The sequence below is a fragment of the Pyrus communis genome, chromosome 10, assembly GCF_041283825.1.
Source record: "Pyrus communis isolate YQ-2024b chromosome 10, ASM4128382v1, whole genome shotgun sequence".
Lineage (NCBI taxonomy): Eukaryota > Viridiplantae > Streptophyta > Magnoliopsida > Rosales > Rosaceae > Pyrus > Pyrus communis.
Window position 1 is genome coordinate 26,644,469 of NC_142574.1, and position 142,294 is coordinate 26,786,762.

Here is a 142,294-nt window from a genome sequence, read left to right on the forward strand (position 1 = left end):
AGATCATGCTGGCAGCTTCAAGCTCTCAAACCAACAAACCAGACAAGGGAAGAAAGATGAACCAAGAAGCTGCATAAAGGTTTGGCCTTCGTTGGAAAATAAGCACTTTTTAAGGAAACAGCTGAAGCAGAATTTCACTCTCAGCTTAGCCTAGATATAGAGAGATTTGCTGAAAGAGGCACACACGAGGTATGCATGTTCTAGGTAAGAGAAAGAGGGGGAAGCCTCGTGACAATCCTCCTAGCTCTCTCTCTCTCTAGATTTATTCTAGCTAGCTAGCTTCGCTCATCTCTATATACATGACAGCTTTATGCACCTCTAGCCATCAGCCTTTCTCTACATCTTTCATCCTTTATAGCAACATACATGGCATGCCAAGTACGTTGATCATGTCCTCATTGTAACATTTGGTGCTAATAAAACCATATAGAAAGAATTTTACACATAACATTTTATTATTGACACAAGACATTATGATAACAATGTACATGTACATTATGAGTCTCGCTTCCAATGTATATTTGCTGTAGCATTACGATGTAGAGTATTTAATTCTTAGGTTTTTTGGAACTCCTTACAACTATTGACCTGACCCCTTTCTCTCTCTCTCTCTCTCTCTCTCTCTCTCTCGACACTTGTTTACATAACATGTCTATACAAATCCCTATAATGAATAGATTTAAAGACGAAAAAGAGGACGGATTTGGATCCTCTCCTGAGTCAAAGTGAGGATCCTCCTGATCAAGGAATATGGGCTGTTGGATGAAAATTCAACGGCTACAAACTGGAAAATCCCTTTAAAGTTATAATCATTATAGTCGTTAGATTTTCATTTAACGGCCCACACTCCTTCACCAAGAAGATCATACCTTGAGCTTAGGAGAGGATCCAAATCCAAAGGGGACCACCACGTTCTGTTCACAAGAGTAATATTAAAACCCTATCTTCTTATACTTTTCTTGTTTTCCCAGATGATTTTTTAAAATTGATTCATTGTGTAGTCAAAACTTGTGACCTATGGGACAATATTAATTTTTCTGGTTAAGGGATCAAATTTGTCCAATCAGTTGACTTGAATTACCAAATTCTAAAGGAAAGAAGTATTTCTGTAGTGACCTAATTATTCAGGATGACTCTACAGTCTCTGGCTCGATTGAGAAATGTTTTTTAATGTCTGAAAATGCTTTTTAGAAAAAATATTTGTGAAATCAATCTTCAATAAAAATGCATGTTAATCTTAATTGAAAAGAATTTTAAGTGTTTTTTTTGCAAGAAAGCACTTTAAGTGTTTTCTAAAAAAACATTTCAAGTGTTTTTGAAACACTTTCAATTATTTAAAACTACTTCATAAACGAACCATATATCGTGTGTGTGTGTGTGTAATACGGCTGCAGGGAGCCAGCCATAGATGTTATAATCTCATATGGGTAACATTAGGAAGACTGAATATGTAGACTAAATTTTGTAAACTAAATAACATAGAAGTTAATAATTAGATTATTACTTAAATATTAATTAACGTATTTATTTCTTATTAATAACATATTATTTAATTTATAAATTTAGTTCACAAATTTAATCGATTTAACATTACTCCTCTCAGTCTATTTGAGCAAAAAGAGAAGTTTGAAAAGTTGATCAGCGTGCTTTTCTATATTGGTCTGAAAAGTTAACGAGCAAGCATGCTTGATTTGTTACATTATAGGCGTGTCTTTTACTCAAAGCATGGTGTAGGGTTTCTCCATCCATAACTACTAGGATGGTGACAATTAATAGACCTTACTCTTCTCAATAGATTTATAATCACTACCAAATTTGTAGCATGTCTGAGAAACCCTTTCTAGGCCATTTGAACGTGGGATAACAAATTTAAGGATTTAGATAAATATATTATAAGGCTAAATTGTTTGTTTAGACTATTACAATTCCTAAATCGCAAATTTGAGTGAGAAGAAAAGGCAGACAAGAAATGAAATTCAAAGAATGCTAGCAAATTAATATTTTCATTTGAATTTTCTCAGTCTCCATCATAATTTGTAATGTCACATAATGATCTGAACCGTCTATTTTTTTGGATCGACTTAAAGATCAACTTTCCTAGAAATCAACCAAATATGAAATCGTTTAGTCATCTAATAAGTAATCCAATAAATATATAAAATAACCATGTTATTTAGTTAAAATTGAATTTTTTTACAACTTTGATCGAACATTTCAACGATTTTTTATATGATTGACTTTTGCAGAGTTAATCTTTAAGGGATGAATCACAAAAAAGATGACATTGATCATTGTGCAACGTTGCAAGATGAAAAGAAGAACAAAATAGATAGAACAAGAAGGTTTAACTAAGAATGTCCTCTTATTTCAACTAACGCATTGCATGCATATAGTTATTTCAATTCATGTGACGTCTAAATGCTTTATTTTATTTTTTCTGAGTAGCAAATTTAGCATTGTTCTGAAATCCCGGTCCTTTCTTTCAACTCCTCCAATTGGCCATCACAATAATTAAGACTTAAATAACTAATGGGATTAATTACTCCATCAGTTTTAGCAGCTAGCTAGTAAGAGGAAATGTGTGACCATGCATGTGACTATAGCGGCCGCTTGGTCCCTACAACAATACAACTTGAATATCTTGTGTTCAATATATAAAGTTAGATGATGGGCAGGAATTGGTCTGGATGGTGGAATCGGTTGATCGATAGAGTGCCCTCCTTTTGTCTTTAGCTTTGGGTGGTTCCTCTGTCCTTGGTCGACAACTACAATGACATGCAGACAGACAAGTCCTAATGGGGAGATAGGACCACATCTTTTTAATTAGGGTTTATAAATTTAGGCTCCAAGTTGGTATTTATGCTTCATTTCATTAAGGTTCAGACCCCAAAAAAATCATTAAGGTAGGTCTAGCGGTAGTTGTAAAATATAAAAGGAAAATTAATGAAAATCATTTAAAATCTTTGAGTTTTAACGATAATGACAAAATAAAAAGTAAAGTGAATAGTATCTGGATTGACTTTTTAGTATAAAAATGTGGTTTTTGGTTAAAGTGAACAGTACCGGGAGTTTTTCGTTAAAGTTTCCAAAGCAATATATTCCAATATTAGGGTTTTATTTGCAAATTCTGTTGCCATTTTCATGCAGAGAATGATTCTCTCCCCATCAAATTTTCCTTCTTTTCAGTTTCTTCATATTTGAACAGTTACAATTAAACCACGTTAATATCTTATATTGACTTCTTTATAAAAAGAAAAAAGTGAGAGAAAATCCTACTCATTTCATGACGGAGTAGTTGTTGCATGCAAATGCAGATGGGTTTTGTTTGTTCCCTCTTCTATATTATTATAAGTTTCTCTCTCATATTTGTTAATTAAGAGTGGTGGAGAATCATTTTGTAGATTACATTATCTCTAGCTAATCAAACTTTTGTGATAACTGATCTTATATGATACCTGAAGGTGAGAATGCTTCACAAATTGGTATATGAGAAGACCCATTTCTTTGGTTGTCATATACTTAAGATATTGCATGTTTTCCCATTAAATCTTGCCTTCCATCCTCAAGCCTTTTATCTAATCTGTCCTCTTTTAAGTTTTCCATAGAAAACTAGATAAACCTTTGAAGTATGTCAAAGACTTCATTTAATGCAACTACATTACTAAATTTAAGCATAATTCATAGTCACGCACAGAGTAATTAAAATTCTAAATTAACCTATAACTCTAAACCTTGACTGCCTTGTACTGTTATAGAATTTATCGCATCTCCATGAAGAACCTCTAGAACAATTAACCGATTTATGGACCGGAACTTGGTCTCCAACAATCTAACTACACATAAAAACGAACAAAATTCCTTAACTACCTCACAGTATAGTCCTTCAAATCACTTATAGATTTTATAGTTCGGAGAAAACAAAAGATCATGAAATTGAAGGTGAAATGGCATAAACGAGGAGTTATACTTCATCTTATAATTAAATTTCATTTTTTCCTAATTGAAATTTGGAATGTAGATCATAAACTTTCCGTGCCAAGGACATCAAGTGGCACCATATGTTGAACAAATATTGGGGATGACACGCCTCACATATGACAGGTTGTGCAACCAATATTATGCTTCTTTCGTTTATCTTCCCATTGACATTTCTGTCCCACTTAATAGTCATTGAAAAAATGGATCTATAGGTTGTCTTATCCGCTGAGCATCATTCATGGAAAGCTTTCTCCCTTAATTTCTTGTATTAAAAAGTAACAACAACTAAAAGAGGGTTAGCGTGACTTGTTAACTGCATTACAATGACCTCTATGACTTGATCAGTCATTGCTATTTTATGATAAATTATAAGAAGACTCTCTCAAAAGTGAGACTCTCCAAACTTTCTGTCGTGTCATGTTTTGGACACAATGTTTTATAATGTTGGTATGAGAACTAACGTTAAACTATAAAATGAAAGATATTTCATGAAGAGTTCCACTTTAAAAGAATCTCCTTACCATTTCTCATTACTTATATAACCAAGATTGATTAGTGAGAGGGAGAGCTTAACTACCCCATATATGTAGGAATTAGAACTTAATTAAAATCTCAAAGCTCTTGAGATTGATAGTGTTGTTCTGTTGGACTTCATGGTCCAAGAGAAATGGTGATCACTCACCACTGAATCTTAATTCAACGGTAGGTAATCATTTAACTTTTGTTGTTAGACTTTTTCTTTTATTATTAAATTAAAACCAAACGTAAGTGACCACCATTTTTTTGAACTATAAAGTCTAGGAAAACAGGACTTTGAGATTTAAGTACCTCATTTTTTTTTTTGCTTAATCCCCTTGGAACTTGGTAATTATTTTTTCAACCTTACTTTTTTTTTTTTTTTCTTCTTAATATGAGCTGGTGCAACTACTAAATTAATAATCTTCAGTCTAACATACTACTAATTGTCGTAAAAATAATGTGCAGAGGACCATTTTAAGTCACTTTCCCAACATAAAACCATCACAGCGAAGAAAATCGAATCATCTTGTATCATGTACTGAACATCTATTTTTCTTTGTTTACAAAATTATTAAGTTTAGTAAAAACGACTTTCTGCCACCTTATATTTTTGGCAGAATATTTTATAATGTTTGTAAGAAAATTACCGTTAAATATGAGGTGATAGAAAGTCTATGGAGAGTCCCACTTTGATAGAGTATCCTTAGCATTTTTCTTCTACAAATTCTAGTTTTCTCGCTTAACAGTTCATGACTGCTTATACCGTTATGATTGTATCAGAAAGTGATAATTAAGAGTCAAATAGCGATGTGTGATGATCTTTTCTAACATTAAAAAGAAAAGTCTCACTAAACTGAGAGCTATTATTTTAGATAGCCGGAATTATCTAGTAATTTGCCTTCTTGCATAAGAGTCTTTTGATCACACTCAAAGTTTTATTAATTTAATTTTGTTTGGTTAAATTAATCAGACATGGCCATTAGTTGGTGACATTCCACGTGGTGGGGGGCATGTATATTGTGATCATGTTTCCATGTTTGCTATGCTAAACATATCATTAATTTTTTTTTAAGAGATCAGGCTAGTGAACTCGTCACAATAGTTCATTATTTTCGAAGTTAAGAAGACTTACAAAGGCATTAAGTCTTCTTCTGGTCACCATTGTGTAGTTCACAGTCGAACTCGTGATGTGCTGTGAAGTATACGAGCTGGAATCCGTCTTCAATTACTAATTCACTTCGTAATGATATTAGATAATGATGGTTTTGTGAGTATAACCACCATGGCAGACACGTTTAGTTCATACCAATGCATGAGGTAATTATTATTAAGTGCATTAATCAAAGTGACATGATATGAATTATTTAGTTGTACCGTCATCTAGGACTCGTGTCAAAACCATATGCATGTTGCTGCTGCAAACTTTAACTTAGTTGGGCACATTCCATATTCTCATTCATTCATTCCACTAGCTACATAGCCAACATTTTCAATTAGCTTCCTTCTTTTTCACATTTATTTATTTATAATATTACTTTTGAGGTTTTCCCTCTTATTGAATTAGCATTTCTCAACCTTGACAAGTCCCAGTTATTTTCATGTTAGTAGCTCTTATGAGTACAATATATATGGCACGAGTACGCTATTATCACGATATATTATTGTTAATAATATAATATTATGTAAAGAGAAATTTACACATATTATTGTATTATTGACAAGATAAGTTGTAGTTGCATTGAAGTCCTCATCTCTTACAGGAGAAAACTTAACACGTTCCTTATCCTCTTGTCTACTCTTCAGGTGATATGTGAGATAATAATGAGTCGAGATTGATAAATTGGAAAATGATAACCACATTCTCTCCCTACACATCTTTATTTAATTTTACTTGGAAAATGATAACCACATTCTCTCTCTACACATCTTTATTTAATTTTATTTGTTGTTTCTATTTGATTTATTTAATCCATATCTAAAAACAAAACAAAAAAAATGTGTAAGAAAATAACAATGATGCGTGGTTATTGTTTTCCTGATAAATATTTTGTCTTCTAGGGTTGGGACTTTTTCCATCTTGCATAAAATTGGGGCACAAAAGTTGAATTGGGGTTGGATTATCCTCCCACAACTCAAACCAACCACTTCATGTGCATATGACTGGAAAGACAAAACCCAACCCAGTCATTTGCCCTCTCTTTGCCTGTCCTCTCCCTCAGGAACAAAATCATAAGCCCACACCAACAGAAATTCTTGCTAATCTTCTTAGCCCAACCCATATAACAATCCGCGATTGACTTAAATATCCAACATGACATCTCAAGTCAAGGCATGAGCAGGCTTAGATGCCGCTAGCGCAGTACTCCAGGTGTAAGGAAGTCGTTTTCCATGAGCTAGTGCCCAAATTAAATCATCTTCTACTTCAATGGAAGATGTTGGAAGCAGAAGCTGCTCTTGCAACGTTTTCCATGGTCTAATTTGGAACCAGAGGTTCCAACAGATGATCTTCTTTATGCATTCACTACATACATGTTCTAAGTATGTAGTGATCGAGTGAGATCGTAAAATCAATGTCTCTCCTCACTCCTCAGACTTCACACGTGTCATTACAGGACTGAATCAAAACAGTGCTCGATCGACATATCAGTAGAATTTCCATTAAGATCATGAAACATTGAAGTATAAGGTTTACAAATTACAATCTTGAGAAATATGAATATATGAAACCAAGCTCATGAACGTGCAGGAAATTACAGAAAAGGCCTAAGGGCAGAAACGGAACATTATCTTCCTTGCATGTAATCCAGCATTACGTCGATCAGTGTTCATTTTTGAGAAGTGAACATGGCGTAGAAGGATTGCAGGCTGAAACCAAGAGTGTAAGAACACTAGCTACACTGAATCATAAACCAACATAGATTCATGCCCAGAATTAACGTGCCGATTGACTATATGCAAATAAACAAAGAAGCATTTTACCGAAAACTTGAGTCAGCAATTACAATGTTCGGCCAGTTTTGATCAGCCTGTAACTTCACAAACTCAGCCAAAATCTTTATCTCTTCATCCTGCAAACAGGCTTCAAACGTGCACTGGCCCCTCGGTGCGCATTTCTCAACAAAATCCTAAAAATTCCCACAACATACACTATCTTCAATTAGATGCAAACATGATGGTTTGAAGGAAAAGTGTTCAATTTAGAATTGGAAAAACTTACCGGCATTCTTCCCTTGTCAAAGTAAGTAACACGGTATATCTCCTCTTCTGTGTCAATTCCGTTTCTACAGAAAAAAAATGTTCTAGTTCTTTTTATCATTTAGTTAATTTGAGGCAACTAAAATCATGGCATACTATTACACTCATTCAGTATCAAGTAGTTCAAAAAGCTGAAACCGGTCCAAATTATGAAAACATGGCCTTGTTTCTTCTTCCTTAATCGTGATGGAAGGACTAAATTACATTGCACATACATGGCTGAAAGCAACATCGTACTAAAAAATTCTCCAATATCGATCATTCAATTCCATTACCGAAGGGTTTTCAAATTGTTATCTGTTTGCCTTGTTAAGATGCATGTTTCTAACTAAACAATTGATGGAAGTTGCGCCCCATTACCTTTGTAGATCTTTAGCAAAGAGTGTTGCGCCCTAGAAAGGAGAGGAAACAACGGGATAAGAACAAACAAATATTTTGAGCAATAAGCATGTGAGATCTATTAACAGAGGCTTACTGGTTGTATTATGTTACCACCTGCAGCATGGCATCCAATGCAAGTTTTACGAAATAATGCAGCGCCTTTTTGAACTTCTACGGCTCGTGCATGTGAGACTGCACAACAGCAACAACAACAACAACCAAATTTGATAACATATTTGTGTCGATCTATATCCTTTTACCTGCAACGGGGTATTGTGTTCGAATCCCCCCTCGACCACATAGAGACTATCTAGATTCGAAACTAAACCGACTACAACTACTATCAGTAACCACAGAACTACATGGTTTTAACTGATTAACCTATTACCTGAAGAGCAGCAGAGCCAAAACATCATAAACAAAGTTTGCAAACATGCCCAACGCCAAAGCATCACTGCATAAAAAACAATGGCAGTGTTGGAAATTCGAGGGAAATGCAGGAGGAATGATTAAACTATGCACGGGAGGATAAACCCTGAGGAATTTGTGACAAGTGTGTGGTTGGTTACTTAACAATAGTAATTACCAGGAGTGATGGAGAGTGGAGATAAGGTCAGAACTGCTGCCATTAGAGGGGGAGCCAAGCTCTTGAGAAACTATCATTCTTCTTGCTTTTGGGGAATTGGGTCGTGTCCTCCTCCTTGCTTCACTGCACCCTTTGAGAACACACACTCAACTTTCTCAAACTTCAGAAACTTTCATCTGCCAATTAAAAGAGAGGGAGAGAGATATTACCTTAGGGAAGCAACAAGTACCATTACCGCTAGTAGATATCAGAGATGTAAGCTGCATCTCTCTCTCCCTCTCTCTCTCTCTCTCTCTCTCGGACGACACAGTGAAAATGTGCTTGAAACTTGCAGGCCCAAATGCAAAATAACACATATGCTCACTACTTTTTTGAGTAGGATTTTCTCCCCTCTTTTTTCCCTCATCTTTATTCCTATTTTATTTGAACAGTTACGGTTAAACATCAATATTTTATATTAATTTATATAGAAAAAAAAAAGACAAAATAAAGAATGTGAGAGAATAGGAGGAAAGGAGATAGAAAAGGAGGGAAGAGAATCCTAGTCTTTATTGTTTGGTTTTTGGTTTTCTCCTTTCCTATTAACAACTCTTTTTTTTTTTTTTTTTAATTTGATTAAATTTCCATCTTTTTATTTGTTGTTGGACTTCATAGAGGAAAAAGGGTTTACACCACCAAAATGATAAATTTCTTCAAAATAAAAACTAATGTGTCAATATTATTTGTAAATTTTAACAAGAAAATACCAAAATTATGAATGTGGTGTTACTAGCAAATACGTGAATTATATATGTATTAAACTTCAAAAGTACGTAATATGTGAATAATAGTAATTTTGATTAAAAAACTGCATACTTTGTTGTATCATTTTTCATGGGCGAAATATTTTTTTTTTTGTATCATTGAAAATTGAAAAGTTATGAACTTAACATTCTCCTACTCATCACTTCTCATTCTCAAGACTACATTTACTGCCATGACTTCATAACATATACGTTTTAGATAACTTCTTTTCGCCAAGGATGATTGGTAATTTTAATCTAAAATTATAAATTTAAGCACACCCCTTCTTGTACATAATATCGTTTGTTAAAAAAAAAAAAAAAAATTGTCAAGACCCAAATTAATGTTATTCATACTATATTTTTGTATCACATTTTCATACCATCTTAGATGACATTTGATGTGGACGGTCACGTTATTTGAATTAATCAACTATTTTAAATTTAGTTCATTATTTAATAAACTAATAATTAAGAAAAATTAGTTAATTAAATGATGATTGCGGTATACGAAGAATCTTTTTCCTTTATTTTTGTGAATTTTGTAAATTTTTCAAATAATGTTACTGTCCACATCAAATACGGTATAAAAATATAATATGAATAAACATTGGTCGAAAAACTTACCTAACCTTAGACGCCGTGTGACCGTATATAGAAACCGTCCAATAATTCCGCCGATTTGTCGTTTTGCGAGTTGCATCTCTCTATATCTCGTCATCGTCTCCCATACTTAACGTGGAATTGCATACCTTCCTTCACGGCTCAGGAGCCCTAATTTCCCCAACCTCCATCAAATTCCTTCAAATTTCAGGCTCCATTTGCAACATTCGACATCTGTTCAAGTCGAAATTCGTAATTTAGGGTTTTGATTGGGGGCGAAATGGCGATGCTGTTGGAGGATATTTTGAAGTCGGTGGAGCTCTGGTTGAAGCTGATCAAGAAGCCCCAGCCCTACGTGGACCCTCATCTCGACCCGGTTCTGCTGGTTCCGGGTATCGCCGGTTCGGTCTTGAACGCCGTCGATGAAGAGAGTGGTGCGGAGGAGCGCGTCTGGGTTCGGATCCTTGGTGCGGACTACACGTTTCGGACCAAGCTTTGGTCTCGTTTCGATCCTTCAACAGGTAAATTCGTTGATAAGTTTGAAATTCCTGGGAAGAAAATTTGGCTGCTTTGTGTTTGGTTGCTGAGAAAATTGTAGAATTTAGAGAGAGAAAATTCTGCTGGTTCTAATTGCACGATGAAGTTTCTTGTGTATACGAGTTGCCATAGTTCAATTTTGTTTCTGAAGCTGAAATTGTGTAACATACAACTTTTTCATATGAAGGGAATGCTTTATGATACAAATGTGATAACAAAGTATCGTCTTTTTTCGATTTACATATACATAATTTGAAAGCCAGCTCCAACAATTTGCTGGTTAACTTTTAAGAGTTTGTTACTTCAATTCATGTGTGTGGCACATGTGCCCTACCTGCAATGGTGTATGGCAGAGCACGAAAACATATCAGCTCTAGCTTGAATTGTTTGGAAAGCTTTCTAATGCATTGGTCAATATCCTTCACTCCCTCACATGCATATAGGAAAAACGGTTTCCCGATTTGAACTATATGAATGCATTTGGTATAAATATGTCGGTGCTTCTATGGAGCAATAGAAATAATGATCTATTTGTTAAACAGGTAAAACTGAGTCTATGGATCCAAAAGCAAGGATAGTGGTCCCTGAAGGTAGATATGGACTTCAGGCAATTGACGCCTTGGACCCTGACATGGTATGTTACTATGTTGTGTGTTCTAAATTTACATTGCACATGTATAACATAATTACTTTGGAAGATAAATTTAATTTTTTATGGTTCTTTTCATGCATGCCAAACTGAAATTGTATATTGGCACCTATTGCTTCTTTCCTTGCTAATTCCTACACCAATTGAAACTTCTTTTGTTCTCAACTACAATCTAGAACTCTCAAATAACCCTTTTATTTGCTTTCTATAAATTGTGCAAGCGGTTGTTTTGGGCTATTTATTTGTTATAAACTTATAACTTACAAGTGGATGATTCATTACATGCCAAACTGATATAGCAATGTTATTTTGGTGAAAACTTATAATAATAATTTAACTTGTTATAGGAAATCTTATCTCATGATTTCTTGAGTGGTTTTCTGGAAGTAATGAAGTTGAACCAATGATAAAATTCTATTGACGGTTTGGTCCCATGCAGGTCTTTGGACAGGAATGTGTATATTATTTCCATGACATGATTGTTGAATTGACCAAGTGGGGTTTCCAAGAGGGGAAAACACTTTTTGGGTTTGGATATGATTTCCGCCAAAGCAACAGGTATCTGCTTTATTTCAATGCCACTTAAAAGTTCAAAAGATTTATTTGAAAGTTTATAAATGGTTTTCGCCCTTTCTCCAACTCAACATAGAATTGTGAAGGATTTGCTTTGTTTAGGTATTCACCATGGTCATGGTTTTCAATAGGGTTATGCATTGTTTTTCGTTTAGGCTGCAGGAGACATTGGATCGCTTAGCTGCAAAATTAGAGGCAGTGTATGAGGCTTCTGGAGGGAAAAAGATAACCATCATAACTCATTCTATGGGGGGCCTTCTTGTGAAATGTTTCATGTGCTTGCATAGTGATGTAAGGCGTTCACTCTACCTCTTGAGTAATAATATTCTTGTTCTTTTTCTTCTTTTGCTAAGGCCAACCACCCCCCCACCCCCCCCCCCCCCCCACCCCCCCCCGCCCCAACAAAACAAAAAAAACCTCCTTTTCCTTCATTGAATCAAATGCAGCTTGATAATATGGTCTAATTTGTGTCTTACAAATTATATCCTATAATTTGATGCCATGTGTTTCACAGGTTTTTGAGAAATATGTGAACAAGTGGATTGCAGTTGCTGCACCATTCCAGGGTAAGTGTTCATGTACAATTATTATTTGTATAACAAAATGTAAACTGAAGTTTAGTTTGAAGTCAACCTCTAATAGCTTGTATAATCTCAGTTTTTGTGCTGCTCCTAGATTCATTTCTAAAGCTTTAACTATTCAGGTGAAAGATCAAACAAAAGCTAATTTGTGGCTTTTCATTGTTGTGCAGGTGCACCTGGATATATTACATCTACCTTTTTAAATGGAATGTCATTTGTTGATGGGTGGGAACGGAATTTTTTTATATCAAAATGGAGCATGCACCAACTGGTATGAGTCCATTATTACGGGCAGTTAACATTCTAGACCTTAAGCAGTTACACCCCATTTGTGGAATTTGAAACAAAATCGTCATCTTTTTATGGGGTGAAGAAACTTATTGGCTAGAAGAGAATATTTTTAAACTAAAACAAAAGAGAACATAAGATGGTAGACGTATTTGATAGTATAGCATTTGACAAAAAATTTCTTCATGAATTAGTTGGATTGTTAAAGGAAGATCCTTATTGGTGCATAGACACACGCATGTATTATATTCTAAATCTGTGCATTTCACAAACAGTTATTTCTTCTTTGCATCCATTTTTTTTTTCTTACTGAGGATTGTTGCAATGTTCCAGCTTATTGAGTGCCCATCAATATATGAGTTGATGGCTTGTCTTGATTTTCAATGGGAACATCCTCCGCTTCTGGAAATGTGGAGAGGTAGGCCTGATGGTGATGGGAAATCTCAAATTATGCTAGAGTCTTACCCCCTGGTAGAGAGCGTACAGATTTTTAAGGAAGCTCTTGCAAATAATACGGTATTTGCAACCATATATTATTTGGTGTTCCTTTGAAATGTAATTTAAAGTTAAAGAGTTTACTTGCATGGTCCCTTCTCTCCTATGAGATGAGGTTGCTTGGTCTCTTCTCTCCTCTAGATATTTTTTTGTTCTTCTCTTTAAAGTTATAATAATATGTTTATAAATTGGTTTTCCTTTTATTATACACTTGTATGGCTTATTTAAACTTACACTACATGTTTTCATAATTTCAGGTCAATTATAACGGTCAAGATATTCCCCTACCATTTAATATGGAAATCTTGAAATGGGCTAATGAAACACGCAAGATTATATCTCAGGCGAAACTTCCTCCTCAAGTTAAATTCTACAATATATATGGGATGAATCTCGACACACCTCATAGTGTTTGGTAGTACCTCCATGAAATGTTTTAAAATCTTTCTGCTGCTTGCCTGCTATTTTAGATAATTCTAGTATAAAAGTTTCAAGTCATAATAAAACGCTTCCAGATATGAATTTCTTTTATCATCGCTTAATTTAATATCTAAGTCACTACTCTGCAGCTATGGAAATGAACAAACACCTGTCACAGATCTACAACAGCTACGATATTTCCAGGTTATTATCTTTTCATGGTGATGTTATGATGTGTTTGTATGATTTTTCAAGGAGGTTACAATTATAAAACCTAACCCAATTTTGGATTTGATCAGCCTAATTATGTATGCGTTGATGGTGATGGGACAGTCCCAGTGGAATCAGCTAAGGTTCGTCAACTCATCTGTCCATACTTTTAACTGGATTTTCACTCATTCAAATCTGTTTTGGTCATATGAATTGCCAATATTAATAAGCTTCCATCTTTTGTGAATTCCAGGCAGATGGGCTTAATGCTGTCGCAAGGGTTGGAGTCCCTGGTGAGCACCGAGGAATTCTCTGTGAGCACCATGTGTTCCGGATACTGAAGCACTGGTTGAAGGCAGACCATGACCCGTACTACAACCCTGTAAACGATTATGTGATTCTACCCACTGCGTTTGAAATGGAGAAGCACAAAGAGAAAGGTCTGGAAGTAACTTCTCTAAAAGAGGAGTGGGAAATCATCTCAGAATGCCAAGACGCTGATCACAAGAATTCTCATTCAGCCGCCGCTGATGAAAAGCCTGTGGTGAGTTCCATATCCGTTTCTGAAGTGGGAGCTGAGGCCTGCGCAACTCTTACTGTTCACCCTCATAGCGAGGGAAAGCAGCATGTGGAGCTGAATGCTCTAAGTGTGTCAGTCGATGCCTGAATATAAGTAACGCATCCTCGGTTGTATTTCATGAAACAATGCTCTTCTGTATATATCCATTCATGTGCTCGGATTCGCTTGTGTGATTATAACGTGTAAATAGGAGCTGCTCGTGAAAACAGAGCTGCATTCTTTCGTGAATGTTGGATATGCAGGTGCCTTTTTATATATAACAAGATCTTCAACTCATTGGCAGATTATACAATGAGTTGTTCGAACTGATATCAAATAACACTTTTGTGCCTTATTTCTTCTCCCTCCGTTTATTGTTCACGTGTGATAGGGTCTTGTATGCGGGTTTAAGTAGTTACTATATAACGATCAATGTTTTAAAAGGCTCGCCTCAGGGCGTGCCTAGGCACCCTGTGAGGCTGGGTTTGAGGGTAGACGCCTTTGTTTTGAGGGAGTGGGCGGAAGGTGTCGCCGGAGCTGTCTAGGCACGCTTCAGGAGATTATTTTTTTTTATTTTTAATAATCCCAAACCCAAATTTTCGGTAGGGTTGTAACTACCTCATACATTTTCCTTGCACTATCATCTCTCTGCCTTGTTTTCTGGTTTTTATTTTTTATATAAAGGATGTGTGTGCCGTCTATGTGCATTGTTATATGTGTGCTCATTATGCTTTTCATCATCTATTTTATATATATATATATATAATATGTGTATATGTATTTATAATATATGTCTGTGCTCAAGGTGATTATTGATTAATATATATATATATATATTTTTTAATATATGTGTATGCTCAGTGTATATACTAAAAAATTTAGGTCTCGTGAGGCTTCACTTCACGCCTCACGCCTAGGCTGGGCTATTCCTTGAACGCCTCGCCCACGCCTCACTCTTTTAATACATTGATAACGATGAAATGATTTGTCCTAAAATTTCGATGTTATCTTATTTAGACGAGAATGGTGAAGCACTTGGATCATCTTCTTTCAAGGTCATGCAATTCGACGAACAATAAATAAATTGCGCATTCTAATTGAACTATTGTGAATCGAATGGGGAACTTGCTTAATGGATTTCTCTATGCATAGAATGAATCAATTCAAACTGAATAAAGTTAAGCGTGCCAGAAATCTATAAAAATTGCGGTTGAAATCGTTGAATTATATTACGAAGTACACAAAATGTGTGTCAAAAATTGTGTGCCATTATATATTACAAAACTTTACACGTAAGAGAATGAATCTTCACTGTATGGAAACCAGCTCGCATAGACAGAATTAAGGAAAGATTATTGAGATTTGAGAGACCGGCCGGTCGGTGCACGCACGAACCAGATACAAGTCAAATTTATAGTTACAAACAACAGATGATCTTCCAAAAGATTAAAAGACTGAGCAGGGCAAGCAGCATAAATCACAGAGGCAGCAGCAAAACATGGCAGAACAACTGCAATATATATACATAAGAAATAGTTAGTTGATTTTGATTACATATTTTACAGAAATTAATTAATTAAGTAGGAGGATATATTAAGAGAGAATGTTTAATTACCATCCGGCCCAAAATCCACCACCTCTGTGATGGCGATGAGAGTTTGGTGGCTGCTGCTGCTGATAGGGAGGTGGCTGTTGCTGCTGCTGATAGGGAGCTGGCTGTTGCTGCTGCTGATAGGGAGCTGGCTGTTGGGGGTATCCAGCTCCAGGACCATCACTTTTCATAGGGTAAGCAACTGGTGGTGCAACAACATATGGACCGCCTTGAGTACTAGTATTGTATCCTTGATGAACTTGTGGTGGTGGTGGATACGACGGAGGCGGATACCCTTGGTATGCGCCGGCAGGCGGCGGAGGGTATGAGGTGGGGGGTGGTGGATATACCGCTGCAATTCGGTACGTCAAATCAAATTATTATTTTGTTGAAGATAATCACAAGTACTAATTAATATTACTACAACCACTTATAAACAATTTCGTAATTATGTATGGAAGATTTTTACCTGGAGCCTGATGATGATGGTTGTAGTGACTCATGCTACAGATTTTTACGAAAAAAATGAATTTAATTAGGAGAATGCGGATTTAGGGTTTTGAGAGAGAGTATTTGTATCTCTGCTCAATGAAAAATCTTTTCAGGATTAATTAGCTTACAGCATATGGTTTTATGTATATATAATTGTATAGTCCTTCAATATAATTTTTCAGACTTGGCGGCCCCAAACGCGTGAATATATGAAGTTTCGTTGCGTTTGTAGCAGAAATCTGAAATTCTGAAATAATCTTTCGCCTCCATTTCTCCCTCTCTCTCTCTCTCACATAAAACTCATGCAGACCTATCAGTGTTTGACACGTGGCATACTGACCTGCTCCTCCTTCCTGTCTGCTTGTTTGTTTGTTGGGTAGTTGATGATGCTTTCAAAGTCAAAGGAGAAGCTTCTCTGCTTTATTTCTATGTTCAAACCGTGAAGTCTTGAAGACGATGGAGAGAATAAACACAATAGGGGTTCGTTTGTTGCACCGCGTTATGTGGGAGTAGAATGGCTAGGATTAAATCCTTACATATATCTTACTCCTAAAACGAGTATTGGTATAAATTTACTTCTTAGATGAGGATTGATATAAATGAGTTTTTAGTATGTACATTCAACCGTCTGTTACTTCGATGTCTGTCGTAATGCTAGAGCACATAATAGAACTTCCGTGATATATAACATCAATCAAATCTACCAACTAAACGCTTCATATCTAAATACAAAATTGGATGTAGTTACATGCCAAAATAACTAAATCATTAGCAAACATGTTAGCTTCTTTGGAAATGTATATATTTAACGGTGAAAACTGAAGTCTGCTAAATTGAATGTTACAAATCGATGGTAGCAAAGAAAGAAAAGAAGAAGAAGCAGCCATATTTACAGTGAGTAAACATTATAGAGGTTAAAGTTTTTTTTTTTTTCCTTTCTTTTTGGAGGTAAAATATGAAGGTAAAAGGTGAAAAATGAGAGGAACAAGTGTCCAAAGTGTGTGGAACACAAAAAGATGCTTCCATCTTCATCACCTGATACCCATGAGCAAATTTCGTGGCAGAAACACACTGCAAGTTAATACTGAGGAAAATTAGCAACACCTTAATCTTCATTCGGTTCAAATGGGCAGGTCCCTGGTTTTCTCCCCAAACGTTCCTCTGAGAATATCTCAAATACCCAGATCAATTTTACCGCCCAATCGACCTAACCACTCACTTTTACTGAACTCAAAGCAAAAATTGCAACATGGGTTTCAAAGATTTGGACTTTCAGTTGCCAAACCGGCGAGAAGTCTCTGCACAAAGGCTGTGTTGTCTGAAATTCCAAACCAGGAGCTGTATGTGAAAGTTGGCGCCAATTCAACTGGACCAATTCCAATTGGTCAGCTCGTTGGAGTGGTAGAGAAGGCTGCTAAGACTGGCGCTGAGGTTTTCTCTTTAGCACTCTGCTTTTGTGATTCTTTGAATGTGCCGGCATTTTGTAAATTCTGTAATTTGAAGAAGAACCAAGATGGAATTTGCATTTGTTTCTTCTGGGGAATGCTTGAATTTTATTGTTTTTAATCCTGTTGGGTATGTTAATTTGATTTTGGAAGCATTGTTGCCTTTTGATAATGCCTTTGTTTGCTCTGAGAGTGTGTTAATTTACTCCGATAACGCCTTTTGCCCGTTAAATATATGTTTAGGGAATGAAAGTTGTTAAATTTCATCCTGATAGGAGTTAGCAACTGCACATAGTTAAATTATTTCCACTAAAAAGTGGTATTAAAGAAGAAACATTGCCGTTGTGATATATGATATTATTGTTTTGTTGCTAGAAAGTATGTTGATTCACGCGTTATCTGTAGTACTTGCCGTTTTGTCCATTGTTGAATCATCATGAACTTCTTATAGCTTATGGTATTTGCGTCTTTTTTTTCAGGTTGTGATGGAGGCTGTGAATAAGCCTCGAAATATTACCTATAAAGGACTAACAGACTTAGTCACTGAGTAAGAACTAAATCGACATGCTTTCACTAGCGGCGTATGCTTTCATCCTTAATTGACTTGTAATGATAACACTTTATAATATAGAGTAGAAGTTTAAGGTTAAACCTTTTACTTACAAGTAAGATTCACTAATCATGAAGGGAAATTCACTTATCAGGAATTTTCGTGTGATATGACAACAATTTGCAGGACAGATAAAAAGAGTGAAGCAGCAATTTTAGAAGTTGTGAGAAAGAACTTCGAAGATCACCTTATTCTTGGAGAGGAGGGTGGAATAACTGGAGATACATCATCTGATTATATGTGGTGCATTGATCCTTTAGGTTAGTATCTTCTAAGGTGCGGTATAGCTATGCTTGTGCATATTGGGGTTTTCAAGACTCTATCAAGTATGATATGGTTTCTGATATTGGTGTTTCGGAACATGATTTACTATAAATCAGTTACCAGGTTGTTGCAGCCTTCATAATTCTTGCTTCAATACTTTTGACCGTTACTTTTTCCGTAACTAATAGTAGCTGTAAACCTTATGTTTATATAGATAGCCAAAAGTTCATATGAGTGAAAGTGTAGAGTTGGACTTTCTAATGACAAAAATAAAATTGGAAAGAGATTTTAGGGTGGTAGCTGGTTATGTCCAGATACCCGTTATTTAACTAATAGTAGCAGTAACTTGAAAATTCTTTAGTTTTGTCTTATCTAACATCTGATATCTTTGTAGACGGAACAACAAATTTTGCACATGGTTATCCGAGTTTTGCAGTTTCTGTGGGAGTTCTATTTCGAGGAAAACCTGCCGCTGCTGCCGTGGTACTGATCGCATATAGTAGATTTTATTTGACATGTTGCTTGCATGATTGCATAATGTGTTAAGATGTCTATTTTATTTTCTAGTACTCCCCCTTCACATATCGGCCTCACTATTAGAGTCAAAAGTGTTATTTTGCAAGGTTGCAATGCGATGATTTGAACTCAGGATCTCTTACTCTGTTACCATGACAAATGTTATTGATTTATCATTATTCTCAAAAGCTGAAACTGTTATGTGGACCAAGAATTATGTTATACTATAATGTCTATGATTGACATAGTGGGGAAATAACATGTTGGTTTTCTGTTATATTTTCAGGTAGAGTTCGTTGGGGGGCCTATGTGTTGGAATACTCGCATTTTTTCTGCTAGTGCTGGTATGAAAGTTCTGTCTAAATAGTTGTCTCTGCTTTATTTGATTTTCTAAGTATACTGTGGAGATTCAATTGATGACCTGTGTTATGAACTTATGATAGGTGGGGGAGCATTTTGTAATGGCCAAAAAATTCACGTGAGCCAAACAGATGAGGTCAGTTATTGATTTTATTAGAAGGAAAAAAGTGTTGAAATTTGTAAGAGAGAATGATGAGCTATCTCATGTGTCAAGGCGTACTCTGTAAAGGTGAAACCATTTCATATTTCAATGAGGCTCATACTTTTCCATACTTCAGGTGGGACGATCACTTCTTGTTACTGGATTTGGTTATGAACATGATGATGCATGGATCACCAACATAGAGTTATTTAAAGAGTTTACTGACATCAGTAGGGTATATATTCACCTTTTTTTCAGTATCAAGCTCTTTTTATTTGAGCTTTAGGATTAATTAACTTCCTAGTTCTCTCTCTCTCTCCCTCTCTCTCTCTCTCTCTCTCTATGAGTTTAACTCATTGTTCGCCTTGCTTTTATCCCAATATTGTAATCTTCAGGGTGTTAGAAGGCTCGGTGCAGCTGCAGTAGACATGTGCCATGTAGCTCTTGGGATTGTAGAAGCATACTGGGAATATCGACTAAAGCCATGGGATATGGCAGCTGGTGTTTTGGTATTGTGTTTTCTCACACATGCATCTGTCAGGGTTTACAGCATAATAATTTTAATTCACAAGCGGTCAAATGAATGCTTATGTGGAAGTATTCATTGTTATAGCACACTCAACAGAACACCTTCATGTTTTCATTTTGTTAAAACATAATAGTTGCCGTAGCATTTTCTTTTTTATCTCTTAATTTTAGTTTTATTGTTTTTCTAGCAATTTGGGCCGATTTAACTAGCATAATTCTACAGCAATTTGGTCCTATTTAACTTGCATAATATTTTAACTAGCATAATATGTTCTCTATTTAATTGTCTGGTTGTACTTAATACTTGGAAAAAGTTGTGAATACTCAAAGTATTCATCAGGAATCAAACACGTAACGAAATAATATGTCAATGAATAGTTTATTCATGATGAATATACAAATAGTAGACTTTCTGTCATTTACATATCCTTTACATTTTTATGGCAAGTATTTGGAAGTGTCGTGTAGGAGTAGGACAATCTAAATTTCATGTGACAAGATGCTTAAACTGATGCATGAAGATTTAGTCCCCCTTTCCCTCAGCAGATATTTTGGTGACCAGATGTGTGATTTCAATTATTCATAGAATATGTAATGCAATTTTGAGCAGATAGTTGAAGAGGCCGGAGGAAAGGTTACGTGCATGGATGGTGGAAAATTTTCTGTATTTGATAGATCTGTCTTGGTATCCAATGGTGTGCTGCATGGCAAGGTTAGTCTTATCTTCTTCTTTATCCATATTCTGTTTACAAAACCTTATGTGTTGAGATCTAACCACGTTTATATAATGCATGATCTTAATTTTCATTGCCTTTCCATTACTACCACTTATCTCATGAAGAGATAAGTTTTCCTTTCCCTTTTCCTTTTTTGTCCTCCAATTTTTGGGTTAGGGTAGGTCGGGGGGAGTGAGTAGAGCAGATGGTTACTGTAACTCTGTAACAGAGGTCTGAGTAGTGCTTTACTTTCCTTTGAAAGACGTCGTAGATTGTAATCGTATTAAATGTACTAGTGGTTTTAAAGAAATAATTCTAGAATTTACTTATTGTACAATGCAGCTTTTGGAGAGGATTGCACCTGCAACTGAGAAATTGAAGAGCAAAGGAATCGATTTCTCATTGTGGTACAAGCCGGAAGATTACACAACAGACGTTTGATGCACCTGTCAATTCTTTTTTCTTTGTTTTTGCCAGTCGTGCTGAGAACTTATCTTCAACAGGAAGGTGGTCTCTCATTGTTTCATTAGCGACGTTCTCTGTAAATTACATGTCAAGCGCAAATGATATATAGACAAGTGGCCGGAATGGGTTTTAATTGTTCTAATTCAGAAATAATCGTCGTTAATGATCATGGACCATCTTTGTCGTCGATCCTATGTGAAATCATTTTACTCACTTTACTGAAGAAGTAAGAAAGAAAAATGTGAAGTTTGGGGAGTTGTTAAAAGTGTATCATTGTTTTATTATTCTGTTCCGATCATTTCTTACATATGCACTTCTCTCATTTCTGCTTTAATAAAAGGGCCCAGAACGTTATTTCTGTGCTCATCAGCGAAGTTGTTGAGTACTCTGCAAGGACGAATGACGACGTCCTTGACGATCACAAGCCCTTTCTTCCATTTCCCACCTCACTGCTCGATAAATTGCTTAAGTTTTGATCATTTGGAGCTAACTTGGTAAGGATCTTTCACTATGGCTTCATAGTTATGTGGGAGCTGCTGCTGCTGCTGTCGTTTTCTCTACTTCCTTAACTTCTTTCGCTGCCGCGGCTTCCTGGTTGTTATCCACCGAGAGTTTGGCCTGCTGATCAGCAGCTGTTCTCTCTACTGCTGTGGGTTTAGAGACAGTCGCTTTGCTTCTGCTCCCTTCTCCGCTTCTACCTTATTGTTAGGCGGTTGCTCACTAGGCTGAGACTCTCAGTGTGAGGCCTTATCTTGTGACCAACTGGACCCCATCTCTTCATGCAGTTCCTCAATCCAGTGATGTTTTTACTTTATATAGATAGCAAGACGGGGCTAAACTAGTCGTTTCTACGAGTGAGGACTAGAGTTGTTGCTTGAAACCCAAGAAGATCCCTTGCGAACCTTTTATTCTTTGGTTTTGGTCTCTCAGAATGTTGATATCAAGCATGATTAGTAAGCAATGGCTTGAAACTCTGAAATTTTGACCATGTGGGAAAGCACTAGATTGGGAAGTACTTGCAGAAAAGCCTTTATTCCGTACGTGGTAAAACTTTTGTTTGTTTTATAATATATATTCCATTATGGAAGAAAAAGCTTCATTCTCAACTATGGTATCTAGCGTCACATTCGATATATTATTCTCGTTTATAATGTAATCATTGTTTTTGCAAGTGATCATGAGTGTGGGAACATAAAATATCACGATGAACCGGAACACGCCACATTTACAACTTATCAAATATGACTTCTTTATCCTTGAAGGAATACACAAACCATTAGTAAAATCTTAAAAAACGACTAACAGGTTACATTCTTTACGAAGGTCCTAGAAGCCCACAATCAACATGCGCCTCAGAGCCCAATTCATCGCAAACTGTCAAAGTTGATCACCGACCTGCGAAGATTCTCCAAAGCATATTCCAAGAATCTCAAAGGAATATTCTTTCATTGGTATGCAGTCTAACACTCTGGTAACGGGTTTAACGAATAACTCGTCAATTCTCTATAAATAGTCACGGTTAACCACTTTATTAATGATCAAGAACTTTCAACACTCTTATTACTTCCTACAATTTTTCTGACTTAGGCATCCCAAATCTTTTGACTAACACCATTTATAACGATGGTAATCTTAACTCTGTTTGTCACTTTTCTTTGTGTATAGGTTTTTGCTAATTCAATCCAAGGCGGAAATTTGCTTCTACATGGAGCATCTTAAATTCTTGATTTACCTTGGGAAATCGATTGAGAAGTTTCCTTTACTGTTGTAGATTAATTATTTTTTAAGGCCTTCTCCTTTTCTTTATATAAGTTGGAGATCTACCCGCTAGAATTTACATTGAAGACTCCCGAACAACCTTCAAGCTGACCGGTTTCTACTGCCAATATCTCTTTTTGGAGGTGAGTTTTTGCTCCTGCAGTTGGAAGCTTTGTTGTGTTAGTAGGATTTGATGATTTTATGAACTAGTTTTCTGAAAAAAATGAAGAACATGAAATGAACAATGGCAGTTGCTCTATGAAGGAGAGTGCATTGCTCTCTATTTCCTTCCTTGTATTTTCTTAGATCCGATTACAAAGGGAAGCCATCACGCATAAAGTGTGATGCTAGCAAGGGACAAAGTAATACCGTTAGGATTTCACATGGTTCACTCGTATAAGAGTGATCACGTGCACCGCATGGGTAAACTTAAAAACACCATTCACTAATACATGTGACTAACTCCACATTGTTTAGATGTTCTAATCTAGGCCGTTCATTTCATTTGAATATAGGGACCTTTAACGAAAAACTCTTGGTATTGTTCACTTTAACGAAAAACCACATTTTTACACTAAAAAGTCAATCTTAATACTATTCACTTTACCCTTTATTTTGTCCTTATCGTTAAAACTCAAAGTTTTCAAACCCTTTTCGTTAGTTTTCCTTTAACCTTCGTACATTCAAACAAAGAACATTTGCTTCAATTTCGAGCTGCGCTGTGATGCACTCCAACCCTTTGATCTTCATCAGCAAATCCTTATGCTGCAACAAGCTTGTCACTAAATTCTTGTTTAGTTAGTGACTCACAGTGGAACCAAAGGGTTGGGTAACTTGGGTTAATCACGCTAGCTAACTCATGAACCCGAGTTCCAAATGTTCAAAATTGAGTTTGTTTAGTTCTACAAACTAAATAATAATGATTTATCGTACATAAACAGTCACTTTCGTTCAGTACCAGATGATGATAAACGTCCTTTATTAATCCTGATTAAAGAATAATGTTACGCAGAAACTGGGAATTAATTGCAGCATCAGCACATCTAGCTATATGCGAGTGTAGTTCCCGTAAACTATATATGAGTGCGCTGTATGTTTAACTTCCGTGAGCAGTGATTGGTTGTCTTGATGGAATTTCAGCCTTCTGAGTTCTGAGTGTTTTAGTTCCCCTTCCTCCAATTCTTGCTGAGTTGCTGGTGTGGTGCAACCATTGAAAATTTGAAGCGAAAACCGGGCATATATATTCTTGGTGTACGTATACTGTAAAAAGTGCAAAGAATATTTTGCAGAAAATTAATTTCTTCAATTGATACTAAGAGACTTTATACAAAGAGAGTACTTGCCGAAGAAGTAACCTATCCTACATTCTAGGGTTTGCAGATAATCACAAATAAATTACAAACAATTTACAAGATAGTTTCCTAAAACTAAGCCAAGATATCAGGAATGATATCATTGAATTCTCAACACTCCCCCTCAAGTTGGAGAGTGGATATTGAGAACTCCCAACTTGTGAATGATCTTTGAGAAAGTTTCCTTCCCTAATGGCTTCGTGAGTACATCTGCAAGTTGATTGGAAGAAGGAACAAATCTCGTAACAACTGAACCGTCTTGTATCTTGTCCCGGATGAAGTGACAGTCCATTTCTATGTGCCTAGTTCTCTCATGAAAAACTGGGTTAGCAGCAATGTGAAGAGCTGCTTTATTGTCACAATGGAGCAGAGCCGGTCTTTGATGCAGTATACCTAGATCTTTCAATAAATATCGTAGCCATGATAATTCACAACAAGTTCCAGCCATGGCTCGATACTCGGCCTCCGCTGATGATAAAGACACAGTCTTTTGTCTTTTTGACTTCCAAGAAATCAATGAAGAGACCAAAAAAATACAATACCCCGTAGTTGATCTTCGTGTTGTTGGACAACCTGCCCAGTCCGAGTCACAATATGCATTTAAAGCCAAATCATTTTCAGAAGAGAAGAACAAACCTTGTCCAGGTGTATTTTTGATATATTTCAAAATCCGAAGGGCTGCTTCCATGTGTGGTGTGCGAGGCTTATGCATAAACCTACTCAACACATGCACGGAATAGGTTATATCCGGCCTAGTGATTGTTAGGTATATCAGACGCCCCACCAATCTTCTATATTGTGCCGGGTCTTTGAGAATTGCACCATTGTCTGATAACTTAAGATTTTGTTCCATGGGAAATTCAACGGGGCGAGCTCCCAAAAGACCTCCATCTTTTAATATTTCTAAAGCATACTTTCGTTAGGAAATAAAGACTCCTTTCTTAGAACGTGATACTTCGATCCCAAGAAAGTACTTTAGATTGCCAAGATCCTTGATTTTAAAACGACCATTAAGGAACTGTTTTAGGGCATCGATAGCATTCGAATCCTTCCCCGTAATCAAAATATCATCAACATAAATTAGGAGGGCTGTAAAAGACTTGCCTTGTTTCCTAGTAAATAATGAGTAGTCAGCCTTGGATTGTTCAAAACCAGCGGATTGAATAGAGTCAGAAAACTTTGCAAACCATTGACGGGAAGCTTGTTTCAACCCATATAAAGACTTGCTGAGGCGACAAACCAAGTTCTCCCCCTGTCGCCGAAGACCTGGAGAAGGAGTCATATAAATTTCTTCATGAAGGTCACCATGAAGAAAAGCGTTGTTAACGTCTAACTGATGAAGAGACCACTGCCGTGAAGCAGCAAGAGCCAATAAACACCGAACAGTGACCATTTTGGCAGTAGGAGAAAACGTGTCATGGAAGTCAACACCTTCAAGCTGGGTATAGCCCTTGGTAACCAAACGTGCCTTATAGCGCTCAATTGAGCCATCAGAACGGTGCTTAATCTTGTAAACCCAACGGCAGCCAATAGGAGTTTTGCCACGGGGAAGGGAAGTAAGAGACCAAGTTTGGTTAGCTTCCAATGACTCTAATTCAGAAGCCATGGCAGCTTGCCAATGAGGAAAACGAGCAGCTTCCTCGTAACTACGGGGTTCAACCTGTTGAGTAATATGGGCAAGGAAAGATTGATGTGCAGGTGAGAAACGATGGTAAGTAAGGTAATCAACGAGTGGATACCGTGTACCTGGAGTGTGACCAGACGACGAAGACGATGGAGGATGTGGTTGGGTAAGCTTGAGAGTAGGACAATCATAATCACGTAACTTGGGTGGCGGAGAAGAATGACGGCTAGAGCGACGGAGCACCGGGGCAGGAGCAGATGCTGACGTTGGGGGGTCAGGAACGGCAGATGCAGGAAGCGGTGCAGGAGGCGTGGGAGGGCCGGCATCAGCAGAAGGGGACGACTCAAGTGGAATTATAGGGTCGGGGGGTGACACGGGATCAGGTAAGTGAGGTGAAATAAGTGGGACAGGTGAAGACACAGGTTGAGGGGAAGAAGAAGGCGAGTTTTGATAAGGATAGATGGTTTCATGGAAGACAACATCACGACTAGTAAAGATTTGGTGAGTGGTGAGGTTATATAACTTGTAGGCTTTCTGACCAATAGGATATCCTATAAAAATGCATTTGTGGGCACGAGGAGAAAATTTGTGATTCACATTAAGAAAATTTGTGATTCACATTAACATCAGTGGCAAAAGCAAGGCAACCAAAGACTCTAAGGTGTGAAAAAGTAGGAGGTGTAGAATATAAACGTTTAAAAGGCGTTTTCTTGGAAAGAATGGGTGTGGGAAGACGGTTAATGAGATGAACGGCTGTGAGCACACATTCACTCCAAAAATGGAGGGGAAGATTAGCTTGAAAACGCAAGGCACGAGCGGTTTCAAGTATATGGCGATGCTTGCGTTCTACGACCCCATTTTGTTGAGGCGTATAAACGCAAGAATGTTGGTAAATCACTCCATGATCTTTAAAGAAGTCACGAAGAGAAAAAAATTCCCCACCATTGTCAACACGGATTTGACGAATAGAAGTGTTAAATTGAGTTTTGACAAATGAAAAAAAATTCTTGAGAATAGATTGTGTTTCATTTTTGTGTTGCATAAGGAAAATCCATGTGAAGCGAGAATAATCGTCTACAATGGTTAAAAAATACTTTGCTCGAGAAGTAGATGCAACTTTGAAGGGTCCCCAGATATCACAATAAATCAAAACAAAAGGTTTATTAGAAGAAATAGAACTAACATGAAAAGGTAATCGATGTTGCTTGGCTAAAGGGCAAACATCACAAGCATTATTAGATGCAAAAGGGAAATGTAACAATTGTTTGGACATGAAATCTAAACGAGGGGCTGACAAGTGACCCAAACGCCGATGCCATAGCTCCGTAGGTGAAAGCACAAGATTGCAGAATCGCCGAGGATGCTGAGATTGCGTAGGAGCCAAGGCCACCAAGTAGTACAGCCCGCCTCTTCGCTTACCCAAACCAATCACCGTCCTCGTCGTTAGGTCCTGCATAACACACCAAGAAGGAAAGAAAGTTACTGAACAATGCAATCCACTCGTAATACGACTTACTGACATCAAATCTACTTTAAAGGTAGGCACACATAACACATCTTGCAATCTAAAAGTAGAACTCAAGGACAGTGCCATCAACAAAACAAAGTTTGTTTTTGGCACTCAAGGAGATCTTCATAGCACGAGACCAAGTTGAATAATTATCCCCATTCAAGGGCTTTGAAACCAGCATCATGGCTGGATGATCAGAATGATGAATAAAAAAAGGGTTGGAAACATTAGCCTTTGCATCGGAATTGCTTCCAGAAACAGCGTCGGTAGCCATGGCAAACGACGGAAAAGAACAGAGAAACAAAAGGCAGCGGAAGGAACTAGGTTTTCAGCCTAGCTCTCGATACCATGTAAAAAGTGCAAAGAATATTTTGCAGAAAATTAATTTCTTCAATTGATACTAAGAGACTTTATACAAAGAGAGTACTTGCCGAAGAAGTAACCTATCCTACATTCTAGGGTTTACAGATAATCACAAATAAATTACAAACAATTTACAAGATAGTTTCCTAAAACTAAGCCAAGATATCAGGAATGATATCATTGAATTCTCAACATATACAGATACATGTATTTCATTAACTGGCTCTGAATATATAAGAAATAATTTATTCATGTGACTCTGAGATACAAATAGATGCTACAGTAGCAAATACTTCATCCTAGCTAGTATATGATCTCAAATAACCGTATATGAGGTAAGTTCTCATTATTAAATAGTCACATGTATAAAACCCAACGTAGAAAATATTTCAATACGTACGTGTATTGTATGTACAGAAAATACCATGTGAACTGCGGACTAATTTAAGCTAAGGTCGAAGTTACTTCTGTCACATTTGCTTGATGAATTTTCAAGCCCCCCTTCCATTTTTCACTCCAGACTTCATACAGACCAAAGTGAAGCATGTTATCGACACTAGCGGGCAGAACTTCAATTCTCAATGGCGGGCTGGTTTTGTCAGGAATTGTGAATCTGCCTACGTTTGGATCCTGCACTACTTTGACTTTGGTCCATTTGTACTTGCCCCTTTTCCCTACCTTGGCCATCAAGAAAGCTTGTATGTCTCTCCAACCAAATGCACAAGGTGTCAGTTCTACGTCAAAGCTGATTTCGTACGTCTTCGTAGGTATTAAACTAACTGAGCCGGTTACTTCTAGCCAAGAAACCTGTTTCAGCTCCGCAGGCGCAGGGTCATTAGAGTCACCTTTGGATAGCCTGAAAAATGTATAGTATGTAGCCAATTATTCACATAGGCGAAGCCGAAACAAAAGGGCTTGGTGATATTAGAAGTGGAAACTCCCATATATAAATTGCATATTATTTTTTGTCACATGCCTGATGTGGAATCCTATTCTTCAACAATATTTAAACGTTAACGAGTGCAGAATAATAAACTGGAACTGTGTCTAAACATTACATTTACCAAACACAGATCTCAGAAGGCGGGAGAAGCACACATAAGTGGAGTAGATGCGTAGTTCCCATACTTGTGAGAAATGATATTAGCATTTTCCTATTATCAGATGTATATAACCAATTACATTTAAGATTTTATCGTAGTTCCAGATAATTTATTCCTTACTTCTTTGGTAATTTCCAGTAGTGTTCAACATTGCCCCATACAATGCTAAGTCCCCGCGGTTTGAGGATGTAACTATCTCCCTGTAAACACGAAAATACAATTAATCTCTTTTTAACAGAAACGGATTAGATATATGCGAAAGATTGTTTTCCGATGTTAACAAGATTTAGCAATGAATTAAGAAATTTGTGAGGCCTTACCTGTTTTGTTATTTCATCTTCCTCTGCTTGGAAATGAGGTTTAGTACTCAGAGACATTTCGAAACCTAACTCGGTTTTCTTCTTCTTCTGCTTTCTTCTGCTGCTGCAGTTATGTTTTCTTCTTTTTTTCTGGCTCTATTTTTATTTTTGCCGATGTTTTGATGTTTAGAACCTCTAGTCTACCCCCTTTATATAAACCCTTGATCCATTGGGAAGAAGAGAATCTGATGCTTCCAGAAAACAAAACGAAAATGTGAAACCAAAACAAATTAATAATGAAATTGAATTATGTACATAGAATCAAGTGATTGCTTTCGACTGTTATAAGGTTCTTTTTCGTCGAAAGAATTCCTTAGCTTTTTAAAAGAAGAATAAATATATGAGAGTTTTAACGAAAAGCTCGTGGTACTGTTCATTTTAACAAAAAATACCATATTTTTACACTAAAAAGTCAATCCTGTTACTATTCATTTTACCATTTATTTTGTTCTTATCATTAAAACTCAAAGTTTTCAAGCTATTTTCATTAGTTTTTCTTATATATATATATATATATATATATATATGTATATTAGTTGGATTGCTAGTAAACGGTATTGAATAAATGTTCCAACGCGTGATATGTTCTTAAAACTTTGTCAACCTACTTTCTTCGATTGCTATGTAAAATATGAATTTGTATTAGAACTAAGCCAAACTTTATAAATAAATAAAACAAATTTAACAATATCAATTGCTGGGCGAGAACAGAAGTTCAACTAGCTAGACCACGAGCAAGTTTGTTTTGTAATACAAATGTTAAATGTGCCAAATTCTATATCCCAAGTTCTTTCTTGAATTGAAGAGTTAAAACGAAAACTTTTTCACCCTATAAATCCAAAGCACAAATAATTGAGCTAATAATTTCTAGGTTAAGTAGATTGATAGATTATGATCTAAGATTTCTACTACTAATATTTTTCAACGGACGAAACTAGCCACTTATAAAAGGTTTGGCTTTGCATGCATGCATGCATACTACGTACCATGCAAGCTGGCTTTGCCAACCAAATCCATGCACACTGACAAATGACATTTATAGAGCTTTTCTGGATCAACTTCATCTCAGTTTTCAATGGTGGCCGCCACTTCATCAAGAAGCTGGCATCCATTACAGGTACGAGAATCAATATTAAGAATATATATATTGTTTCTTAATTTTCATTGCCTTTTCGCTTTTCGGGAGGCTAATCATATATAAGTTTACCACCAAACACGTAATCGTGACAGAAGAGAAACTGTTAGATGCATGAATCCCCTACGGCTGCAGTTGCCCATTGGTTTCTTTTCCAAGGGTATATTATATATTTTGCAACTCATACTTTTGTGACGCAAAGCATTTCGATATATGGATCCCCTCGAATATCACTATCCAGGTGCCAAACGCATCCTGAGTTAATGGGATAGGACTATCACTAGATCCCAATTGTAAACTGGTAAACCAAAACACGTTGACAAAATACACCTTTTCAATTTCGCATATCAACTAAGGTAACGGGAAAGTTCATGCATGCGTTAGTGACATTCCATAAAGGTCCATTTGGTCAAATTGGAATCCAATATGCAATTTGGGTTTCACTCTCTGTGGATGTATCTACACGCCCACCTAGAAGGGGATCATATTCCCTTGTGATTTTTCTAAATTCGCAGAGTAAGATGTTAAATATTGACGTTTACAGAACCACAGCAGGTATGAAGGAAGAAAACGAGCAGTTTGTTTTTTAATTTTAATTTTTTAGAGTTCTTTTTTAACACTTAACCTTACTAAAAATTCAAGTCTGCAAAACTGAGATATAAGTAAATTCATTTCTTACAACCTCAATGAATATTACAAAGGTTCCAATTAAAAAGCATTTAATGTACACAAGTGTTGTCAAGGCAGCTACTAAAACATCTAATGTCTTCCAAAATCATCAAAAGTTCCTCAAATACATCCAAAACATGTAAACTTCTCAGCCAAGCTGATCTGAAATGGAAGGGTAAAAGAGTGAGCTATAAAGCCTAGTAAGTAATGATATCTGAAGCGCAATGATTCGAATGCACAATCAAAGGATTTGGATGCAAGAGCGGCAACACAACGAACACAAGAATTCAATGAATCAATAACAAGACAAATAGCTTATGTAATTCCTCACTAGTAAATCCAGTGAGAACTTATTCCCAGGTGGTCACATGTGTCTTTATACCAACTGATCGTCACAGAGAATGCACAAACACTATGATTCGGATGAACTGGATCAACATGTTCAGATGCTATTTGATGTTCGATTACAAACACTTTGAGCAATGAAACAAGGCAATGGTATCTGAATCAATCATCAAAACGAGGTTCAAATATCAGAGGCAACTGAACTGAATCCAAGGTCAAAATCAAAGTAGCTCAGAGATTTAGAAACATAGAAACAAAGCAAACAAAACCAACAACACTCAGATTCTTCCAGCTTCACTAAGCTTGAAACCATGATATCAAGCAGCTGAATTCCTAAGCTTAAATAAATCTCTCACAAACTCTAACCTCTTAGTTTTGGTTCTAAAATAAGCAAAATGGGCTAAGAGAAGCAAAAGCTGTCACTAAAAAGGAGATAGCTTTCTTTAGGCAGGTGGTAGAACTAGAAGGTTACTTTAGTTATGGTTTGCTTGTCAAGAGGTGGCAGCTTACTTCAAGTGAAGATTTGCTTTAAGTAAGGTGACAACTTCACTTTATAGATGGTGCCTAGTTGTTGTGCTAAAATCTATCCTTTGTCACCCAAATGTTTGACAAAATAGAGCCTCAAAAGAGCTGGGCTGTTACAAAAATAGCAAAGTTCTGATCTTTTTAGACCTTGCATCCCAAACTGCAGAAGAACAAAGCTGTTCATGAAGCCTTGGTACTCAACTCAAATGAGGCTTGTTCAGACCCAAAAAAGGAACTCCCAAGTGTTCCCAAATTGGTATTTTTTCTAAATTAGATTCTATTGCCAGTATAATACAAGTCTATATGTTAATGTTACAACCTTACAAGCATTCAAAATACAAAAATGCTAATTTCTACCAAAGAGTTATTAAGTACTTTGACATTCCTGACTTTTTTAGTACAATGAAAACGCGGGGGAAGAGATACAATGCTTCCTGTTTCTTTAATCAGTTCATCTTTTCCAATGCAGCTGATGCAGAAACCAAATCTCCGGGTGTTGCTGGTTTGTGCATCTGCAGCCATAAACAAATATCTGGTGTAAAGTGGCAGGAAGATTTCAGTTTCCTAAAAAACAAGGACTTCATGGAACGTAAATATTGGAAGCTAATCATAACTGTTCCAGATTAAATATGTACTGACAGATGATAGAGAAACAATAATACACGAAACCGAAACCAACAGACAACACACATGGCCATAGAGTAATGTAACAAAGATTCATGAACCACCATATTGTGGAGAACAGACTTACAGATTTTGCTACGGAAAGCCAGTGAAAACAACGCAAGAATGCATCATCCTGTGAAGGAAGGCTGTCGTGATTCCAATATGAGATGCTTTTGTATTTCGCATTCATCTCCCAACAGTTTGAGCTCCCATCTGAATTATCGGAAGCTTTTCTCTTGCCAAGACTCTTCTTCCCTAGAACAAATCCTGCAAAGAAAATATTACCAAAGAGGGCAAGTTTACAATTTAAAACAAGTTAGCTTATTTGACTAACTCAGACCCAAAGTTAGAGTCTTTACTTGCCACCATAAAAGTCCCAACTCAAACATCAATACAGAAGCACCGACGTCTAAATAAGCCGAAAAATGATGGAAGAAATCGAGGTCACAGCAACCACAACTCATACACGACAATAAAAAGGTACTGCATTTACTGACTGAACTACATTGACATACCAGAATACCCATCTGGAATCGGAATCGAGGCTCCTTGCAACTTCCTTCCTCTGAAATAAGCTTCCTGCGTCCTTAAACCCTCCGATTCGATTCCTTCAGCCCCAAGAAAAAACCCATTACTCAATTATGCCGTGTAAATTGTATGTAAGTAAAAGAGGGAAGATTCTTTACCAGTTGATTTGGGTTTGAAGTATTGGGAGACGGAGGAAGGGCCATTGAATTTGATGGAGCAGGGGAGGAGGTGCACCTGACCACTCAAGTCCACCACTCTTTCTTCTTCCCCCTGTGACTCTCCGTTTCCATTTCTTCTCAGAACTATGCTGCCTTGGGTGCCCTGCTCCATTCGATTTACCCCCAATTTGTTCAGATAAAAACCCTAATTTCTGTATCAGTGTTTCAGTCTCTCTCTAGTTTTGCTTTCTTCATAATTTGGCCACATATGGGCCACCTTTCCCGCGCTTTTTCAATCTTGGGTTACCATTTGGTCCAAAGTGATTATATTTAGGCCCAGCGCAACCCCATATCTTAGGCTTTTATACAGAGAGGTTTAATAAAACATTTTCGGTACTGTTCATTTTTAACGAAAAATCATATTTATATCTTTCTTTGGTACTATTCACTATACTTTTAAAAAGTGCTTTTCATTAAAAGGTAATTTTTTTTGGATTTTTTGTTAGTTTTCCTTTTTATATATGTAGGTCTTTTTTTTTTTTTTTTAACAAACAATATTATTTATACTAAGAAAATGGAGGAGTAGATTAAGTCTTACAATGGGCTAGCAAATAATTTGGTTTAAATTCGTCTTTGGCGAGAATCGAACCTAAGATCTCTCACTTACTAGTGAAGAGGAATACTACTAAACCGTAGTACTAAACAACATATAATGTAGGGCTATTAAGTCATTTTTTTTTAAAAGTAGAAATTCTTCTTTTTTGTATTTTATTTTGTTATGTAAGCAATAACGGAACGGAGGGAGAATTTAACATAAGACTTTAAATACGGAGATAAATGCTCGAGTCTTGACTTGAGCTAAACCCTAGTAATTTTGATTACACCAAAAGTTTTCTAGACACCCTTTCTCTAGGCGTCTATGCTAATGCTAGTTTTCGGACACCCAAAATTAAATAAAAAACTGCCAAAAATACCTCTCACAGTCTCACGTGAAGTTATTTAATTATTTATTTTTATTCAAGTGATATTCTAATTTAATCCTAGCTCCATCTTAACTCTGCAAAGCCAAGATTAATGCTATAAACATTGGATTATAATTATGCGTGATGCTATAAACTCAACTTAGTGGGTTCAATAAAACAGGTTTATCAAAGAAACTTTAACCCATTGAGAGAGGCGTCCTTGACTTTGTTCACTATCAATATATTCATTAAATTATCACATGATCAACCACGCGTCCATCTTTTTAAGGGTAATTATTGTCAAACCAACTCCTTCAATTAACAAAGATGTTCATAAATTTTTCGTCAAATGACCAAAATAATTTACGATGAACAAACTAGGAAACCACTTCTGTCAATTTGCATTGTCAAGCACCAAAGTGAAGAGTTGTGCCAGACTATTTTGGCTAAAAGGCCTTTATATTAGCACATCAAAAGAAAATGTTCCCATTTGTATCACAATGAACTGCGAGCATAGATATTGGTGATCGAAAAGAAAGAAAAAAAAACTCGTTTACAACATCAAAATCTGAGTACATGGTCAAAAATTTCCAAAACTTCTTAGTGCAAATCCATTAGATTATATTCCTCCTCCACGGCGTGGATCCCTAAAATGCCTCCCGGAGTCCCTACTGCTATTTGCCATCCAAAGAAACATTCACCAATACTTTAGAAATACGTACTCCTCGTATTGTGACAATCATGAGATCCTTCTCGATAGGTTTCTTAACCCAGAGCCAACGCATTTAAGTATAACAGTCCCTGTGGATGGGTCGGGCTTAATGACAAATTTAACACCGAGAAAGTCCTTGATGTTTCTGAGTGTTTCTATGCCGTAAGGAGAGAGCTTTCCAACACGAACCTTTGAAACATCCTGTGGACATAGTGCACAGAGAAGAAACAAGAAGCCCTACAAGCCAAAATGACAGCAAACTATCAGGCATCGACAGAATTCAAAAGGGAGCATAAAGGGAACCTGCAATCGAATACCGTATGCATTTCTTATAAGGGCCATAAGGCGCACCCTATTTGTTATAAGAATGCCTTTTAGTACTTTTACCACTGTCATGGAACAAGCTGGAAATAAAACAAAGCAGGAAAGAAGAGTACGACTATCGGAAAAAGCCATCATACTTGCATCATTTGATTTTAGGACTACCTTTAAATCAACATTAAATTGTATTTTGGGGATACTATATGAATCAACATCACAAAATCCATCTATAAACAAGATTTTCCTTTTCCTGCTTTACGGAAAAGAATTCCATGTCAAATTGTGAACAAAAGCAACTTGATTAAAGATCAGAGACAGAGAGGATGAACATCATGATAATCGGTACGGACCCATACACATGTATTGACAGAAAATGTCTTCAATATAAATTTGATTAAATTTGTACGATATGGCTGAATATTAATGAGCATGCACTAACAATCTAAGATCAATAAAAATGTGAAAGCAAACTCAGCCGGTATGGAAGAAGTACAATACATCAAATCACAAACCTGATGTGTTGAATCTACCACTCCACCCTGCTCAATCTCCCCAAGCAGGACATTAGCCATTTGCACACCAACATCCTCTGGAGGCATAAGATCTTTCTTCTCCTCATCTTCAAGTTCAACTGTTTCTTCCCCTCGAGAGTAAGAAATTGCTGTATCAGCAGAGATACAGCAACCAGAAGTTGTTTCCGCAACCAGTGAAATTCCATAACCAGGTGAACTGCCATAAGATCATTATTGTCTACATGAGCCTAAGTGTTGCTAACACTTAAATATAACCAAACCTCAAAACAAAATAAAGAAATACTTCAAACTTCTAAAATGTATCTTCTATAAAAAAAAATATATATATATATAATGATATTTTGTAAAAAATGAGAACATACAGTCCAGCTTGTGCGCCACTTCTATGGTCAGTAAATACGTGAACATCTGGGAGTAAGAGATTAAAGATTCCACGCGCGGCATACACCATGGTATTTTCAAACTGCGTGGACACTCTTGTTGAGAACGTAACCCCTCTAATCCTCTTAACCATCCCCTCATCAGTCCAGTTTACTGCCTGTAGAGCAAAACACATAAACAATAACAAATCCAAAACCCGAAAAACTGGTGAAAAACATATATAGTATCTCATAAGTCTCAGAAACTCACAGTTAGACTTTGAACAATCGGGATTGACAAAAACACTTCACCGCCACCTTGAGGAGCAGATCCACGACTCTGTATTTTAAGGTCTAGCCCTTCTGAGGGAACTCCAAAGTGTTTTAACATGGGTAAGGTAGTGGACCGGAACGTATCAACTGATGGGTCCTTGGGATCATTTGTAATTCCTAAAAAAAAATTATGAGACTCACAAAAAATGGCAGAACCTTCTTAAAGCTCAAATCGACACCCACAAAAGATTTATTGTGCTCTATCTACTAGTATGGTCAGGGGAACCCTTTTTCGGTTACTGATTGGGGTCAGGTCATTTGTTCATAAGTAGAAAGGTAAATAGTCAATATACAAAACAGAATAGAAAGAATTTAAAATTATCAGAACTGAGCTTTTCTGTTCCCATATTGGTCTGTGACTCAATATTAAAACAGTACCAAAAACCTCAAGGAATTGTCTTGAAAAATTAGATAACTGGCAGTATCAGGAGATCATTCATAAAAAAAAAACAAGACGTTAGAGCATGAAAATGTTCTAAAATTCATGTTCCTTACTTGGACCAAAACCAGAACCTTGATTGGGGCATTAATTCAACAACACCAATAAAAAAGCTGCACACAAAAGTAAACAAAAATGCGGAGAAGATTCGCAACAACGAAAGCGGTTACCTTTAAGCGTAATGGTAAGCGGTTTTTTGGCAAAGAGACCAAGCACAATCAATGGCTCCAAGAAATACCCAATCGCCCGACTGAGCCCGCAGTCGTGCACCAAATTCCTCCCACCCATCACTATCCCCGGCTTGAACTTCAATTTCGTACCTGCCCACAAACCCAAACACAAATTCTCAAAAACCCCAAAACCCTAAACCCCGAAACAAAATTGGAACTTCAACTTTTCGCTAAATTCGAAAAAAACAAGGGCTTTGTGATTGGAATCAGCTAGTAAGAGTACCAGTCTCGTTGATTTCGACGACGCAGTCATCGGAGACCTTCTCGAGGAGGCGGAGGAAGGAGACCTCGTGGGGGCGGAGGCCGGGCCACGTCTCCTCTGCGCGAATGTCCTCGATAAGAACCGGTGTGGACGCAAGCGCCGCCAGTACGAGCCGCTGTCTTAGGTTTTGGCTTCCGGTTAGCTTCTTGTAGCTTGTCTTCCCCATTTTCGCTTCTCTCTCTGGTCTCTGTTTCTCTGCTCTCTGCTTTTGGTGGAGGGGGCGGGGCTTTGCTATCAATTTCTCGTCTTTCTGATTTTTCTCGTTTATACTTATATAGAGGGGTAATATAGGAATATTATGCTGTTCAGACTGAACAGCAAACGTTAGATTTTCAAATTATAAGTCAAAAAAATATTATTAAATCGTAATTTTCATGACTTTAATTATTTTATTTTAGTTTTTGGTTATGTCACACAATGATCTACCATAATATAATATTATCGTTCACATAAATGCTCTCCTAATGTACTAAATCCTTTTTCCTAGATTAATCAACTTATTTAATTTATGCTACAATAAAACATAATAATTCTACAAAATAATTAAATTAATAAAAAATTCTTGCACAAAACATTCCATCTCCTTCCCTCTACCGTCTCTCCTCTAGATCCCCTTCCTCTCTTCATCTCTCCCTCGATCGTTCACTCCCCTTCTCAAATACTACAGCTATCCTCGGAGGAACCCAAACAACGGTATTTAGAGACATGAAAAGCAGAAACAAATCTATAAATACAACACTCAGAGAGAGTGACAGATACTTGTGAGTCTCTGTCCTGCTTTTCATATAACAATACTACAACTTACATAAAAATTTCATAACGCTACGAGAATATTGTCAACATACTTCCTACAAACAAAAACTTTTTTTGTTCTTGTTTCCTTTTGATGGGAGGGCAAAATTTTTCAACCCTCCGAATCGTCGAAATGGTTCGGGCTGTCAAGTTCACCCATACTTGCGGAAGCAAAAGACTCGGAAGAATCTACACTTGAAAGGGAAGAGACAGAATCATCTGAATCCAACACGATGTGATCGTGAAGAGCAATGTTATCTTCATCAATTTCGGACTCTGCTCCTATAAGTAGTTTGCTTATTGCTGACTTTGCAGTTTCTACAAACCACTCGTCCTCAGGTAGTGCACTAATAAAACAGAAGAACTTTAGTTTCGGGTTGTGTTAGGAGGATAAAAAGGGGAAAATATATACGCCCACATGCACACAACTGACCTTTGTACTTCTATGCCTCTAGCAGCAAAAGCCCGGATAGCACGAGCAATTATGGCTGACGCGATCTGGTGCACATGCCTAGATGGGTAACCCGCAAAACGTGCAATTTCAACAGTGAAGTGCATATCGAGAATTAACTGCAATAACAAAGTTGATTATCAGCTAACTGTGAAGCTAAATTGCGAATATACAATAACTTCAAGATAGAAAGATAAATAATCGAAGTTCAACCCACAATTTTAGATTAGTAGCGGGGTGTAACCAGAAAACTCTAAAATGGACAGTACGGAAGGATACAAGTACCTGCTGCAACCCAAGTGGCTGAAGCGGACCTGTATCATCCTCGAACACACCCCAAAACTCTTGTTCATCGGACAACCACATTACAACCGTCTCTGTTAACCTAGCAAGCAAAATTTTCTGTATTTTCTCTTTTCCAAGTAACACATCTCCAGCCACCGTTGCTAACTGCTGTAGCTTTGCGAATAATGCCTGCAACAATAGGACAATCTCATTACTTGTACCAAAAATGGCACGATAAAGAAATATTTGGATATATAAAAACAATCATATTAAAATAAAAGTAATTAATATGATTACATAGAAACCGTGTATATGGAAAGCATAATCGAGGAAGAAACGAGACCTGAAATGGAAGCGATGGCAAAGGGGCTGAGTCCAAGTACAAATCATCACCATTCTCATTTAAATATATTTGGGCATCCAATCGTGTCTGTCCTTCTCTTGAATAAATGAAGCTCAAGACATATTGCCGACAAAAATGGTCTCTTAGCTTGTCAAATGAATGCTGAAGATGGCGCCTCCAATCCTTTAACTCTGTAGAAGTGCTTGGAATAGGTGTGACATTTTCAGCAAGTCCACTTTTTGGTTCCCCACTTTCACTCTGCAGCTTCCAGAGGGTCATTACGGCATTTGGCAGTAGTTCATCCAAGATGGTAAATGCAACTCCCAAAACGGCAAGCTGTTCTGAATCTGTTTCAGCTCTAAAAGATACAAACTCCTTCAGCTCTGTGAGATTGTCATCATCAGATGGTCCTGGTAGGGCTTTGATTAAAGCATCCATGTATTTATCAAAAAGTTGTCCAATCCTACTCAGTATGTTTCCACCAAAATGAAAAACGGTCAAAGGGGTCAACTGTTCCAATATATCCTGCGAAATTTTTTACCAATATTATGAACTGATAGTTGAGTCATTAATTGCAAATTAGTAATGCATCGATGAACTTGGTATTACTAGTGAACAATACCAATTCAAATGCATATGCACAGACAGACAAAGGAAAGTATACTGCAGAAACAAATTGCATCCTTATAAAAATTCTTTTTACACGCACAAATCAGAAGTGCCCACATGCAAGTACGAACAAAAAAGTAGAAGGTACCTGCATACTTAATTACATAGGAAGTGAGTGTACGATTGTAAAATTTTATTTACTTCAATACTTTATCGCACGTCCAAATTCATGAAAGTCCGGCTGAGGGCAAGCAAACCTTTCCCGAAAATAAAAATAATTTGAAGAATTCCAAAATTTTCATCCTCAGAGTAGTTCAGATGAAGGCTTTGTTAAATCACCTAAATATAAAATTAAGCATTCTATAGCATTTCCCTAAATCATAAGAATCTTTTTTTTTCCATGCGTCATTAGGTCTGAAATTTTGCCACCATCTTAATTCCTCCTGTTCAATCCTCAACATAAAACCTAACAAGACCAGCATAAGTTAATATAATGCTTGTATCAGTACAAAGACATGGAAATAAAAATTATATGAAGAAAGATAAGTATGGGACTAACTTACTTCAACAATGCACATAAATCTTATCCCACTATCAGCAAGCAAGCTATGTGATGACGTTGTGAATGCAGACAGCAGAGGTGCAAAGCGAGGTGACAATGACATGCACTCATCAGTTTCTATCAAGTCAAGGACACCTTTTCTTGCTCGTCTAAAGTTCAACTCTAAAACTTCTTCAATAAAAGGCCGCAACAGCACCAAAATCAATTTTGACAGTTTCAGCCCTTGTCGTTCCAGCATCAAGGAGTAGTTGAGACTAGCCTGAACACAAATGCTAGCTCCACGTAAAGCAGACACTGTATCAGAAGATGCATTCTCTTTCACCAACCGTACAAAGTATTCGATTTCCCACTCTGCCCATTGGACTACTCTGTTTGTATAAACAGGATTATCACCAAATATTAAACCGGACTTCATCGTTGCCAGTGAGATTGTAGAAAAAACAAGCTTAGACAACGTTGCTGGATATGTCCTTGGACAGACAGAAGAAGAAGGAAAGAGAGCTTCAATGCTCTTCTCAAGACGGGACCCATAAAACTTCAGCAGTAACTGGTGTGCCAAAGGCCCTTTTCCAAGCTTGATTAGCCCACTTAAGGCCTTCTTCAACTCAACAAAATTAATAAAAGGTTGTCCGGTAATCTCAACTAGCTGATCTTCAAGCAGTGCTTTTCTTTTCAAGAAAACGGATCTGTATGAGGATCCTTCAGTCGTTGAAGTATCTCCCGAGCTTTTCAGCTCTGGAGAGTTTCTCTCTTCAGCATCTAAAGCCTCTAATGCTTCTTCTACTTTATGTTCAGCTAAGAGAACATCAACTTTCTCCAAAAAAATCTTGTGATGGTCCGTTTCAATTGGCAATGGATCTTGAAGTTCTTGATTATCAGGGTTTGGCTGGACTTCACTACTAGACCGATTCCATTCTTCCAAATGATGGCATACACCAGTCATCAAATCCTGCACAAGAATCCCTTGAGTTGAAATATGCTTTCGGAGCTCAACCAACTCATGCTTCATTTCTACAGCCTCCTCAGATATCCTGCAATTAGCAGTAAGATTAGATCATGCATGCATGGATAAGCAGGATTAATGAACTTATTGAAATTAACTGAAAATCAAAACAGTTTACACCTACTAAGAAAGCAAAACAGCTTTGGGCCATTTTGGGACCATGTTTCAGGGTTCTGGATGGCAAGCCCCAATAGACCTCAAAAGATGTTGTTTTTGATATAGAGATACAGAGAATTTAGAGATAATCAACGAGCCATAGGAGAGATATCAAAGAAGCATAGTTTTGAGAAATGAAAATATAGAGGTTAATAACTTAATATGAATCGTCCATGCCCTTCTGGGGTTCCAAAACAGTGTGTCTCCAAGAAAATTGAGGTGGGAGACTTGATCAGTCCTGTAAAACCCCCCTTCAGGGCTATGTTGGAGAAGCTCTCACACACGACGTGTGATTATCGGAAGGGAAAAAGGTTGAGATGCATGTTAACTTTTTTTTCAGTTAATAAGCCACACACATGCAAACGCAGACATTGAGACAAACTTCCAGTTAAATTAAACTAGGCTAGCATCCCCCTGCTGAAGAATCAAGCCAAAATGGAATAATGGTCAAAAATTGCTCAAAACACAATCTTACCATTATAAGCGAACTTTTTCAATGCCATATGTGTAATAGTTTTCTAGGTTTCAAGTTATAAATCTAACAGTTGAGCTTTCACATCCCCTTCATGACAACCATTACTTCAAGTTGCCAATCTTGTTGGACTAGTTACATAATAATAGAATCATATCAAACTAAGTAGTTTTGCTTCACATAAAAAGTTTTTCTTATATGTAGTTAATATATTTCGATTACTGCTTTAGTGTTTATGAAATCCTCATCATGTCACCTATAAAAAATTTAATACTGGTAAATCTCTCCACATAAGATAAGAGGCCCTTGATGTGATTTGAACCATATATGATCCCGAAATTTTGGAACTTTTTATTTTGTTATAAGATATCCTAAAAATCTGTAACTAGAGTACACTCTTGTATATAGGATCACTAAGCAATGTTCTTGTCGAGTATAATACAAATAAATATTTATGTGGCAGACTATGTTCCGTAAAGCTTTTTCCTATATTCTCTTCCACTGTGCCCCCAAGCTCAAAATAGTAGATCATAAGCATGAACTATTTCAAACTTGTGAACTTCTTGCATGGACAACTTTGTACAGATCTTCCTTTTCCAGTAAAATACTAATCGTAAATATATACTTATATTGCTTTATTGTTTCAACAAAATACAACTGATTCAGTGTTATTGATTTACCTCAAAAAAGCCAAATACTTTGTTCGCATATTCCCACATAAGTTCTCCACTGCATCTTTTAGATCTAACAGCTCACAGCATAGCTTTCTAAATCCCTGCATAAACAACATATACGTATAGGTGATAGGAATGTCATTGTTGTCCTTAAAACACACACACACACACACACACACACACAATTATGACAACAAACTGCTCACTGAAAGAATACAACAGAAGCATCATCAACAAAGCTTATATGAATCTCTACAGTAATGCAATACTTGCAGCTGCTAACCTGAGACAGCAACTCACTGTCCTGATGGTGGCAAAGTCCATAGATCTTTACCGCAAACAAGCTTACAGAAAACAGAATGCATTACTGCGTGTTCCGAAGAAGAGCATAAATTCATCATTTATATCTACATACGATTCGCTTGTAATGAGCATTGTGACTCTCACATCATATATACCACGCGGACGGACAATGCCACTATACTATTACACTTTTTCATAACAGTATATATTCTAAACAAATTGCAGTGAGCCATTCCTATTGCAAGATATTAATACTACCGTAACCAAACTCTAATTGTTAACCACCTTAAACTAAAAACCCTTAAGGGCATGTAAACTTAAGGCCTACGAGAATGCATTCGGAAAGCAAACACTAAGTACAAATGCACCAACCGATAACAGAAAATCAATTGGAGTAATCTTTTCAGTAAACTTAGTCATTTTTCTATGCAATTGATAACAATTAGAAGAAAGATGAGCCCTTTCGGTGCTGGATGGTAAAGGAGCAATCCTGAAGTTTCGCTCTTTTACAGCATTAAATAGACAACCCAGATGGAAAATCCAACTGTTCCCTCAAATTGTACTTAAGAAAGTGAAAACCCAGATAAAAAAGTAACAGATTCAGCTAATAATGTGTGAAAAATCATAATTACACTCAAAATTATTGATTAATTTGAAACGGGCAACTCTCAAACAACTCAGAGAGATAGAAAATGGGGTCCAAATAAATTGATTGACAAAAAAACAAAAAAACAAAAAAAAACCAAAAGAAAGGGTGCGAAATCAAATGTTGAAACTTGCATAGAAACAGAGGTGGGAGGGCAAAAAGAGCATTTATTTGTTCATATCGAACAATTTGACATCAGTTGAAGTGGGAAGAAGAAGAAGAACCTTTTCAGTATGGGATTGGTAAAGAGAGTCGACTTTGGACTGGGAAGTGATGCTCTCGATCGATGGGAAGTCGTCTTCTTCTTCGCTGCTCTCCATTTTCTACTGATCTCTGCTTTTGCCTTTTGCCTTCGCTCTCTACGGAGACGGAGTGGCTTCAGCCTCCGTAATACTGCGACTGTGTTCCTGGAAATAGTAAAACCTTGCCACCCCAACCGTTTCAACATTTTTCTTCTTCTTGCTTGCTTACTTCAATGAAAAGGTTACGTGTGTCTTCAAACAAAAAAAAATTGAAGGGGTTACGTGTGTGAAAACCCCAATAAAGCTTCGGTTTAGCATTCCACGTAGGAGTGTGATATTCATACACTTCATTTTACTTTCCATACATCTTTCGAATTTTCGGGCGTTGAATCGAATGAATTGAATAAAATCAATGAATAAAAATTATCAAGAGATGTATAAGAAGTAAAATATGGTGTGGATAGCACATCCCTTCCACATATTTGGTGGCATATTAGCTTAAAAATGATGCTTGAAATTGGGATTTGAAATCAATAAAAGTAGTGGTTGAGTTTGCCCACCATCAAATATTTTGGTATCTTGTAAAAAAATATTCATTAAATAAGCAATAGCGTAGCCATAAATTATTTAGTGGATGGGTTAAGCTAAAATTATTATTACGAAATCAAGTTTTTAATCTTTCTTTGCTTATATAAAGCTATATAAGGAACTATTAGTGGGAAGAGTCTTGCTCTCATAAGGTCCTCATTTTGAGGACTTGTGAGGACAAATGCATTATTAGTCATAAAATTATATTAGTTTGTATCCAAGGGCTAAAAATATTTGGCAACATAATAAAACAAAACAAGAAAATAAGTTTTCTAATGATTTGAGGATTTTAAGTTGGTTTTGCTTGATTAAGTTGTCAAATATTTTAATTCATTGGATCTAAAATGATATAATTTTGTGGTTAATATGCATTTGGTCCTCACATATCCTCAAAATGAGGACTTTAAGAGAGCAAGATTGTAGTGGGAAAGGGATTCTCTTCGGATCCCTTCTACCAAGTCCACCAAGGCTACAAATCTGGACCTTTGAAATTTGATCAAACGGCTACAAACAGGGGCCCACTTTAAAAGTTATAATAACTTTAGCCGTTAGATCAAATTTCAAATATCCGGATTTGTGGCCTTGGTGGACTTGGTGAAAGGGATCCGGAGAGGATCCCTTTCCCTATTAGTGGTTATTTAGGGAATTTTAACGAAAAGTTCCTAGTACTGTTCACTTTAACGAAAAACCATATTTTTACACTAAAAAATAAATCATGGTACTATTTACTTTACCCTTTATTTTATCCTTATTGTTAAAACTCAAAATTTTCAAACCATTTCATTAGTTTTCCTTTTAATTTATTACTATTAAATTATAATGTTGGTTGAAGTGATGAGTTTATTTAATACTTATTAACTCTTATTTTCCTTAAATGTAGCCTTAAGAATAAAAATTTCATTTGCTAAGTAGAATGACAAGTAAAAATCATAAAATAGCCCGAAAGATTAATATTTTTAGGCTTTTTTAATTTCAGTCATTTGATTTTCTTCAATTCATTAAATCCGATGGCTGAAAATTAAAAGGGTGTGTGAGAAGTAAAAAGGGATGTGTAGATATCACACCCCTATTTTTAAACTTAAAATTCAAAACTCTCCGCTATAGCCTAGAGGAGTCTTATACTTGACTCCGCTAGTGTAAATAATGACTAAAATAACAAAAATACCTTCAATTTAATAAACCATAGACCAAAATGATTTGATAAAAATTGAGACATTTTTTTGTCATTTTCTCCTTATTTAAAGGAAATTTTTCATACAAGAACCAAAATGGTTGACAGCAGTTTTCTAGTGCTTAATTAGAAACTAGTATATGCCCACATTGTGTGAAATTTTTTACTTTTGTTTTTAAAATTGAAGGAGTGAGAAAGAACATGGGAGTGGGAGAGAGAATGAGAGAGGTTCTTTTTTTTTTTTTTTTTTTTTTTTTTAATTAGAAATTATAAACTCACCCGTAGGCGAGGCTTAAACAAAAAATAACAAAATTTTATTTGTGAAGTTATGTTACTATCCTTAACTTTTTTGTTGTGATAAATGACAAAAATGCTTTTTCACCCTCTTTTGATTGACAACTAGGATTTCATTAATATGTAGTTTAGATATTGATCTTTTTGCCGCCCTAACAACTTAGACTTCCAACCACTTAGTACTACGATCTGATGGTATTCATCTTCACTTATAAGTGAAATGTCTTAAGTTCGATACCAAATTAGGTTGCCCTTTATGTGACTTAGCCGAACTTTCCTTGGCCTTAATATAAAAATACCGTTGTACTAAAAATAAAATAAATAACAAAAAAAACAAAAATGCTGAGACTTCCAAAATAGTAAAATTGTACTCGCTGAGATTCACATTTTGCTAAAATTCGGAACATTCGGGTTCTAAACACATATGGTTTGAGTTTGCTTCTAAAAGTCTTTCCACTGCCGACCAAAACATTGGCCCCTTGTAAAGTTCGATCATTTAGTACCATAGAAATGGACGTTTATATTCCATGCAAATTTCACATAGCAGCATGAGCTCATACATAGTAAAGTTACACAAGCTCGAATTAGTACATAGCATTCCTTTCCCGTCGGAAAAAATGGGAAGAGAAAAGGGTAATAGAATTACACCGCCGACTTCTCTGTTACTGCACTACCTTTCAAATCGTAAGCAGCATCAGCGGAAGAGGTGTCGATGTCATTCAGACCCAATTCTTCGTTTTGCTCCCATGACCTCTCGTAATCCTCAACTGGAGTCAGCCGGCACCAAAGAAAATAATGTCAAGCATAAGAAAACAACGACTGGTGTCTTAATCGGGTTAAAGGAAATGAACAAGCAGTACAATATAAGGAACTCGGAAAGAAAAATTAAAATCAAACGCAAATGAAAAAACTGGTTAGCATATGACGTCTGCTTGCCACACAAGCGTTTTGCGGAGATATATGACTTGACATCAGTTTTTAATAATGTTCTCCAAACAAGTTCTACCGTGACTTAATCATTATCGCACTTGAAGATTGTCTGCAAGAAAACTGTAGATCCGCCAGAAATTCATTGGTGGTGAACAAGGTAGCTAAAACTGCTTAAGGTGCCTACCAGGTTAGGTTTGTGAGACACCACACAACTTGAGATGCATACAGCGACACACAACTGATGTAGTTCTAAGAATCTTTTTGCAAGTAAATGTAGTGACAATGTAGAAAAACAACTCGATTACATAGACGCTGCAGAATCTAAATGAACAGACAAAAAACCCTCTCTTGACCCAGCCAAGGAAAAAAAGTTATCTCTCTTGCATGTCACATGTATGATTGTCAGCAACTCAGCAATCACCCTCTACTATTGTTAAGTGTTAACTATGACATTTTTTTAAGGAGGAACCATGAATTTTTAAAGTACACTTGAGATGGAAGAAAGAAGTCTTACACATCAACTGATGGTCATCTTTTATATCGTCAGTCGCCGGTGCAATAAAAGAATTAGCCAATGCGTCATCAAGAATTAAAGTCCAAGGCTCTTCTAAACACAGAAGCTGCAGCAGAGGGAGAGAAGTTAAGGGAAAAACTGATATTGTCTGTGGAAAAAGTAAAGCCACCATAATTATACATAAAAAGACAACTACAATAAAAGAAAGAATAAAGCAAACCAATTTTCTGCAGCCATTACGAAAAAGAACGTATCCATATTTAGAAATTTATGCCATCTTTACAATGTTCGAATAAATTTCTGGCACGAAAATTTGAGTCCATCTACTATGTTCCATGCATTGATGAAAAAGACTATTACAGAAATTAAAAGCTGAGACTGCATATTTCTTTTCTATATATGTTCCAGTGAAAGGCCATCTAGTACCTTTTTCAGGCTTGTGTGAAAATTTAGCCACTTGCTTTTCTTATTCTCATCAATACTGTCTCCAAAACTAAATCCATGCACTCTTTCAAGACCTGCAAAACAAATTATAAAGTCACCCTCTCAAAACCATAACGCAGGTGAGCCATATCAGTTCCGGGTAATTAGAACAGATACCAAAGTTAAATTCCACTCTTTTAAGGTACTCATAAGGAATTAAAAGAATCATAAACTAGAAAGCACAGCATGTCACGGACAGCATAGACAGAAATATCAGCACTTACTTTCACTAATTTTCATTATCAAGCCTTCAATAGTTGTAACAACCCCTCCCAGAGTGCCACTAGCCAGCTCCAACTCAATTTCTGGAATTATTACGCTCGCAGTATCTGACTGAGCCAGCATGATAGTTTGTCAGAAAACGGTTTGCAACTTTATACTAAAAATAAAGGTATTAACATCTCATGGACTCGAAACCAATACACGTGTCACATCTTAAGTTGATATTGTTATTCTCCACATTCAGAATGCTTGTATGTATGTCTATAACTATATAAACAAACTAATCTGAACAAACGAAAAAAATCTTGTAATACACTTTTTGTCACATTCTTATGGTATATATCTGTACATCACTTAGTAGTTAGCACCACAAGCAATGGCAAAACAAAACCTTTATTTTTACAGCATTGATAAACCAATAAAACAGTCCATACTCTCCCATCCTTTCCACAATTTTCTGTCTGATGGAAATCTAAAGTTCCTTATTCTTATGCAGAAATTGCAGCAAAATTCTCTAAAGATTCAGCCAACAACCACTCTAATCGGACCCATTAGAACTCAACCATGGGAAAGCAATGTCAAGTGCTACACGTTACTGGTATACGGGCAAATGGAAGTGCTATATGCACAGATCATAAGATAAAGACAAGATATGATAAGAACATGGTAATAGACATCATAAGATACAGATGAGATATGATAAGCACATGGTAATAGACCTTTATTACATCACGACTAAGATCCTTAACATTCTTCACACGAAGAATAATTTTCTTTCCTTTCTCAGGAACTCGTCCACCAGGCTTCAACTGCACAAGAGAGCTTAATTTAACAACAAAGCATGGAAGAGATTAAAAGAAAATAAGCAGATCGGTACAAACCTCAGAATTGCGGTAACCGCAATTGTCACAAGTGGATGCCATGACAATTACCTCTTGAAAATATGGAATGTCTGTAAATGGTTAAGAAGAAAAAAAATATTGCAAAAAGAAGTTCTAGAGGTATCCTAAATTTCTTTAGCAACCAACTGGATTGTTTTAATCTCTCTTTGGATGTGTTCTTTTCCAGTTATTGTGGGATCTACAGATAGGCCATTGGTTTAAAGCAGAAAATCCATTTTCACAAGACTAAAAACAGTTCCATTTGATCAGCAATAAAAGAGAAGCAACTTATTGACTCAAATATCTGAAGACTGGTAAAAGATGCAAAGGGATACGGGTGACAAACATTCGAGTTTCACACCGAGCAGTACAACCTCCGCATGTTGATGGGAAAGTCATCACCTGTCAAACAGTGGAAATATTCACTAAATATTTCAAAATCTAATCTATAAATGCTGAAAAGATACAGAATTGTACTGCATAGAACACTTAATAAATGTGTACCTCCTCTGGAGCTGTGTATCGAAACAAAGATTCAGCAATTTCAGCACTATTACTCTGAGCAATGGCCCGATGACCAGCTGCTGCTCCAATTGAGCCATGTGGGACTCTTTGTACTTGGTCAGAAGTGCTAACTGCTTCTGTTGATGCTGCATCAACAACATACCCTAATGTTTTTTGTTGTTCTGGAGTTCGCTCATAAAACCTTATACTCAATGATGGATCAGTGGATGGAGCAAACCTGCACAAATAACATTTTATACCCTCAGTCAATGAAAGGTTCGAACAGAAAGCAACATTTAAGTGTCAAATTATAGCGACAATGAAGAAAAATTCTGAGTCCACCACAAATGCAAGGCACTTATGAGACATTAGCTGCATTCCTTTTAAAAGTGACTCCAACTTAAACTGTATATTGAATTATTGATAGAACGGACCCCAAGGACCAAAGTTAAAACAAAATGGTTCTCTTTTCAAAATTGATAATCTCTTACAGGTTCTCAACAAAGCTGTTTCCAGCTGGATCATCAAGGATGAAGGTGAAGGACAAGTCTGCTGTAGCACAGGCTCTCAACTTTAACAAAAACTGGTCTAATGCTTCAGCAGTCTGAGGATCCACTTTCTGAAAACTCAAAAGACAGCAAGTAAATATTGAGAAAAACTATATTATCTTATAAAACAATAACTGTCAGACGTATATGAACCTTGCGCTCTTCTTGAAGTGCTTGTAATTCATCTGCCGCTCGTAACAATATCCCCTCAACCTAAATTATCAGACAAATATAAGATATTTGAAAAGGGAGAGGTTGGGGTGGGAGTGGAATGAAGGTACTTCGGGAAAAAAAAAGATGAGAAAAAAACTGAACTGAAGATACAAATATACGAGAAATTATACACCAAAGACAAAACTACATAATTAAAAAGGTGATACAGGGAGAACCAACCACTTAAGCTTACCCATCCTAAAAGATAATAAATAAAAGGTATTTAATTTTCCTAGTTATCACCCTTGCACGTATGCCTAAAATATGTGCCAAAGGCTAGAGCCAGTTACAAATAGATTTACTTTCAGTCAGCACCTTTTGCATATAAAAAACTTTAAATCAAACCTTTACTCTTTCAACTATTACAGAAACGGTCCGCAAGTCCCAAAAGGGGATAAAAGAAAATGATTGCCTTGACTGAAGGAAAACAGAAAAGTTAAAGAAATCTGTTAAACTCAAAATGCTACAATGTACAATCTGTTGAATACAGACCACAAGTCATACAAGTAAAAAATAAGATATTGCTACCGACCACAAAATTACCAAAAAAGAGAAAGGAATCCAGGTGAATGGAGCTAATCCACTAAGCAGCAATTTGTACAACTCTACTAAAGAAGAGGGGGGAGTAAAACAATACCGTTGACAGAGATCCACGCTGAGACTCCGGAGGAATCTCAAAATCCAATTCGGGAATCTGTGGACACAAATGAAAGAGAATGCACAACTCAATACATTTTTGTTACCTTATAGAAATAGATATTATAGACAATCCCACAAGCAATAAGAACAGATAAAATTAATCTTAGTTTGACTAATTTTGTAGCTTTTTATTATCGCTCTTCTTGATCATCTAGTAAGAGGAATTATAAAATAATAAATACGAAAATCATTATCATTTCTATTAGTGTCAATTAGCACCACAAAGGGATATATTATAGCAGACTGGAAACTCTAGGTCAAATTTTTTTATCTGCAGCTCTTTTTTAAAAACAACAGAAAAAATCTACAATTTATATTTTTTTTATACCACCTGATAACCTAATTAGCTAAGATCTGGAAGTACTTATGTACAGTATATATTCAACTCGATTCATTTATCTCACAAAGGAAAAATCGATGGGCCACTACTGGGATACAACCCCAGTCTCCCCAGCCAGAATGTGAAAACCTTACCACTAAACTGGCTAACTAACCTACATTAAATCAAAGTTACCACTAGAAACTGTAAGTCAGCATTCAACCAATTCAAGATTTAGAACTTTTTTAACAATAATGAATAATGATTATGTTACTCTGAACTAACAAATCCAATAAGCTCTCCAGCTAAACTCGGATAATATGAAGACAACAAAAACAAGTTCTTTTATTAAAGTCAACATAATTGAAGATGTTAAAGAAACTGTACATTACAGAAATGTAAAATGGAAAAGAATTAATGCATTGAACTTCAAGCAGGATATACTCAAGTACCTTAATAGTAGCAGACTCAGACTTCACCACTTGTCGATTAAGCATCTGCACAGATAAAGTTCATCAATTCTGCAATTCTGAAGGAGGGGGAATGTTCAATACACTTCAGCGAAAATATCATGTATCACATTGTGTAGTATAATTTCAATCTCCATTTCCATTGCCGATCACTTACTTCAATCAAACCAGACTTCTAGAGCACATACTATTAGTTGTGACTTGAGATTATCATAAAAATGCACACACAGACCCAAACACGAAAAGCAAAATAAACATAAAGATAAGGGTTTTGTGATTATAACTTATTAGTGCCTTCAATACAATAAGTACTTCTCGTGAACTTAGCTAAATACCACAAATTTGAGACACAAATGAGAGATAAAATGATCCATATAATGTCAATTAACAAAATTTTGATTAGTCTAACCTTGGGGTCGCCAGAAGGCACCTCCAACTGGTAGCAGCAACCTTTGGGTTGGAGCTCACCAGCAAACTGAACCTCATTATTCCTGCAGCAAAACAAAACATACAAGATCGAAAATTTCAATCAGAAATCAAAAATTGAACAAATTATCATCACATAGTTTGAACTTTTACCTCTCATTGCAATGAGGGCACTCGAAAGCCGAAAGCAAAATCTGCACACCAACAAACACTTCCATTTACACACAGCAACAACAGAAAGAACACGAAATTGGCGAAATTGATCAGAAATTAGATGCATACCTTTCTGAAGTGTGGAATCAGAGTCAGCAGAAAACTGGTAGTACCCTGAAATTAACAATAAACTTAACAAATCGGATGATAAAAATCAAAACAGAGAAGCCCTAAGAAGCAATTAAGAGGGAGAGAGAGTACGTTTTCGCCGCAGCGCATGCAGAGGCTTTCGACTCGGTAAAGGGGGGCGTCGGAGTCGTCGGCGGAGACGGCTTCGACCACCGAGCGGACATCCACGATTTGGTTCTGGTCTTTGGCGTTGCTATTGCTATTGCTATTGCCTTCCATGATTATCTTTCCCTGCGATTGAATGTGCGGGAGTTTTGAGGTTTTGGGTTGGAGGCAGAGGCAGAGGCGCTGTGGTTGTAAAAAGAAGCAACTCTCAGTGTTGTATGTTTGGAAGTGACCTACGCAACGCGCGCAAACAACCGTTGAGAAAGTGCTTGGAACCCTAACACCTCAAATTCACCTCCCATTGTCTTCTCCTAATACATTGGAATTGAAGTTATAATGCATTTTTTTAATACAAACTATATTCTACATAAAAGAAAAGAGGGAAGAGTTTAAACGTAAAACGCACCGAGCTGACAATAAAGATTCTAATCACCAGAACAATCTATCATTTCCAGAAAAAGAAAATAAAAACATTATACAACTGAGGTAAAGTCTACGATCTAAAATCTACCTAATCCAAACCCACTCAAGCTCAAAGACTATTAGTTTTGTGTGTTATGAATAGGCAAAAGTGAGAGAGAATCTTTGTTAGAGATTGAAGTGGAACATGAGTTATCACAATGTTTATTTTCGTAACTGTACTAGACAATGGATGCAGGTAAAGAGAATGGAGGGATATTGATATGATCACTTTCTACTTTTGATCTTGTGTGTTGTTTTGAAGATACAAGCATACCTCTGTATATAGAGATTTTGATCCAACATCTTTTGAAATGTGCGAAGAAAACTTTACATATCAAAATAGTAAAATCCAAACGTATACTAAGTTTACAATCTTCCTCGATAATATTAACTTTCATTCTTTCATTTTTAGTCAAATTATGTGAGTAGCCACATAGTTTTACAGCATTGTGAACATTTTTCAAGTTGTGACATTTTTACAATAGGTTTTTCAAACCGTGCTAATTTTGGATGTTTTTTTTTGAAACTTTTGGTTGTGTTTGGGGTTTTGGGTTTTGGGTTTATTGCTCTCTTTCTCTCAGTCCCTGAAAATCGAAGAAAACGAATAAAAAAAATCCGAAGACTGGTTTCCGCCATGAATTCGATAAGCAGAGCAATACAGTTATGTGTGTTTATATGCATCTAAAAACTAAGGTCTAACCTTGTTAGGTTTTGGTGCATACCCTCAACTTTGTTGAAGAATCTTCACAACTAAATAAAAGTTCTAAAGCTGACGGAAGAAGAAAGGACTACCGATCACACCGGTAAGTTTGTTCAAGTGATCATCAGCTCCTACTTTGTCACCTTAGTTGGCGTTGTACATTTATTTTCATTTCTGGGGAGGTTTAACCAAAAGAAAACATAGCAAATGAGTTGTATGCATACCTTTTGGTAAACTTAGAAATTCAAGAAACATGAGACAACATTTGTCCCCCAGAAAATATGCTAGGAAAGTACAAACATGCAATTGAGATATACGACACTCAATTAGTGATTACTTTGATTCAAAATATATGGTTTATATCTGTTCAAAACGTTTATGCTGTTCCTTTCATGCTTGGCAGGCTCGCAACTTTGTATGATGTTTGCGTGCATTTTTCTTGTACCTTCCTCCATATATTGTTTATGTTTATCGATTTAGAACCATTTGTCGTAGCAGTTGTCGAGGATGATATGGATCAGTCATGGAAGAAAGACACCTCGCATGGAAAGATTTGAAAGAGGTAGCAAATTTTATATGGGTTATTTCATTTGATTTTTCTTTGTTACACACTCGTGTTTTATATAAATGGGGATGTGGATTCTTTATTTAATTTTTTTGTAAATAGTTAATCGTACCTGTTATAATTTGTGCCCAGGATCCAAAAGATGCAGCATTTGAACGGAAGAACAATGCACTATGGAAGGCGGTCATGCACTATGGCTTAACAAGGCACCACACTCGGTTTTGTCAGAACTTGAAAGCGTGGACAATAGTAAACGAGAGTAAAGGTAAGCCTGCACAAATTTATCCCTTAGGTACCGTTTGGTACGTGGGACGGGACGGAATAGAGTGAGACAAGGCGTTCCGTCCCACGTTTAGTGCGCCTAAAACGGGTGGAATGAGCTATTCCACGGGACGAGTTTTGAGTGAATTTTCGTTCCGCCTCACTCCCCTGGAACGACTCGTTCCACATCCGTGGAACACAAAATTATAACCTCTCCGTCTCCTTCTTCTTCCTCCTTGTTTCCATCCGAGGACATCTTTGCTCCCGTTTCGTTCTGTTCCGTTCCGTCCTGTCCCGTCCCGTTCCGTTCCGTCCTGTCTGCATACCAAACGATACCTTATGTATTCTGTCATCATTTTATGCAACCTTTGAAGGGTTATGGATTTTTCTTAACTTTTTCTGGGTTATGGATTTTTCTTAGTTTAGTTTTGACAGTCAAGAGCATAGAGCACTCAAACCAACTGCACAATTCACCGAAAACTGATTCCACCTATGATCAGTCATTGAAGTCGAAATATGATTCTAGGTGACCTCTGGCGTCTGAGTAAACTATCGAAATATCGAAGATTAATGAATGTGAACCGTGCTTAAGTTGTATGTTAAGATTCTTTATTTATGGTTAATTAGCTAAAAGAATCCTTGATTGCTTGTAGGAGCAATGTTCTTATGAAAATTATATAAGCTCCTAATCGGAAAGGCATTGGATGAAATCCGTCTTTTCCTTTATGCTTTTTTCACTTTTAACAACACTTCTACTTGTATTTTGAAATTTGTTTTTCTTTTTGTGATTTGAGTTCATTTTACATACTCTCGTACTGAAATTTGTATAACAGTATGTAAAATTTTTTGTTTATAAAAAAAATTTTCAGTACGACAGTATGTAAATTTTTTTCTATTTTCCTTCTTTTAAGCATATGTACTCTATTTTTTGAGATAAATATATTTAAAAAAAATCAAAAAACGAAAATAATTATTATATTTCTCTATATCCCTCTCATTTCTTTCTTGTGGGTGTGAGACTGAGACGGTGATTGTGATGGTGAGGTGACGTGTGAGGCAGGCAAATTGATGCTTTACCTCTCTTCATCTTTTTTATTTGTTTACGCTTCTTTTTTTGGATTAAAAACCTGAAATATTTGTTATTCCATGCAACGCAGGTTGGAGAGCGGTTCTCACATGGCCACCTGGACTCTGCCACGTGTACGAGGCCGAATGAAACTTCCTACTCAAATAGGGAATGAAATGCATTTCCGATTTTATGTTCGGAGCCTAAGGATCCATCACTCAATTTTAATTATATGGCTTCTATTAGTCTATTTTACTAGTTCATCCCATGGAATTTAAAAAATTTGAACAGGTTAGATCTCTTTCTCTCTTTCTTGAACTGCATAAATTTTGGAGTCTTTAGACTTCGAGTGAACCTCAATTCCTCAAATAAGATCAACTTGATTACAGTTCACATAATATACATTAAATGATAAAAATGTGCAATAAATTCATCTAAATTGAGATAAAGAACATATTGTTGAAGCTAATTTGGTTAAACATATATTTGCATATTTAATTTAATATTTGATACGAACAATTGTCATGTTGCGAATCAAAATTGGAAATTTTTAGATAATTTAACTTAATCAACGGCCTTAATTTATACATTAATGATGAAACATATCAACAAATACGCATTAATCATTACAGATCCATTCCTATAATCTCACTTTCATTATGATAATCACCTTGATTAAGAAAAGAAATAAAGAAAGACCTCATGAACCTCTCATGATCCCTACCTCACAGCAACCTTTCCCCAGAAAATCCCTCTCACTCTAGTTTTCCTTTAAAATTAGTACTCCACATTTTAAAAATTTAAACCCCCACATTTCTTCTTCCACACTTCTATCTCTACTTTTTAAAACCTCATTAATTTAAAACCCCCTAACCATCCCTTCCCTTCCCTCTCGATCTCTTTCTCTCTCTAAAACAAAAACCAGTGTGGGAGGACAGATCATAGAGAGAGAAACAAACGGTGCGCTTCACGCATCAAAAACCCAAAAAATCCAACCCCTAAATTCGGAAAAAAAAAAAAAAAATTATAAAATCGCTGTGCGTCTCTCTGAAACCGAAACGCACAGCAGTAAGCAGAGAGAGCGGAAGGTTCCAGAGAAAAAATGGGGCAGAAGGCGCTGATCTACGCGTTCGTGGCGCGAGGGACTGTGGTTCTCGCGGAGTACACGGAATTCAGCGGCAATTTCAACTCCATTGCCTTCCAGTGCCTCCAGAAGCTTCCTGCTACCAACAACAAGTTCACCTACAACTGCGATGGCCACACCTTCAATTACCTCGTCGACAATGGCTTCAGTAATCTCCTTTCCCTCTCCTTTTATTTTCCGTTTGTTTCCCGAGAAAATGCTAGAAATTCTACTTTATGCTGTGTTGATTGTTTGATTTGTTCGTTTCGCTTGCTTGTGCTGCGTTTGATGTGTCTAATTGTTGCTAGATCTGCGCTTGATCTCGATTCTTTGGTTTTGCTTTGTAAATTTTGACTTTTCGGCGCTGAATTTCGGTTTCTGTGCATTGGAGTTCAAGATCTTGGATCTTAGGCTAATATTTTGAAGTGTGAATTAGTGAATGCAAATCTGCTTCCAATTTTATCCAATTATCAAATGTGATTCCGCTGTAGTTATTGTAGTTGCATCTTATTGCATTTCGAAAATATTTCCAATGCCTTGATTTCGTGGATGCTGAAATTGTTAGGATATTTGAAATCCTATGTATTTAAAATCTTAGAGATGAGTGTTTTTAACTTCTTTTTAGTGTCGATTCGAAAGTTACAGTTACGTTATTTAATTGTTTATACCAACAGAAGTTTCCTCTTGTTGCAGCATACTGTGTGGTTGCGGATGAATCAAGTGGAAGACAAGTACCTATTGCATTTCTGGAGCGTGTCAAGGATGACTTTGTTGCAAAATATGGCAGTGGAAAGGCTGCTACGGCTGCTGCGAACAGCCTGAACAAGGAATTTGGGTATTATACCCGACCAGATCATGTAAAATGCAGGCTGATGGAATTTTATCTAGTTAAAATTGCTAATTTTGTTCTCCCGTTAATTGCAGGTCAAAATTGAAGGAGCATATGCAATACTGTGTTGATCATCCTGAAGAAATAAGTAAGCTCGCAAAGGTGAAGGCCCAGGTTTCAGAAGTTAAAGGTGTTATGATGGAGAATATCGAAAAGGTAGACAGCATTGGTTTATCTCTATCGCTCACTTGGCTTGTATACGATTGTTTGATATGGATGGGATACAGTATTATTGATTCTAATTAGTAACTGCCTGAGCTTCGCACATCCATTTATTTCTTAATTGTTTACTTATTTCGAATATGGGAAATAGATAGAATTGAGGGTTTTCGCCCTGACTTTAGGAAGAAATGCTCTTCAGTAATTGTTGAGCATTTAGTTGTACACAGATCCGGACACATGTCCATAATTGAGCACGTGCAATCTTGTGTGTGTTGTTAGAACCTAAGCTACTAACAGATCAGGCAATGTGGAACAAGTAATGATAGTTGGGACTTGGGAAGGGGATGTGGCATGAGTCTTGAGGATAGTGGTTCATTCGAACTTTGTTTCAATGTTAAGCTTCTCTTTTTCCCGGTCACAACTTTTCTGTATTCTTCGTGTATATGAATAAATTCATAATAATAATGTTGGTGGTATCCAATAGCAATGTTTCTGTTGAGGTGTTGTATTTTACATGGGCTATGTTCGATCATTGATTCGTTGTTGATTTTGGGTGTATAATATATACATCCATTCTTATAGAGACGTAGAACAAAGGTCATTTGATGGACTTGCGACTTGTTTGCTCGCGGTGTCTTTTTCATACCTTGGATCTCTACACACTGTAGGATAATCTTTCTTCTCATATGTTTGTTTTGCATTTTGATGCAGGTTTTGGATAGGGGGGAAAAGATAGAGCTTTTAGTCGATAAGACTGAGAACCTTCATCAACAGGTCATATCTCGTTCTCTCTCACAATTGCATGCCCTTGTTTAATAAACTGAATAGTTATTTGTAAAAGTGTTTCCCTGTTGGATAGCATGCCACCCGCATAAGTACAATGTGTGGTGTCTCATTCGAAATTGATTCATCTTTTCAAAAATTTGTTTACGTTGAAAGAATCGTTATTCTGTGTTCCCTGCTTACAGGCACAGGACTTTCGGACTGTGGGGACTAAAATGCGGAGGAAGATGTGGCTGCAGAACATGAAGGTGAAGCTGATTGTTTTGGGAATCCTGATCGCCTTAATCCTTATCATAATCATGTCTGTTTGCCACGGTTTCAACTGCGGTAAATGAGTCCGTTGCCGTTCTTAAGAAAATATTTTCGCCATGTCACCGAACTTTTGCAATTTTATTGTAGCATTATAAGAGAAAGATCATATATCTGTTGCAACTCTGCACTTAGTTAAAAGTAGTGATTTTCCGATGTGGCACGAGTCGGAAGACGTATTTTTTGTGCGAATGGACCTCATATATTGTGTTACTATGTTATAAGAAATGAGTGCGTTGCTTAATGAAGTGATTTTTTCTTTGCGGTGGATGAATAGATAGTCTTTGGTTTCCTGATCCTAGTTCTAATTGCTCACTCATTGCTTGGAACTTGTAACCTACGACCTTTGGACCCCGACGGTTATGAGAGAACAATTCCTATGGCACAAGTTGACCGCCACGGTGGCGTTCTATGTCCATAACACAAGGACATGTGGAAAAAAAAGCTAACAAATGTTCTTGCATTATTGGCACGGGATGTCATGTGGCGGTGAATTCATGCCTTGCACCTTTGGGGCATAAGCACCCTCTTGCTACCCATATGCTAGGCGCCGTAGTCCTATGAGCGGCTATGAATTGCGCTAATTTTGATGGGGATATGTTAGGGAGGCGTGTGAGATAACCTTTATCGAGTACAAATAGCAGATCCTTTTTGACATTGCATGAACTCATATCTATAGACTTGTCAATAGATCGGATTTTAACCCGAATTTAATCCGAATCTGATTGAATTAATAGGATATAGATTGCGACTTTCAATTCGATTATTCAAACAAGATCTGAATTCGATAATTTGATTGTAAATGGATCCAGATCGATCCGATAATAATCTGACCCAACTTAATATATTATTTGATTTTTATATTATTTATACTTTTGTGTGATGGTGGTTTTTTATACAATAAAGTTAAACTTATATCCTATTTGCTTATTGTTCAACATGAAGCTTTTAATTAGAAATAGAAAAATATAATCCAAGAATGAGGTTACTAATGATATTTTAATATTTTCTAAGTCTTCAATTAAATCCGATAAAGGTCCGATTCGATTATCAGAATTCGATGCTAATAGTATTTGAACCAACAAATCATATCCGATGATCTGAATGAGTATCAAATCTGTTAATTTAATTATAAATGAGTTCGAATACAATTCAAATCCGTCCCATTTAGGGGTCTAAATATGTATCACCATTTGGACTGACATGATTGAAAGCAGCATTGGGCCACCAACACTTTTTGAAAGCGGCTAGAGTAACGTATTTGATCTAGTTATCAAGGTTCAATTCCAAATCATTATTCGAGAAAAGGGATTTGAATTTGAATTTCTTCTGTAATCCTAAAAAATAATTCCGTTAAAATCACGAGATTTGAACTCAAGATTTCTTCTATAAACTCGAAGAGAGTCCCACCAAGACCAATAGCCAGTTCATTTACCTTTGTGTACACATCTCACTCCTCAAATCCACATCCGTTCCCTCCTCCTATCCTAAACCTCACTCTCCCCCTCTTACTCTTTACCCCCGATTCCCAGCATATCGCTTTACCATTCCCGCTCCCACTTTCACCGCCATCGCCAACGTTTCCGGCCGCCACGTTCTCCCACAGCTCCTCCCCATTCCTCCTCTTCCCAACCGCCTTCTTCACCTCAGGCAACGCCGGCAGCCATCTCGGCACGTGCAAACCCCTCCGGAAATCCAATTCCCGCGGAATGGGAATCACAGTCCCACCTTCCTCCGCACCCAATTCTTCTCCCCGCGGAATCGGTCTGGCGAACGGGGTTTCCTGATTCCGCCTCACGAAGCCGGCGAGATCGCTCAAAACACTCGAACCCAGTACGCAGAATCCACTTTCGTGGAGGGCGGAGGCACCCATGAATCCCTGCACCGACTGCAAGTCGTGGAGGGCATTGGCGAAGTCGAAGACATTCGTTTTGGTGCGGTTGGTCATGGCGGCGTAGGAGGCCGAGGCGGAGGCTACGGCGCCGATGTACTTGACGGCGATGTGGGTTAGGGTTTCGAGGGCGGAGGGCTTCGTGGATTTGAATCCCACTGATTGGGTGATCTGAGAAACCGCGATCCTGGCGATGGCGAACTGGAACTCTGGTGGGGTCGGGTTTTGGAATGGGGGTGTTGGGGTTTGTTCTTGTTTTGGGGTTTTGCGTCGTGATTTGGATTTGGATTTTTGGGACATGGTGGCGGTGGTGGCGGTGGTTGATTGGGGAGGTGGATTCTGTGCTTGCAGGCGGTTTAAAGTCCGAATCTTGGTGTTGGTTTTCTTCTGAACCCTAAACTATTGGAAGAAAGTTTGGCTTTTTATTAGTGGGTTTTTATTTTTGTTTCTTTGAGTGGGAAATAATTTGTTTTTCTTTAAGGTGATAAGTAATTTTCACACGAGTTTTTATTTTATTTTCAAACAGTTCAGGCTTTTAAAATCGAGTTGTGTAAATGCAAAAATTTGATGCGCCATTTTTATGTTTTTGAATTTTTTCGAAAATAAATAATGGTTTGGGTTTTCATTTATAATTCACAGAATATGGTTTGAATTAGGAGGAACAGTGGTGCTCTGCTAAGGGCATTCCATGAATGCTTCTATAATACATCTCATAATGACTAGAAGTGTTTTTAAATTTAGAAGTTTCTGTGAGTTGTAAAAGTACTTTCTAAAGAAGCACACCTTCATAAAGTCCTTTCGAGTGCTTTCAAATTTTTAACAAAAATATTTACATGTAGGCTCGGCCCTGGCCTGGTGTTGACAGTGCAATTGTCCAGGGCTCGGAATTTGCTATACTAACAAATATGGGGATATATAAGAAAATAAAAAAATAAATAAAAATTTGCAAACCCAGAAGTCGCGTCTTCTGAGTCTGACTCTTATCTTCATATTCCTTTTTCGCAACTCGGAAGTCGCGTCATGACACGTCACAGATCATAGAGTTTTATTAGGTATTATTCTATATTATTATTTTATTTGGACGAGAGGTATTATTCGATATTATATATTAGGTTTTCCGGCTCTTTTCTTAGTAATTTACTAGCATTTACCTACACACTTTGTGTGTATAAACACATTTGTTTAGGAAATGAGAAGGAGAGAGGGAGAGAGAGAACCTTGGGGGAGTAGGAGATTTTTGTTTTTGGTTTTTTTTTTTTTGGGAATTGTTATTGACACTCAAAAAATCTCATTCTACACTCCTCGCAAGTGTATTTTTTTTTTTCTAATATAGAAAGTTTGGAGTATAGAATGAGATTTTTGGAATGCTAATAATAATTCCTTTTTTTTTTTTAATTTTTAATATTGGAGGTATTTTAACATCACATGTAGGTGAGGTTTCAATAAAAAAATTATAAAATTTAGACATGTGAAATTACATTATTGCCCATCATTTTTTTTATGTGATAGAAGACTAATTTGTCTTTTCACTATTATTTGGTTGATCAGGAAGATTTTATTAATTAGTAAAGACTAATTTTTACAATGTATGTTTGTTGCAATGATTGCGGTCTGGCCTTTCCTCCGATTTGGCCTCTTTCTTTTTAATGGATTTATTTTTTATTGCAGTTTGATAATGGATTTCGGGCTCGATTTGCATCCAAATGTGAGACTGCATTTTGAGACGTCTGCAAAACCCGATTGGCGACTGCAAATTGCAAAACTCCTCTTCTACGAATTTCAGATTGGCATGGTTTGCTAGCTTGGGTCGATAATATTAGGTACTTTTCATAATATATATTAGTAATTTTCTATCATATAGTTGGAATGATATGTGCAATGATAATTGATATGTTAATGATTTTTTTAATAAATATTGGAATGATAGGTTATTATTTGAAATCTTACTTGCGATCATTATGATTCAAGGTAGGCTAAATAAAGTAGCAATTTTATGCATTTGGAGACTTGAATTATGATAATATAATTGATGATTTTACTTCAATAAATGAAGAAGAAGATTTCTTAAAGGTTGAAATTTCAAGAGAGTTTTGTTTTGGAGTGGTTGAATATGATTTTGCTTTTGATTGTCTTTTCACCCCTTTTGGTTGTATTCAAAGTAATATAATATAAGCGTGAGGGTCTAATCTTCAAACTTCGATTAGATTCCAACCCTCTTTAAATATTTATTTTAATATATGTTCTTGTATTAAAAAAAAGGCATATTTTGAGCGTTTGCCCCGGACACCAAAAAACTCAGGACCGGCTCTATTTACATGCTTATAGTAAAAGCGCTTCTACATAAAACACTTATGATATGAAGTGTTTCCAACAAAACCCAGTTCCGAACCGACCTTCTTTCTTTCTCTAGGCTGTTGAAATTTTGGACAATTCAAAATTATTGTTTTATGGTTGGACAATTGAAACTTCAGCGCGTTGGAGTTGGGCTAAGCTCATTATTGTGGAGCAAAGGCGTTAAAGTGATGTGTTTATTTGGACCCGCCCAACCCAAGATCATCTTGTTTGCTCTATGGGGATCACCATCACTCAAAAGGAGTTGTATGCAATGCAATGACATTGGGAAAATGTGATATTGTCCTTGGACTTCAATGACTGCTTACTCGAAATTCATACCTCTCGGATCGTATTGCTTGATTAGTTTTGGTTAGCTCGATTAAATTATGAAGCAAAGGGGTTTGTAACTTAAGTTGCGAAGAGCAATTCATGCACACCATATCTTGTGTTCGATTTCTAGTTTCCTCCCTATCTTTGTTGGCTTGTTTAAGAATTGTAATCAGAATTGGATTGAGGATAGTCCAAATTCAAATTTCCATTGAAGCTATTACTCAAATATTTTGGTATTGGAGTAAGAATGATACCAATGTTATATAAGTTGTTTACTAAATCACTTGAATGGACATCAATATGATTACTAAAACGTCATTGTTCTAAATTATAATACATTATTTTATTAGTAAACTGGAAGATAGACCCACCCCATTGTCCTATTTTCCCATCCATATTATAATTTCACCCACTATAAAAATTTTAAAAACTAAAATCCCATTTCCCCACCCAATATTATTGCTAAAATAACCTTATATCACATCACCACCTCTTCAGTGTACTCTTTGCACCCCAATCCTTCCCTCGACTTCCTTTAGCAGCAAAATCCGTTAATTGGTAGCCATGGTTGCGAGTCAAGAGAACAAAGTAGGGAAGAAAGAGTAGCCCGTGAAGGACAACTAACCCTCTTCCCCCTTATCATCTCACCCCTCTCCCCCTTTCGCCTCTTCAACCTCGCCAACCTAAAATCCCTATTGAAATGATACAAGGGCAAAATCCCAGACCCACCCCATATTCGAGATTTAATTGTATCTAAGTATTAGAACATGAAATGAATTTCAGGGAAAAAATGACACAAGGGCAAAGGAAGCCTACAGTGAGGCTACAATGAAAGTACTAGACCAATAACAACTTCAGTCATGGCGGTTGAAGCCGAGGAGAGAGATGAAAGGAAAGAGAGAAAACTGGAGACGAAGAGAGAGAGAGACGGTGAGGGAGAGAAAATGGGTAGGGTTTAAAAGTCTTTCTCTAGAAGGATAAACATGTCTCTAATATTTTCATTAAAATGTGGGTGAAGAAATAAGACAATGGGATGGGTTTATCAACACTCTAAAAATAATGTGAGGGAAAGGGATATTCAAACTTGGAATTTTACTGCTATAGCCCTTGGATACTGATGGAATCATTTTTGCAATTTATTAAACCCCATATTTATGACTTGTGAAGCAAGGCATCATAGTTTGGCGTTACGTTGTCATTTCGACTCACTGCCAAAATGATTCTGGACATTCTACTACTAACACTCTTGCGGTATTGTTCATCTTATAACGTGTTGACGAATTATTACTTTGTTTTACATTGTTTGACTCAGTTCTTAAAACGTTCATCAGCCTAATAAATATGCAGGTTGTAACTTGTATGACCTTAAATTGGCGCAGGGAGCATGATCTTGGTGGGTTGTTAACTAATTTTGGAACTTCAGTCAGTTACTACTTCATTACCTTCCTTTTTATTAGGGTTTCTTACTGAATGATTTGCTTGCTTGGGTCCAAGAGTACATCGGGTTGTTCTACGAGCACAGTAACTGCGTACCATAATTTTAGACCTACATTCCTACAAATGACCAAATTATAGACATTTTGACAAAAAAGGAATTCATATATAGAATGTAGTTTGATTTTTTATTTAAGGTTATAAAAACGCTAGGTTCTAGTCGGGCAGAGAGTAAGGACCTAGTGCCTAGGTGGATTTATGTAAATTTATGATATATCTTGTAAATAAGTGCCTATTTACACATAAAAAAAAAACTATACTTGTATGGAGAATAAAAGTTCAATATATAAAAAGTTCAATATTTAAAAAACAGTAAGCATATAATTATAATGAGGAGGATTCTTGGATGATAGACTAAATTCTTCTTATTCATGATCCTTACATTGGATTGGACATAGACTAAATTATTTAACCTTGTTGTATCTAGTTTATTTCTTTTCTTTGTATGTATCCCTCAAAAATGTTCCAATTCATTTCACTATTGGATGAACTTGTAGTAAATCCATCATTTGCAAATTAGGTACACCATTTCCATAAGTATACAACTATGAAACCAAAAAAGAAAAAAGCACACAATTAATAAAAAATAAAAAAAACCGCCTAGGTGCCGCTTAGCTCCAGACTGATTTTTCGAAACAATTTACCCTAAATCGCAATGGGTCTTCACCGCCTAGCGCCGATTTTTAGAACACTTTCATCACTTGAGATTGAGGGGGGAGTATAGACAATTTGTTTCTAAACTCTTTTTGCACAAAAAAAAGCAACAAATTAGTCTTCAAAACAACGCATTTGAATCGTGCCCTGACTCAACGTTCTCATTTTTCTGTTATTGCCTTCATATCATACCTTTCCTTCATTTCTTTTATCTCTATCTCTCGCTCGTTCTTCTTCAAGCATTCTTCACTTTGATTGTTGGATTGACATGTTAACACTTAGATTGTACAACAAGATCAGTTTGGTTAAGCTTCATCGTTAACCTGATGAAGCAAATGATACTTGAAAATCAAGTGGCCAAGAACAATTACCCGTGCTCCTGAGATCCTGTGTTCGATATCATGCTCTCCCACTACCGTTTTGCATGAAAATAAAAAACAATAACTAGATGAAAAGAATTGGGTATACAATCAAAATTTGCTGCTTGTAGGCCTTTCCAGTGTGTTCAACTTGGGCTATACTTGAAGTTGATATTGCTTTAGGCTTAAGCTAGAGTTGAATGTTCCAACTCCAAATGTGAGTTTGGCCCAAATGCTCTTTTGCTAATTTTGTTCTCAACGCTCCCATATCACGCAATCTTCGACCAATATTTTGAAATATCTATATAGGTAAAAATATTGATATGCAAATTTATAGAAAATTGATGGATATATCAATATCGATATCAGTTGCATTTGATGGAAATTATGTAAATCTACAATGGGGTGGTATATCAACTCACTAAGATTTAGTCAAAACTAGAGAAAAATTTCTAAAAAAAGTTCAAAATTCCCAATGGATTCCAGCAAATGTCATCGATATTCATTGATTTTTCTATATCTCGCCAATATTGGGTGAACTTTGCATTTCACACCCCCCCCTCCATATCAGTCCTCAATTTTTCGTATATTTCGACGGAAATATCGACAATTTCGTAGATATTTTAACTCAACCAAATTTCGTTTTTCTTCTCACATTTTCTTCATGATTTATACTTGTGGCTGTAATGGCTTCTTCTATTTGGGGTTTGTCCACTCTAGTTGTTACACATCATATTATCACTATCTATTAAATCACCTATAGGACAACCTCACCATCCTTGACCAGGCCATGCTTTTCCTTAATAAATTTTGGAGCAGATCTGGTTAGACCGACTTTATTATTTGATGATACATTACAGCAGTAAGGTCTACCTGCCTCAGCATGCTGAAAAGTTGAGATCCCATTTAGAAAATTGCACCATATCCACCCTACGAATTTATTCACATGCTAAGAAAATAGAGAAAAGAGATAAGTCCTGTTGCACATAATTTAACCTAATTTTGGAAGATTTTTGTATGTCTTGACAAAGATTCAAGGTTTTGGATTCCTTTATAGCTACACATGCAATGTTGGGGGTGGCCAACAAAGCGTGATGGTCGACATTACTCTTTCAACTCCTTTTTTTTAAACGTTCATGGTAGTTGTGCTTAAAGTCTTACTATATTTTTTCTGGCTCAAAATTTAATCGAGTATGTAATATAGGTACTAATTCTACTAGTAGTTTAGAAAATTGTTATTAGCATTCCAAAAATCTCATTCTACATTCCAAATTTTCTATATTAGGAAAGAAAAATACACTTGTGAGGAGTGTAGAATGAGATTTTTGAAGTGCCAATAACACTTCCCTTAGTTTAGGTTTAGGTCACTTTCTGTGCCATTACCCTTTCTCTTCAACGCTAAACATGCTTCTTTCAAAGAGAGGAAAAGTTGGAAGAACATCTGTTTTCCTCCTCTTCTTCTTTTTTCTCCTTGTTATTTTTTTTAATCTTTCATCTTTGTTGATTATGACTTTGAAATTACTCTCTTAACCACAAACTTTTGTTGCAAACAAACATCTTGAAATTATTCTCTCTCTCTCTAATTGTATACATAGGTGTGTGTTTTTTAAAAATAGCCGTTCCATATGGACAACCTTTAACAAGTTCCCATATGTTGTCACCATTATTCGTAATATATTTACAAAACAGTGTTAAGATGATTTTTTAAATTCAACTTCAAAAGGAGTAGGTAGTTGAACCCTAATTTAAAAGAAAAAAAAATAAAGTCACTGATGTTTAATTTAAATTGTTAAGTATCACATGAATTATAAATTAATTGTTAATTTGAAAAGAAAAACAAGTTTTATTTATTCACCAATATCTATCAATCTGATTGAGTATAAATTTTACTTGTACAAAGATATAAAATTACAACAACCTAACACCTATCCCTCCACATAGAAAAGCCATATTTTACTTTGTAATCAAGACTTTTAAGTTTAGGGTTTTAAACATAAATCAAATATATATATATATATATATATATATATATTTTTTGGGTGTTATAAAACAAGTAAATAATAGAGAAAATTGAAGATGATGGGGTCTGCACTAATTAGATTTGATGTTGCAATCTTAAATAAACCAATGGATGGGATTACGGGATGAAGAGGTTATAGAATTGTAGGCTTTAGCTTATGGGATTTTTGTCGGTGGGATAAGATTATGTGCTTACAACAAGGGCATATATTTTCTAATTCAAGACAAAAAAGGGCAATTAAGGGTTCGTGTTATGCATGTGTGTTGAACAGAATTACGTTCCTGATACTTCAAACTTTACGGGTTCTTGATTCCACCATGGAAAATTAATAAACGCCCATAGATATTATGCCCAACCTTTGCTTCTACTCCACGATCTCTCTTATCCTACCAAATCCATATTCCTAAAGCAAACCAACGGTAGTCCTCAAAATTCCCACATAAAGGATATGCTCCTCTCTCTCTCTCTCGTTCGTCAATTGTCATATGAGTGGGGACAATGTTATAAAGGGAAAATGTGTTGTGAGAGAGGAGAGGGAGCAACATCAAATTTTAAGGTGATGATTAAAGCTGATAGCTGGATTGTGCCTCTCACCCAACATTTAACTACACATCATATGTATGGGACCCTAATATTTTTCTTTTCTTTTAATGTCTGGAGATCCATATTTTATGCCATGGCTTTGTCCACTCCATCACTATCAAAATTCCCCACCACCTTTGAGCATGGATTGGAATATGGATATATCTGCAAAGTAGACTTGCCATCTTTATGACACCTTTCAATTTCTTTACCTCTTTTCCCTACTGGGTCCAATGCCCTAATCGAGCATTCAAAGACTAAACAGCAGGGTAGATAGACATCGAAATTGCATACTAGGATCCTCCAAATTTGGGTCAGCTAAAATTGTGCCCCCACTCCTCACAAAACTATAAAACTAAATGAGTGGGGCTCTGTGTGTGTCCTTTTCTTACTTGTTTGACAATACAGAAGATAAAGGAGGGCCAGTTGAGCATACCATGTGGTATGAACTAAGAAGTTGTCCTCTTTGCCCTCTAGTATTGTTGTCTTTACAATATGGACACATATATATGCTGTCAACACATCAATTCATAGTTTATTTTTCAATTTTTAGAAGGCAGGAAACACATCATCTTATTGTTTGGTGTGGTGGGTTTGTGAAAATTAACTTCAAGTCTCCACCACCTTGAAATGCGACTGATCATCATTGTACATTTTCCAAAGAAATTATTACATAGGCCAAACGTACTCTAGATCTTGCAGGTTATATTTTCGAGAGTTATATTATACAAATAAAGTTTTGAGTTAAAATTTATTTTCTTTATGACTCAACACACAAATGATAACAAGCAAATCAAAGTCTTAACTCTTAATACAAGCAATTAAGAAGAAGATTAAGATTCTTTGATATAATTATCTTCTCTCATGACGGATATATATATTGTGTTTGTTGGACTAGATCTCCAATTACACGGTTAATCACATTTATAGATTTACAATATGACAGTTGATGAGTTTGCTAATCTAAGCACATACTTATAGTCAATCTTGTATTTAGTTTTTTTTATTTTTCTCCTAAAATAGTTCCTAGGCTCCTATTTGATTTGTATGGTAATATGATCCGTATACGATCCAGTTTGTAATGTTTATATTTAACAAAAAAATTACAACCAAACATCATAAATGTTATAAAAGAGAAAAAAAAACAGAATTAGATATAATGCATGCATGATTAGGATTCCTCTTTGACCAACCCAGAAAAGAAAATCAGCTTCATCTTTGTCAATGCTTATTTATTTTCAACTAAATGCAGAGTTTATCTGTGCCATACGTACTACATCGTGCAGTGTTGCACGTTACCTACATTTTATAAATTATTCGTGCAGAGTTAGCAGAACTCAGTTTTAGAGAAAGGTCTAGGAGCCCCTTATACCTGGCAATGTGAAAAGATATGATTCTGTTACACAAAACAAAACCTTTGATTTGATATTATTTTTAGGTCAAGAACGGCATGGAAATTGGAAAGCAACAAAGTTGGGTTTACTACTTTGTTCGCACTTCATCGATCTCACCCTTATTTTATGAATCGAAGGTGACAAATAAGGTGGTTAGTTTCTCTTAATCACTACATCACACCTGGGAAAGATAACCCTATCAAGTTATCATATTTAATCAAAACCATTAATTTAAGAACACCTCACAAGTCACATACGTCAATAATCTTCACAATTACATTGCATATGACGGTGACAAAGAAGAAGAAAACATATAAAACGAAAGTGAAATATTCCCACTTATGTACGTACACATATAATATCTTTATATTTGTTCAACCAAAAGATTTAATAAATATTGAGTTTTGATGTAAGGTGGTGGCCATTTTTTTATCTTGGATGCGTGCCGATATTAGATATCACGCATATATAATATTCCTATAATTATATATTTGGGATGACACTGACGAGATGGGATGATGGGTCTTCTATGCCACTACTTTTTTATGTCATCTAGTACATAAACACATGGTCACGGCCAAAAATCCCACGCAACAAATAAAGGCCAAAGATTCATTGCAATTTTGAGTGGTCCGGACCTTGAATGATTATGAGGAATAATAGATGACCAACACATAAACTGAGTGATGCCCTCAAGGAGTTCAAAAAATTTAGTCAATTTTGAAAGAATTAACGGTTAATTTGGCCAACAAGTGGAGCTCTAGAGTTCCAAATCCAGTTATATGGGGACACTTTCTAACTTCCAAATGTCTGAAAGTTAGTTGGTTGTTAATGTAGAGGTATTAAGAAATCTACCAAAATAGATGTGGGCTTTGTGAGTTCGAGGTTAGGGTTAGGGTTTTACAGATAAATTAGGGTTTTAAAGTTTAGGATTTATTTGTATATTCAAATAGTTAGAACTATTATTTAGGGTTCGTTTGTAAGTACTTTTAAAATGGCTGAAAGTACTTTTAGTGAAAATGTTTTTGGAACTTATCCTTAGTAAAAATGCAGGTGATACCTGGAAAAGCACTTGAAGTGCTTTCTACAAGAAGCACAACTGGAACCACTTCAGGTGATTTTGTAACCCAAAAACTGTTGACCTGTTTTAGGATTCCTATAAGTTGTGGATTCCTACCATATTTGGTTTCCTAGTTTAGGATGTAATGATTTTTTCCTTTATTATGATAGGATTGTATATGATTGTATATATACCTTTGATAGAGATGAAATACATTATCATTGAAAAGCATTATTTCTTCTTGGCACCAAAGCCGGGTTAGAAAAAAAAAGACAAGGAAAACACTGAACCCTAACTGTTTTTGTATATGCCGTGTCCCTGATCAATTGCAGCGAGCAACTTAAAGTTGTTGCTGCTCGTGTTCCTGATCCATTGTAACGAGCAACTGAGAAGTTGTTGCTACCCCATTCTATCAGTTCGTCCATATTGTTCCAGATTCCACAACGCTGCCCAATTTTTTTGTCAGTTAATTACCGTGTTCCAAGTTCCCATCAACGCTGTAGGTTTTAGGCTATACTGACAGCAAGAAAGATGGCTAAAGAAAATGGGGTCGGTTCTCAGATTGTTCCAACGGCTGCTCCAATTGGGGTAGTCAAAGAATTCAAGCTTTAATATTGGTATGGTTTTGGATGAAAAAACGTATGATTTATGGGCTCCTCTCATTCAAATCCATATTGCTGGAAGGAAGAAGAAGGGATAGCTTCGTGGGTCTATCAAGGAACCTAACGAAGACGATCCTAAATATGATGATTGGTTCTCTGAAGATCAAAAAAATTAAGAGTTGGCTTTTGTCTTCAATGAAGCCTGAGATTATGAAATGGTACATTCGGTTGTCTACATCAAAGGAAATTTGGGACTCTCTTAAGGCAGCCTACTATGATGAGAATGACGAGGCTCAAATTTATTCGTTGAATAAGAAGGCATTACGTCTTCGTCAGAATGGCCGACCTTTGGCTACCTATTTTGGGGAGCTAACTGAGATTTTCTAATAATTGGATCGCTTTAATAAAGTATCCATGAAGTGTGAAAATGATGTCAAAGTGTTTCAAAAATCCATTGAGAGACAACGAATCTATGTGTTTCTTGGTGGTCTCGATGATGGGTTTGATCAGGTGCGTGGAGAAGTGATGTGGAATGATCCCCCGCTTGGCCTTTAGGCTTCTTATTCATATGTTTGTCAAGAAGTCGATTGAAAGGGAAGTAATAAAGATGGAGGTTGATAAAAGTGAACTCGCTGCCATGGCAGCAAAGGCCAAAAGATCATCTTCTTGGTCGAATCGAGACGGATTACAAAACTGGCCAGGACAAACTCGTCTTAGCCAGACAAGCCGGGATCATCCCCAAGGTAAGTGCCCACACTATGGCATGACATGACACTCCAAGAGTCGCTGTTTTGAGCTAATTGGATATCTCGAGAATTAAGATAAGACATGTAATACTCGGTGCAACAAATCTCGAGCCTCCGTTGCAAAAACCAAAAATGATTCGGACCAGATAACAGACAAGGCATCTGCCATGATTGCTGCAATAGGTAGTGATGGTAAGACACTAAGTACTTCTACTTCTGTTATGAATAATACATGGATAATTGATTATGGGGCTACTGAACATATGACTTGTGATTCTAGACAGATTCCATCACTAAAAACATCCACACAAACTGTGGTCAATGTTGCTAATGGTAATGTCGTCCCTGTTACTAGGGAAGACACTGTTTCTCTGTCTGATACCATGAAACTTGACATTGTTCTTGTGGTTCTCTCTCTAAATTATAATTTGTTATCTGTTGCCCAAATAACCCTTGCCTTACATTGTTTGGTTATTTTTTAGCCCTATTTTTGTGTATTAGAAGATGGAAACTTTATTACTTGGAGTTGACCACCAGTAGTTCTAGCTTGCTGACTCAACCTCTTTCCGTTGATGATTCTCAAGGGGATACTAATAAAGTGTCAGATATCTGGATGTGGCACCGGCACCTTGGGCATGCTACCTTTGGTTATCTGCATAAGTTATTTCCTAGTTTGTTGATCAGGAATGATGTTTCTTAGTTTAAGTGTGATGTTTGTGAAATGGCTAAGAGCCATCAAACTTCTTTTCCTCCCAGTTTAAATAAAAGTACCGTTCCTTTTATGATTGTGCATTCTAATGTATGGGGACAGTTGAAAATAGCTACTCTTGGTGGTGCTCACTGGTTTGTTGCTTTTATTGATGATTGTACCATAATGATTTAGGTTATTTTGTTAAAGTCGAAAAGCGAAGTCAGTTCGGCCTTTCAAAAGTTCCATAAAATGGTTGTTGTGCAATACAACAGGAATATCCAGGTTCTTAGAAGTGACAATGGTGGCGAATATGTTAATATGGAACTTTGTTCCTTCCTTGAATTGCATGGTATTGTTCATCAGACCACGTGCCTGTTTACTACTCAACAGAATGGGGTTGCTGAACGCAAAAATAGACACTTATTAGAAATGGTTCATGCTTCACTCATTGCAGCATATCTGCCCCTATATTATTGGGGAGAGGCACTTACGTGTGTGGCCTATCTTATTAATTGTCTTCCTTCTCGTACTATCAACTTCCATACGCCATTTCAGGCTCTCACATCTCATACTAGTAGTCCACCGACTTCAAATCTTTCCCCATGGGTCTTAGGGTATGTTGTTTTTGTTCACCTCTATCCCCCTCAACGAAATAATAAACTTGAGCCTCTAGCCATTCGTTGTGTTTTTTTGGGTTATGCCACTACCCATAAAGGGTATCGTTGCTGTATGAAGATCAGTTATTGCAGTTATCACACCTGGAGTCCATGGTATCTAGAGAAGGGTAGCAGTTCACGTGTTTTGGTGATCAACCCACAACATTTGGAGATGGGCAGCAACACACATGTTTTGGTTATCAGCTGAGGAGTAGCAAAAAAATCAGGAGGGAGAGCAACCCACTGGTCCGTGAAAATGAGTTGCAGCCCACTATTTGTAATGGAACCGAGCAACAATTGCAGCAACTGTCACGAGATTTTTCTCCCGATGTTATATCAGGTCCAAGTATGAACTCGTCTTCTGTGAATTCTCATAACCAATCGTCTCTTACACCGGATGCACCTCCATTCTGTCACCTTCCTAAGTGTAAACACAAGTATTCCGTGAGTGAGCCAAATTCAGATTCAAGAATGAGATATCCATTAAACAATTATGTGTCTACCTGTCACCTGTCGTAATCAAATAAGTTATTTGTATATCAATTATCTACTGTATCTATTTCTAACAGTGTGCATGAGGCCTTAGCAGATTCCCGCTGGAAAGATGCAATGAACGAGGAATTGAGATCGTTGAAGATGAATGCTACCTGGAAAATAACTGACTTGCCAACTAGAAAGAAATCTGTGGGATGCAAATGGATTTATATAGTGAAATACAAAGCAGATGGAACGGTAGATCGTTTTAAAACAAGATTGGTGGCACATGGGTATACATATAAATATGGTATCGACTACACTGATACGTTTACACCAGTGGCAAAGATCAATATAGTTCGTGTTCTACTGTCCTTAGCAGCAAATTTAGATTGGCATTTGCAAATGTTCGATGTAAAAAATGCATTCCTCCATGGAGATCTAACTGAGGAGATTTACATGGACTTTCCACCAAGGTGTAATGATCTGAACATACGGAAACAAAAGGTATGTAGGCTCAAGAATCATTGTATGGGTTAAAGCATTCTCCAAGAGCCTGGTTTGGTAGATTTTCCAAGTCTATGAGAGCATTTGGGTATAGGCAAAGTAATTGGGATCACATGTTATTCCTAAAACGCCGGAACGGAAATGTTACAGCTTTCATCGTATATGTGGATGATATGGTGGTTACTGGTAATGATCATGTTGTGCAAGCAGCCTTGAAAAAATATTTGTCCACAGAATTCAAAATGAAAGATCTTGGTTCTTTAAAATATTTCCTTGGGATTGAAGTGTCCAAATGCAAGTTTGGGATATTTCTATCACAAAGGAAGTATGTTCTTGACCTGTTGGAAGAAATAGGTATGATGGCGTGTAAGCCAGTGTCACTCTGTTGGTCGAATGAATGAAATTGGGTATCGATCGGAACCAAGTACTGGTTGATAAAGGGAGGTACCAAAGGTTAGTAGGAAGATTAATGTACTTGGCTCACACTAGGCCGGATCTTGCTCATGCCTTAAGTGTAATTAGTCAATATATGCACAATCCAGGAGAACAACATATGAGTGCAGTTATGAGAATATTAAGTTACTTGAAAGGAAGCCCTGGTAAAGGAATTTTATTTTGGAAAAATGAGCATTTCATAATTGAGTGTTATACGGATGCTGATTGGGCAGGATCAACGGATGATAGAAGCTCGACATCTGGGTATTTGACCTTTGTTGGGGGAAATCTAGTAACGTGGAGAAGCAAGAAGCAGAATGTTGTATCAAGGTCAAGCGCAAAAGCTGAATTTAGAGGCATGGCACTTGGTATTTATGAAATCTTGTGGCTTAAGTTTCTGTTACAAGATTTGGGGGTCAAACATGATCAGCCGATGAAGTTATTTTGTGACAATAAAGTTGCTCGTGATATTATTTATAATCCAGTGTAACATGATAGGACCAAGCATGTAGAGGTTGACATGTTCTTTATTAAAAAGAAGCTAGATAGCAAAGTAATTGAGGTTCCTCCCATAGGAACAGAAGACCAAGAGCAGATATTCTCACTAAGGTTGTTTCTAGTGACAAGTTCTCGAGGTTTCTAGACTGGGCATGTGCAACATCTGTGCACCAACTTGAGGGGGAGTGTTGACTTGTATTAGGATTCCTACAATTGTGGGATTCCTACCATATTTGGTTTCCTAGTTTAGGATGTAATGATTCTTTCCTTTATTCTGATAGGATTGTATAAGATTGTATAAGATTGTATATATACCTTTGATTGAGATGAAATACATTATCATTGAAAAACATTCTTTCTTCAAAAGCACTTTTAATCATTATAAAAGTGCTTCCAAACGAGCGATTATTCTAGGCAATTTTGTGGTTACTTATCAATAATTAATAATATCTTCCTAAGCCTGGACATGTAAGCTCGATCGTGCCCTGAAGACAAAGCTTGAGTTTTCAATGGGTACTCTATTTTTAATCTAAGGATAAAAGTCAATTAGGCTAAACCGATCGATCCAGGCTCTAATTTTATACTTTAAAAGGTTAGATAAGTCGGTTTTTATATTCATAATCTATTGTATGATGGAGATACAAAATATATAAGAAAAATACTATTGTTGCACGTTTGAGATTAAATAAAATGAAAAGGATGAGTAGCAATATTGAAACGCCAGCCAACATAATCAAATGCTTGTGAATGCAAAGTGAGCTTGTATTCTTTTTCTTTCTTTTGTTTTGGTAAAGTCGATACTCGGATTTCTATTCTTTCCAACAGAACTAAAAAATAAAACGTTATATGCGACGGTTAAAATTCGTCATATAAAACGAAAAAAGAATCGCAATTGGGCTTTGGTAACGGTAATGCCGCTCGTGATAGAGTCACAACAGAACTGTGTCGAAAAAGTTCTCCAAACTTATTACAACGGATTGTCAACGTCGCAAAGTGATTTTGGACGGCTTTGGGACATGAGACTTCGGCCTGATTTGGTACTGAGGTGATTCTGAAAAAAGCAGGTATAAAAAAAAGTTGGGAGCTGTTTTTGTGTTTGGTAAACATTCAGCTTCAGCTTTTTTTTTCACAGTTTTGGGTAAAAAAAAAAGCCAAAAACAAGAAGCTGAAAAATCGAGCTTTGAAAAACCGGCTTTTTTTCACATCTGTTTTACATAAAAGTTTACTAAACACTATAATATTGCTTTTTTTTTTTTTTCAAAAGCACTTTTACAAAAAAGTTTACCAAACATTGTGCTGCTTTATTTCATAACTGCTTATTCTTACAACACGGTAGAAGCAACTTTTTTTTCAAAGCACAGCAATACCAAACCAGTCCTTCGCGTCGCAATTGGAATTAAGCAAACCATTTAGGACATGTTCAGCGCATTGTAAATGTATTAATTCTGACGGTTCAGTTTTGTCGTAATAAAAATACGTTAGAATTGAAATTCTTCATGAAACAGTTTGATTCAATTTTATTTGCGACATTTTAAAGTTAGGCTTCAACTTTTAATCTTAGACACAATAATGCTAATAAAAAGAATAAAATAATATATGAAATAAAGAACTGCACTTTTGTAATTGCCATCATTAAAAAAAAACAACATTCATGTACTATAAGTGTGCCATATAACAGATCAACTAAACATAATACATAATCTGGCTAAAAAATCTAATGTCATATACAGAAAAAAAAAAACTTGTCTCAAAAGTGCTAGAATATATATTTGGTTTCAAATGCCCTACTTGATCATTTCCATAGATATAATGCTAAAAACATTATGATCGAGACTCCATAATCCTTCCGTCCAAGCCTGAAAATAATGATTACACGCACGTCCATGTCCATCAGGTCCCCTAACTTGATGGAATTGATAAGCCTCATCTTGTTCATACTGTTCTCTTTCTGCCAAGTATTGATTGAATTGATTCTACGTAAACATTATCCAATCAGTTCACATGACCAAAAAGATAAAAATGATGCACAACCTCACTAATAAAACGATGTGTATAGTTGAACTACATCATATAATTTGTTTGAGTAAAAAAACAAAGTACTTCATACTTACAATAATGCCGCTACTTTCCTCATCAAAAATATCCTCATCATCATTCTTTGTTTTCTTTGTCCATGTTTTAATAAGCATGCTCAACCGATATGTTTTCTCTCCTTTCTCTATCATCTTAGGAGCACAAGAAATTCAATCATGTTAGCAATGAAGGTTCAAATTAAGATATACTCGCATGGTAAGTTTTGTAAGTGATTTTTACCGTGATGTCTTTCCAAATGTCATCTAATATATGATGAGGCATTGCCTTTTATTACAGGTGTTTACCAACACCAATTACCTTAATTAATCCTTATATCCCCCTTATTGCTGTAAATTTCAAACTTCAAAATATTTTCAAGCCCATTCTTATTTACCACAAATAATTCATGTTAAATAAAGTAGTTTTGAATATTGCTTTGTAAAAAAAAAATGAGTACATTTCCTTTTTCCCTTTACAACTTGTATCTTTGAATTGAAATTCACTACAAGAAAATTTTCAAATCTTTCAAATCACAATTAGCCAAAGTGGCCCTTTATCATAGTGGTGGAAATGTGTTGAGCTCTTGCATGACGACTTGGGTTCGAACTCTGTCTGTAACTAATTTAACATCTAATCTAACAAAATTTATCGTTTGACCCAAAATAACAAAAAATCAGAATTAGCCATTTCTTTTGCGCTTTCTTTTCTTCAACAGAAAAAATCAAAACCTAGAACCTCCCAAACATGCCCAACAATTGATTAAGTTATCATTTGAATTGAAATTAACTAGAAGACAATTTGTAGAACTTTCAAATGTAAATGGCCCTTTCGGTTGTAGGCAAGATTACAAACTAGCTAGACACCATAATTATCATAATTTTGTTTTGAAAACAAAGTTTGAATTGCACTTCATCACTTATAAGTCTTTTTTTTTTTTTTTTTTGGTTTCATTCGTTTATTTTCATATAGTTTTTTCATGTCGTGGCATACTGTAACAATGTCAGAATGAATAATTTGACTATTTTTATGAACCAAAATATATATATATATATATATATATATATATATATATATATATATATATGTGTGTGTGTGTGTGTGTGTGTGTGTGTGTGTGTGTGTGTGTATTGTTCAATCATATCGGTAATAATTTCATAACGTTAAGCCGGTGTTTGAAACCAAATTCAAATATGGAATGGTGATTGTTTGGGGTAAGTCTTCATAGTCTAGACTACCTAGTAGTTCGGTTTGATATTTATTAGATTGACAAGTAATACAAAAATAGTATTGTGTCAATTCAATCATAACTGTTAATTTTTTTTATTGGTCAATTATCTGGATTATTGAAGAAAAATTGGGGTGTCAGGTTAGGAATATTTCGAAATTAATGTTTTTTCTGAGGAGGGCAGCTCCGTGGGGGAAATGAAGGGGAAATGTTTAAGTGGTAGTCCATCTGTCAGCATAGCGTTAAGATCATGCGAACGCGAAGTGTAGCTTATAGGATTGCTTGTTTTGTTTTGTTTTGAAATTGGAGTTATTTGGATGGAGAAAGATCCAATTTGAGGAGAATGACATTGCACGTTTAAAGTCACTAGCATCTTCATCAATTAGTCTCAGTTGCATGTTCCAACTTCCAACTTGAACATTGATGCTATCAAAGCGAAAATTTCATTCGCATGTCATGTCTCAATACATGACGTATTAGAAAACAGAGACCTCATCTATTGCCAATTGTGTTTTACTTTTCTTCACAGATAACCAATTAAGGTTAGGCTGGACACTCCAACTAATTTAATACAAATTTCATCATATCTCCACAAAATCTAGAGTGATTTTCGAGGTGTGTTAATGAAAGTGGATTTCATCTTAAACAAACAAAAAGCTATAATAACTTGACATGAAAACAAGTTAATTAGTTTCTATCACGACAATCAAAGTGCTTGTGACATGATTTTGCATTGGATTATACGAACATGATTAAAAGAATGGTCCCAATAAGTGATAACGAATCCTATCGTGTGACCCATGCAATTTAATTTACATATAGAATTTATGATTAAATTCCGAGTTTTTGTTTTATTTAATGAACCGATAGTAAAGAGGGTGAATTGAATCTAGAATTTTGAATACTGATAAATATTCTTCACTACTTGAGCTACAAGTTTCTTAGAATGATTAGTACCATTATATAGCTATGAAATTAAAAACTCATTTTAGGTTAGTTTGAACATTTAGTGTAGCGTTATATCTAATTAATTGATTCTCCTTGAAATTCCAATATGAGCAATATGACCAAGTTCCCATTCTTCAATTTCTTCTTAACAATTTGGACTGAAATTAACATATAGAGGCGACTTGATAACAAATTATTAATTGACATTAGAGATGGTCTTACCAATTAGTTCTACTTTCGCTTTCATTTGTTAGCAAAAGAACACAGAAGAGAATGACAAAGAAAAACCTTCACTTTCTGTAGTTTCATTTCTTGTGAATCTATTTGGCATTGCAAATGTCCTTCATATATGACGCCTTGATTAATGCAAGAGCAACATTTGTGCCTCAATGATTTGAAAAGTACTTAAAACAATCATTTTTTTTTCTCTCATTCTTTAGTCTATTTCTCTCAGCAAATCGCAATGAGTTATCTAACTCACATCCATGGAAAATTAAATTAAACGAATAAAGTAATTAATAATAACTCATTTTTGAGTCATTGAACCACCGCGGACATCATAACAATATAAAAAATTGGCTACAGTCACCATCCAAGATTCGAAATATGCATATAGTTTGGATAAAGACGGCCATATTACATTTAGGTTTTTCAGTCAGTGGGAGGGATGGAGGATGCTTCATTTAGTTTATAAATTATGATAATACCTATCCCGAAGGTTTATGAATAGTATTTTAATTAACTAACTTGTTTTGGTTTTTCAATTAGTCTTATGCTGGTCACGCAGGGACAAAAGATCCCAGGTCACGGAGGGACAAAAGATCCCAAATAAATGGGTCCAAACCAGTTTTGGCAAAATCCCACAACAAATCTGCGTCATCAAATGTTGCTTTCAAGTCGACCATCCGTTATTTATTTGTTAATGATAGCAACTGCAGTACTGCTACAGATACACGTACAAATAGGGTTTACAGTTTAGGATTAACTAAAAAAATACAGGGAATATTATAAGTTATAGGATTCGCAGGTGACTAATATAAAAACCATATGCATGTGATGAATGAATTTATTTGAATTGTACGTGTGGTGTGGGGGTTGTGTATAACCCCAGTCATTTGCCCAACAAAAAAAAAAAAAAAAAACCCCATATATCTTGTATATCAAGCTGCACTGCTAGTTTATCAGTTGTAGCTGAGACACATCTTGGGTATATTTGTTTTAACAATTGTAGCTTCTATTATGCATGTTGAATTTCCTGCTTGCTACGAAGGGACGACAGAAGCGCTGTTGGGAAAAAAAAAAAAACTTTTTGTTTGTTATATATCAGTACTGATGCTGTGAAAGCTTACCAACAAAACCAACAACAATTCATTTTTCTCGTTGTTATTGTGTTATTGTATATTTCACACATGTTGGATCGAAAGGTCATTTGCTTTAGGGAGACTTTGGATGTGGTCCTTAGTTATGAATATTCTTTGATCGAAACCTTGTTGGTTTTTAATTTTTGATAGAGGTCCCTGAAATTAATGTGATAATTTATTTCTACGTACGTTACTATATTTTTTAAATTAAAAATTAGAAATTTTAGTTGTTTATATAAATGAGATTTTTTAAAAAAAAAACCATAATTTGTGGGATTAAAAATATTAAAATATAAATATACTATTGTGTGTGTATATATAAACATGGGTACATTCTTCAAAATCACAAAAAAAAAAACGAAAGAAAGAAAGATATTAGGCTTAATAACATTAGTAAATTTCTTCGATTAAACTTGACATGGATACATTTTAAAATCAAAGCAAAAAAAAATGTACCCATATAAGTTTAAAAATGGATTAGAAAAAAATTGAATAGATTTTATATAAATATAAAAGGGGTACATTTTACGTATAACAAATTGGTATATTTAAGAATGAGTACATTTTAAGATTAAAAAGTTTTACATGAATGGGTACATATAATTAGCATGGGTACATGTAGCAAAATAAAAAGTACAAATAAAAAAAAATATATGGGTACAAATACTAATAAACTTTAAAAAATATGGGCACAAAAAGAAATTAATATATGGGTACAAATTAAAACTTAAAAGAAAATTGGTACAAGTTAAAAAAGAATTACAAATTAAAAATGGGTACAAACTAAAACTAAAAATACATGATAAAAAATTTATTCAAAAATATAAATATACCAATTGTAACATTTGTAACATTAAATGAATATATTTAGAAATAAAAAAAAATATTTTATCATTAAAATAATTAAAGATGTTATTAATACCCAAGAACTTTGATAAAAAAATTGAAAAGAAATAGGATTTTAATCAATGAAGTAGCAAAAAGAAAGATGAGAACCTAATTTCTCCTTTGCTATGTTGCTCTCAAAAATGAATGGCCCACAGTTGATAAGAGCAATCTTCGAGATATAACTAAAATCTCTCGGAGGACCGAATACATCATGACTTAGCAGAAGTGACGGTTCCGCTTGTTTTTTACGCGATTTAGTTTATGATACGGGAGTTTTCTGCAAGTGTAGTTGTATCAATGGACTTCTGGGATGTGCCTGCAGACTAATTCGATATCCTCTCAATTTGTCCTAGTGTTGATAGACTTTTTTAGGGATTGTATCTATTCCGGTGCACAATTGATGTATATACTGTTAAAGCGGATGATATTCATCTGAGGGCTTGCTATATGTGCAGTTGTCCAGAGGGTGAGCTGGCCTAGCTAATACATTGTAGGTGGACTCTATGCCCTAAATATGCTTTTGTATTTTAGGAATTAGAATACAAAATTGCTCTCATTTACAAAGAAAGCGTGGGTCTATCATGTACTAATTTTGTATTATACTTTTATTATACCTTAATTAATACTAACGTACTTGTAGAATTATCATAAAGACAAGCCGAAGGCTCACTTCCAACAACACCGACATTGTCCCTAACTTGGTAATTCTCACCTGCACAATTCGTCAGGTGTGAGGTTTTATCACTAAAGGCATTGGTATTAGTTGAAGTGAGATTAAGATATTTCAACTCTTTTTTGTTTTTTTCTCTAGCCGATGTGGGATTTCAACAGTACTTTCCCGTTTCAACCCTAAGTAATACATTTCTATCTTGCATGAAATGCATTGTATTAACAATTATTTGTTAAGCAAATGAGCAATGGGAATGACCACTTTGACTTGACAATCGGGAATCGATAAGGATTCATTCTTTGAAGTTGATATATCAACTCCAATGGATGAATATCTTTCCACACATATATTATATATACACATATGATATATAAATATATGTACTAATTTCATTTTGATCTTTTTGTCAAATACTAATAGCTTCCACGTCTTTCTCCATTACCCTCAACTTCAACTTTGCGATGTCCAAAAACTATTTAACCATAAAAAGATATATAGTACCCTAAAAGACTCAAACCAATAATACAAGTATTTAAATAATTTAATAACGATAGGTTCAATCTCATCGACCTGTTTAATTTGTTGTTTGTTAGCTAGTGATCGATGATTATCATATTGATCCAACCTTTTATTTTTTGTTTATCGTAACTTCCACGAATGCATTTAGATAATGGAGAAAGCACGACGATATACATGGAATCAGAATTAAGCTCCAGATACATATGAGTTAGAAATGGGACACACATATTCTACGCACATTTTAACATATGTTTTTGTGAGATTCATTTCGTAAGGGAATTGTTATTAGCACTCTAAAAATCTCATTCTATATTCCAAACTTTTTATATTAGGAAAGAAAAGTACACCTGTGAGGAGTGTAGAATGAGATTTTTGGTATGCCAATAACACTTCCCTTCCGTAATATATCTTCATTATCCAACCATTTATCTTTTATGTCTTTACTCAAAGATATTGTCTACCAAACTCACTTAAATCCAAAGTCATATGACCATTGGATTAGATTTAGTGTTTCTTTGTAGAACTGTATTCGTCCATGTGTGATCACTACAAATGAATGTCTTAATGATTTTAAATTTATAACATAGCACACCCCACCCCATCAAAAGCCAACATTAAGTTTGTGATTGTAGCATCAAAGGCATCATTAAGGAGAAGAGATACCACTTCACCATAAAAGAGTCCGTGATAAAAAGCTTAACTATATAAGAATTTCTGTATATAATTAGGTAATGTCTGTCATCTACTTCTCAATAAAATAGACAAAAATGTTATCTTCTTAACTTCTTCTGAGAAAATATCAGTTAAGAAAGACGAGGTTGAATTCATTAGTTTGAATAGTACATATTTTTAAGATAATATATCCCAATGGAGGAATGAACATATCTTATTTCTTATAATTTCTTAATCTTTTTTTTCTTTTCAGTAATATAATTTTTTAATCTTCATTTGTCGATCATTTCTACAAATAGATTATTTAAATTAGAAATTATTTCGGTAAACCAAAAGTAATCAATTAAATAAATAGATAGTTCATCATAAATAATTGAAGATTGTTATTTGGTACTCATACCGTCAATTATTTTATACATTTGGATGCATAAACAATCTCTGGTTTGAATGATTTTTTTTGTAGGGATAATATTTATATGAATATTAATAAATTGAATGGTTCAGGTTATAAAATTAATGCACTAAAGATATGTTATTTGCAAGAAATGAGATATGTGTCTTCCCTTATGAGAAGATGCAAATATTATTTCTTCTTTTTTATGTAAACAGAAACAATACACCCAAGCGTTTGTTTGGTTTCAATAAAAAAGTTACAACTTTGCATTGAATTAATTTTTTTACAAGAAACGACATTTTGATATTTCAAGGATCATTCAAAACAAATACAAAGGTGCCAATTAGGTACATTGTTCCAGTGATCAAGAGAAATGATTTAGAGTGAATTTGCTCGAACAGACAACTCAAGTAAAACCCTAAACACAAAAACTACAAATGCCACCCATACTAATAAATTATATGTCACAAAATAATACACGCAACAAATATGTATTGGATACTACAACAAGTCATCACTAAATAACGAGTTCACATAAAGTCATTGCAAAAGAGTGAGATCATATAAAATCATCATTCACAAACAAGATCACATAACTCATCCCAAGGCGAAAACAATAGACATTGAATTGTTACTTTCATCTGAAAGGTAAAAGGAATCAATAATATTCCATGTCGACATGCGATGCCAATGCTCACTTGACCTTTTCTCTTCTTTTCTTTTCTTTTTTCTTTTTTTTTTATATTTTTATATCTATACTTTTTTTAAATTTTTTATCCTCCTTTCTTTTATGTTTTATCAAATGAATCTTAACTAATATAAGGATCAAGAATGCACACATGATAGGCATATAACATGTAACTAAGAGGTCACTAGCTAAATGAAAGATACAACTTAAGTTACTTAACAATTATAAATTCATCAGAAATAGGTATAACATTGAGGACTAAAACCTTACAAGTCATATAAATATCGCAAAGACACCATGAGAAAAAAAAATGCACCGTTAAAGGAAGTAAAATAGTGAAAGATCTGATTATGATATGATTTGGGGTAATTGTACATAGTATATCTCATCTGGTCGAACCAACTTCCTATGAACAGGCCTGTCATATGACCTCAAATGAATTGTAGCATGCATTATAAGAATCAAGCTCATAAAGACAACCACACCTCGAGTGTGGTTCCCTTGCCTTTTGGCCAACGTTGCATTGAATGCAAATGCGTCTTCAAGATCAAATACCATTTCGACAACACCATCGAATAGTACAAAGCCCGTCTCGTTGTAAAAGAGTTCGCTCAACGTGAGGGTATCGATTACAAAGAAATATTTACCTTGATTTCTAAAATTAGTGTTTATTGTCTCTTGACTATTGTCGTTGCTTGAAATTGACATTTGCACTAGATGGATGTGAAAAATGCACTTCTTCATTGTGAACTCCATGAGGATGATCATACATATGTTACCGACTCGTGATTATCTTTGACTGGGGAGAACATAGTTTTCCGACTCTACAAGTCTTTATATGGACTCAAATAGGCCTGTAACAATTGGTTCCAGCGATTCTCCTCTGTCATTCAAGAAATTGGTTTTCAACAGTATTGTGCTGATTAGTTTTTGTTTACTCAAGTTCATGGAAATTCTATTACAATGGTGTTGCTTTACGTTGAGACATGATCATTACAGGGAATCATGAGGAAGAAATTAGTAATCTCTAGAAGTTTCTCAGTGGTTGTTTTCGAATTAAAGATCTTGAACCATTGAAATACTTCCTTGGTGTAAAAGTTGCACGTTGCAAAGTTGGGATTTTCATATGTCAACAAAAATATACATTGATATATTGGAGGAAGCCGATTTACTTGGAGTAAAACCCGCAAAAGTACCTATGGGACATGATTTGGTATTGACAACAACGGGAAACATTGCTCTCTAGGACCCAACTCGATATCGAAAATTGATTGGGAAATTGATCTATCTTATAATCACCATGCTAGAGATTACATATGCATTGAACATCCATAACTAGTTCATGCAAGAACACAAGCAACATCATCTTAAGGTACCACACCGCCTTCTCTAATACCTCAAGAAATCACCATGACAAGTCTATTGTTTTCTTCACAAAATCAACTCAATTTGATTGGTTATTATGATACAGATTGGGCTAGATGTCCAATCATACATCTTTAATGACTGCTATTTCATTTTTCTTGGTAAGTCACTTGTATCATGAATAAGTGAAAAAAAATTCATTGTCTCAAGGTTTTCGGTAGAAGCTGAATATCGCTCCATGGCTGCAACCACTCTTAAACTTACTTGCATGAGGTACTTTTTGAAAGATTTACGTGTACATCATCATGGGCCATCAATATTTTTTTTGCGACAATCAAGTTGCCTTACACATTGCAGCAAACCCTGTGTATCATGAGCAGAGCAAATACATTGACTTAGATTGCGATACTGTCCTTGAAAGGATTCAAAAGGGAGAAGTCAAGACCACTCATGTGCAAATTGGGAATCAGATAGTTGACATGTTTACAAAGCCATTAAGAGCACCCACTATTCACTCGCATCTTAATGAGTTGGGTGTCATTGACATCCACACTCCAACTTGAGGGGGAGTGTTAAATGAAGCAAAATAATAATGATATGATTTGGAATAATTGTAGGATTAAATAGTCAATGATCCATCTTGGAGTGATTGTAGGAATGCATTGTAACTAGCATAGAATTAGCTTCAGTTTAGCTAGAATAAGTTCACAACTTTTGTAATGAGGATGTTGACAGAGTGGCCATGGGCCCACTCACTTCACCAGCAACTATTCCAGAAGATTGGAACCTGGACCTAAACAATTTGGGCCCACAACTATGTCTACTAAATTTGATTACTTCTCAAGAGCAATCTGATGATCCAGTTAACACAAGCACAACTTTGATTGCATCTATTGATCTTGATATAGGTTGGATCATTGATTTCGGATCCACTGATCATATGACTTATGATCGTAATTTATTTAATTCTATAACACCACCACCACGGGATAGTATTGTCACTGCCAATGGAGGTATTGCCCTAGTTACAGAGGAAGGTTCGATAGCACTTACTCCTACTATCTCATTACATAACTGTTTACTTGTTCCCATACTCTCTAGCCATTTGTTATCAGTGGGACAGGTCACGGAGCAATTAGACTGCGTTGTGCTAATGTTTCCGTCTTTCTGTTTACTTCAAGATATTAAAACTCAGGCAATCATTAGGCGTGGTACTAAAAGGAAGGGGTTGTACTATGTTGACGATGTTGCACAAGGCCGTGTTCATCAAGTTCAAGGTTGTAATAGTGGGAAGTTGAAGACTGTTTAGTTGTGGCATCGTCGTCTTGTTCATGATTCCTTTGGTTATTTACGGAAATTAATTCCATCATTGTTTCATAATATTCCGAATTCTTCACTACAATGTAATGTTTGCACTTTAGCTAAAAGTCATCTTGCTTCATATTCTCCAAGTTTTACTACATGAACAGTTCCTTTGAGTTAGTTCATTCTGATGTGTGGGGACCATCTCCGGTTACCACTCAGCATGAAGTGCGTTGGTTTGTAACACTTGTTGATGACTGCACCAGGATGACTTTGTTGTATCTCATGAAAAATAAGAGTGATGTGGGTGACATCTTCAAAATGTTTTATCACATGATTTACACTCAATATTCGCTCTCAGTTAAAGTACTTCGGTCTGACAAAGGTGGTGAATATCTTAATCAAGATCTATCTCAGTTTTGTAAAGAAAAGGGTATTCTCCACAAAACTACTTACCCCCAGACCCCACAACAAAATGGAGTTGCTGAATGGAAAAATTGACACATACTTGAAATTACTTGTGCCCTCCTCATTGGTGCAGGTGCACCTAAGACTTATTGGGCCAACGTGGTAACTTATGCCATTTATCTCATGAACCGAATGCCATCGCGTGTTCTCTCTTTTCGAACTCCCTTAGCTGTGCTTGCTGATCATGTTTCTCTTCTTTCCACCCTTCATCTCGAGCCACGAGTTTTTGGGTATGTGGCTTATGTCCATCTTCATAAAAATCTACGAAGGAAGCTTAATCCATGTGCAGTGCAATGTGTTTTTATTGGCTTTAATCCTCAACATAAGGGGTATAGATGTTAACATCCCCTACTTGACATGTATACATAACTATAAACGTGACATTCTCCGAAGATAAACCATTTTTTCCTCCCAACCATTCTCTTCAAGGGGAGACGACTGGAATAGAAGATTATGAATGGGTGGATGTCCCTGGCCCTGCTGTATTTGGGCCCACAGAAGGTAGCCCAAACAATGGCAGCAACATAGTAAGCCATGGTGATTATGCTACAGGTGGCAGCAGCCCACGTGATCGAGACCCTGCATGTGGTAGCACCTAAAGAAGAATAATTGTTGATGAAGAAGGCCCAAGTGGGCATGGTAACCAACAAGCCCCCAATGGGCATGGCAATGGAGTATGCTGCTGAATTAGACAGCAGCCCACAAAGCCCAAATAGGCACGGTAATGAAGCAGATGCTGCTGAAATGGATAGCAGCTCATAAAGCCCAAATAAGCATGATGTTTTTGGATGTTGCACCGAGAACAACCAGGCCAAGACAATAAGTGGGCATGCTACTGTCTCATGGCTGAGTGAAGTCCAAGGCTTGGGTGTGAATTCTTGTGAGCACAACAACAACTTTTCTCTAACTTCTCGAGTACATACCCTTGGTCATATGGATATCCCTTTTGAGGTAAATATTGATTCAGAATCTAATAAACAAATTTATGTGTTGCCTCTTAGAAAAAATTGACGAAAACCATCAGACAAGTACTCTCCAGAAGGGAATGTGCGATATTCAATCGCTAACTATGTTTCCACTCACTGACTCTCACCAAAGTACTGCGTGCTAAATGGAAACTATTAAAATACCTACCAAAGTAGAGGAAGCCTTGAGAGACCCAAAATGGACAGAGGCAATACAAGTTGAAATTGAGGCATTACAGAAGAATAAGACTTGGCGTGTGGTTACACTTCCCAAGGAAAAAAAACCGGTGGGGTGCAAATGGGTGTTCACCATCAAACATAAGGCGGATGGAACAATTGACAGATACAAGGCAAGGTTAGTAGCTAAAGGGTATGCTCAGACCTTTGGTGTTGATTATCAAAAAACTTTTTCTCAGGTGGCTAAGATGAATACCATTAGAGTTCTATTATCTCTTGCTGCTAATCTTGATTGGCTTCTGAGACAGTTTGATGTAAAAAATGCGTTTTTCCATGGGGATTTAGAGGAAGAGGTATGCATGGATTTTCCACCAGGCTATGGCATTGAAAACTTCAGTGGAAGGGTATGTAGACTTCAGAAGGCATTATATGGTTTGAAATAGTCACCAAGAGTGTGGTTTGGGCGATTCACTCAGGCTCTGAAAAAGTGTGGATATCGTCAAGGGAACTCAGATCATACCTTATTCATCAAGCGTAAAGGTGGTAAGGTGACTTTGCTCATTATTTATGTGGATGATATGATTGTCACAGGTGATGATACAATAGAGATTGAACAATTGCAGGTGTACTTGTCCTCTGAGTTCGAGATGAAAGATCTAGGAGGTCTTAAGTATTTTTTAGGAATAGAAGTTGCCTGGTCTCAAGAAGGCATATACTTGTCACAACGTAAGTATGTGTTGGATTTATTGTCAGAAACTGGTATGTTGGCATGCAACCAATGGACACTCCGATTGTGCAAAATCATCACCTGGCAATTTATCAAGATCAAGTTCCAACGAATAAAGAGAGGTATCAAACGTTAGTTGGGAGACTGATTTACTTATCACTTACGAGACTTGATATTGCGTATGTTATAAGTGTGGTAAGTCAGTTCATGCATGCACCAAGTGAGGATCACATGACGGCGGTAATACGAATACTTAGTTATTTGAAAGGGGCTTCTGGAAAAGGTTTGATGATCGAAAAGCATGGGCACATGGAGGTAAAAGGGTATACTGATACTGATTGGGCCGGGAATATTACTGATAGGTGATCTACATCAAGTTATTTCATGTTTGTTGCTAGTAATCTTGTGACCTGGAGAAGTAAAAAAACAGAATGTCGTGGTGAGGTCATCAGTAGAGGCAGAATACAGGGGAATGGCTCACGGTATTTGTGAGCTTTTATGGCTTCGGATTTTACTCACTGAGATAGGATTCAAGCCCAAGGAATCTATGATATTTTATTGTGATAATCAAGCGGCACGAGAGATAGCTAACAATCCAATACAACATGATATAACCAAGCATGTTGAGGTGGATAGGCACTTCATAAAGGAGAAGTTAGATGTTAAGCTCGTCGATATTCCATTTGTCAGAACGGAAGAACAGTTAGCAAATATTCTAACTCATGCGGTCTCTGTTGGGAGGTTTTAGGACTCACTTGACAAGTTGGGGCTAGCACCAACTTAAGGGGGAGTGTTGACTTGAGTCCCTATTCGAATAGGAAGGTGAATATAAATATAATTGTTTGATTGTGTTTCCTAGTTAGTCTAGGATTCATTTACTTTCCTTGTGCTGCAAGATGTGCGGCGTATGTATTTATATGTTTCCTCCGAGAGTGAGAAGAAATAGAATGGAGATTAAATCCTAAACATAACTTTTATCTACTACTTCATTTCTTAATATTAAAAGTAGTAAATCTAACACGTGCAACTCTTGATTTTTCCGTTGGTTTCTTTAATTTTAACAAGGTGTCATAAGAAGAATCATCAACTTAACCACCTGCTCAATCCGTCAGGTGTGGAGTTTTACCACAAAATGTCTCGATATTAGTTAGAGTAGGGTAATCATATTTAAACCTCTTTGGTTTTCTTGCACCCACCAACGTGGGAATTTAACACTGACGTGCCTCACACCTAAAGCCAATAAATCTAAAGTGCGTACGTGAAATTTGGTAATTACTGTAATATATGCATGAAGCTGTATTAGTCCCAAATAATTCATAATTTCTCATTTTTAATATCTTCTTAACAAGGTTCTTCAATTGTGATTACACAAGTGATTACCAATGATGCGTCACCGTAATGGGTTCATGTCAGATATATAGAAAGAACAAAATTGCATACTTTTCTGAGGTTTTTCTATGCATGCGTTCCAGAATGTAGTTGGAAGTTGAATTATACGGGATAATGCTATGTTTTGGCTTTATATAGCAAATGCATGGGGTCTCATTAGGCACATTCGTTTAAACAAGAAAAGCTTGTCATAACAAGTTAAGGCTTTCTTAGTCAAAGAAACAGACATTTTTAGATTGAGGTTTTGATTTGAAATAATAATATATACATATATAAAATAATTTACAAAACAAATTAGGGTTACATTTTTCTTGCGGTTTCCATTTGGAAAAGACAGAGAGATACATCAATTTTTTTGACTAGACCCAAAAGATAGAATCACCTAATTCAAAAAGGAATATAACCCTATTATATAATCATATCATTGAAAGACTGAAAGCAAAATATTGGCCGACAATTGCAGGGAGTAGCATAATTTTGATAAAGTACGTGACTAGAGACCACACTATGGCCCCTATAATATGCACAAATTTTCTCTATCAATCCATGTTTTGTCCTGCAGCCTCCAATAGAGAAATTCCAAGAAAGTGACATGCCCACGTCTCAATCGATCGGTTTGGTTTCAATTTGGTGTTTGTTTGTGTTGTCAAGAAGTTTACAGTTTTTACTTAGCAAGCATTTGTTTGTCAATTATACACACACAAATCAAATAATGGAATGGTGTGGAGGCCTACGGTTCACGTAGTTGCGGCCAAGAATAATACTAACCCTAATATGCCAAATAGTCGATTAGTCTCTCGGAGGAAAAAAAAGGATGGCAAAATATGGACTGTAAATGTCTCTGTCTTCATACTTCGTCTTGTGAAGGGAACATGGATGAGTGGGAGATTTCAATTGTTTCTTTGACAAAATATTATGACGCGTCTAAAGTTGGGAATCAAATTCGTTCGATGCAATGATTTTTCAACTATATATATATATATATATATATATTTTTTTTTTTTCTTTATTTCTTTCTTGAATTCTAAGCTGATCAATTCAAAGATATCATCATTGAAGGAATCATGATTAAAAATTTTATTCAAATCTAAACAATTTAAATAATTGGTCCAATTAGTTATTATTTTCAACAGCGCTGAAGGTGCGTTTAGGTGAGCAACACAGGAATCTTCATCCTGACTTTTTTTCATATTTTTTCTTAAAAATTAAAATAATAATTCGTAATCAACGAAAATTACAGACCAAAATAATTTAAAAGTGCGTGCTGTACTGGCCATGCAATGTGCATAATTTGCCTACTCCATAACATGTGAAACAAATGATTATTAAATTGAGCCAAGTTAATTAGGAAAAGTTTCACGCTAAAACATAAATTAACAATTGAGGCGGCGGCACTAATGAACACGAGATGGTGGTGTCGAATCATCTGATCTCAATGAGTGACCTAATTTACACTAATTGGGTTTGTTTCTTTTTCAATTAGGTCGATAATCACATGATTTAAATAAGCGAATGTCCTCAAGTTGCGGATCTCTGGACTTTTGAGGGACACTTTCGAGGGACCAAGTGCTCCTTTTTTGCTTTAGTATAAAAGCATGATAACTTTATCATGACTTCCCAGATTTGATCATTTAGCTACCCACTTGAGAAGAGCTCCCCAATCTTACATTCCTACTTCATCTCTTCTTTCACAAGATTATATTGCTTAATTAAGGTAATTGCGTTTTCATTGGCAGTGCTAACACGTCATATTGTCAATTTACCAATCCATACATACGACCTTTTCACCTCCAATTCTATAACTAATAGTTCAAAATTCATCATTTATCGCCAACTAACATAGCATATCAAATTGTATAACCACAACATAGTGAAATAAAAGCGTAATTGTTTTACTAAAGATTCATAATTACAGTCTGAAAGATTTTAGCTTTTCGAACGATATATATAATCCAAGTGGAGTACTAATCATAGCGCTTATAAGATCAAACAAGGAGATATGCTTCTTGGTTATCAGAACCACACTATATACATATGGAGATGCTTTCGCATCATGATGTTTTTTCGCTATTAGTGTGGTTCCCACATTTGAAAAACTTTTTAGAATCGTCATGGGATCCTCCGAGTGGTTTTAGCATGTAAAACCGACCTCTCCAGATATAAAAGGAGAAAATAAAGTGCCGGCATGGCTGGGTAGTGGCCATTGATGCTTGAAACACTAGATGTGAAAAGGGAGAGAGAATTCTAGGAACGTCCTTGGAAACTTCTAAAAGAAATCTAATTGTAACCAGCTCTCTCTAACAAATAAGGGGAAATAAATAGTGCAGTTACGGTCACCATTAAGACTCCACGTAGATATCGTAATAATGCAAGAAAAACAAACGCAACGTTAGAATATGCCATTGTGCTCCATATTTTTAGAAACTAATATGTCCACTAGTTTTTTCTGTTATGTGCTTGGACGGGTAATTTTTTGACAAATCGAAGACAAATCTGCTAATATATCCCGTAGCTTTATTTTGTTTCCTGCCCTTTTTCACATATTCCAATCCCACATATTTTTGAGATATTTTATTTAGACCCATGTATCATTTCTACACCCAGCTTAATCATTTTTTATTTTTGAAATTCCGAATCTACCACAACAATTCTCTTGCTACACCAACTGATGTGAAGATGGTGGTGTATATGTAACGTGTTGGGGCACAAATTGTAGCATATGTCTGAACGGGTGCAATGAACCAGCAAAGTTGTATAAAACCCTCAAAGAGTTTCATAGGCACCATTGTGGTGCCGGTCAAGAACCCTGCGATGATTAAGTCATAGAGCGTATAATTCTCCATGACATTCGGGTACCTCCCAAGTTCCTACCATTGTCATAGGCAGACAATATGTCAGCACATGTTGTGGCTACATTTGCTCGTAGGGAGAACAACAATTTTTATTCGGATAAATTTGAGTCATTTGACTCTTTGACATTGAAGAAGTTGAGATATCACCATAAAACCAGTTGGCAATATAGAAAATACCCAACTACTTATAAGCACATGCAAGGTCCATCCTCTCATCAGTCTGAGATTCATTCTCAACAAGTACCCTTGTAGCAGGTGGAATATTTACACACGTCTTTGATTTATTTCAATAAAAGTTTGTCTTTTGAAAGAAAAAAACATAATTTTATTTTCCTATTCTATATATGTTACTATTACCAAATAGGCACACATTACAAATACCAAGTTACTAATATATGCATGCAGCAATCTTAACAATGCAACGTACTATATTCAATACAGCCATTTGGTTTTCATCGATCTCCCACTTTTATCTATTTCCTTTGCCTTCTTTATATCATAGGCATTTGCGTTTGCTTGTGTATCTTACCCTAATTTTCTTTTGAGGTGGTTAAAGTGAAGCATACGTTACGAACCCTATTGGGATGATGAACGCAAACAATATATAATCGGTGGAATGAAAAAAAAGAGAGAAAGGTGAGTAGTGATAGTGGATATGGGAATCCATCTGTCTTCATTTATATTTGCTGTCTTTTTTGGTGGCAACTCCTTTTCCTTTTTTCTTTTTTTCCCATTCTTTGTGTTCTCCTTTTCTTTCCTATTCAATTGTGCGTGTTCGTGTGGGAATTAAAGAAGATGTTAGATAGTTTCAGACAATGTGGGGTTCACTGTTCTGTCGAATTCATCTCGGATTCTCAATCGGTCAATACCCCATAATTTGGTTGCACATTTTGGCCCCTCCAATTCAATTTTGGTGTCGGAATTAAGAACTTTGATGCCAATATTTTGATTATTTTCCTTGCTGTTAATTTATCTGGTATAACTTCATCATTGACCTTGACCGTATGTTAATGTCCTGTATATATTGGTGCAACTGCAGGTTGTGAAAATTTGGCAGGAAATGAAGAGAAAATGCAATAAATATTTCTTGTACTTGTTAGGAAAGTTTTTAACCGGAAATTGAAAACATATATGTGATTTTGCCTATAAAAATTGCAATATCATAAAATCGATTGGGACTTATTAGCAAATAAATCCGTATGAGAGAGATGAATTAATTGCAAAATTTCCTTACGAGCAACCTATTCCAAAACGCTATTCACATAATTTCTAAAAAGAAACACTTTTTTTAACAACTAACTAGCATATGACCGCACACAAAGTGTGTGTGAATTTTTTTTTTTTTTTTGTTAAAATAGAAGGAGAGAGAGGAAGAGAGGAAGAGAGTGAGATAATATGTGAGTGGGAAGAGAGTAATTTTTTAATTAGAGATATGTTAGAATCACATGTAGGTGAGGTTTTAAAAAAAAAATAGTAAAAATTTAATTGTATGAAATTACATTTTTGCCCATATTTCTATCCATGTTCAATTTTAATTAGAGGGTAATTTTATATGATTTTGGTTGATAATGAGAGTTCTAGGGGGTTAAAGTTGTTTCAGTCGTAAGCTACTACTCAAATCTCCTTTCATCATTTTTTTTAATCAGAAACGATAGAAGATTTCATTGAACCAAAGATTAGTTCAAGCACAAGAAACAGACCACAATTACATTTTTAATCAGTAATAAGGTCGGGAGGATCTTAACGAGGAACAAAATGTGCCGGAAAGATGAGCAGTTCGAACTAGTCAGGCAATGCGGTTTGCTTTCCGATTGCCAATTACCACATGGAGACAGAAGTTTCTGCGTACCTTCACCACTCTAATATTATGCTATTTGGCTTGGCTTTCTAAAGGGTAATAGTGATTTAGTACTACGGTCTAATGACATTCCTTTCTATTATTGAGTGGTCTTATGTTCGATATGCGCTAAAAGCAAATTTGAACCACATTGTTGCAGGTCTTTTATTAAACTTAGCCCACCTCCCAACCATCTTAGTGTAGATAATATCGTTTATTAAAAAAAGGTAATAAAACAACTACGCACAGTCTTACCAAGGAAATTGATTATAAGCCTTAAGCCAGAGAGATTTTTTAATGTTCCGATAGCACAGAACGAAACATCACATATCATTATATAATTATATTAATATTTGAGAAAAAAAATCTCTAATTATATTATAACATCTAGCATACTATCTTGTATCTATGCAAAGTGAAAATTGTAGCCTTAAGCCAAAACAAAAGGAACCACATGGCCTTAATTCGCAAAAGCAATAATTAATTGGAATACACTTGTTCAACCTTCTACATCTTAATTAATTTGTTCATCCATCCAGCATCTTAATTAAGTCGTTCAAAGTAAACATGCTGTAAAATCTCATCCAGCATCTTAATTAAGTCGTTCAAAGTAAACATGCTGTAAAATCTAATTTCCTCTTAAGAGTAATTTAATTGGATTAGTAACCAAGGATTATGGTGCGTCATTTGACTAATAACGACAAAAAGTTTGAAAGCCATCATTCACCATTGACCATGACCACGATTCCACGATAGTACCGTGCACCGTCTCACACGAGATTACTCACCCGGAATCCCCGCCCGTCCGTACACGGAGACCGCCAGTTAAAGAAAGGAGACAAGGTAGCAAAAACGGGGAAACCGCTGGCGAAACGGAAATACGGGGCCCGCCACCTTTGTCCCCACCTCCCCTTAAAAAAACAGAGTTGGTCCCGCCGGACGTGGCTAGTGGGGTCAGCTTTGTTGTCCTCACGCACGCCCACCCGTCACATGTGGGACACTCCCTCGTGGGCCCCACTCCCTCCCTCTAATCCCATAATAGAAGTCACGTACTCAACGAGCGCTGCCTCCAATTTCGGGAAAAGTCCGCTCGGACTGTACCTTGTTGCTGACGTGGGGGACCTCTGCGGAGGGCACCAACGCATCGGATACGTGGCGGGGGTTGCCATCAACCGCAGAAAATCACAGGCCCTCCATTTTCTTTGCTGTCACTTTCCTAAAATTCCGTTAAAGTCCCTGGAAGTTTGGTCCAATTACGGAAAAATCCCAGGACGAAATCCCCAAGAGTGAATGGGGAGGTTACTGTGTGGTGTGGATTAAGGAAAATATCAACATAAATTAAATAGGACCAAATCTGACAAAATCTGTCACTTCCATGTATTACAATTAATTTTTTTGTGATTTTTTCAAGTTTTTTTTTAATTTAATTTTCCCAAAAAAAAGTTGTATAAAATTAGGATTTTCTTTTTCTTGTTGGAACACCTTTAACTTTTGCTCCTCTCTTTCTCTCTCCTCTCTCTCTCTGCCTAATAAATTAGATGCAAGCTCTCCAGTCGCCACCTCTATTGCGTGCTATCTCCCTTCATCGCATCCTCGTTCTCTTCAAAAGCTCTCTCGTTTTATTTCTCTCCTACCTTCTTCCTCTCACAAGAAAAACTACACCACGAGTCTACTCCGTGTTTCCATGGCAGTTGAAGCTCAGCACCACCACCATGCAGTTCTAATCCCATCGCAACTAATCCCCAACAGGTACTTTCCACCCTCCAAGCAATCAAATTTAAAAACATGGGTTTTGTTTATTTTTCATTTTTCTGATTTGGGTTGTTCTTGTTTTTTGAATAGAGATTTCATCAAAACGAACCAAGGAAATCCAAATATCTACAGTACCCAGATGGATTCCGGCCTTCTTTTGTCGACAACAATGCCGGAAAATCTCCTTCCGATGTATCAGTCTCCTTTCTGTGATGCAAATAAGGCTTCCATGAACAAGGACGCGACAGACAGTGGCCTCACATACAACAACATCTCCGCTCCTCGGAAGCGGCCGAGAGACCAATTAAGCAATGACTTCAACAATTTCTCGGCCCCTCACAAGAACAAAATCTCCTCTTTTTTCGACCAAGACATTGCTTTTCAGATCCAACAACAGCAATCTGAGATCGACCGGTTCATTGCCCAACATGTAAGTATTCCACCTTTTTTTACCTCTGTTTTAACCCAACCTTGTAATAAATTTTCAATCTTTGTTTCTGAAAGTTTGGTGCCATTTTACCGTAACCGATGACAAATTTTAAAAAACCAGTATTTTATTTTTTCTAATCTCGTTTGGTTTTCATTGCATCATGAAGAGAGCATTGCCATGAAATTTGAGTTTTTTGTTTTTATTTTATTTTTTTTCCTGTACTGATTTTTATTTGACTTTTCAGTCGGAAAAAGTGAGATTGGAACTGGAGGAGCAAAGAAAGCAGCAATCGAGAATGTTAGTGTTGGCAATCCAGGAGAGTATCGTGAAGAAACTGAAAGAGAAAGATGAGGAGATTCAGAGGATGGGAAAGCTCAACTGGGTTCTCCAAGAACGGGTCAAGAGCCTATTCGTCGAGAATCAGATATGGAGGGACATGGCACAGACGAACGAAGCCGCAGCCAATTCCCTACGCACCAATTTAGAGCAAGTCCTGGCGCACGTTAGCGACGACCACCACGCTGGTGGCAGCGGTGCCACTGCTGCCGCTGTGGCTGATGATGCCCAATCGTGCTGCGGAAGCAACGACAACGGGCAGGATATTGATGCTGTGGACAGCGGAAATGTGGCAGTTCGCGGTGGTTGTGGTGGTGGAAGTAGGATGTGTAAGAGTTGTGGGGTGAGAGAGTCGAGGGTGTTGTTGCTGCCATGCAGGCATTTGTGCTTGTGTACAATGTGTGGGTCCACCGTGCTCAATTGCCCTGTATGCAACTCTGTCATGAATGCCAGTGTGCATGTTAATTTCTCTTAGGAATTTTAGTGCTCAGAAAATTGAACAAAAATGTTTGTCAAATACTTTTTGGACAAAAAGAAAAAATGAAATTAGAGTACAATTTTTTTCTTGTTTAATTAATTTTTCATTCTCTCTCTTCTTCTCTTAAGGTATATATAATTTTCATCATATTTAATTAGATATTGTTTTTTTTTCTTTTTTAAAAGAGGGACAGTTAGTGGCAAGTCACGGTTATTCACCTATTTCGAGTTCGGAGAGACTATGGGTACGTTCATCCTGCTTGTGGTCACAATCATGATGTGATTGTTGATAATTGAATTATTACTTAAGGTTTGATTACGTATATCTGCATACCTAACAGGTCTCACTGATTTAAGAAGGCAATTCCAGTGATATCACTTTCTTCTTGTTTTTTGGGCTGCATTAAGTCATTTCTTCGACAGGCTTGATGCCACATTGAGTTGTTATCCAAAAGCACGAAAATCTTGCAATGCATAACCTACACACACCACATATCATACACCGGTGCATTACATGGCCGAATTTACATAACTGAATTATGATAAGTTCGACTTATCCGTTCAAACATCGGTACATTTTGTACATCCGTGTTCTAAATAAATATCCTTCCAAAGAAAAGGAAAAGGAAATTGTTAAACTCTTACCTATCCCGTATCTTAACTTTTTAACTTGAGGTGTGCCTTTACTTATCCCATTTGGAGTGGTAAGGAATCTGCAGCATGGAAAAGCTTCTTGGGTGGTGGGTTGAACGTATGTTGTAAAGAACACGATGCATATGAAATGGGGGCATCTGTGCTGTTGCTGTGCACTGTTTCAGGGTCATGCATTATTGTGCAAATGCAGCAGCAATGCCAAAGCCTTTTAAAAGTTGGGAAGACAGACCTAAAAATGTCATAAAAAGCGAAGGGTTAAAAATGGAGCATGCCACAATCCTGACATGTCAAAATTTGCATCATTGTGTTCATCTACTCCAACGTGGGGACCTCCTTTACTATTCAATTGCTCTTTTGTACCTTTCCCAATTTTTCATCCGTTTTCTCTTTTTCTGTTGCAGTAATCTTTTCCAATTCTTTTTTATTTTTTTTAAGAGTAATATTAGAGATATTAAATTTGTAAATTAAATGATATGTCATTAATATAAACTAATACATTTATCAATGCTTAAGTAATAACTTAATTATCAACTTTTATATTATTTAGTATACAAAATTTTGTCTACAAATTTATATTCTCTAATATTACCCCTTTTTTAATATTAGTATTTTCGAATTTTCTTTTTAAAAATCTTTCTTGGGGTGTGAGGTTGAATGCTTTTATGAACGTTTCTCATTGTTTTCTTAGGGACTTCCGGTCGGCTTGTGCTTCAGAAACTTCGGTTTTTGTTCCACGTTGTTAATCACGTTTACATGCAAGTTTATGCCTCTAAATACTTCAGAAAAGTAGTGATCTAATCTAGGTAGGTTTAAGTCTAAAGTTAATATAAGACTTTTTATCTAAAACATCCTTTGAAATTGACATAATTTCTTATTTTAGTATTTTGATATTGAAAACTGATAGAAATAATCTCTGAGATTGTCTACCCTAAATCATTTTGATCTTTCTATAAAAAAATTATCCATTAAATTAAAAAAAAATCAGTTTAAAGGGAAGGGTTATTTGACAAAAAAAATAAGAGGATGATTGATTTGACAAAAATACACATTTTTTTTTATCCAATTGTTCATTCTTGGGAAGAGGAAGAAGCAGATAGCGCAAAGGCCTCCTTGAAGTCTAGCACGATAACGTTAGAAGGAAGAAAAAGGCCTTGCCTTGACTTCTCCTGAGGGTAGGGCATACAAAGGACCAAAATGATTGACGATGTACAATATCAGGGATCACTTCTATTAGTTTTAAATCTTAATGACCAAAGTGAGGAGTTATGACAATTTCAAGAATCATTTTGGCCAAAAGATCTTAATATAATTCGATCTGTTTGGTTGATTACTTTGGTTACAAGCAGAACTCAAGTCGATAATGTGATGGACATTTGTTTAAGTCGATTGATCAAATTCTGGTTTAACTCGAATCGTGATTTGTAAATGTTGGCAAGCTAAACTCGATCAAAACTAAATTCAACCTCTTAATGAAGGTTAAATCCATACACAACCAAACTTTGCTTAATCGCAGCTATATAATACCTTGCAAGTATCATTTATATTTGATTAGGGTTTCCTCTATGTTCAATAATGTTATCAAGTTGGGCACCATCTCAATGAAGAATAGCAATCATGACGAACACTTTGCTTGTTGAAGAAAAATATAGCTTTTAAAGGATGCCAAAATCTAGACCTCACTTATGAACATGGGAACACCACGAACCACATTATTTTGCTTTTGTTCTGAAAAATAATTTAAGTAATTAGACAATCATTAAACATGCGCAAATATAAAATGGAAAAGCATGGTCGATCTTTCTTGTACTTCTCGATCGATCACGAGAGGTGAAAGGAAATGATAATGTTTTCACATCCTCTCCCCACCATGTCCTTACCCTTTCCATTTTTACTATTTTATGCTATCTTTTGATTCTTTTGCTGTGAGTTCTTTCCTTTCGACGTCTCAAATTTACTTCTTGCAAAACACAAAGGACATTATAGTTGAAAGCTGACCTGTATCTACCATATTACTCATTCATCTAATCAGTAGTCACCTACTTCTCTCTCTCTCTCTCTCTCTCTCTCTCTCTCTCTCTCTCTCTCTCTCTCTCTCTCTGTCTCCCCAACTTGATTGTGTTTGCATGTATGTATTTTATACAATCAAATATTAAAATCTAGGGGTGCAGCTGCAGGAGCTAAAGACTCATAAAGTAATGATTAGGTATCTTGAAATTTACTGACCAATTTTTACCTTTTTTTGTTTTTGGTGATGCCATTAAAATTATGTCTCTCGATGCAGTCAAGGGGCCATTCAAACAGTATTGAATGATATAGCTTCAAATATATAAAACAGAATAGAAGAGACATTCTCATATTTTGCAACAGCTTGCATGTGCATTTTGCAACAATACTATTCCATATATTTCTAGTCGACAAAGCCATTATAACTATGCAATTATCCCTTTTTAGTTTTTATGGACAACTCGTGCATTTTCACCATTATATGTGTATATAGAGTGAATGTAAAGATTTTAAAAGATTTACAAAATATCAGTTTTTACACGACTTGATTAGGGATAGCAAAAAGCCTCACGGGTTTGGTTCTCTGCGGATGCCCGACTCTAATGATGATATTTATCATCCCCTGATCCGATTGGAGGTTTCTGTGCTACTACATAAGGCCATCTCCAACCGAGAGTTGGTCAGAGGGCTCGTTTTAGCCCTTTGGCCCTCCAAGATTCTCTAAGATATTAATATTTTAATGAACAATATAGGGTCATATTTGTCTCCGTCTCCAATCGAGGGCCAGATGGCTCGTTTTAGCCCTGCCACAAAAAACTGTCTCCAACTGAGGGCCAAACATAATTTATTATTTAAATTTAAAAACTACAACAACTTAAATTCAAATCTAACAACTTAAATTTAAAAACTACAACGATAACTGGCCCAAAAAACCAAAAAAAATAGAATTTAAATTTAATGAATGGTTTAGGTATTTATAAGAAAAAAAAATTTAGAATTTTTTAGAATTTAAAAAAAAAATTGGCCCAAAAAACCCAAAAAAAAATTGAATACAACAGCTAGTCAACTAGCCGTTGTATTCAAATTTTTTTTTTTTTTAAGCAATCCTGTCGGTTATAATCGACAGGAATACGTTTAATTTTTAATATAAATATATTCCTATCGGTTATAACCGACAGGCAAGCTATATTTTCTGGCCAGCCAGCCCTCCAGCCCTCCAGCCCTCTAGCCCTCTCCGATTCCGTGGGGCCCTCTCAAATTCCACAGCCCTTTGGCCTAGCCCTCGGTTGGAGACGATTTTTCGGGCTATTTTCGACCCTCTGGTCCTCTGGACCCTTCGATTGGAGATGGCCTAAAACAATAAAAATTCAACGAATTGGAGGTTGATAAGCTATTACAATTGTGTGAATTTTTATTTAATATTATTATTAGTTTTTCTTATTTACATATACTAGTTGATTAATTTATGTTGCATAGAGATACCCTATATGTATATGAGTAGAAAAAACAAGAATTAAATAAACTTTTCATGATATTCGGGTTGGCGGGTGCAGGTTTGGAGGTGTTATACCTTGCGGAGGCGGGAGTGGGGAATTCCCAATTAAAAACATGGTTATGAATGCGGTAATGGGAGAACAATTACTATTATCAGATGTGGGGGGTGGAGTGGGCACCGCCGGCCATGCCCCACCCTGTATTCCATCCGAGATTTAATCCCAACAATACCTTCCAGCTACTTTATAATATAGCTTCTAGTAAGCTCCAAATATTCTAAACTCCGATTTTCAGTTGTTAGATCCTAATCAAGAATATAATGACCAAAATGATCGTGAATCCCTTGGACTAGGATAATTAGTCTCAAATGATAGGATACCCGGCTTGTAAAATAATAGAATTTTTGTATAATGCATATATTACTCTAAACTCCGATAATTTTTTTCTATACAAAGTTTATATAAATTTGAAAAGAAAAGAGTAAGTCAAAATACCTAGAATTCGTGAATGCTTCAATTGCATTCTTCTCACTATAAAGTAATATATATAGTTTACAACCCTATTGACATTTAATCTAGGAAATAATCTAGGAAGTCTATTAAGAAAAGGAATCGTTAATGCAATCAAATTACAATATTTCATTCCTATTCTAACACTTCCCCTTAATTGTGCATAAATGTAGAACATGCCCAACTTCCCCACAAATTTTACAAATATCCTATTTCATACTGCTTTTGTTAAGACATTTACAAGTTGATCTTTTGACTTGACTCTTGGTATCTCAATAACATTTCGATCTAACTTCTCCTTGATGAAGAACCGATCTACTTCCACATGCTTCATTCGATTGCGATATCACATGCATCTTCATTGTTACAATACTTGAACAAGATCAGTTAAGACTGCATGAGGGGTGCGAAAATCTAATGTACTAAAGGGAACTCAGTTGATCAAGTAGGCAACGAACGCAAAGGTTTCCCTCCAATACTTCAACGATGCACGACTCTCTAAGAGGGAATCTCGAACAACCTGAAGGAGATGCCTGCTCTTCTGTTCGGGAACCCCATTCTGCTGACGTGTTTAGAGATATGTAATCTTGTGAACAATACCAAAATCGGCTAAGTACTTTTTCAATCCCCACTCAAATACCCACCTTTACTATCACTGTGAAGCACCTATATTTGAGCCTTGTGCTAGCACTAAATCTAACTTAAACTTTGGAACAATTCATTTACTTCACCTTTGAATTTCATAAGATAAATCCACATCATTCAAGTACAATCTTTGATAAATGTAACAAACCATCAAGCACATGACAAAGTAGTGTGTTTGGAAGAACTTCATACATCAGAATGAATGATCATAAAAGGAATTGAACTTTTATTCGAACTTGGAGAATACATAATCGGTGGCTTTTAGCCAGTTTACAAGTACCATACTGAAAACTGGAAACATCAGACTTCGAAACAAATTCGAAAATAACATCTTCAAACAACCAAAGAAAGCATGCCCCAAACGGTGATGCCATACCTAAACTTCAGATTTTTTCCTTCTCCTCCTCGGATGCATCCATGGACAGGGCTTGAGTCAATTGTCTTGTGCTATCATATACCAATCGTCTTTCTTGTCCGAGTACCCTTAAAGACACAATAGTGAGGCCAGGAAATCACAATACAACGTCGGACAAAGGTTATACAAGCAACAATAACAAATTATAATTCAAAGATAGGACAACTAGAACAGAATCCAAATTAAGATTATCAGTGAGTGCAATTGAACTGTCGCCAATAATTGGGGCAGTGGTTACATCAGGATACATTAGTTTTGGTGGAGGGTTCTAATTTGTGGACATGTCTAGAAGCAAAAGTCATATGATACGTAGTACTGTAATCAATTGTTCTTGTACTATTCAAAACAAGTGTAGAGTTTGGAGATAACTTACCAATATTACCTGTTGTGGCTACTAAAACAGAGACTTGATCGACCTTATTCGTAAGTTCCTTAACAACACCAACAGCTTTAGCTGATTAACAACCTGAATTTCGTTTTCTGAGATCCTTGCTATGATCCACCATTTTGCATAGCCCACAATCTCATTTCGACGAGATACTGGATTATAACAGTTGTCTTCCGTTTAGGGCATTGCGTGGTGGGTCAGCGGCTGCTGAGAGCAACGATAAAGATGATGGGGCGGGCTAAACTTTATAATGGGTTAGCAATAATGTGATTCAAATTTGTCTTTGGTGAGAATCAAATCTAAGACCTCTTACTTACAAGTGAATAGGAGCGCCACTAAACTGTAGTACTAAATGATACTTCAATTGTATTCTTCTCACTAGGAAAATATATATATATATATATATATATATATATGGTTGTACAACCTTAATCACAATTAATGTAGAAAATAATCTACAAAACCTATTAAGAAAATCCTCAATACAATCAAATTACAATACTTACCTTTTTATTTTAACAAAAATTATTTAGGCACTATCGAAAATACCTATGTTTTTTTTCTACATATCACAATTTACAACCACGCTTAACTCAAGGTACGTAAGTCAAGGCTCATATCCATTTTCTTTCTAGTTTCTACTTGCAACAGCAAAAGTGGAATGATCTCGCTCGTTCAATACAACGCCCCAGATTCCTGACTATCAGAAGAACGTCACCATGCCGTGAATTTCTCTTCTCCAACCACGTGTTGGAACCCCGTATTACTTACCATAAATATATAAAATAAAATGAAAACTATTACTATGAATAAGGTTTTAATAGTACAAAATAAATCGATCAATAAGTAGTTTTGAATCGACCCTAAACATTAACTCATCGAGCGGCATAAAAAGCGAGATGAAGAGGAGAGCGATTGTAGGGTTTCATGGTTTTTCTTTCAACAAAATCGAAACACAATTCGTTATTAGAAAGAACATTAGTTAGCAAGTTATCTTCTTGCAACACAACACATGTTGAAGTTCTATATTCCATGCAATAGTAACAGATCTCGATCACATGAATAAGTGTTGATTGCACCCAATAAACCTATCAATAACTAGCTTTGATTTGTGACATGCATATCAGTCCGTAAACTAGATATATATACCAGATAAGTTTCTTTGTAAATGTATTTGATTGATCTCTATTGGAGAGTTGTTTCATTTTAATTTTCGTTTTGGTGTGTAACCTCTTTTGGATCTCTATGTGTAAAGGGTGGAGCTGTTTGATACGTTGGATCTACTTCACTTGGTGTACTTCTAGACCGTAGTGGTGATTAGGTGATGCGATCGGATCGGCCCATGGGCAGCATACTCCTTGTCCCACTATATGATTTGAGATTTTATTCTCACATAATCTCCGTGTAACATGAGATTTAAGATTTTATTGATCTGTGTAATCTTGCAAAGGATGAGCTCGAACAAGTGCTTGAAGTCTCATTGTTTTGCAATTAGTGATGCTTTGTAATACTTTTATATCCAATCTACAAGGACCTTTTAGCAGCCGAGTTATTGATGTTAGGAATTTGTAATGATTTTTTAATAAATGAAATATCGTGTTTTTCTTTATAAAAAAAAAAAAAAACACAAAGAAATACTCATTAAAAATTAAGAAAAAATTTATTAAAAATTTCAATTCAAAAAATTTATTGATTCATATTTCTTTGAATTGTTATGCTTTGTTATAACCGCCTTTTTTTTTTTTTTTTTTCACTTCTTAATAAATGCATGTCACAACCTGCAACACGACCAATCCATGCAACCAAGAGCCACTTCAGTTTATCTCTACTCGCAACAACAAAAACTGAATCATTCTGTTCAATTTAATCCACAAGAAACAACTCGCATGTCGAAATGCATGTTAAAACTTTGTATAATTCACATCATAATTAAAAACAATCTATCATCCTCAGAAGTCTTTAAAATTAAAAAATAGCCATCAATGAAAGAATCTTGCAGAACAAGGTTCCGTGTTTGTAATAATTCAATAAGCGACAAATTATTTAAACTAAAATTTTAAAACAAATTTTGTAAATCAAATAATGTGGATGTTAATGATTGAATTATTACTTAAGTTTTGATTAACGTGCTTATTTCCTATTGGTGACATATAATTTAATTTGCAAATTTAATTTAAAATTTGAATCTGTATAGCATTATCCATTCAAGAAACTTAGTATGAGCTGTCTGATCTCACTATAGGCGAGTATTGATCATCGTGTAATTAATATGGCGCCTCACAAAAGCATCGGATATGAGCTGATTGAGTTTGTTGTAGTCAAATGGTGCTTCGGATATCGCAACGTCCTTCTCTACATAGTCCAAATAGAAGCATGGTTCGAGAGCTTTATCTATCTTATGATCTTGCAGCAGTAGATTATTGGTTTTTATAGATCTTCCATCTGCTTCAATTTCTTGCTGCATCTAATATGATTGTCGCAGTTTCATATATTTGTTTGATTCTCTTTTTAACAAGAAAACTAAAAGAAAGAAAAGAAGATGCTTGAGATCTTCGTAACCATAATATTTTGAAGTTCTTAATGCCTTACCAAATCTAGGTTTGTATTATTTTTTCTCTAGATCAAAAGAATAATTTATACCAAATTTGTGGTGCATGTTTAGAAGTGTTTTTAGAATGACTGAAAACATTTTTAGAGAAAATATTAGGTTTCAAAAGCACTTGAAGTGCTTCCTGGTATGTACTTCTTCTAGGAAGCACATCAAGTACTTTTCCAGAATTCACTTGGAATTTCACTAAGGATAGTTCCAAGGTCATTTTCTCCAAAAACGTTTTTAATCATTTTAAAAACACTTCCAAATAAGTTCATAATAGGGAGTAGGCGTTAACAAAAGTAACAAAAGGAAAAATTAGCACAGGCATGTGGGGTCGCAAATATCCCCATTTGTGAATGTGGAATTAATGAACGGTTCATCGTAAATATGTTATTTGGTATTTATATTTTCAAAATTTTCTATATATTTGAATAATTAAAGATATCTTATTGAACAGTCTCATTGATAAAATCTGTACCATCAAAATACAAAATAAACTGATCTCTCAAATGGAGAAAAGAAATGCAAGTATTATTTTGTTTGCTTAACTTGAATCCCAGTTACAGTCTTCATATGATCAATGACAATATCAACAGTACCATGAAAATTTCAGGAATTATTAATATTTTTTCTTTTTACCACTACCTGCGCAGTCTACCATCACTCCATGCACACGAAGAAAACCAGAATAAAGCTATGGACGAATAGAATTAGTGGGTGAGTGGGAACTGTTGTTTAGCTAATGACGTGGGCATATGCTGAAGGAGGATTCTCTACCATCCTATTCTTATCCTTTTCCATCTCCTCCTCTCATATATTGTTTTTTGTTTAATTATTTTTATAAAAAAATCAATATAAAAGATTAATGTAGTTTAACTGTGATCGTTCAAATAGAAGAAAAAAAAAAAGAATAGTAGAGAAATTAGAATAGTAGAAAATCCCCTCTGCATGCCAAAGTGCATGGTCACCTGATACCTCAGACTATAACACAGATGTGATCAAACTTGAATAATATATTTGGTGGGCCCATCACACGGCTATATTATTATAAATTATTGCTTGGTTTCAGAGCAGCATCCATTCCCATCATCTGCAACTTCAGCCAAATGGTGCAACCGACCATAAAAGGATTTGACTATCCAAAACATGAAACAGGAAGGAGATAAAAATAAATTAATTCAAATATATATACATATATATAATTATTATTGACATTCCAAAACTTTTATTTTGCATTTCAAATTTTATAGATTTGAAAAGAAAAATACATTTATAAAAAATGTATAATGAAAATTTTGAAATACCAATAATATTTCTCTCTATATATATACACACACATTGTATTATCGTGTGTCTTGTAGCTAGGGTTGTGCTTTGACGCACCGGCACGCCAACCCATGAATGAAACTAGACTAAAAATAATGAGGAGTATTTAAATAGTTTGATAGTGAATTGCAGCGAATACGAGCACGACTATGTACCATAAAAAGTACGATTTTTTTATTTTTTTGTTTATTTTTTTATGATTTCCCTGTTCTGTTTTGGAAACCTTGTTAGCGTGCAAAATCCATTAACTTTCCGTGGTTGAGTTATATTAATCCAAGGTTTTATATGATTGTTGTACACATCAGAAGATGCACTAGTGAAATCGTGAAATTTTGTAGGTTAATTGATAAAATGATGAAATTACTAATCTTAATTGTTGAAATTAATTAGTCAACATGTGGTTAATATTTTAAATTAAAACATCTTTATTACTCAATTTTGATCGTTTCAACCATTAGAATTTGTAAATTCATTGTTCAACTAAACTTCCAACACATATTCAGTGATTTTAAAACACAGTTCTGAGTGTACACGATTAACATATTAGTATCTTAATTTTATGACCGAACCTAATGCCCTTAGGTTAACATTTGTGTTAAGCATTTGTTTTCAAAACTCTGAAACCCTAAACCCTAGTTAACCATGCATGTTAAAAAGTCCTTGCTCATAGATATGTGTTCTTTTAAATTTGATTGAGAAAGTAGATTCCGATATTTATTTACTGCCTATGTGAATTCAGGTCCCATCAGTGTGCTCGTATACTTATATAGCACTGAATGAGAGTTGTCTATTATTTGTACTCAAGTATAGTGCACAACAATAATGCATGCAGCATGCACCCCGACGTTCATAACTTCATTATTTCCTTACTTTCACAAACCATTTTGGTCCCATAGCTCGTGCACTACCTAATCTCGTCCTTCTTTGGTTAAAACTTGTAACCCCCATACTTCAACATAATTTCCTTGATTTGACTGACTAAGTCTTCCCTTAACTCCAATTATTAGACCATCTCCATCTGAGGGTTGGCCAGAGGGGCCCTCTAGCCCTCTAAGATATTAATATTTTAATGAACAATACATGACCATATTTACCTCCGTCTCCAACCGATGGCCAAAGAGCTAGAGGGCTTGTTTTAACCTTGTCACAAAAAACCGTCTCCAATCGAGGGTCATGGGGCCAAACATAATTTATTATTTAAATTTAAAAACTACAACAACTTAAATTTAAAAACAACAACTTAAATTTAAAAACTACATCTTATATTTAAAAACTACAACTAAAATTAAAAAACGACAAATTAAATTTAAAAACTACAAATTAAATTCGAAAACAACATTAACTTAAATTTAAAAACTACAACAACTTAAATTTAATATCCATAATCAACATCATCTTCATCATCCGCCATCGTAGGAGTATAAAAAATATGAAGTTATAGGAAAAAATAGAATTTTTAAAAAAAATTGTGAAATAGAAGTTATAGGAAAAAAATGGAATTTAAAAAATATATATGAAACAAATTTGGTAAAATAAAAGTTATATGAAAAAAATGAAATTTAAAAAAAAAAATGAGAAGTAGAAGTTACAGGAAAAATCTTGTAAATAAAAAATAATAAGAAAACTGTAAAAAAAAAAAGTTCAAATGCAACGGCTAGCTGACGTCAGCTAGCCCTCTCCGATTCTGTGGGGCCCTCTCAGATTCCACAGCCCTCTGGCCTAGCCCTCGGTTGGAAACGGTTTTCGAGCTATTTTCGACATTCTGACCCTCTGGACCCTTCGGTTAGAGATGACCTTACATTTCACTTCTGTTTGTTTTTGTAATATTGTTTTGTAAATTATATGTATTGTTTTTGTTTATTAATTCAATGGTTTTCTTGGAAAATAACTTTGCACATAAATATCGGCCAGGAATCTCCAACTCCACTTGTGCAACCACTTATGACATATCCAGCAAAAGATCAGAAGAAACAAGAAAAACAAAAGATGATGTTAGGTACACAAAATAAAGCAGGAGCCTTGAGGTTGTAAATAACATGTGTCAGATTTGCCCCCACCGGCTGATTTTACTCTGATGGGTCATAGGGTTGTGTGATCTTCTTCACGCAAAAAAAAAAAAGGAGTGCAGGAGAACCCTAAATATACGCCAAAGGGACTAGCAGAAATAGTACGTTAATGGGCGTGTGTCAGTCTCCAGACTCTCCAGATTATAGCTAGTGTCTGTATATATATTTACATATATTGATGGGTTGAGATTTATTTAGTTTGATATGTGATAGGTGGTCAAGCTTGGTGAATAACCGTGTAGGAGGAATAGTTGGGCACTACTGGTACATATTCTGATAGAATTAGGGTTAGGAGGATCAGATCAAGCAGAGGGGTCCTGCAAAGCTGGAGGGTACAATGCCGAAAAAATTAGGGTTGGCAGTACTACTGTGTCGTGGTCTTATTGCTAACCCAAAGAAACGTAGTGAAATTTTATGAGTTATCGCTTGACCACCGACTGAGTCCTGGTCCTTTTCCTTTTTCTTTTTATTTTTTATTTAATTTTCATTTGTCTTTTTAGTATAACTCAGAGTATATTATATATTAGATTTTTTTTACCGTTTTGTTTTTGTGCTAATGTGGGATGGTTTGTAATTCATATGGGATTAGGTTTCTTCTAAGTCAAGTTAATAATTTTTTATACAAATGTATCAATACACTTATGGTTTTTTATGCCCTCTTCAGTTTTTCTTGCTGTCCTCTTCTTTTGCCTTGTTCAGTTTTTCTTGCCGTCCCCTTCCCTTGCCCTCATGGCTTTTTATGCGGCTTCCATCTCCTCCTCCACCAGTTCTTCTCTCTTTGGCCCTAACATAACGTATTTTGATGTGATTAAATTTTTAAATCAAATTAAATAATAGGTCACCAATAACAGATAAGTACATTTATCGATACTTAATTAATAATTCAATCATTTAAAATACATCATTTAGTTTAGAAATTTAATTAATAATTCAATCACTTAAAATCAAACAGCAAAGTATTAGGATTAAAAAATCCATAATACAACTTAAGCACTTGATAAAGGAAGATGATCCTCTCTAGATCCACTTTGTGGGGATCTTAGGGATCCACTTTGTGGGGATCCTAGGGATCCCCACATTCTAGTCATTCATCGTACATCATACGGTTAGTTTTCGTCAAATACTATTTGTGTTTAATTTTAAATAAAAAAAAAGTCAAATGATTTTTAATCGCACGATGCACGATGAATGACTAAGATGTGAGGATTCTTAAGATCTCCATAATTTGAATTCGGGTGAGATCCAAATCCTTGATAAATTCTACGCAGTGCACCAATAATTCAACTATATATCGATATTATTAAATTTCTGAGGGACACTTGATGGATACGTTGGTTGCAATAGTTGATACATCTTTAGCTCCAACAACACAAGTGGCACTGAGAAGCTCAGATCAAACCCATAGGTTCACAAACTGAAATATTACAATGATGTGCTATATTTGGAAGATTTTGCGAAGTGGGGTTGGTTTTGGTTTCTGGGTGTCTCGTCTCATCCTTTGTTAAAAGATATTGTCCTTTGAATCTCTCAGTCGGTCAGTCCCCACGTTAGTAGTTGTGCATCTTCTTTGTGGGCTCAAACTCTTGCCATATGTTATGATGTTAGTCTTGTTAGATGTGGATGTCTTGCTTTTTCACACATGTATATACTGGTGTTAGTCATTTCACAATTTCAGTCCCACGTACAGTAGTTTTCAATCTTTACAATATTCCTATTCCTATGATATTAGTCAACATAATATTAAAACCCAACTTGAATTTGAGCTCCATTACTAATGGTAAGCATGCTTGCTTTGCTCATTTTCTTTGCTTGATGTTTTAAGTTTGATTTTTTTAGGTATTGTCTGCTGTATTTTTCTTCTCTATAATTATTTAATTTGCTAATGTCATTGAAGGCTATCCAAATATAAACTATTAACTTCACATCCATGAATAGTTAAATATTTGTATGTATGTGTGTGTGTGTGATTAATGATAAAACTTATGGATTATTAGTCAAATAGCACTTTCGTCATAAAATAAGCGAGCTAATTACAAGAGAAATCCAGAATTCTAGGGATAAATTATTGGGAGAGGAAGGCCACATAGAATAATTCATATTTAGAAGAACCGATCGAGGTGAATATTATATAAAACTATGCCGAAAGGATTGAATAATTGAATTGAAAACATGGAGAACCCGGCCACTAATTATGGTGTTCTTTTGTTTACTTTCGAACAGGGTTGGGGGATACTATGAGAACTCCATCATGACAACTATAATGGAACCGGATCCCTTTCGGATTCATATATCATGAGCCTTATGAGTAGGTGATCCAGACTGTTGAAATTTGATCAAATGGCTACAAACAAAGGGCCCTCTAAAAATTATAATAATTGTAACCGTTTGATCAAATTTCAACAGCACGGATCGCCTGCTTAGCATGCTCATGATATATAGATCTGGAGGGGATCCGGTTCCAACTATAATAAGCTCAACATATTCTTGGGCAACACGGCCATGGAGATAGACATAGACATGCCAACTGTGTATCTGACACAGTACACACCACTCTATGTGTTCCTGTAATTAAGGTCTCTTTCTTGTCAATAACCAGAAATAACTCTCAAGAGTTTGAGCTCCATCGAGAAAGACAAAAATCACAAGACCCTAATTTATTTTCCTAATGTATTATTTTAGGAATGGGCTGGAACTGCTCAAAATATTATCTTTGTTTTTAAATATTCATAATTTAAGAGAATGGAGATATAAAGATGAGTGTAGGAGCTGATCACACGTTATTCTGATTAACTGACTTTTTATGTCATGATCATCATATATGTATTAAAAGTTAAGATGGAAATGTGTTACAATGTTTGATCAACTTAACCAACTAATTAATTTGCTGGTGGTTTCCATTTAAATTAATGCACGTTTGGTGGTGTTTAAAGGGGTGGCGGTGGACAAAACTAATGCATATATAATATGTGGATCCAGTAACGTTTCGATTGGTCCCCAGATGTGAACCCTAACTTTTATGTCCTGCTCCTGCTAACTGTGGTCCATCATCTTCAGATTGAGTCGATGGTTCCTTTCCTCTCCAACACAATTGCATACTTTATAAAATGGGCCAAAAATTATTCATGCAGGACAACTTTTTGAGAGAAAGGGAGGTGGGGAAGTATTGATGCTTACTGACTCTGCCACGCGCTCAACTTTGGGTCACAGTGGCTTTGGGAGCATAAGGTAGTGGACTATACTGTAGTGCGAGTTAAAGCCGACGGTAATATGCTCATGATCATTGGCTTCACATCTATCAAAACTCAATGACGAAGTGAGCTGATGGAAAGTAAAAGTAAAGATAACAAGCAAACGATCCCGTAGCCATTGTTTAGTAAAACGTTAAATTATTCTTTTGCAAAGCTCTTTGTGGGGTATTTAAAGATGGGTCACCAGTTATCATATTTTGCTGCAGAAGAAAAGTTCCATGTGCTAGGCTATATATATAGTCACTGCAGAATGCAGATACCCAACTCCCATCTTCCCTTAAATGATAGTGTCTTGGCAGTACTCTTGCTTTTGGGTTGAAAATTCAAGTCCTAATCGCATAACTCAACTACCCAGCAGAGGAAGATTTAATATACAAAGGGAAGGTTTAATGGATAAAAAATAAGTAAGGGATTTAACTTTTCCGTAAAGAAATCTTGATCATTTATCCTAACTATTTAGAGAATAATTACATTGTAATGTGAAAGAATTTATGGGTTTTAAAGAAGATGTTGGAACCAAAATTGGATATTTTGACAACAAAGTTAGGGAAACTGAAAAAATATTAAAAGAAACAAAAATACAAACATATCAAAATTTCTTTTAGCTATTATATATATATATATATCACTACATAACTACATGGCAAGAGAATGACAATTATTTTAAGTAAAGAGTCCGAAGCTGCCAAGGAGTAAAAAAAGAGCCAAAAACAAAAGAATATACTGTACAACAAGAATCACTTTCAAGCTAGAGATTTTTCCATTCCCGCGTATGGCCCAACTCCAGGTGAAGAATGACAATACGAAGTTTCGCATGGGCAGAAATCTACCACAAGCTGCATGACCTAGACTATGCATACCTATAGCAAGCACATCCGTTTATCCGAGAAGAAGCAACATAAATTACTATTCCCAATTAAGTAGCTAGTCAAAACCAAGCAGATTGCACAAACTCATGTTGAAAAATAAATGATTAATGGTTTCATGATTGTTGTTGACAAATTGGAACCAGAAGAAGGCCTCAATGTGACAATGTTGTAGTTGATCCTCAATTGAAAGCTTATGAAATTATCCTCCAAATGAAAATGGAGTAGCATAATGGGATAAACGGATGCTAAATAATAGAAGCCCAATTCTTAATAGAAAAACCAACAACGAACAGTTTCATAACATGGATATACTTACTACCCCCATTATTTATCAAATTATGTCATTTAGCAGCGCGGTCCGAATTACCTCAAATCCACTGTACCAATTTAGGCTGAGGGACAGACAGGCCCCCAAAAGAAAAAGTAAAACGGCATGACCCATTTTACACATCTATATTATAGGGTTTGCATGGATCCTTGTAGGCTGTGTCTCGTTGTTTGCCTGAAAATCCTTGAAGGAAATTTTCACAATGTTTGCGGCAATACAATCAGCCATATTCACTCTCATGGTCGACTCGTTTCCCATGGGTTGTTGTAAGAAACGTAGTCCCCAGCTTAATGCGTCAGCCAGTACTAATCACGAACGTGCTAAAGAAGGTCAAGGTGCGCAAATGGGGTGATCGTTGAAACTGGACAGCAATTGTTAAGCTAACATGTTGTGGCTTAGGTAAACGTTCTTTTATCAAACAGTCTGTAAAGTACGGTATCCATGAACAATAACTGATCAAACTAATTTTTGTCCCTTTTAGTAAGTACTAGAATTGGGGATTTTGTTTAACTCAGTAGTGATTGGATCTCAATGGGAGCTTCAGATAATCTATGCACAATTTAAACCGCTAATTACCGCTCTCTGTAAAATTACTAGCTTTAACAATTTCACCATGAGTTGCAGGCAGGATACAAGATGAAGATGAAAGCTACAGTGGTGTTCGTTTCATGCACAACTCTTCTTGGCATTGCTCTAGGGATAGGCCTCTCCAGAGTGTACAGTGAGAGACTAATCCCAAGCCCACAGCTCTGATCGCGGTAGGACTACTGAACGCTTCATCAGCTGGCCTGCTCAAATATGTGGCATTGGTGGATTTGCTAGCATCTGATTTTATGAGCCCTTAATTGCAAGGCAACATAAAACTTCAGGTATGGGCTTATGCCGCAGTTCTCTCAGGTGCTGGAGGCATGTACTTGTTGGCTAAATGGGCCTAGAAAACTGCATTTGCAAAGTCATACCCTGCTGTTAGCGGTGTTGTTTAGGGATGTAAATTCAAACCGTTAAACTCGATAACCGTGGATAACCGTCCAAATGAAATGGATTTGGGGATGAAAATTCGACTATATTCAGATTTTGTGAAAACCCGAAAATATCATTCAGTTATGGTTACAGATATGGTTATAGGGGTCCCCGATCTGTATCCGTCCCCAAAACTGATCCGAATAATACGTATTATATATATATATATATATATATATATAATATTTTACTTATAATAAATATAGTATTGTATAATACATATGCATATTCACCAAACCCATTACTTCGAGAATTACAAAAGTTGCATTTTGTGAGAAAGTTTTGAAGTTTTGAATCAAAACCAATAAGAATCCAATGGTGCATATGGAAGAGATCAAACATAAGCCAACATCATCAATGTATCTATTATATTATAATGACGAAATTAGTATCTATTATATTATAATGCCTCAATTGAACTAATATATTTTTGGTATTGACGAAGATGAATATAACCGTTAACCGATAAGGAATTCGTTACCTGGTGTGTATGGTTATGGATAATCCCTAATAGTTAATTTGTGGTTATGGATATAATGAATTTTCGTAATTATGAAGATGGATATAGCATTTCCATCCCCAAACCGAACTGTTGCCATCCCTAGTGTCATTCCACTCGCAAAGGCTTTTCAACCCCGTCCAGAAATGAACCCGCCAACAATAGTTGCAGCCAGAGCAGCCCTGTCGCAAACTGCGTTTGCAAAGAACCTTCGGCCGCAATCCCTTCCAGCAAAAGCACTTGTAATCGGATCAATGGGCATGGCTGCCAATGTTCCTTTAGGGATATGTAGAGAGCACACCAAAATATTCTCGCTATCTTAGGTCGCTGCCGTGCATGCAGGTGTGCCATTCATAGCCATGCTCGCGGCGGAGAAATATTTTTTTTAAGAATTGGTTACTTTGTTAAAAGTTACAATTTTAATGTGAATTCTATCATCGTTGTTACCGGCTTATAAATACCCCATCCCTGCCAACAACGCTTTGTCCAGCTAGCCGTGGTTAACCTTTAAAATTAAAAAGAAACCCCACCCCTATTGACAACCGCCTATAAATGCCCATCCCTGATACCAAAGCTTCGTACGGGTAACAATGGTCAACCCGTAGGATTAAAACTAAATCTACCCCTTATAAATGCCTTATCCCTGACACCTATGGTTCGTACGGCAGACCTTGCCTGACACGTGGGATTAAAACTAAACCATACCCCTATAAATGCCTCCAACACAATTGGTTCATACAGGCAACAATGATTGCCCGTGAGATTAAAACTAAACCCTACCCCATATTGATAGCGGCTTATATATACTCCAACCACAACACCAATGCTTCGTGCAGGCAACAATGACGGATCCATGCACCCGAGTTTGCCTCATTTTTCGTGCGCCATCCCGTCTTGTTTTTCACGCCATTTTTTGTTCACTGAGCTTGCTTAGTTATGCGTGCAAGGAGCACGCCTCGCTTTGCATGCCAGAAGCTCGTCTTGTTCTTTACCTCATTTTTTGTGCACCTAGCCCACCTCGTTTTGTGTGCGCGGAAGCCTATCTTATTGTCTATGAGCGAAATGCTCCTCGTTCTAATTGATCCCATTTGTCAGAATTATATGAATTCAAGTGCACCTGTAGACAAGAGTTGCAGAAGCTAGGGTTAAGAAAATATGTGGGCGACTAGAATAACTCAAATTTTGGCTTATAATGAATTTTATAAGAGATCTTAAAATCGATTGGAAAATGTGAGTTTTCTAACTCATAGTTTTTGTGACAAATTGAAACTTCTAGTTTTAGGAAATATTTTGTGTGGGAATCAACAAAAATGTTGAAAGACCTTTGGATGTGATTTTATCCTTTATTAGGTCTTGAAACTATTTTTCATTAATTTTTGAAGTGGAAAAAATAGAAAAAATAATGAAAAGTAATAGCGGGGCACCCAAAGAGATTTGTAGGTGTCTGAAATCTTGGGAATGTCCTAAATTAATTTTAGTAAACATGTGGTGCGAGACTCTAACTTTGATTTATAACAAATGTTTTGTGAAAAGTGAAAACATTGAAATTTTTAGCTTTAGGAAATATTTTGCGTCAGAGTTACGGAAAATATTTGAAGATCTTTGGACGTGATCCTACTGTAGGTCTTGAAACTATTTTTTTTATTGATTTTTAAAGTTGAAAAATAGAAAAATATCTAGGTTTTAAATCATTGATTTCAAGTGTTTAAATATGAAGTATCATAGATTTTGCTCAGAAAAATATATTTTGAAGAACGTGAATATGATAGTTTGTTGTTATGGTAAGAAAGTAAAAGAAATACAATAAAATAAAAACTGAAAAGAAAAAAAAAATGTTGTTATGGTAAGAAAGTAAAAGAAATAAAATAAAATAAAACTGAAAAGAAAAAAAAAATTGAAAAGGGAGGGATTGGAATTCTATATCTACATGGCACATCACAAGTTTTTAGCTTCAAGGATTAGAATTCCTTGAAAAATTTGTATAAAAAATGCCAACTTACATTTAGTTACGTGAAACAAAGAATCTTCAGACCCCTTTTTTATTGCAAAGACACATGATGAACATAAAATGGGTGGACTAGTGTGCACATTACCTAATATTAAAAGCACGAATAATTTCTATGAACTTATGAAACCTTTCACAAAGGAGTTTGTTATTTGCAACCAAATATTAATTTACCAACAAGCAGATAAAAGAAAATTCAAGCCAACTTGAATAAATATGGAGTATGGGCATTCAACTTTACAAATTTTTATATAAGTGATGTCTTTTTTTTTTTTTTCAAATGAAATGATAGGGGCTTTATTATGTTTTTTTTAGTACATCGATATTTTTATACTAGGGATAGGGAGAGTTCGGCTAAGTCACACAATGGGCAACCTAATTTGGTGTCGAATTCACCATCCATAAGATTTGAACCGAAGACCTCTCACTTCCAAGTACTGAGTAGCTATGATATTAAAAATATTAAAAATTGATACAATCTTTAACTAGGACATTTTGGATAAAATTCAAGAAGTCCTCAATCCAAAGAAATTTCAACAAAACATAAAACGTCAACTTAGCCAAACTAGTTGTTATTAATATCCCCCTATAAAAATGTTTTGTAACCAGCTTTAATGAACAATCTGAATTTACGTAGTGAGAAGAATTAAATAGTGCGTTACAAAGTACGTCTTGTAGCGCAAGGCTTCACTCAGCGCCCTGGAATTGATTACGAAGAGATGTATTCCTCCGTAATGGACGTTATAACGTTCCGCTACTTAATCAGTTTGGTAGTTTTCAAAAAACTAAATATGCAGCTTATGGACTTGGTGATCACCTATCTCTATGGGGATCTAGATACGACGAAATATATGAAAGTTCCAGAAGAACTTCCATTGACTAGTTCAAATAGTTCTAGATCACGAAACATGTCACATCCTGGCCTGGGAGAGACCATTTCCCTGGCCTCGCTCCATCATCGTAGCACGATATTGTCCGCTTTGGGCCCCGACCACGCCCTCACAGTTTTGTTTCTGGGAACTCACACGAGAACTTCCCAATGGGTCACCCATCCTGGGAGTGCTCTCGTGCGCTACTCGCTTAACTTCGGAGTTCCCATAGAACCCGAAACCAGTGAGCTCCCAAAATGCCTCGTGCTAGGTAGGGATGTAAATATACATATAAGGATCACTCCCCTGAGCGATGTGGGATGTCACAAAACATTCTCTCAATAAGGTTGAGGAAGTCACTCTACGGATTGAAACAATCTGGATGGATGTGGTATAACCGTCTGAGTGAATACTTGAGAAGTTAGGGTTATGTGAACAATGAATTATGCCCATACGTGTTCATAAAAAAGTCACATTCTGGATTTGCAATCGTTACAGTTTATGTTGATGACATGAATCTTATCGGAACTCCCATAGAGCTTGAGGAAATTGCTAAGCATTTGAAATCAGAATTTGAGATGAAAGAACTTAGGAAAACTAGATATTGCCTCAGCCTGGAGATTCAACATTGTTCGAATAGAATCCTGGTACATCAATCGAACTATACTTATAAGGTGTTACATCATTTTAATGAGGATAAAGCGAAGTCTTCGACTACACTTATGGTTGTTCGGACTCTAGACGCTAAACGATATCCCTTTCGTCTAAAGGAGGATAAGGAAAAGATTTTGGAACCCGAAGTTCCTTACCTAAGTGCAATTGGTGCTTTATTATACTGGTTCAATGCACTAGACTCGACATTTCCTTGCAAATCTATTGGCTAGATACATCAACGCGTTTATATGCAGACACTAGAATGGTGTTAAAGAGATTTTTCACTACCTCAAGGGTACAATGAATTTGAGCTTGTTTTATACCAGCGAATCTTCAAGTGTTGCTGCCCCCTATGGTACTTGAATTGATTCCCGTCTTGTTGGTTACGCAGATGCTGGATATATGTCTGACCCACATAGGGCACACTCTCAAATAGGCTATGTCTATCTTGGAGATCTGTTAAGCAAACGTTAGTTGCAACTTCGTCGAATCATGCTGACATTCTTACCCTGCATGAGGCATCACGTGAATGCTTTTGGCTGAAAGAAGTCATGAAACACATTCGAAGCACTAGTGATATTATATCTGTCGTTGACCTTCCTACGACGATCTTTGAAGACAATGCAGCATGTATCGAGCAGTTAAAAAAGGGATACATCAAGATAGACAACACCAAGCACATAGCGCCAAAGTTCTTTTACTCAACCAACAACAGTAGCATCAGAACATTGAAGTCAAGCAAATCCGTTCCCAGGACAACATGGCCGATCTCTTCACCAAGTCATTGCCCAAGTCTAATTTTCAGAAGCTCGTCCAAGGAAATGGTATGCGTAAATTATCTAAGTTGAATCGCTTGTAGTTCTCTTATTTAGAAGTTATGTCTAACTCAGAAGGAGTATCCTGAAGCTACTCATTTGATCTTAATGTACTATTTTTCCTACGATTAGGAGCATTTTTCCCACTGGGTTTTTGCTACCTAACGAGGTTTTAACGAGGCACCCATCCTGGGATGATCATGCTCCATTGAGTTCACTACTTTCGTCCTGTTTGACGTTTATTTTAGACATTATGCATTCTTCTTACTTTTCTCTTTAGTTTATGGGTTTTCCTCATACCTTGGGTTTTACCATAGCGAGCTTTTGTGAGTTGTACTACCAATGCATACTTTCTTAAAATTTGAGACTCATGTTCACCCGTTGTGCCGATGACTTCATTAACTATTCCACTTTCTCTGTTGAAGATCTGATGCGATGGTTTGTTGAGTATTTACACACTCAAGGGGAAGTGTTACAGTCATATTTAGAATAGGAATGTGATTGTGTAAATCCTAGTAGATTTAGGAATGTATCTTATATTCCTATTAGGAGTTGATTACCTATTAAGAGTTGTAATCCTAAAGGGAAATGGTTTTACATATCCTACTACTATAAATAAAGGCATAAAGAGGTGATACAAACACACCTCACAATTAAATCACTCTCTCTTCTCCCTCAATACCATTGACCCCCCCTCTCTCTCTAATCCCTTAGATTAGTTCAATCAAATAGGCCTACAACAAGTTTGTTGTTATGGTAAGAAAGTAAAAGAAAAAAAAAAAAAAAAACTGAAAAAAAAAAAATTTGAAAAGGGCGGGATCGGTACGAAACTAGCGACTCCATCTGATAATAGTCGCTACTTTCTGGTGATACCCTTCAAGGATGATCGGGATACAATCGCTATGTTCATAGTGACATCTTTCAAGGATGATCGGTATCAAAGTAACGATCATATCATTTTCTCTTCTTTTTTTTCTCCTTTTTTATTTTTCCATTGATTTTTTTCCTACATTACTTTATTTAGATTCAAATCCCTTTACATTTGGATTTAGATTTATATCCTTGTTTTCAAAAATTTTGACATGAATTATAAGAAAATTTTCACCGAAAATACATTTTGTAGAACAGAAAGATGATAGTTTGGTGTTGTTGTATGGGAAAAACGAAAATTTAACAAAAATAAAAAATAAAACATAAAATTAATAAAATTAATGGTTTAGGCTTAGGGAGATGAGCTCAAACTCACGCCAATACCCAAATTCATGCCATCAGGAAGGCCCAAGGCATAGTAGAGCAATGGAGGTCCATGAGGTTTAGGGTTTATGAGTGTGTGAATAGTAACAGGGGAATACTATAGTAGTGGGCGATAAAAATAAAACCCTGAATTTTGAGCGTTTCAACTCACGACGCATTCGAATTTTTTCCCACAGCCGGAAGTCTGTGCTGATACCTAAATCAGCCCTGGCGTTTACCATTGCTGCTTCACTGCTAGGACAAGGCATTGGCTTCAGAGCAGAGCGGTACAGCCTCAAGGCTGTGGCTTCCAAAACATTGCCTCTGACGACTGAAACCTCCGTTGGTGAGGTGATACGATAGAATAAAACCCTAGATAGGATACCTTGTATTCCGTGTTCCACAAGAATTGTATTAACACTTAAAAATTGGATTTTGTCAATTCATTTGTTATAACTCTATATCTACATGACACAGCACAAGTTTTTAGCTTCAAGGATTAGAATTCCTTGAAAAATATGTATAAAAAACGCCAACTTACATTTAGTTACGTGAAACAAAGAATCTTCAGACCCATTTTTTATTGCAAAGACACATGATGAACGTAAAACGGGTGGACTAGTGTGCACATTACCTAATATTAAAAGCACAAATAATTTCTATGAACTAGGGGTACAACTTGGGTTGGACAAATCCAAACCCGCTCATGTCCAATTCAACTTTAAACCTGAACAAGTGGAGTTTTTTTTTTAATTATAACCCGCCTGAAGCCAACTCAATTTCAACCCGTTCATTGATTGTATTGAGTTGGGTTGATAATTTGCCCGTCCATCCCCAACCCTACCTAACCCGATTAACCAACCCAATCTAATTAGATTGTAGCCCATGTCAATTAATGCTCATACTACACGCAAGTGTGCCAAGTCCAAAAACCAACACCCTTTCTAATAATTTTTAACAAATTATCCTTTGTAATTACTTAAGCTTTTAGGGAATAAGAGGCTTTGATTAGTCAGCCTATATTCGTAGTCTCTAAATCCTAAAGCTTTATAGTAGATTGATTTATGAAATTAGAGTTAGCTAGCTTTGATGCTAATTGGCTTAATTGTTTTTGGAATTCTTTGAAACTAAGTTGTTACAAGATTAAACTTGAAAAAGTTGGGCAACCTAAACTAAACCCAAGTAAACCCTAACCCAATTAAACCTGAGTCCAAATGAACCCGAATGAAACCCAATCCGAACCAGAGCCCGAATTGTAAAAATTGGGTTAGAATTGAATTGACTTTCCAACCTGCCCGAGTTACACCCCAACTATGAACTTATGAAACCTTTCACAAAAGAGTTTGTTATTTGCAACCAAATATTAATTTACCACCAAGCAGATAAAAGAAAATTCAAGCCCGATTTTATTCCAACTTGAATAAATATGGGGCATAGACATTCAAGTTTACAAATTTTTATATAAGTGATGTTTTTTTTTTTTTTTTTTTTTCAAATGTAATGATAGGGGCTTTATTATGATTTTTTTTAGTACATTGGTATTTTTACATTAGGAGGAGAGAGAGTTCGGTTAAGCCACACAATGGGCAACCTAATTTGGTAACAACTTTGCCATCCATGAGATTCGAACCTAAAAACTCTCACTTCCAAGTGAAGAGGAATATCACCAGATCGTAGTACCAAGTGGCTATGATACTAAAAATATTAAAAATTGATACAATCTTCATCAACTAGAACATTTTGGATAAAATTCAAGAAGTCCTTAATCCAAAGAAACTTCAACAAAACATAAAACGTCAACTTGACCAAACTAGTTGTCATTAATATCCCCCTATACAAATGTTTTGTAACCAGATTTAATGAACAATCTGAATTTACGTATAACAAAATACGAAAATTTACTATGTCCAGTATATAATGTGTACCACAATTTTATATTGTTAGAAAATTCTCATAATATAATCAACTTCGGAGTTGAATTCAAGTTTATTTATAGTTATCGAAATTTATAGTTTTGACCTAAATATTAGATTTTGAGGAGTAAATAATTTGGTATCATAAAGTTGTTTTTTCGTTAGAGAAAAATGTTTGACTTTTTACATGTAAGAACTTATTTCTCCTTACAATCAAATTACAATATGACACATGTGCGCATAACAATTTTTTTTTTTTTTTTTTTTTTGCTTTGAAAATTTTAAATATATGTGAGGCCATGATTTGCCAATAAAAAGAGAAATGACTCCTTACTCGTATATGTCAAACAAAATTCTTCTATAGACAAGCATCCTTCCCTAAATGTAAAGAGAAATAAGTGTGTGTAGTAAATGTAAGCTTTGAGCAGTCATATTGTTCAAGGGCAATCGTATATAGAGTCAAGTCCCTTTCTTGTGTAAGTATCTTGTTCATTTCTTCACACCAAAGACCCTACCTTCACCAAACCTTACAAAACCATAGCCAACTAATAATATCAAAACAACGTGAGAATTATATACTAACGTGATTGATGATTGAATTCTCACCCTGTAAACTGCAAGGTTGGACAAAAAAGTGATTATGTACAAAGACCAAAGCATGCTGGATATTCAGATATTCAGAGCATTGCTCAAAGCATGCTGGATGCTTTTAATGATCTAGCAGATGTGACAAGATCACATATACCCATTACAAACGCACTTGCAAGGATAGATGTACCTTACATATGTCAATAACCCGCATGGGAAGGCCAGACCTTCCTTAAAGGTGGGGAAGCCGCACCTTTCACGTGGCAAGGTACATTGGCGGCTAGCTAATCATCTGTTCTGACCCTGAAGGGTGGCAGACCCATTGGTTTAAAGGATTCACAACCCCGGAAGAGGAAAATGGCACCAACTAGTGACCCTAGTTTGAATTCGACCATCGGTCACTCATCTGTTCAAATGCATGAGGTTATTCTAGATTACGGTAATGTTTTAGATGAAACATATCGGTCTCCCAAGAATCGCGATATTTCAGTCCATTACGCGGTATTGGATGAGGTTTGGAATTGGAATGAGATGATCGTCGATGATGCATTTGCATACTCAGTACCTACTGACATTATACTTAGCGATGACATTGAACCACGTTCCGTCGATGAATGCCGACGTAGAACCAATTGGTCAAATTGGAAACAAGCAATCCAGGTCGAACTCGATTCACTTGCGAAACGTAAGGTGTTTAGGCTCGTAGTTCCTACTCCTCCATATGTAAAGCGTGTTGGTTACAAGTGGGTTTTTGTGAGGAAGCGTAGTGAGAAGAATGAAATAGTGCGTTACAAAGTACGTCTTGTAGCGCAAGGCTTCACTCAGCGCCCTGAAATTGATTACGAAGAGATGTATTCCTCCGTAATGGACGTTATAACGTTCCGCTACTTAATCAGTTTGGTAGTTTTAAAAAAACTAAATATGCAGCTTATGGACGTGGTGATCACCTATCTCTATGGGGATCTAGATATGGCGAAATATATGAAAGTTCCAGAAGAACTTCCATTGACTAGTTCAAATAGTTCTAGACCACGAAACATGTCACATCCTGGCTTGGGAGGGACCATTTCCCTAGCTTCGCTCCACCACCGTAACACGATATTGTCCGTTTTGGGCCCCGACCACGCCCTCACGGTTTTGTTTCTGGGAACTCACACGAGAACTTCCTAATGGGTCACCCATCCTGGGAGTGCTCTCGTGTGCTACTCGCTTAACTTCGGAGTTCCCATAGAACCCGAAACCAGTGAGCTCCCAAAGGGCCTCGTGCTAGGTAGGGATGTGAATATACATATAAGGATCACTCCCCTGAGCGATGTGGGATGTCACAAAACATTCTCTCAATAAGGTTGAGGAAGTCACTCTACGAATTGAAACAATCTGGACGGATGTGGTATAACCGTCTGAGTGAATACTTGAGAAGTTAGGGTTATGTGAACAATGAATTATGCCCATACGTGTTCATAAAAAAGTCACACTCTGGATTTGCAATCGTTATAGTTTATGTTGATGACATAAACCTTATCGGAACTCCCATAGAGCTTGAGGAAATTGCTAAGCATTTGAAATCAGAATTTGAGATGAAAGAACTTAGGAAAACAAGATATTGCCTCAGCTGGAGATTCAACATTGTTCGAATAAAATCCTGGTACATCAATCGAACTATACTTATAAGGTGTTACATCATTTTAATGAGGATAAAGCGAAGTCTTCGACTACACTTATGGTTGTTCGGACTCTAGACGCTAAACGATATCTCTTTCGTCTAAAGGAGGATAAGGAAAAGATTTTGGAACCCGAAGTTCCTTACCTAAGTGCAATTGGTGCTTTATTATATTGGTTCAATGCACTAGACTCGACATTTCCTTGCAAATCTATTGGCTAGATACATCAACGCGTTTATATGCAAACACTAGAATGGTGTTAAAGAGATTTTCCACTACCTCAAGGGTACAATGGATTTGAGCTTGTTTTATACCAGCGAATCTTCAAGTGTTGCTGCCCCCTATGGTACTTGAATTGATTCTCGCCTTGTTGGTTACGCAGATGCTGGATATATGTCTGACCCACATAGGGCACACTCTCAAATAGGCTATGTCTTTCCATTAGAGGCACCGTTATATCTTGGAGATCTGTTAAGCAAACGTTAGTTGCAACTTCGTCGAATCATGCTAACATTCTTACCCTGCATGAGGCATCACGTGAATGCTTTTGGCTGAAAGAAGTCATGGAACACATTCAAATCACTAGTGATATTATATCTGTCGTTGACCTTCCTACAACGATCTTTGAAGACAACGCAGCATGTATCGAGCAGTTAAAAAAGGGATACATCAAGATAGACAACACCAAGCACATACCGCAAAAGTTCTTTTACTCAACCAACAACAGTAGCATCAGAACATTGAAGTCAAGCAAATCCGTTCCCAGGACAACCTGACCGATCTCTTCACCAAGTCATTGCCCAAGTCTAATTTTCAGAAGCTCGTCTAAGGAAATGGTATGCGTAAATTATCTAAGTTGAATCGCTTGTAGTTCTCTTATTTAGAAGTTATGTCTAACTCAGAGGGAGTATCTTGAAGCTACTCACTTGATCTTAATGTAGTCTTTTTCCTACGATTAGGAGCATTTTTCCCACTGGGTTTTTGCTACCTAACGAGGTTTTAATTGGGCACCCATCCTAGGATGATCATACTCCATTGAGTTCACTACTTTCGTCCCGTTTGACGTTTATTTTAGACATTATGCATTCTTCTTACTTTTCTCTTTAGTTTATGGGTTTTCCTCATACCTTGGGTTTTACCATAACGAGCTTTTGTGAGTTGTATTACCAATGCATACTTTCTTAAAATTTGAGACTCATGTTCACCTGTTGTGCTGATGACTTCATTAACTATTCCACTTTCTCTGCTGAAGATCTGATGCGATGGTTTGTTGAGTATTTACACACTCAAGGGGGAGTGTTACAGTCATATTTAGAATAGGAATGTGATTGTGTAAATCCTAGTAGATTTAGGAGTGTATCTTATATTCCTATTAGGAGTTGATTACCTATTAAGAGTTGTAATCCTAAAGGGAAATGGTTTTACACATCCTACTACTATAAATAAAGGCACAAAGAGGTGATACAAACACACCTCACAATTAAATCACTCTCACTTCTCCCTCAATACCATTGACCCCCCTCTCTAATCCCTTAGATTAGTTCAATCAAATAGGCCTACAACAAGTTTGTTGTTATGGTAAGAAAGTAAAAGAAAAAAAAAAAACTGAAAAAAAAAAAAAATTGAAAAGGGAGGGATCGGTATAAAACTAGCGACTGTATCTGATAATAGTCGCTACTTTCTTGTGATACCCTTCAAGGATGATCGGGATACAATCACTATGTTCATAGTGACATCTTTCAAGGACGATCGGTATCAAAGTAACGATCATATCATTTTCTCTTCTTTTTTTTCTCCTTTTTTATTTTTCCATTGATTTTTTCCCACATTACTTTATTTAGATTCAAATCCCTTTACATTTGGATTTAGATTTATATCCTTGTTTTCAAAAATTTTGACATGAATTATAAGAAAATTTTCACCGAAAATACATTTTGTAGAACATAAAGATGATAGTTTGGTGTTGTTGTATGGGAAAAACGAAAATTTAACAAAAATAAAAAATAAAACATAAAATTAATAAAATTAATGGTTTAGGCTTAGGGAGATGAGCTCAAACTCACGCCAATACCCAAATTCATGCCATCAGGAAGGCCCAAGGCATAGGAAAGCAATGGAGGTCCATGAGGTTTAGGGTTTAGGGTTTATGAATGTGTGAATAGTAACAGGGGAATACTATAGTAGTGGGCGATAAAAATAAAACCCTGAATTTTGAGCGTTTCAACTCACGACGCATTCGAATTTTTTCCCACCGTCGGAAGTCTCTGCTGATACCTAAATCAGCCCTGGCGTTTACCATTGCTGCTTCACTGCTAGGACAAGGCATTGGCTTCAGAGCAGAGCGGTACAGCCTCAAGGCTGTGGCTTCCAAAACATTGCCTCTGACGACTGAAACCTCCGTTGGTGAGGTGATACGATAGAATAAAACCCTAGATAGGATACCTTGTATTCCGTGTTCCACAAGAATTGTATTAACACTTAAAAATTGGATTTTGTCAATTCATTTGTTATAACTCTATATCTACATGACACATCACAAGTTTTTAGCTTCAAGGATTAGAATTCCTTGAAAAATATGTATAAAAAACGCCAACTTACATTTAGTTACGTGAAACAAAGAATCTTCAGACCCATTTTTTATTGCAAAGACACATGATGAACGTAAAACGGGTGGACTAGTGTGCACATTACCTAATATTAAAAGCACAAATAATTTCTATGAACTAGGGGTACAACTTGGGTTGGACAAATCCAAACCCGCTCATGTCCAATTCAACTTTAAACCTGAACAAGTGGGGTTTTTTTTTAATTATAACCCGCCTGAAGCCAACTCAATTTCAACCCGTTCATTGATTGTATTGAGTTGGGTTGATAATTTGCCCGTCCATCCCCAACCCTACCTAACCCGATTAACCAACCCAATCTAATTAGATTGTAGCCCATGTCAATTAATGCTCATACTACACGCAAGTGTGCCAAGTCCAAAAACCAACACCCTTTCTAATAATTTTTAACAAATTATCCTTTGTAATTACTTAAGCTTTTAGGGAATAAGAGGCTTTGATTAGTCAGCCTATATTCGTAGTCTCTAAATCCTAAAGCTTTATAGTAGATTGATTTATGAAATTAGAGTTAGCTAGCTTTGATGCTAATTGGCTTAATTGTTTTTGGAATTCTTTGAAACTAAGTTGTTACAAGATTAAACTTGAAAAAGTTGGGCAACCTAAACTAAACCCAAGTAAACCCTAACCCAATTAAACCTGAGTCCAAATGAACCCGAATGAAACCCAATCCGAACCAGAGCCCGAATTGTAAAAATTGGGTTAGAATTGAATTGACTTTCCAACCTGCCCGAGTTACACCCCAACTATGAACTTATGAAACCTTTCACAAAAGAGTTTGTTATTTACAACCAAATATTAATTTACCACCAAGCAGATAAAAGAAAATTCAAGCCCGATTTTATTCCAACTTGAATAAATATGGGGCATAGACATTCAAGTTTACAAATTTTTATATAAGTGATGTCTTTTTTTTTTTTTTTTTTTCAAATGTAATGATAGGGGCTTTATTATGATTTTTTTTAGTACATTGGTATTTTTACATTAGGAGGAGAGAGAGTTCGGTTAAGCCACACAATGGGCAACCTAATTTGGTAACAACTTTGCCATCCATGAGATTCGAACCTAAAAACTCTCACTTCCAAGTGAAGAGAAATATCACCAGACCGTAGTACCAAGTGGCTATGATACTAAAAATATTAAAAATTGATACAATCTTCATCAACTAGAACATTTTGGATAAAATTCAAGAAGTCCTTAATCCAAAGAAACTTCAACAAAACATAAAACGTCAACTTGACCAAACTAGTTGTCATTAATATCCCCCTATACAAATGTTTTGTAACCAGATTTAATGAACAATCTGAATTTACGTATAACAAAATACGAAAATTTACTATGTCCAGTATATAATGTGTACCACAATTTTATATTGTTAGAAAATTCTCATAATATAATCAACTTCGGAGTTGAATTCAAGTTTATATATAGTTATCGAAATTTATAGTTTGACCTAAATATTAGATTTTGAGGAGTAAATAATTTGGTATCATAAAGTTGTTTTTTCGTTAGAGAAAAATGTTTGACTTTTTACATGTAAGAACTTATTTCTCCTTACGATCAAATTACAATATGACACATGTGCGCATAACAATTTCTTTTTTTTTTTTTTTTTTGCTTTGAAATTTTTAAATATATGTGAGGCCATGATTTGCCAATAAAAAGAGAAATGACTCCTTACTCGTATATGTCAAACAAAATTCTTCTATAGACAAGCATCCTTCCCTAAATGTAAAGAGAAATAAGTGTGTGTAGTAAATGTAAGCTTTGAGCAGTCATATTGTTCAAGGGCAATCGTATATAGAGTCAAGTCCCTTTCTTGTGTAAGTATCTTGTTCATTTCTTCACACCAAAGACCCTACCTTCACCAAACCTTACAAAACCATAGCCAACTAATAATACCAAAACAACGTGAGAATTATATACTAACGTGATTGATGATTGAATTCTCACCCTGTAAACTGGAAGGCCGGACAAAAAAGTGATTAGGTACAGAGACCACACAGCATAGATACACTACATATATAATGGCCAGCATCTGTATTTTGTAGTAAACAATTGCCAAGATTTGTTTAATTAATATTTCGATTAAACACTAAACGTACTGAGGAGTACTGCACTAAAATTACCATATTTGTTTCCCACGCTAAACCAGTCATATATGGATCTTGTTTCCACAATAAATTCAGCCTCCAAGTTCCAATTTCTGAGTGAATACAATCGTTCTTTTTAACCTACTGTATCTGGCCTCAAACTTTTTCCTTCTCTTTTGATGAAAATTAAAGTACAATATTGATTGTAATAAAATAAAAAGGTCCATTTGACTAATTAATTAAGTTTAAGAAAATAGGGTTTGGTAATCATTGATATGTCTCATTTTCTAATCCACTTTTACAGGGATTTGTTTAATTCTAGTAATAAAAAAACAATATTGTCAGGAAGTTGAAAAAAAAAAGCCAAGAACAAAGTCACATTTCCTTCATCTAAGTAGACAAGCACCATGTGCATACTGCATAGGTTTCTTCAAACCCAGCTTTCTGGTGGGAATCTTGAGGGTCTGTCTTAATGCGTTTATATTTCTTCAGAGTTCCCCAGGATTTGTTGACTAAGAACAGAATGGCAGAGTCTAGGAAGGGGCATTGTTCATGTATCGTACAGTTAGTGGATTTTCTTGGAAGCCAACTTAATCCAACAGCTGCCCTTTTATTTTTAAGAACCGGAAACTGTTCAGTTAGAAGGACAGAAACATTGAAGCAAATATAGGGTAAATAATGAGGAAATTGTGAGGAAAGAATACTACCATTTCAATTTGTAATGCAATTATGTTCAAGTATAATATCAATTCTTTACAGTATACTATGAGGTTCACAATGTAAAGACCAACTTTGGTATATTAATACTAACATCATTACATGGAATTAGGTATAACGATAAGATTATTATGTAACTTTAAAGTGTGAATTTGAACAATATAGTGTAATTTACACTTTTATATAATTCACACATTGAATGCTAACCTCATAGGGAGGCCGTAAGCGAATTACAGTTGTGATTTCATGACGTTCCCAAGTATTAACCTACATCTATACTGTAATAAGACATCTATGGTATAACCTATGTATATACCGTATAATCATCAACATTGATAGTAGTAACGGAATCACGTCTAATTAATAATAACATAATTTGTCAACGTAATATGACGTCAACAACATTACCATCAACCTTGTTATACTAATTTTTTTGGTCAATCTTTCTTATAGTAATTACAACATCGTTTTGTGTTATTAACTATCATGTTACCAAATCATATTTACACTGTAAATATAGAATATAATACTTGAACGTGATTGCATTACATTATCAACGTCCTATTTATATACTAAACGATAACCAAGAATTTCCTTTTTAAAATTATGCTACCTACAGATACAAAACAAAAATAAGAGAGAATGATGATTAGGAAAGAACACAAGCAAGCAATCCCATCCCCAACAGCATGTGTTAGGAAAGAGAGTGGCGGCAAAGCAAAAGGCCAAAGGCGCTAACTTTTTCTCTTACGCCAATAAACACCGCAATTGCCGATGATAATTCTGAGGACTCCTTTCTAGTATTTCATCCAATCCAAGTAATAAAAGAATAGAATAAAAACAGCATCTTGTAAGTGGGGGAGGCACCAAACCAAAGGTTGAATTTGTCAGATTAGGGTTCTTATTGTACCCTTACCACAGTTACAAGACACCGTCTCAGACTTCAGACCCCCAGAAGGAATCTGATTCCAGACACTTCAATTCCCTCCTCCGGATAAGGTAATTCGAACCTTCACTTCTTTCTTGCCCAGTTGCCCTTCCAGTATCATACTCTTATCCTATTTTTCAATGTTTATTTAATATTTTGTGCAGTTTTTTGGAGGGATTGAATTGAAAATTAGTGTTCTTTCTTTCTTTGGTTGGTTCCTTTTTTATGTGGATGAGCCAACAGTTATAAAATTTTGGTTCTTTTCGATTAATTCCTTGATGGGTTTTTCTGGGTTTTCGATTCGGAATTAGGAGCTGAATCGATTGGTTGATTGGTTTTTCCTTGTGGTATTTTTAGGTGGAGGTGATGCTACAAGTGGCAGTTCTGGATCGATTCCTTGATGGGTTTTCTTGTTTGATTATTTAGAGATAGGCCTTGGAAGCCAGTGATTGGAAGGAACATTTGTTTGTGATTTGGAGAGATTTTGTTGAAAATACAGAGCTTCAGGTTGATTGGTTGGTTGCTTGTGATTGGATTTTAGTAATAATCGCAGCTTTAAGTTTAGAATTTCAGAGTTATTGTGTAAGAAATGGAGGGTCAGGCAATTTCTGGTGATGAGGTTTCTGTTAATTTAGTTAGAGAGGAAGACGAAGAAGAGTTCCGCAGCTGTTGTGAAGACGAAGATGAAGTTTGGAAGGAGACTGAAGAACAAGTGAAAGGGGAGACAAAAGATGAGTCAAAATATGATCTCGACGAATTTTCTGTGAAAATGTTCTTCAAAGGCATGTCCATAGCTGGCTATGGGGACCCCGGTTGTGGACTTTCTGGAATCGGAGTTGTCATGGAAAGATCAACCAATGTTCCTGCAATTCAGGTGCAGAAAAGGCTTGATTTTTATGTGGAGGAGCTTGTGGCTGACTATTTAGCCCTGATGGATGGTTTAGTGGAGGCTGTGCAGAATAAAGTCCGTAGGGTGTATGCATTTACAGATTCTGAATTGCTATATGATCAGGTGAGTCCTTCACTACTAAACAGTAATGTTTCTTTCTTCATGTCGGTTAACGTTTTAGAAAGTCGTATTAAATATGTAACCAAGACTTTTGTGTTAATCTTGATTTTTCTGGCTCATCTGTTTGCTTTCTGTGCGTACTTTGGAATATGATTTTGGGATTTTCCAACAACTTTCAGTTCGAATTTGGGTTTCATAAGTTCATTGCTATATTCTCCACTGCAATATCAGCATTGTTAGTGCTTGAATTCATTAAATAAAAAAGGGTTTATTCTGTTTGATTATCCATTATATACCCTTTTTAGCAGCACAATTTTTATAGTTGAGAAGTGGATACTACCGTGTTATTTAGAAAACGACACTTTGAGTGATTGCTCTTGAGAATTACTTCATCTTTCTTCATTTGAGTTGTAGCACTAGCATTAAATTTCCAAATCATCTTATTGTATGTCAAGTTTGTTTTAACGAATTGAATTTCTGACAGGTTTCACATGAGGAGAAACTTGAAGTTCCAATCCTAGTGGCACTGAGGCAAAGGATTTTAGAGCATGCCAGTAATCTCGAAGCTTTTGTTCTGAAACTTGCCCCTGATGTAGATCTTGAGCGGCCATCAAAATTAGCCCAAGTGGCTATTGGAGTTGTCTCTTTTCCTGCTAAGGGTGTTGAATCTCTTGAGAACTGTTCCATCTGTTGCGACGATAAACCATCCTTGATGATGATCACCATGAAATGTTCTCATAAGTTCTGTTCACATTGCATGAGAACATACGTTGATGGGAAGGTGCAGTCCTCTCAAGTCCCCATCAGATGTCCTCAACTGAGATGCAAGTATTACATCTCCACTGCTGAGTGCAAATCTTTTCTTCCACTCACTTCGTATGAGTCATTGGAGAAATCCTTTGCAGAAGCAAATATTCTCCACTCAGATAGAATGTACTGCCCATTTCCAAATTGTTCTGTCCTGCTTGATCCCCTTGAATGTTTCTCAGCTAGGGCAAGTTCATCAAGTCAGTCAGATAACAGCTGCATTGAATGTCCAGTTTGTCAGAGGTTCATCTGTGCGGATTGTGGGGTTCCTTGGCATACTTCTATGAGCTGCGAGGAGTTCCAGAATCTCCCATTGGAAGAGAGAGATGCTGCAGACATTACCTTATATCGCTTGGCACAAAGTAACAGCTGGAGGCGTTGCCAGCAGTGTCGTAGGATGATTGAGCTCTCTCAAGGTTGCTACCACATGACGTGCTGGTAAGAATATTTTCATTATGTTACACATACTTTTCAATTTTAACAGCACCGACTAAGTTGATTGAGAATGGATCTTCATGTGTGTTTTTGTGCCAAAAAATGTCTTTTGTATGCTTTGAACCAATGTGTTTGAATTTCTTGGAAACTTGTTGCTTGCCTCTGAAGGAGAGTACAATCTTTATGAAAAAATGATTTGAGTTCTAGATTGTAGTCGGTTATTATGATCTCAGACAATTTTTGGCTCATGGGAATATTGATTTTAAGCGGTATATGCTGTGAGTAGGTTACTCATAGAGGCATACGTTTGTTTATTGAATCATTGTGTAACTATTACATAAGAAATCAGTGTGTCCTTTCCGTTACAAGTTGTTGAAATTTACTGAGCATTTTGTGTTCCTCATCTTCAGGTGTGGGCATGAGTTCTGTTATTCTTGTGGTGCTGAATATCGGGATAGCCAACAGACTTGTCAATGTGCCTTTTGGGACGAAGACAACAACACACAAGACTTGGTCACTCAGTCTATGCAAGAATCCGAGCAATGGGCGTGGGAAACATTCAATTCACTCCCCATGATAATGGATGCATACTCGGACCAAGAGAAATCGCAGCTGGCGCTGATCCAGAGATTCCTAGCGGGGGGTTTCAGTTTAAGCGACCATCCCCCTTATCAATCCCCACCTCGGTGTACAGATTCTTATGTAGACGCCATGAAAGATCTTCATCAGCTTCCTTGGCTCGAGAGGTTTGTTTCCGTTATAAGTGATAACTACTACGAAGAATACATCCAGTGAATTATAGGACTTCTGAAATTCGAAAATAATCTGCACAGCTACCCGAGAATACCTTTCGTAGGAGTAAAGAGTGTCTCGCTCTATTCACTGCGGAGATTTATGTGCCTCTTTTCCTTTGTAGTTTCATAAGCATTGTGTTAAAAAGATTTGCGGCCATTATAAGGTACCTTGTGTAAAACATTGAAGGGCAAGCGTCTATGCTGATAGGCGATAGCTTTCTTCTTGAAAGAAAAGAGGGAAAAAAAAGAAGAAAGATAAGTGTATTGAATTGAAATAACATTTATCATGTTACTGAATTGAAAAAATATTTTTCGTTAAAGATGCACTCTCTGAGATGAAAAATACTAAATACTCATCAAAGTAAGGGTTGATATGATTTTTTTCTAGCGACACTGTAAATAAGGCCAACAAAGTTTTATGGCATGGAATGTTAGGCGGTCAAACATCGATACGTGCAAAAAATGAGTGTAACGGCAATGAGAATGTTTCGTCTAATGTATAGGCACAATGAGAAATGACAAGATTAAGAATGAGGATATTAAAGGTAAAGTAGGAGTGATCGCAATTGAAAATAAGATGAGAGAAAATCGGTTAAGGTGGTTTGGACGTGAACCGATGACTCACAAATGCTTCGGTTAGAACATGCAATTACAAGACAGATGCTTAGGGCAAAAGGTAGGGGAGGCCCTAGTTTGGTACTGAGGTGATTCTGAAAAAAGTGGTTATAAAAAAAAAGCTGGGATCTTTTTTATGTTTGGTAAACACTCAACTTCAGTTTTTTTTCATAGTTTTGGGTGAAAAAAAAAGCCAAAAACACAAAGTTGCAAAACCCAGCTTTGAAAAACCAGCTTTTTTTCACATCTGTTTTACATGAAAGTTTATCAAACACTATAATACTGCTTTTTTTTTTTTTTTTTTTTTTTCAAAAACACTTTTACAAAAAAGTTTATCAAATACTCAATTGCTTTATTTCACAGCTGCTTATTCTCACAGCACAGTAGAAACAATTTTTTTTCAAAGCACATCAATACCAAACTAGACCTAGGAAGACTTGAAAAAAGACTTTAAGAAAAAACAAAGAGTATTTGGAGATAACAGAAGATTTGGTGCAAAATCGAGTACAATGATGTTCTAAGATTTATACAGTCAATCCCACTTAATTAGATAAAGCTTTGTTATTTTGTTGTTGACATTGTAAATGCTCGTTTGCCAAGCAAACTTAGTGCAAATGAGTTGTGTACGAGCTTTATCAGCCGAACAACCAAAGCTCAAGTTTGGGTTGTTTCCTGAACGAGCAAAGCTTACGACAAACCAAATCCAATCCAAATTCAATACAAATTCCGGCTATTTCGAGCCAATTTACATTGTATTCATAGTTGTCCCATTTTGTATGATAGACACCCTCTTTGTCATGTTTGTTTTTTAAGTAAATGGGAAAGAGACCACACTCACCCACCACTTATGATTGTACGGGTGGTGGTTGTGGTGGTGTTTGGTTTTGCAAAGTGCGTAGAGGACACGTTGCATTTTGGATAAGGGGAGTTTCAATCAAGTTCACCATCTCCACATGTTTAATGGAACCTTCGTGCTTAAGTGGCTTCAATCCAAACCTACTACCAATTACACATGGAAATTTGGTGTTCGTTGGCTTTTTTTGGACTTAGCTTTTTGCTAACCTTGTTCAAGCATGGCTTGGCTTGTTCTCAAGAATCGAAAATGGCCGGTTGGGCTTCACTTTGTTCAGTATTTTTCAACTTCTTACGATTAGATAAAAGAGTAATGCTTGAGTTTGTCGTTAGTTTTTAGTATTTATCGTACTAGATGACATTCGAGTCTCAAACAGTGCATTCATTCCGTGGTCAATTCTTCCTACGCACCTTCGTAAATGATCATCGAGTGCATTTCTAAATTTTTTTTGTGTGTATATTTCCACATCACTTAGCCTAAGTTCCAGCTAGAAAATTCCTCACCCAAATATAGCCCATAAATTTAATCCAAAAGCGGAAGGCAAAAACAAAGGTAAGGAGCAAAGTCCAATGGATTCAGAAAGACTGCTCTTGAAAGTGGAATAAAACTTACTAGTTTACATAGAGTGTTAAAGAAGAAAATAAATTATGATTAGACTCCTAATTACAAGTAAACCCTAAAGCATTGAGGGTCCCACTAGTGTAAATTTTCTCCCAATTTGCAAGTCCGAGCAAACAAAAAGAAAGAGAAAGCAAAATTTTGAAGGAAAAAAGTGAAACTGTTAATGAATTTTATACTATCTTATGTTTTTTGTATTATATTTTATAATATTTGTACAAAGATTAATATTAAACTAAAAAATAAAATGTTTCTCACTTTGAAAAAAATCGCTTCAGCATTTCTCAATTTTCAAATAAATACAAAGAAGATGATGTGCCAAAAGCTCAAAGTGTACCAAGGGACATGACACTACCACTGCCACTAAATAACTTTATTCCTTGGATAGTGTTAGACGTAACAAAGTGAGGACGGACCGACCTCCTTTTTCTGTTCAATTTTGGTACCTTCTATTTGGGTCATATGTACCTTCTTTCATTTAGGGGAATTTTACCTTTTTCTCTCTTTTATGCAAGATGGTTTAAATTGTTTATTTTTTAAATTATTTTTTAAAAACCATATTTCTAAAATTAATTAGATTATAAAATCGTTTAGTTATCTAATGATTATTTTATATTGACTAGAATCATTTTCTCTTAAATAAATTCTAAAAGTTTGATAACTTTCATCAAATGGTTTAACGATTTCTAATTTGATTTATTTTTTATTACAAGGTTGATCTCTAAAGAATGATCTAGAACTTAGACTATTCTACATTGAAAAGAATAACCAAAAAGGTAAAACAAGAAGATTAGAGTATAATTTAAAACAAATTTTTTTATTGATTTTTAAAGTTAAAAAATAGGTATGCTGGTAAGAATGTAAAACAAAAATGTTGCTACCACATGACATGCTGGTAAGAATGTTTTGATTATATTACACGTACTATTGCATTTAACGCATCTTCATGTGTGTTATTGTGCCAAAAAATGTTCTTTGTATGCTTTGAACCAATTTGTTTGATTTTCTTGGAAACTTGTTGCTTGCCTCTGAGGGAGAGTACAATCTTTATGAAAAAATGATTTGAGTTCTAGATTGTAGTCGGTTATTATGATCTCAGACAATTTTTAGCTCATGGGAATATTGATTTTAAGCGGTATATGCTGTGAGTAGGTTTACTGATAGAGGCATACGTTTGTTTATTGAATCATTGTGTAACTATTACATAAGAAATCAGTGTGTCCTTTCCGTTACAAGTTGTTGAAATTTACTGAGCATTTTGTGTTCCTCATCTTCAGGTGTGGGCATGAGTTCTGTTATTCTTATGGTGCTGAATATCGGGATAGCCAACAGACTTGTCAATGTGCCTTTTGGGACGAAGACAACAACAACACACAAGACTTGGTCACTCAGTCTATGCAAGAATCCGAGCAATGGGCGTGGGAAACATTCAATTCACTCCCCATGATAATGGATGCATACTCGGACCAAGAGAAATCGCAGCTGGCGCTGATCCAGAGATTCCTAGCGGGGGGTTTCAGTTTAAGCGACCATCCCCCTTATCAATCCCCACCTCGGTGTACAGATTCTTATGTAGACGCCATGAAAGATCTCCATCAGCTTCCTTGGCTCGAGAGGTTTGTTTCCGTTATAAGTGATAACTACTACGAAGAATATATCCAGTGAATTATAGGACTTCTGAAATTCGAAAATAATCTGCACAGCTACCCGAGAATACCTTTCGTAGGAGTAAAGAGTGTCTCGCTCTATTCACTGCGGAGATTTATGTGCCTCTTTTCCTTTGTAGTTTCATAAGCATTGTGTTAAAAAGATTTGCGGCCTTTATAAGGTACCTTGTGTAAAACATTGAAGGGCAAGCGTGTATGCTGATAGGCGATAGCTTTCTTCTTGAAAGAAAAGAGGGGAAAAAAAAGAAGAAGATAAGTGTATTGAATTGAAATAACATTTATCATGTTATTGAATTGAAAAAATATTTTCCGTTAAAGATGCACTCTCTGAGATGAAAAATACTAAATACTCATCAAAGTAAGGGTTGATATCATTTTTTTCTAGTGACATTGTAAATAAGGCCAACAAAGTTTTATGGCACAGAATGTTAGGCGGTCAAACATCGATACGTGCAAAAAATGAGTGTAACGGTAATGAGAATGTTTCGTCTAATGTATAGGTACAAGAGAAATGATAAGATTAAGAATGAGGATATTCAAGGTAAAGTATGAGTGATCGCAATTGAAAATAAGATGAGAGAAAATCGGTTAAGGTGGTTTGGACGTGAACCGAAGACTCACAAATGCTTCGGTTAGAACATGCAATTACAAGACAGATGCTTAGGGCAAAAGAGGTAGGGGAGGCCCTAGTTCGGTACTGAGGTGATTCTGAAAAAAAATGGTTATAAAAAAAAAGCTGGGATCTTTTTTATGTTTGGTAAACATTCAGCTTCAGCTTTTTTTCATAGTTTTGGGTGAAAAAAAAACCAAAAACACAAAGTTGCAAAACCCAGCTTTGAAAAACCAGCTTTTTTCACATCTGTTTTACATGAAAGTTTATCAAACACTATAATACTGTTTTTTTTTTTTTTTCAAAAACACTTTTACAAAAAAGTTTATCAAATACTCAATTACTTTATTTCACAGCTGCTTATTCTCACAGAACAGTAGAATCAATTTTTTTTCAAAACACATCAATACCAAACTAGACCTAGGAAGACTTAAAAAAAGACTTTAAGAAAAAATAAAGAGTATTTGGAGATAACAGAAGATTTGACGCAAAATCGAGTACAATGACGTTCTAAGATTTATACAGTCAATCCCACTTAATTAGATAAAGCTTTGTTATTTTGTTGTTGACATTGTAAATGCTCGTTTTCCAAGCAAACTTAGTGCAAATGAGTTGTGTACGAGCTTTATCAGCCGAACAACCAAAGCTCAAGTTTGGGTTGTTTCCTGAACGAGCAAAGCTTAAGACAAACCAAATCCAATCCAAATTCAATACAAATTCCAGCTATTTCGAGCCAATTTACATTGTATTCATAGTTGTCCCATTTTGTATGATAGACACCCTCTTTGTCATGTTTGCTTTTTAAGTAAATGGGAAAGAGACCACACTCACCCACCACTTATGATTGTACGGGTGATGGTTGTGGTGGTGTTTGGTTTTGCAAAGTGCGTAGAGGACACGTTGCATTTTGGATAAGGGGAGTTTCAATCAAGTTCACCATCTCCACATGTTTAATGGAACCTTCGTGCTTAAGTGGCTTCAATCCAAACCTACTACCAATTACACATGGAAATTTGGTGTTCGTAGGCTTTTTTTGGACTTAGCTTTTTGCTAACCTTGTTCAAGCATGGCTTGGCTTGTTCTCAGGAATCGAAAATGGCCCGTTGGGCTTCACTTTGTTTAGTATTTTTC

At 35.9% G+C, this 142,294-nt stretch overlaps 13 protein-coding genes, 2 long non-coding RNA genes and 1 pseudogene across 20 annotated transcripts; 7 read left to right on the forward strand and 9 right to left on the reverse strand.

The window, feature by feature from the left end:
• Positions 1-7,135: 7,135 nt before the first annotated feature.
• Positions 7,136-9,006, reverse strand: LOC137727613 (cytochrome c6, chloroplastic-like). The gene is given in 6 exon segments (XM_068466442.2): positions 7,136-7,622; positions 7,715-7,778; positions 8,113-8,144; positions 8,228-8,325; positions 8,720-8,849; positions 8,929-9,006. Coding segments are annotated over 6 exon segments (531 nt in total). The 5' UTR covers positions 8,986-9,006; the 3' UTR covers positions 7,136-7,472.
• Positions 9,007-10,153: 1,147 nt separating this feature from the next.
• Positions 10,154-14,753, forward strand: LOC137728076 (lecithin-cholesterol acyltransferase-like 4). Its single transcript, XM_068466963.2, has 11 exons — positions 10,154-10,625; positions 11,184-11,275; positions 11,730-11,848; positions 12,019-12,154; positions 12,378-12,429; positions 12,615-12,715; positions 13,066-13,248; positions 13,485-13,642; positions 13,797-13,851; positions 13,947-14,000; positions 14,111-14,753. The coding sequence occupies exons 1-11, from the start codon at positions 10,385-10,387 to the stop codon at positions 14,522-14,524; spliced, it is 1,605 nt and encodes a 534-aa protein (XP_068323064.2). The 5' UTR covers positions 10,154-10,384; the 3' UTR covers positions 14,525-14,753.
• Positions 14,754-15,612: 859 nt separating this feature from the next.
• On the reverse strand, positions 15,613-16,635 carry LOC137727410 (uncharacterized). Its single transcript, XM_068466278.2, has 3 exons — positions 16,477-16,635; positions 16,032-16,359; positions 15,613-15,926 (listed from the first exon to the last, which is right to left on the reverse strand). Exons 1-3 carry the CDS (start codon positions 16,508-16,510, stop codon positions 15,863-15,865), a joined length of 426 nt encoding a protein of 141 aa, XP_068322379.2. The 5' UTR covers positions 16,511-16,635; the 3' UTR covers positions 15,613-15,862.
• Positions 16,636-17,490: 855 nt separating this feature from the next.
• On the forward strand, positions 17,491-21,732 carry LOC137729091 (phosphatase IMPL1, chloroplastic). The gene is made up of 10 exons (XM_068467917.2): positions 17,491-17,930; positions 18,424-18,491; positions 18,681-18,814; positions 19,213-19,301; positions 19,621-19,678; positions 19,778-19,830; positions 19,973-20,071; positions 20,232-20,345; positions 20,975-21,076; positions 21,423-21,732. The coding sequence occupies exons 1-10, from the start codon at positions 17,625-17,627 to the stop codon at positions 21,519-21,521; spliced, it is 1,122 nt and encodes a 373-aa protein (XP_068324018.2). The 5' UTR covers positions 17,491-17,624; the 3' UTR covers positions 21,522-21,732.
• Positions 21,733-28,384: 6,652 nt separating this feature from the next.
• On the reverse strand, positions 28,385-29,724 carry LOC137727313 (protein PHLOEM PROTEIN 2-LIKE A9-like). Its single transcript, XM_068466179.2, has 3 exons — positions 29,576-29,724; positions 29,376-29,455; positions 28,385-29,008 (listed from the first exon to the last, which is right to left on the reverse strand). The coding sequence occupies exons 1-3, from the start codon at positions 29,630-29,632 to the stop codon at positions 28,597-28,599; spliced, it is 549 nt and encodes a 182-aa protein (XP_068322280.2). The 5' UTR covers positions 29,633-29,724; the 3' UTR covers positions 28,385-28,596.
• Positions 29,725-31,385: 1,661 nt separating this feature from the next.
• LOC137730165 (uncharacterized) lies at positions 31,386-33,886 on the reverse strand. Of its 3 annotated transcripts, XR_015951984.1 has the most exons (5): positions 33,641-33,883; positions 33,470-33,562; positions 33,040-33,221; positions 32,679-32,800; positions 31,386-31,580 (listed from the first exon to the last, which is right to left on the reverse strand). XR_015951984.1 is itself a non-coding variant. In XM_068469230.2 (4 exons), the coding sequence occupies exons 1-4, from the start codon at positions 33,810-33,812 to the stop codon at positions 32,740-32,742; spliced, it is 528 nt and encodes a 175-aa protein (XP_068325331.2). In that variant the 5' UTR covers positions 33,813-33,886; the 3' UTR covers positions 32,502-32,739. The 3 variants fall into 3 exon arrangements, 2 of the variants coding, with proteins under 2 accessions (XP_068325331.2, XP_068325332.2); XM_068469230.2 differs by lacking the exon at positions 31,386-31,580 and having other exon boundaries at positions 32,502-32,820; positions 33,641-33,886; XM_068469231.2 differs by lacking the exon at positions 31,386-31,580 and having other exon boundaries at positions 32,502-32,800; positions 33,641-33,882.
• A 1,156-nt stretch (positions 33,887-35,042) lies between these two features.
• On the reverse strand, positions 35,043-38,334 carry LOC137729608 (putative RNA 3'-terminal phosphate cyclase-like protein). The gene is made up of 6 exons (XM_068468586.2): positions 37,753-38,334; positions 37,470-37,619; positions 36,799-36,977; positions 36,531-36,706; positions 36,148-36,364; positions 35,043-35,551 (listed from the first exon to the last, which is right to left on the reverse strand). Exons 1-6 carry the CDS (start codon positions 37,955-37,957, stop codon positions 35,342-35,344), a joined length of 1,137 nt encoding a protein of 378 aa, XP_068324687.2. The 5' UTR covers positions 37,958-38,334; the 3' UTR covers positions 35,043-35,341.
• A 153-nt stretch (positions 38,335-38,487) lies between these two features.
• Positions 38,488-46,710, reverse strand: LOC137729969 (exocyst complex component EXO84C). 3 transcript variants are annotated; one of them, XM_088678319.1, is made up of 8 exons: positions 44,312-46,710; positions 43,422-43,482; positions 43,145-43,239; positions 40,835-41,864; positions 39,663-40,187; positions 39,320-39,508; positions 39,017-39,153; positions 38,488-38,930 (listed from the first exon to the last, which is right to left on the reverse strand). In XM_088678319.1, exons 1-8 carry the CDS (start codon positions 44,533-44,535, stop codon positions 38,696-38,698), a joined length of 2,496 nt encoding a protein of 831 aa, XP_088534445.1. In that variant the 5' UTR covers positions 44,536-46,710; the 3' UTR covers positions 38,488-38,695. The 3 variants fall into 3 exon arrangements, with proteins under 3 accessions (XP_088534445.1, XP_088534446.1, XP_068325121.2); XM_088678320.1 differs by having other exon boundaries at positions 43,422-43,505; positions 44,312-44,530; XM_068469020.2 differs by lacking the exon at positions 43,422-43,482 and having other exon boundaries at positions 44,312-44,600.
• Positions 46,711-46,739: 29 nt separating this feature from the next.
• Positions 46,740-55,036, reverse strand: LOC137728778 (uncharacterized). 2 transcript variants are annotated; one of them, XM_088678321.1, is made up of 17 exons: positions 54,878-55,036; positions 53,006-53,349; positions 52,874-52,918; positions 52,745-52,785; positions 52,575-52,656; positions 52,148-52,192; positions 51,315-51,371; positions 50,618-50,677; positions 50,408-50,535; positions 49,917-50,154; positions 49,748-49,814; positions 49,413-49,483; positions 49,251-49,340; positions 48,534-48,642; positions 48,253-48,344; positions 47,827-47,932; positions 46,740-47,149 (listed from the first exon to the last, which is right to left on the reverse strand). In XM_088678321.1, the coding sequence occupies exons 2-17, from the start codon at positions 53,150-53,152 to the stop codon at positions 47,025-47,027; spliced, it is 1,503 nt and encodes a 500-aa protein (XP_088534447.1). In that variant the 5' UTR covers positions 53,153-53,349; positions 54,878-55,036; the 3' UTR covers positions 46,740-47,024. The 2 variants fall into 2 exon arrangements, with proteins under 2 accessions (XP_088534447.1, XP_068323641.2); XM_068467540.2 differs by lacking the exon at positions 54,878-55,036 and having other exon boundaries at positions 53,006-53,572.
• Positions 55,001-59,602, forward strand: LOC137729381 (vesicle-associated membrane protein 721). Its single transcript, XM_068468327.2, has 6 exons — positions 55,001-55,030; positions 56,184-57,384; positions 57,909-58,050; positions 58,140-58,260; positions 58,978-59,040; positions 59,235-59,602. Exons 2-6 carry the CDS (start codon positions 57,195-57,197, stop codon positions 59,382-59,384), a joined length of 666 nt encoding a protein of 221 aa, XP_068324428.1. The 5' UTR covers positions 55,001-55,030; positions 56,184-57,194; the 3' UTR covers positions 59,385-59,602.
• Positions 59,603-60,725: 1,123 nt separating this feature from the next.
• Positions 60,726-62,232, reverse strand: LOC137730260 (transcription initiation factor TFIID subunit 8-like). Its single transcript, XM_068469319.2, has one exon. It carries the CDS (start codon positions 61,547-61,549, stop codon positions 60,809-60,811), a length of 741 nt encoding a protein of 246 aa, XP_068325420.2. The 5' UTR covers positions 61,550-62,232; the 3' UTR covers positions 60,726-60,808.
• Positions 62,233-72,007: 9,775 nt separating this feature from the next.
• LOC148693795 (uncharacterized) lies at positions 72,008-76,077 on the forward strand (annotated as a pseudogene).
• Positions 76,078-98,085: 22,008 nt separating this feature from the next.
• On the forward strand, positions 98,086-99,696 carry LOC137729601 (BOI-related E3 ubiquitin-protein ligase 1). Its single transcript, XM_068468579.2, has 3 exons — positions 98,086-98,354; positions 98,448-98,787; positions 99,032-99,696. The coding sequence occupies exons 1-3, from the start codon at positions 98,290-98,292 to the stop codon at positions 99,596-99,598; spliced, it is 972 nt and encodes a 323-aa protein (XP_068324680.2). The 5' UTR covers positions 98,086-98,289; the 3' UTR covers positions 99,599-99,696.
• Positions 99,697-105,076: 5,380 nt separating this feature from the next.
• Positions 105,077-105,907, reverse strand: LOC148693796 (uncharacterized). Its single transcript, XR_015951812.1, has 2 exons — positions 105,695-105,907; positions 105,077-105,389 (listed from the first exon to the last, which is right to left on the reverse strand). It is a non-coding gene; the product is annotated as an uncharacterized LOC148693796 (long non-coding RNA).
• A 10,413-nt stretch (positions 105,908-116,320) lies between these two features.
• On the forward strand, positions 116,321-117,255 carry LOC148693797 (uncharacterized). The gene is made up of 2 exons (XR_015951800.1): positions 116,321-116,538; positions 116,764-117,255. It is a non-coding gene; the product is annotated as an uncharacterized LOC148693797 (long non-coding RNA).
• Positions 117,256-133,433: 16,178 nt separating this feature from the next.
• On the forward strand, positions 133,434-137,120 carry LOC137727400 (E3 ubiquitin-protein ligase RSL1). The gene is made up of 4 exons (XM_068466269.2): positions 133,434-133,826; positions 134,113-134,767; positions 135,249-136,009; positions 136,417-137,120. The coding sequence occupies exons 2-4, from the start codon at positions 134,345-134,347 to the stop codon at positions 136,799-136,801; spliced, it is 1,569 nt and encodes a 522-aa protein (XP_068322370.1). The 5' UTR covers positions 133,434-133,826; positions 134,113-134,344; the 3' UTR covers positions 136,802-137,120.
• The last annotated feature ends 5,174 nt before the right edge of the window (positions 137,121-142,294 follow it).

Coding starts and splice junctions, on each gene's coding strand:
- LOC137729608 (XM_068468586.2), bottom strand. CDS start 37,957: ATGGGGAAGACAAGCTACAAGAAGCTAACCGGAAGCCAAAACCTAAGA. Junction 36,365..36,530: donor AGTGGCGCACAAGCTGGACT/GTATGTTCTCAT, acceptor ATCTTATGGCAG/TTCACCTGGTTATGGAATTT. Junction 35,552..36,147: donor TGGTAGATTCAACACATCAG/GTTTGTGATTTG, acceptor TTTGGCTTGTAG/GGCTTCTTGTTTCTTCTCTG.
- LOC137729381 (XM_068468327.2), top strand. CDS start 57,195: ATGGGGCAGAAGGCGCTGATCTACGCGTTCGTGGCGCGAGGGACTGTG. Junction 57,385..57,908: donor CCTCGTCGACAATGGCTTCA/GTAATCTCCTTT, acceptor CTCTTGTTGCAG/CATACTGTGTGGTTGCGGAT. Junction 59,041..59,234: donor CTGAGAACCTTCATCAACAG/GTCATATCTCGT, acceptor CCCTGCTTACAG/GCACAGGACTTTCGGACTGT.
- LOC137727313 (XM_068466179.2), bottom strand. CDS start 29,632: ATGTCTCTGAGTACTAAACCTCATTTCCAAGCAGAGGAAGATGAAATA. Junction 29,456..29,575: donor AAGATGAAATAACAAAACAG/GTAAGGCCTCAC, acceptor TCGTGTTTACAG/GGAGATAGTTACATCCTCAA. Junction 29,009..29,375: donor TACTGGAAATTACCAAAGAA/GTAAGGAATAAA, acceptor TACATTTTTCAG/GCTATCCAAAGGTGACTCTA.
- LOC137730260 (XM_068469319.2), bottom strand. CDS start 61,549: ATGTCCCAAAAATCCAAATCCAAATCACGACGCAAAACCCCAAAACAA.
- LOC137727400 (XM_068466269.2), top strand. CDS start 134,345: ATGGAGGGTCAGGCAATTTCTGGTGATGAGGTTTCTGTTAATTTAGTT. Junction 134,768..135,248: donor CTGAATTGCTATATGATCAG/GTGAGTCCTTCA, acceptor AATTTCTGACAG/GTTTCACATGAGGAGAAACT. Junction 136,010..136,416: donor TGCTACCACATGACGTGCTG/GTAAGAATATTT, acceptor CCTCATCTTCAG/GTGTGGGCATGAGTTCTGTT.
- LOC137728778 (XM_088678321.1), bottom strand. CDS start 53,152: ATGGAAGGCAATAGCAATAGCAATAGCAACGCCAAAGACCAGAACCAA. Junction 49,484..49,747: donor AACTCGAATGTTTGTCACCC/GTATCCCTTTGC, acceptor AACCATTTACAG/ACATTCCATATTTTCAAGAG. Junction 49,341..49,412: donor GCGGTTACCGCAATTCTGAG/GTTTGTACCGAT, acceptor TCTCTTGTGCAG/TTGAAGCCTGGTGGACGAGT.
- LOC137727410 (XM_068466278.2), bottom strand. CDS start 16,510: ATGAGTCACTACAACCATCATCATCAGGCTCCAG. Junction 16,360..16,476: donor CCATCATCATCAGGCTCCAG/GTAAAAATCTTC, acceptor ACCGAATTGCAG/CGGTATATCCACCACCCCCC. Junction 15,927..16,031: donor GGTGGATTTTGGGCCGGATG/GTAATTAAACAT, acceptor TATATATTGCAG/TTGTTCTGCCATGTTTTGCT.
- LOC137729601 (XM_068468579.2), top strand. CDS start 98,290: ATGGCAGTTGAAGCTCAGCACCACCACCATGCAGTTCTAATCCCATCG. Junction 98,355..98,447: donor TCGCAACTAATCCCCAACAG/GTACTTTCCACC, acceptor TTTTTTGAATAG/AGATTTCATCAAAACGAACC. Junction 98,788..99,031: donor ACCGGTTCATTGCCCAACAT/GTAAGTATTCCA, acceptor TTGACTTTTCAG/TCGGAAAAAGTGAGATTGGA.
- LOC137728076 (XM_068466963.2), top strand. CDS start 10,385: ATGGCGATGCTGTTGGAGGATATTTTGAAGTCGGTGGAGCTCTGGTTG. Junction 11,276..11,729: donor ACGCCTTGGACCCTGACATG/GTATGTTACTAT, acceptor GGTCCCATGCAG/GTCTTTGGACAGGAATGTGT. Junction 12,716..13,065: donor AATGGAGCATGCACCAACTG/GTATGAGTCCAT, acceptor GCAATGTTCCAG/CTTATTGAGTGCCCATCAAT.
- LOC137729091 (XM_068467917.2), top strand. CDS start 17,625: ATGGGCAGGTCCCTGGTTTTCTCCCCAAACGTTCCTCTGAGAATATCT. Junction 17,931..18,423: donor CTGCTAAGACTGGCGCTGAG/GTTTTCTCTTTA, acceptor CTTTTTTTTCAG/GTTGTGATGGAGGCTGTGAA. Junction 20,072..20,231: donor AGTTTACTGACATCAGTAGG/GTATATATTCAC, acceptor TGTAATCTTCAG/GGTGTTAGAAGGCTCGGTGC.
- LOC137730165 (XM_068469230.2), bottom strand. CDS start 33,812: ATGGAGCAGGGCACCCAAGGCAGCATAGTTCTGAGAAGAAATGGAAAC. Junction 33,222..33,469: donor GATTCCAGATGGGTATTCTG/GTATGTCAATGT, acceptor TTTTCTTTGCAG/GATTTGTTCTAGGGAAGAAG. Junction 32,821..33,039: donor GGCTTTCCGTAGCAAAATCT/GTAAGTCTGTTC, acceptor ACTTTACACCAG/ATATTTGTTTATGGCTGCAG.
- LOC137729969 (XM_088678319.1), bottom strand. CDS start 44,535: ATGTTGAAACGGTTGGGGTGGCAAGGTTTTACTATTTCCAGGAACACA. Junction 43,483..44,311: donor ACCAATCCCATACTGAAAAG/GTTCTTCTTCTT, acceptor GTTTTCTGTAAG/CTTGTTTGCGGTAAAGATCT. Junction 39,154..39,319: donor AGCCACTTGGGTTGCAGCAG/GTACTTGTATCC, acceptor TTGTTATTGCAG/TTAATTCTCGATATGCACTT.